The sequence below is a fragment of the Periophthalmus magnuspinnatus genome, chromosome 12 (assembly GCF_009829125.3).
Source record: "Periophthalmus magnuspinnatus isolate fPerMag1 chromosome 12, fPerMag1.2.pri, whole genome shotgun sequence".
NCBI classification, from domain to species: Eukaryota; Metazoa; Chordata; class Actinopteri; order Gobiiformes; family Gobiidae; genus Periophthalmus; species Periophthalmus magnuspinnatus.
Genome location: NC_047137.1, coordinates 11,190,104 through 11,334,282, shown reverse-complemented (window position 1 = coordinate 11,334,282; position 144,179 = coordinate 11,190,104). Strand labels below are relative to the sequence as shown.

The 144,179-nt window shown below is 39.0% G+C and overlaps 1 protein-coding gene across 1 annotated transcript; it reads left to right on the top strand.

Annotated features, from left to right (window-relative positions):
• Positions 1-31,891: 31,891 nt before the first annotated feature.
• Positions 31,892-143,750, top strand: lrrtm4l1 (leucine rich repeat transmembrane neuronal 4 like 1). Its single transcript, XM_033975902.1, has 3 exons — positions 31,892-31,910; positions 42,561-44,191; positions 143,685-143,750. The coding sequence occupies exons 1-3, from the start codon at positions 31,892-31,894 to the stop codon at positions 143,748-143,750; spliced, it is 1,716 nt and encodes a 571-aa protein (XP_033831793.1).
• The last annotated feature ends 429 nt before the right edge of the window (positions 143,751-144,179 follow it).

The window sequence follows — 144,179 nt, the reverse complement described above, 5'->3', positions numbered from 1 at the left end:
CAGATTTCAGATTTCGAAAGCAGAACAGACTTTATTTGATGGGGACAGACCGTGTGTGACTATGTGTTGGCTAATCCAACTGTCAGAATCGCATAGAGCGGGTCAATACGAACATTTTGAGATCAAAATGACAACCCTGACAGCAGCAGTTACAGAGAGAGAGGTGACAGTTTTCTAATGTTAAGCGAATTGGAGCCAGAGTCAATGGAGTGGGAAGTGCATCCATGCTCAACTTCTATTTGGAACGCTGCAGCTGGTAGATTAGCTATGCCCATTTATACACTGCCTGGCCAACAAAAGAAAAGTCGCCACCCAAAAAAAATGTCACACACTCTAAGACATTGCATTGATGATGGTCGAGTCTGACGCTGCACAAAGCTTCTCCAGCACATCCCAAAGATTCTCAGTGGGGTTAAGGTCTGGACTCTGTGGTGGACAATCCATGTGTGAAAATGATGTCTCTGAACCACTCTGTCACAATTTGAGCCCAATGAATCCTGGCATTGTCATCTTGGAATATGCCCGTGTCATCAGGGAAGAAAAATTCATTGGTGGAATAACCTGGTCATTCAGTATATTCAGGTGTCAGCTGACCTCATTCTTTGAGCACAGACTGTTGCTGAATCTAGACCTGACCAACTGCAGCAACTTGTACTTATTTGCTTAGTTCAATCCAGGTAATGACTTTTTTTTTGTCCAGGCAGTGTACATACAGTCTATGGTAGTAGCCAAAGGTGAATATTTTAAGGTATACCAAGGCCCCTGGGAGAAGCCGAAACTTCACGTTGAGATTGTGCTTCCAACTTTGCAAAAGTATGTACATTTTTCTAATAAAATAAAAATCCGCACTTGAAAATACAGCCAATTAGCTTGTTTCTTGAAAGGTTTCTTCAAGTGCAGACCTCATAAAAAACAATAATAGAAAAATTTAAATTGCTCTTTGATGCTAGTTTCAAGGCTGATGTCTGCTTCCATTTATCCTCAGTGACTCATAATCCTGCCACTTCCCCAGCAACCATCTCCCTCTGCCACCGCCGTAAAAAAATAAAAAAAGATGACATTCAAAATAACCAATTAGCCTTTCCAGAGGTTGCCCCTTCTCGCAAATTATGTGTTACACCCTTGACATTGGCATCAGAAGCGGGACTGGCGGAGGTCATGAGACAATAGTATGTTTTCAGACTTAATTATCGCCGACTGCGCCTCCGTACTTGCAAAGCTTCGAAATGACTGTTGTTGGTCTCCAGTGGCCTCGTGATAGAATAAGGCAGAATTAAGTGAGGTGATTAAAAACAATTCTGCGGAGGTTGGGGAAATCTATTTTGGTAGGAGTCGAGAGCAGATTTGATGCCGTACAGTATATTTTCATGACATTTAGTAGAAGGATACAAAAGGTTGTCTGAGGACTTTTAGGTGAATAGGAACAAAGCTTAAATTTAGAGATATTTATTTAGACAATAGAATGTGATTTTCAACATTAAATAATAGCACTTTATTTTATATTACCATGTGGCCTTATTTATCTGTAATCTGTCAGTTGTCGAGGTAGGTTCCATAGTGGTCCACAGGCGTACAGTGGTCCCTCGTTTATCGCGGGGTTACGTTCTAAAAAATAACCCGTAATAGGCGAAATCCACAAAGTAATCAGCTTTATTTTTTACAATTATTATATGTTTTAAGGCTGTAAAACCCGCAGGTGCCTTTGTCGGTGCAGAACGTTTCATCGACATTGTGGGTTTTGTCGGGGAGAAAACTTGCAAAGATACAGCACTTTAGAGTCACACTGCGATCCAATATTTATGTAAATTTGGCTGAACGCATTCTGTACTGCCTCTTAGCCAATCATGAACAATCAATCAGAACAAAATGCTCGTTCATACGTAGAAAAAAAAGGCAAAAAAATACGCAAAACAGCGAGACCGCAAAAGATGAACCGTGTTATAGTGAGGGACTGTATACTAGTCTATGTGTCTTATACTTGTTTTAATACAGCTCAAGATCATTCTTAAGCTATTCAGGAAAGGTTCATTTCTATCCTGTGAATTTGACATTTTTAGTATCTATACTTGCTCAAATGAGTGAATGAGTATGTGATTTTTAATACTTTTGACAACCCTAACAAGAAAAGAACCGTGTCGATCATCTCCAATCTCCATCTCCGGAGTGTGATGTGACTTTCATGATCGAGTTGGCTTTTTAGAATGGTTCCAGTTGGATCCTAATCTAATTTTTTTTTAAAGAAATCTTTTTCTTTACAAATGTTATTAATTTTTACACTGATTAACACGGAATCAACACAAGAATCAGAACAGAAGCAGAGAAAGCGACATGAGTGAGAGATTTGTGCACGAGAAACATATATGGCATCTTAATAGGCCCTAACAGTTTGTTTTAAATTCGGCCTATCATGGCAGTGCAGCATTTTATTTCGGATTTCATAATTTCAAAGGGTAAACACACTTCCACTCTTAGTTTGAGCAGTTTAAACAAACCTTGGTCATTTCTGCCTGTAATTAGTTTTGTAGTTAAATGAGTTCTTACATTCTGACGTCACTTTGTTGATTTTGCGTATTATTTAATGTTTAATGTTCAATTTAATAACTGATGATGTGTTCTGACCTCAAGGCTCTCTCTAAAATTAGTTTCCATTGATCATTTTGATGGATATGACCTCATAATATTTAGACTAATGATTTCCCATTGGTGGGTCATGCGAATGTAGGTCAATGTAGTTCCAGAGACGTGTTACGTGTGGAGAGGCTGAGGTGGCGTATGGTTCTGCGGCTCCAGTGGTGTCAATATATACATATACAGTGCAATAATGTATAAGCCGGGGTGAAAAGGTGTGTTTGTTTTAAAAGTGCTGAGCGAGCAGAGGCTTCGGATTTCAAGAGGGAGTGAGGTCCATAGCTTTGAGGCATGGTCGACGAAGGCAGAGTCACCCATTTTATCCCCTATTGTTTTTGAGATTTGTAGAAGGCAGGCTGAGGAGGACCGCATTGTTCTGTTAGGGAGGTCGTATACAAGGGAGCTGGTAATGTAGTCTCGGTCATTTAGTGCTTTATAAATAAATAAAAGAACTAAAATCAATTCTAAGTGTACAGGTAACCAATGAAGTGAAGTTAAAACAGGAGTTGTGTGATCACTCTTTTTGGTTTAGTTAAAAGCCAGAGTTTTATATACCAGTCCAGTGAGAATTGCATTACAGTAGTCAATTCTACTAGCAATGAATGCGTGGATTAGCTTCTCGGCATTTTTTCTATTTAAAAAGGGTCTAATTTTAGCAAGGATTTGAGGTGATAAAATGCTGCTTGAGTTCCTTTGGTCACATGTGCATTACAGTTTTAATACGCATCGAAAATTCAGCCAAACCTTCAAAGTCTGCAGATACCTTGTCCCTGTTAGTTTTTGGGCCAACCACAAGGATTTCTGTTTTGTTTTCATTCAGTTTGAGGAAGTTACTATCGTGTGGTTTACGATGGATGATATGGCTTCAGTTTGGTGGAGCTCTTTTGAGACATACAACGGCATATTGTCTGCATAGCTTTGGAAGGACCATAGTCTGTATATATAAATGGACATAGATAACCTGTTAGTTGCCACGTTCCAAATAGGAAGTGAGCGTGGGTGGGATTCCGGCTCCATCGGCTCTGGCTCCAATTCACTTAATACTGAAAATCTGCCGCCCCTCTCTCGGTAACTGCTGCTGTCAGGCTCATCATTTTGGTCTTAAAATGTTTATATTAACATTTCTCTGTGTCTTGTGGTTCGTGGTGCAGTGGAGGGGCGAGGATTATGAAGTAAACATCATATAAGGGTCAGTAAATCATTCTATATATATGTAATGCTGGGGCTGTCATGTCATCATCTAGAAAAGAGGCTAATCACTCAATATCACTTTGTCACTGAGAGGCAATTTAAGCAAATAGAACAGTAAAATACAATAACAATAGAAAAGCTCAAACAAAAGTCTCATTGCAGCTCAAACAGGGTCATCAGATCCAGTGTCAGAGCAGTTTGAGGAGAGTAACAGCCCTCAGGACAAAATATCCCTAATAGAAAAGCTCACACAAAAGTCTTAGTGCAGCTCAAACAGATACGGTCATCAGATCGAGTGTCAGGGCGGTTTGAGGCGAGTAATAGCCCTCAGGATAAAAGTGTCCCTGCTGTGTGTCCTCTGTGTCCTGCAGTTGGGGCATCACGGCAGTATCGAGGGGGAGCCAGGTGAACTCTGGACACGCGACGGAAGCTCTTCTCAAAGGCTCACTCTCATTAAACGTTCACAGCGTCTTACACGAGTGGCGCTCCATCTCTTAAATACTGCTCCATCTCTTAAATAGACTCCTAAGACACCTTTATTTGCTTTTTCCCTTAAAACCGCTGCCCATAAACTGTCAATGTCTAATCTCTATTCAGTACAGCCATGTCTTCTCCGGCAGCATCAAGACAAAGACTTCTAGACTCGTTCTTTCACATCCTCAGTCTTTAAAGACTCCACACACATTTAACTTCCATAAATTCACCCGGTAACACGTCCGCGGCTCCTGTACTTACATGTAACTGCTCTGATGTATGTTCGAAGCTGTTTGTCTTGTAGATTAATACGCCCTCCCTTACAGCATGTTGCAAATCCTATCGATCTGCCATTCTGATGCCCAGATTTAGCGCGTCAATACAGCTAATCACGCCATTGGGTGCTTAACAGTGAATCATTAAGGGTATTTTTCTTCCCTCATCGGGGCTGGGAGATGAAGCTATTAGATGGGGTACTTTTCTTGTGAGTTGACGCGCTTCAGTAGGTCACAGAGACGGTTACAGTGTTGCGCAAGGATAAGGGAGGTGGGGGAAATTGACTTGCTCATTGCCTTCCAATTTTTAAATGAAGGCTGCCTCATTTGTTATGGGCTTTGTCATTACGGAGGGAGATTATGCGGTTAGGATCCAATACATCGCCGTCTGGTGGAACAGTGGGGGTGTAAAATATGGCCGCGCCCACCAGGCTTTTTTATTACGTATCAGTCAAACGCCTATCAATGCAAATTAAGTTATTGAAACACTCTGCCTATATCCTAACAGTACATCAGTGACAGTGACAGCTTATAAAATACTGGGTTTTAAGAGTACTATCTAAACCCCATAACAAACAAGGTTAACTATCTCATATCTAAAAACACAGGGTAATAACAGCCCTACAATAACAAAAGGTGCATTAGCTTAAAGATGACATAATGCGTTTTAACAGCGCTCCCTCGTCATTAGCTTACTCAGCTTGGGTATTTTTCAGTAGCCTTGTGTTGTCCTGCATTCAGAACATTTGCTCAGAACATTTCTATTTTTACCTACCCCTGAAACAACAGACGTTTATGTCACAGAGACAATTTTCAACAATAAAACAAAGTAAATGAAAATGTACTGCTTGCTACAGTTTTGTTTCACTGTGAAAAGATGTTCTGCAGTTTTTAATAGAAATTCAGTTGACCTGTTTCTATTAATTAGATCAATACTGTTGTGAACAAAATGTAAAGTCATGATCTACCGTAAATTTTCAAACTATAAGCCGCTACTTTTTTCCAGCGCTTTGAAACCTGCGGCCTAGACAAAGGTGCAGCTAATTTTCTAACAGTAAACGTAAAAGTGAGACAGACGTGTGGAAAGATTATGCGCTGAAGAATACACTAGTTTTGATTTTGAACTGTCTTTGCGAAACATGCACACAGACTCATCATGGAAAACACATGAATAAATGTATATGATGCAGCTTTGCAACTTAAAGGCAATGGATCTGGCATCAAGGAAGGAAATAGAGCCACTGCACGTAAGCTTGGCATTAACGAACCGATGGTGCGACATTGGGGGAAGAACTTAGTCAACATAAAAAGACAATAAAAGCTTTCAGAGGAAATAAAAGCAGATGGCACGTGTTGGTGCTGTTTTATTTTCTAAACCTGCAGGTATATTGATGCCGTTTTAGTGTCGAACTGCTGATTTTCAGTCACAATTTGAAAAAAAGCATATCTTAAATTATAACTCATAAAAAACTTCTGTGTAAATGTCATGTTACAACATAAAAACCTACGGCTTATATTCAGGTGCGTTGAAATTTATGGTACATGTGATATTGTTCAACTCTAAATACCCTGAAAAAGAAAAATATTCAAAAATGAACCTTATTGACGATTGCGGACTAATTCAATTTTCCATATCCTGTGAAGTACCAAGCTGGAGGATAAGACCATTGGGCATAGTTTAGGCTAAATAGACATGAACCTTTTGAAATAAACTGATTCTCACCTGCTAAACTAATCCCTGTCATAGAGGGATTCATTCTCATGCAAAAATATCTCAGAATTTCATTAGTCGAGCGGACAGAAAAGCAGCAAGTAAAATGTAGAACGTCCATAGATTCTCACCACTAATGCATGGTATGGTGATCATGTCTGCTTTTGATGTATCGCTAAGGCATTTGCATTTAGAAACATTTGAACGGTTAAATATCTCCAGCCATCCTAAAGGACATTAAATACATGGGTGTGTTTAATACGCCTTATCTCTAGCGCTGCATGTAGTCACACTTAGATACTGTTTTACCATAAATTTCCAAGCTACATTCTGCAGTTACCATAATTCAAACTTACAACTCCTTTCAATGGCCAAATTAATGTGAAATAATGCCTTCTTAGTATGTAAAAGCTAGTTCATTTTAATAACATTATACCAACTCCAGCTATTAATCACAGTACTATGATCGCAGCCTGAACGGCAATACATCTCACGCTACAGTAGAAGTATTTTTAATTTTATGCACTCGATATTGCAATATATCAAGAGGTACAGCGCGGTGGAGTTTTGCTAGCCTAAGCGCGATCACACATCACCTCGCTGTTAAAAAACCCATTCGTTGACAGGCAAAGCGGAGCTGCGGGTACCTACAGCAAACGAGTAAAAGTTAACTGAGTGAAAAAAAGCCACATAGCTTTGTTCACATTTCATTTGCATAAGAATGTAAGGTGAGATTCATTGGTTCAATTATAGAGGATGGAACACTTTAGCATGTAAACGGTAGCATAGGCGTGTAGAGAAGGAGGATAGCAGCGAGTTATGAGCTACGACAGCGGTGCTAATATAGGTATCACTGACTTGGCTTGTAAGCACACATAAATCTGATTATTATATCATGTCCAAATATTAAAGTGACAGAATTTATTTGTTTATTTATCAGGAACAATGCATCTAAAAAAATGCTAACATACATGGCCATTCACACAGGCAGTGGCTCCTTCATTTCTGCATCACTCGAGGAAAAACAAAAGCTAAAACACAACTCTGCCCACGCCGGTCCATCTTTCCCACAATCAGGGAATATGTAACTACTAACTGGAGGTGGAAAGTCAACCGAGTGATTCCATGGAAACAGAAAATTAAAATCCTACTTCAGAACAGTCCTGATGGAGATGTGTTTTATGCCATATTCTGGAATATTATAAGCAGACAAATGAGAGACAGGTTTGTGGAGATGCAAGCTTGCTTAGATGTTTTTTCTACATTTTTCAGTGCAGGAAACGTGGCCATAAAAATACTTTTTTTATTGAATTGAATTTTATTTCATTGTATTGTATTGTATTGTATCTTTACTTTTACTTTATTTATTTATTTATTTATTTTATTTTTCATTTATTTTTCTGATGTGAATAATCGGAGGGAATATAATCAGAAAGAAACTAAATGATGTTGCTGTTTATCATTTTAATAGTCTTATAACTCCAAAAATCTGATAATAATGAGATTTTGAGTGTGCACGTAACTGACCGTTATGATGTTTACTGCCCATACTGTGGAACATTACAGGCAATGCAATAACATCTCCATGGCAACAAGCAGGTGGACGATCCTCTACCAGAAACGTTGCAGAATGCACATTTAAAAACAATAAAAGGTTAATAAATTGAATGTATGTCTCTGTGGATAAAACTGTTACTGTAATCAATCCTTTGTGGTGACTCTACCTAGTAATTTTCTATAGTGCTCTTTCCTCTTTTAAAAGGCACTTTGTTGGATGAGAACTGTAAGGAAGCCACTGGCTATGGACAGACTATCATATCCAATCAAAGAAGCTGTGGGATGAGAGCTCTGTGGAAACAACTTCCTGTAACTAAAACTTTATTTTCTGTCATGCTTCATCATCGGAGTGAGATTAGGGCCTAAGTGGGCAGGGCTAACAGTTCATTTTTAAACATGCATCTTTCAAAATTGGGTACAGGCCTTTTTTGCTGCCCAGTCCTAGTTTTTTGAAGGACTTGCCAGGATTTTGCTTAGAATAGCTGAACACATTAGCACTTGTGTAAAAGTGATTGATGTCTGTATCGATGCCGCTGTCTCCTCCTCCAGACTGTGAGCCGATGGGCCGTCTCTGCACTCAGCCTGCTCTTTAATTGGTATTTATTGGCTTCAATTGCTTTCTTCCTTTTTAGACACAAACACTGCAGAACTCTTTCCAAAAATAATGATGGAAAAAGGTCTTGTTTTGCTCGTGGCTCATTTTTCCGTCTGTCTGCTCGCGGTAGTTTTTGGTCGATGAAATATAGACCACTTTGAAGTTGCGTATATTGGGAGGCAAGAAGAAATCATGTCAACAGTTTTTACGTATCAGGATTTTTACCTTTTGAAGGAAGTAAACTTTTCTTAAGTTGGTAGGTGCTCGTCTGCTTGAAGGTGCATTGTGTAACTTTTGACATAATTTGTATTCCTATGTCATCAAAATAGGAGAAGGTTACAGTTATGCAGGGGCAAAGTGAAGCTCTGAAAGCGACCAGGAGCGTTTGCAATACAGCGGCCCATCACCAATCTGCCAGCCCTCTTTTCAGCATGGTTATTTAAAGAAAAAAAAAAGATAAAATAGACTACATAAATCATCCAAATGTGTATGGGGGGTTTGAAGGGTTTCTTCTCTCTCAAGAATAAATTTTCGCCTAAAAATCAGCTGAACCCATGATGCTCTGGACAGTACAGCTTTTTGTGTTTTGCGCCGTTAATGTCTTTTCATTTTAAAACCTCTTTGTAATACAGCCCATTCTGCAGTTCGTCATGGCAGATGGTTTTATTTCAAAAGAGCCACGGGAAGTGATTAGTCGACGTTAGCAGCGCGTTGACTTAAACAGTATGCGCTGGAGGAACTTTTCTAAGGTTTGGGCTACATGGGAATAAAAACGTACGACTTGACGGCACTCTGCAGCCCACGATGAAAGAAAGCAGAAAGAAATGATGGCCCGCAGGGGAAGGGTCAACCGCTGACAGCTGATCAAAGAGCCGCAGAAGAGTCGGTATATGCCAGGCAGGATAGATGCGAGAGGGGACCAGCTGCACTCTCTGGTGGCCGCTGCAGTTCCGCTTCTTCGACCACGCATCCTTCTCGCATCTCTCCGTCTCCCAACACTGCTGGCCGACTGGGAAATCTCCTGTGTCTCCTGATTGCCACTGCAGTTATGGATACAGATAGATACAGATACATTTATTACGCTACTATGGAACATTCACGGCAAAGCAATAATATCTTTATGGAGAACTTGGTCCCGAAAGACACTTCACCCTCCTTGCTCAGTTTGAAAGTGGTACGTACGTGAGTGTTGGTGTTGGCGGGAGGGGCTGATGGCGCAGATTAGCAGCGTCGTTTCCATACGTCTAAGTGAGTATAAAGTGAATGAATAATGATTACAGTGTAGTGCTTTGAGAGGCTGACAACCCTATAAAAGGCATTATTAGTGTTATTATTATAAATGAATGCTACTTCTGTATACAGTAAATTGCAATGTGACTGATTCCAGATAGAAATACTACAATAGTCATGATTTGATTGCAGTTTGCAGTTTGAGTTCCAATATTTTATTTATTCAGCATTTTGTTTCCACCTGCTTTTAATTTGTTTCAAGACCTTCACAGCTATATTATCTGTCCTTGCAAATTCCAATTTATTCAAGAAAATTCCACTGTATGATTGTTTTTTCAAGAATTTCCATTCACAGTAAGCATGCATGTTTTTAAAGGGAATATCTTAACAATAAAACATCTATAATTGAATAAATGTAGCTTGATCAGTTTAATCCTATACATAAAATAACAAGAAAACCGCTACAGACACAAGCAAGAGGCAGAGTCCACACCTGATGGGTTTCCTCTGTGCGCTCCGGTTTCCCCCATCAACCCAAACCATACACAATAGGTAAAATCCCCTCGCTATGAAATCTTTCCGAAAGTAATGAAATGGTCTCGTTTTGCTCAAGGCCCATTTTTCTATCTGTCAGACGGAGGTACAATTTCGTCGATGAAACGTGGGAGCCGTGTATCGAAACCCAATGCGCTCCGTGTATTTGTGCAAGGTTTATAATAATACTGGCAGAAGTAGAAGATTCATTGGCGAAGGCATCGGAAGGAATGAATGAACAAAATGTCGATGCAACTGGAACAAGGCACAAGCTGTTTAGAGAAAGAAAGCAGCTGACCTGAAACTTGGCCATGTTTTACTAACTGCTTTTCTTCATGGAGATAGATAAGTTTAATACCTTCTTTTACCTTTTACTGCAGACTGAAATATCGTCATTTTCGCAAATCGGACTTAGTGTTGTCACGATACTAGAATTTTAAACTCGATTTTGATGGTAAGGAATAGATTCGATACTCCAGACAGATTCTAATACAACAATGACAATAAAACACTCTTTCATTTATACAGTGGTCCCTCGCTATATCGCAGTTCAGCTTTCGCGGTCTCGCTGTTTCACAGATATATTTTTTACGCACTTTTGCATGAAGATGTAGACCATTGTCCATCAGTCTCCTCCGTACCGTGTCTCCTGTACAGTACAGAATGTGTTCAGCCAAATTTACATGAATGTTTGATCGCAGTGTGACTCTGAAATGCTGTAAATTTGCAAGTTTTCCCCGACAAAACGCACAATGTCGATGAAACGTTGCACCGACAAATTTCAGAAACGCTTTGGACTCAAAAGTTCTCTGCTCTGTGGATACCGCTGGAGCAGAGGCACGGGAACAACGAATTTAAAGCGATCATTGAGGAAGGGGGATATAATATACGAAGGTTTAAACTTTGAGAGTGTTTAAACAAGAGAGAAATGTGAGAAAATGTTAATGCCTGTCTGAGAAAAGCGTATAAAGTGTGTGGTGAGGGGTTTTACCACCTTAAAACATATGTAATAATTGTAAAAAATAAAGCTGACTCCTTCGTGGATTTTGCCTATTGCGGGTTATTTTTAGAACGTAACCCCCGCGATAATCGAGGGACCACTGTATTACTATGTAGTCTTATATCTGTGTAACCCCTCAGTCGTCCAGGTAGGTTCTATAGTAGTCCATGGGCGTATACTAGTCTATGTGGTCTTATACTTGTTCTGATACAGCTAGAGATAATCAGAGATCATTTTAAAGCTACTCAGAAAAGGTTCATTTATGTTCTGTAAATGTGACTTTTTTAGTATCAATATTGCTCAAGCTTCGATTAGTATCTGGTTTTCGATACTTTTGACAACCCTACTCTTTTCTTCTCCTATACAAACACTCTTCTTGAAACAGCTGTGTTAAAGAAACCACTCATTAAGCTGAATCCATATAAGGCAGACATTGAGTTGAAAATAGTGAATACTGTACATTTGTGCCCACTTTTCATTTCTGCAAAGTGCCAAAGCTCACAGACTGGAGCTACGAAGGCCAGTCCACAGGGCACTCTGGGTAATGGCCTCTACATCAGTGCATTCAAATGAAATATCAAGTAGTTTCGGGGCCAGCCAGTATGACAGCTGACCACGGGCTTTGCCAAAAACTGGAGGCAGCGTGCACCAGGGAGAGAGCTCCGGCTTTGAGGAGATTTTACAAAGGTGGCCGTAGGAGGTGACCCTGGGCGAGGTCGTGAGTTTAAACCAATCATGTGGAGGAGTAGGGAGTGGAGGAAGATGAAGAGGAGTCGCTGAACTGGGAAACTTCCACGGTTCACTTCATATGCAAAGTTTCAAAGGATTAAAGGTAGGTATGCATCGATACAAATACTGGTAAAATTTGCTGAATCAGGTATTGGATCCATGATTTTGATTCAGCCAATGATGGTTGGGCCTTTTATTGGATGTAAAACTTTCTAATGGCCTAGAACAGTTCATATTCTTTGAACATTTAGTCAAACAAAGTAGTTAAACAGTCACTTGCTGGATAACTGACACAATTGGATGCATTTTGTAATAAGTTAACCGTGTTTTGATGGAAGTAAAATGCCTTTTTCAGTCCCCAAGTGGTATCAGTTAATTTAGGGTGTCAGCAAATACCAAAAGTCAAAGTATCAATATATTGCTCAGAACTTAAAAAGCTAATTAAATGAACTGTATTCAAGATTTTGGTAAAAAAAAAAAAAAAAAAGTATTAACTTGACCTATGAGGTAAACATGTTCAAATCAAATATAGCTTTTACTGATAAAATTCTAATGTTGATGTATTGTTAGTCTCATTTATTTAAAGAGGGGGTATTATGCAAAAAAAAACAAAAAAAACAAAAACAACCTTTATACACTGTCCGGCCAAAAAAAGTCGCCACCAAAAAAAAGGGCAATTCATATTTTGTTGGACCGCCTTTAGCTTTGATTACAGCACGCATTCACTGTTGCATTGTTTCGATTTTGCTTCTGCAATGTCACAAGATTTATTTCCACCCAGAGTAATCCAACAATCTCTAAAATCCAGTTGTTTTAAACCTAAACGGACTCTCTCTGATCTGAATGGTCACTACCTAAACCCCAGCACCTGCAGCCAGTCATGAATCAGTGCTAGTGCAGCCTCTGTAGCTTAGTGAGTGAATTCTGCAGGTTCTGAGCTTTCACATGAGGCCTGTCCATAAACTGAGAATGAGAAAACTTGTACGTGTCCTCTATCTGCAGGTTAGGACACTGGCATCTCACGTTCAATTGGGGTTGTAATACCTTTTAAAACTGTAATATCACAGTCTGCATACAGTTCTTTCAACACTAAAAACTCAAAAAACATATGCATCTTCTTTGAAAGTGATTGATTTGAACTCTTAGTTGACGCTTCAGTGTGCTCCTCCAGACATGAGCGCATGGACCATCTTTGCACTCCGCCTGCTCTTTAATTGATATTTATGGCTTCAGGTGCTTCCTTTTAGACACAACCACTTCTGCAGAAATCTTTCCAAAAGTAATGAAAAGGTCTTGTTTAGCTCAAGGCCCATTTTTCTATCTGTCAGAGAGAAGTACATTTCGGTCGATGAAACGTGGTAGCCGTGTACTGAAACCCAATGCACTCCCTGTTTTTGTGCAAGGTTTATAATAATACCGACAGAAGTAGAATTATTCATTGGCACTGGCGTTCCATCGGAAAAAATGAATGAGCATAATGTCAATGCAGCTGGAACAAGACACGGGTGGTTTAGAGAAAGAACGCAGCATTTATGCAATCACAGATGACAAAAAAAAAGAAAATGGATTGTTACTGCGAATAGGCAAATCTGACCTGTAACTTGGCATTGTGGTATTGCCTGAATTTCTCCATGGAGATAGATACAGTTGGCTACAGTTTACAGTGATAGTGTCACTTTCTGCAGGTGGGAAGTCCTCAGCAGTATTTCACGGAACTTAACTTAGAGATAGATAGATAGAGAAAGTGATATCTATTTAGTTTATTTTATCTAACCAAACCACTGTTTTAACACATCTGATTGTTTGTCTTTTCCAGAGGAAACACTAGACAGTTTTGTCCTGGTTAATGTTGAGAGGCTTGATGAAGTTTTCTCCTCAGTGAGACCCACCACATGTCTTTTTGACCCCATTCCAACACTGTTTTTCAAGTCATTTTATGAATCTTTTAGAGACGAGCTTTTAAACATGATGAACTACTCTCTTCAGACAGGGGTCTTTCCCACTGCCTTTAAAGCTGCAGTGGTGAGGCCCCTGCTGAAGAAGAGCAATTTAGATTTTAATGATTTTAACAATTACAGACCAGTGTCTAACTTACCATTTTTAAGCAAACTTTTAGAAAAACTTGTTTTTACCCAGCTTAATTATTTTTTAAACACACAGAACATTCTTGAAGAATGTCAGTCTGGTTTTAGAGTAAACCACAGTACAGAGACAGCCTTGACAAAGATTTTAAATGATTTTAGACTAAATTATGATTCTAAACAGGTGACAGTGTTGGTTCTACTGGATCTAAGCGCTGCCTTTGATACAGTAGACCACACTATTCTTTTAAACAGACTCAAACACCTGGTCGGCCTCTCTGGTACTGTACACAAATGGTTTACTTCCTACCTCACAGACAGAACATTTATGCTAAGTTTAGACACCTGCTCCTCTCAGGTTCATAAAATCACATGTGGTGTGCCACAGGGTTCCATTTTAGGTCCTATACTTTTTAACCTGTACATTCTCCCTCTTGGTGATGTCATCAGGAGACATGGAATCAGCTTCCACAGCTATGCAGATGATACACAGCTTTACATCTCCATGTCTCCTGATGACACCTGTCCAGTGGATGCTCTTTTTAACTGTATTTTAGACATCACATCCTGGATGGCAGAAAACTTCCTCCAGCTTAACCAGGACAAAACTGAGGTTTTAATCATCGGTCCTGAGGCCCAGAGAGAGAAACTTTTACCCAAATTACAGTCACAGTCTTTTAATCCATCATCACAAGTAAGAAACCTGGGCGTTATTTTTGACTCTGAGCTGACTTTTATTCCACACATTAAAAACATCACAAAAATTGTTTTTTACCATTTGAAAAACATAGCCAGAGTCCGTCCCATTCTCTCTCGGGCCAACACAGAGATGCTGATGCTTTTATCACCAGTCGTATAGACTACTGTAATGCCCTGCTCTCTGGTCTTCCCAAAAAGGCTATTTCAGGTCTACAATTATTACAAAATTCAGCAGCACGTGTCCCGACTAAGACCAGGGGGCGGGACCACATTACACCGGTTTTAGAATCCCTGCATTGGCTCCCTGTGTGTTTCAGGATCGATTTTAAAGTTCTTTTACTGGTCTTTAAATGTCTTAATGGTCTTGGGCCTTCTTATCTTACAGAACTGCTTTTATCCTATGAACCCTCGTGGCCCCTGCGCTCCTCCGGCAGCAGGCTCCTAGTCATCTCCAAAGTCAGTACATACACGCATGGAGAGGCCTCTTTCCAGTTTTATGGCCCCCGTCTATGGAACAGCCTGCCGGAGGACCTCAGGGCCGCAGAGAACATTCAGGTTTTTAAAAGCAGGCTCAAGACCCATCTTTTTAGCATAGCTTTTGATTAGTATTTATCACTTTAGTTTACTTCTCTATTTATTTTGGCTTATTTAGGCTGTGGCTAGTGTGTTTATGTTGATATCCATGTTTTACTTATGTTTTATTTACTTGTTTAGCTTTGGCTTATTTTATTATTTTTAATCATTTTAGATTTGCCAGTGTTTCCTCTGAGGAGCCCTCTGCACCAGGAGCTGTGGTTGGCTGTGGCTGCTGGGCCCTGGCTCGTGGGCCCTGGAGGTTTAGTCTTGACCTCATCTCTTCTCTGGGCCCTGGGCTGGTGTCCTGTGGCTGCGGGTGACCCTGCTCCTGGTGCAGATGGTTCCTCTGGTGGCGCTCTCTCATCTGGTTCATCTTTATCCAGCCTATGGCACGTAAACATATTTTAATGAAACCAAAGGCATTTTAACATGTGTTGAGGTGGGGGGTGGGAGTGTGCGTTGGGGTGGGGGGTTGTCTGGTTGTGTTTATTGATGTGTTGGGGTTGGGTTGTTTGGCTGTGGGGTGGTTGGGTGGGTTTGGTGGGTGGGACTGATTTTAATGCACTGTAAAGCACTTTGTGTTACATTTTTCTTGTATGAAAAGCGCTTTATAAATAAAGTTTGTTGTTGTTGTTGTAGTTGAGCAGTCAGATTCACTGACCCACAAGTTGGCGGTGTGATTCCAGCTCCCAAGATGAATGCTGCTGCTTAAGTGTCAGTGTACACTGATGTATGAATGGGTGAGTGTTTCCTTGATTAAAGCGCTTTGAGTGCCTTAAAGGTGGAAAAGCGCAATATAAAAATGACCATTTACCATCTATTAGAGCCAAAAGAGCATGTCCATAAAAACACGCCAAATAAGAGTCAAGTTTGTGGAGATGCAAGCCCAGTTATAGAAAGGAAGCTTGATTTTCTACATTTTTCAGTGCAATAAAAACAGGCATTATGGAAAAAAAAAAAAAAAAAAAAAGTGCACAATTCCATGGAAATGTTTGTCTTTTGCCGATAATATTCCACAGTATGGCATAAAATGTATCTATCGCCAAGGAGAATGTTCCAAAGTACGGTTTTAACTTTCTAGCTCTATAGAATCATTTAGATGACCTGCCACCTCCAGAAAGTTACATACTGTACCTTTAAAGAAAAAAAAATACAGTGGTTTATCGCGGGGTTTACGTTCTAAAAATAACCCACAATAGGTGAAATCGAAGTAGTCTGCTTTATTTTTTTTTTACAGTTATTATATATGTTTTGCAGCTGTAAAACCCCTCACCACACACTTTATACACTTTTCTCAGACAGGCAGCTTAATTTTCGCACATTTCTCTCTTGTTTAAACACTCTCAAAGTTCACACCTTCGTAGGCGCCTTTGTCGGTGCAGAACGTTTCATCGACATTGTGGATTTTGTTGGGGAGAAAACTTGCCAACATACAGCACTTTAGAGTCACACTGCGATCCAACATTTATGTAAATTTGTCACGCTGAAAAAAAAGTAAAAAGAGCATGAAAAATTGCACAAAAAAAGGTGAAACACGTTATAATGAGGAACAATTGTAATTAAAAATAGAAAAGAAAAGATAGTAAAAACCTAAAATAGAAGGAAATAGTACAAGAAAAAATGATAATATTAATACGATAAGTACTCCCCTTTGGTTGGTACTGATAATAGACTTTCTTTTAAGTCTTATACATTTAAACCTTTCTCAAACCTTTGTCTCCCTTCCGTATTGTCCGCCGTGTCCTCATTACGGTTTGGCCAGATACTTTGGTGCACCGGTCTTTGAAGCTCTTCCATGTAACTACAAACAAACCCGGCCTTACCTAAAGAGGTGTGCTCGAGACAACTAAAACAAAGCCTCGTCTTTGGAGGAAAGAGTCTGGCCCAAGCAGAGATAATGAGCAGCAGCCACAGTGAATGGATCCTGGGTGGTGTGCGCAGCTTCCATTCTCCCGAGGGTCTATGAACACAACACAATGGATCCGACAGCCTTGACAAAGATTTTAAATGATTTTAGACTAAATTATGATTCTAAACAGGTGACAGTGTTGGTTCTACTGGATCTAAGCGCTGCCTTTGATACAGTAGACCACACTATTCTTTTAAACAGACTCAAACACCTGGTCGGCCTCTCTGGTACTGTACACAAATGGTTTACTTCCTACCTCACAGACAGAACATTTATGCTAAGTTTAGACACCTGCTCCTCTCAGGTTCATAAAATCACATGTGGTGTGCCACAGGGTTCCATTTTAGGTCCTATACTTTTTAACCTGTACATTCTCCCTCTTGGTGATGTCATCAGGAGACATGGAATCAGCTTCCACAGCTATGCAGATGATACACAGCTTTACATCTCCATGTCTCCTGATGACACCTGTCCAGTGGATGCTCTTTTTAACTGTATTTTAGACATCACATCCTGGATGGCAGAAAACTTCCTCCAGCTTAACCAGGACAAAACTGAGGTTTTAATCATCGGTCCTGAGGCCCAGAGAGAGAAACTTTTACCCAAATTACAGTCACAGTCTTTTAATCCATCATCACAAGTAAGAAACCTGGGCGTTATTTTTGACTCTGAGCTGACTTTTATTCCACACATTAAAAACATCACAAAAATTGTTTTTTACCATTTGAAAAACATAGCCAGAGTCCGTCCCATTCTCTCTCGGGCCAACACAGAGATGCTGATGCTTTTATCACCAGTCGTATAGACTACTGTAATGCCCTTTGCAGCTGTAAAACCCCTCACCACACACTTTATACACTTTTCTCAGACAGGCAGCTTAATTTTCGCACATTTCTCTCTTGTTTAAACACTCTCAAAGTTCACACCTTCGTAGGCGCCTTTGTCGGTGCAGAACGTTTCATCGACATTGTGGATTTTGTTGGGGAGAAAACTTGCCAACATACAGCACTTTAGAGTCACACTGCGATCCAACATTTATGTAAATTTGTCACGCTGAAAAAAAAGTAAAAAGAGCATGAAAAATTGCACAAAAAAAGGTGAAACACGTTATAATGAGGAACAATTGTAATTAAAAATAGAAAAGAAAAGATAGTAAAAACCTAAAATAGAAGGAAATAGTACAAGAAAAAATGATAATATTAATACGATAAGTACTCCCCTTTGGTTGGTACTGATAATAGACTTTCTTTTAAGTCTTATACATTTAAACCTTTCTCAAACCTTTGTCTCCCTTCCGTATTGTCCGCCGTGTCCTCATTACGGTTTGGCCAGATACTTTGGTGCACCGGTCTTTGAAGCTCTTCCATGTAACTACAAACAAACCCGGCCTTACCTAAAGAGGTGTGCTCGAGACAACTAAAACAAAGCCTCGTCTTTGGAGGAAAGAGTCTGGCCCAAGCAGAGATAATGAGCAGCAGCCACAGTGAATGGATCCTGGGTGGTGTGCGCAGCTTCCATTCTCCCGAGGGTCTATGAACACAACACAATGGATCCGACGGGTCTGTCTGCCACCTACACTTTAACAGAGAGTTGCAATCAACCGGGGGGGAGTTGGAAGTGTGTAGTTGCCAGAAGAAGTTGGCAAGCTATGATAAAAGATAGTACATTTATAAAGAAGACCTATTGTGCTTCTGTTTGCAATATAGTTATAATTTATGACACCTGTGGATCATTATGCTGTATTTTGGATATTTCAAATCACAATATTGATCTAAACCAACTAAATAAAAGAAACAATGGCGCTGATTCCCTTGCTGGAAAATTGCGGACCGCAATAAGAGTAAATTCTGCTTGCTCTTTATCACAACAAAGCACCGCATGCTGTTGGCGCCTCCTATGGATAGCTGCAGATCACACTAGCGACCAGCAGATTTTTTCATTTGCAGTAAAATGGCTACGCGGTGTTGCTGAATTTTACATGTATCACTAACAAACTAGAATTGGAGAACAAAGTAAGTACAGGGCAGTGGCTGTGTGCCGGATCTATAAGCGTATCATATTCAAGATATCCATGTTTGATTATTGATTGTGACAATATAAAGTCACCTGGCAAGGCAAGTTTATTTGTATAGCACAATTTGTACACAAAGTAATTCAAAGTCCTTTACAGAATAAGAAAGACATTAAAATGACACAAATCAAAACATAAATAATCACAAATAATCATCATAAAATTAACATTAAAACAGAGGAGTGCAGAATAAAACCTTTCAGTCGTATGCACAGCTAAACAGAACCATTTTGAGCCTGGATTTAAACATTGTCAAAGTAGAGGCCTGTCTCACACCTTCATGGTTTTAGCTGCATAAAACTGAAACTCTGATTCTCCATGTTTAGTCCTGACTCTGAGTACTTCAAGGATCGGCCTCCTGCTGGTGCCCAGAGTGTGACATGGTTCATATGGCACTAACATGTGGGAGATGTACTTTGGCGCTAGGCCATGGAGAGACTTGTTCACAAGCAGAGCTGCTTTAAAGTCTATTCTCTGAGCCACAGGAGCCAGTGCAGAGACCTGAGCACAGGACGCATGTGTGAAGTACTTCCTGGTTCTAGTCAGGACCTGAGCAGCAGTGTTCTGGATGTACTGCAGCTGTTTTAATGCTCGTTTAGAGAGACCAGTGAGCAGGCCGTTACAATAGTCTAACCTACTTGAGACAAATGCATGGATACATCTCTCTAAGTCTGGTTTTGACAGTAAACCTTTGATTTTTACAAAGTTTTTAGATTGTAAAAAGCTGCAGATGTTATTGATTTGATGTGACTGTTAAAGTTCAAGTCTGAGTCCATTATTACCCCTAGATTTCTAGCCTGATTTGAAGGTTTTAGAGAGAGAGAGACTGGAGGTGACTATGTACATTTTCTCCATGTTCCTGTGACTTCAGTGTTGTCTGAGTTTAGCTGGAGAAAGTTGTTTTAGATATCATCCATGCATGTTCGGGTAATTTAGCGATCTCTCACAGGCCCTTTTCCCACCCTTCTCACTGTTAGCTATAAGATTTGTCCAATGCTCCATCCATGCTCCCACGTGACAATTCATCATAAATATAGAAATGCATGATACAAAACAATGCACTACAGCTTTATAAACCTATAAACCTGATGTGATGTGCAGTAGCTTCATTACCGGAGCACACGCTGATTGTAGGTGATTGCTCTGAAGGGGAAGTGACATTTGACGCAGTATGACAAACAAAAGTGAAACTTATAAAGGGTGTAAATACGTTGTTTTTTGGCAAATTCAGCATTTTCAAAACAATAAAAGGTAACATGGTGACCTAAATATGTTATGTGTTAGCAGTTAATACCCCTTAGAAGTAAAATACACCCTTTTTAATATTTGAATTTTTACAAGTCTGTTGGAAAAATGAATGGAAATTTTACTACTGAAATTGGCCTGTGATACAAGGAAACACAAATGTGAAATGGAGGAGAGGTGAGCATGAATCATCAGGCTTCTGCTTGGCTGACTGATCACTCTGGTATAAAATGTACCAAACAATTTTTATTATAGGATACGCGAACTGAAAGGAATCTTGGGACAGTCCATGTATTAACTTTAGCTTTCTAACTCAAGCAGAATAGATTCCCCAGGATATGTTTAATATTCCCTGGCAAACACAATGCTGACTTAACAGGGACTGCAGACATAACTTTTCATTAATGTACTTGAAAGTACTATGTTGCATATTAGCATATAGATTTGAATCAAAGATGTTACCATGATAATCCCTAGAGGTAAAAGTAATTAAAAGGGCTCTTTAAATTAATAGTGTGGAAGTTAGTTTCTGGTTGACTTGGGACATTCCATTTTGTAGCTTGTTAAACTGGAGTACTTGATTATCAAACCCAAACCCTAATCTTTCTGTTTTCCCAATACATCCCATGGAAAGTGAACATTTTCCAATATTTAAAGAAGGAGTCTTTTCTTTACTGTTGTGGTAAAGAAGGAGCTGAGTCGTTACCTGATAATCTACATTCCTACACTCACCCTGTGGTCATGAGCTTTGGGTAATGACCAAAAGGACAAGATGACGGATACGTTTGGTTAAAATCAGTGTCCTCTGCAGGTGGGCTGAGAGCTGCCTTAGAGATAGGGTAAGTTCAGTCACACGGAAGGGCCGCTGCTCCTGTACGTCGGGAGGAGTCCGCTGAGGTGGCTCGGGCATCTGTTCTGGATATCGTCTTCATGTCTTTCTGGAGAGGTGTCCCGGGTATGTCCCACAGGGAGGAGACCCCCGGGAAAGACCCAGGACAGAAGGAGGGAGGGACTATGTCTCTTGACTGACCTGGGATTGCCTTGGGATTCCACTGGAGGAGCTGGAGAAAGTGTCTGGGGTGAGGGAAGCCCCTGCTTAGACTGCTGCCTTCATGATAAGCGAAAGAAAATGGATGGCTGGAGAGTCGGAATTGTTATGTGGACTATACAGACTCAAAAACAGATACATTTTTATAACAAAGTGGTAGTGACAGTGGCATTATTAAATCCAAATATTAAAAACAACTTTTGATTTTCATCCATAGCTCATTATTCATAAATATTCTCTATTTAGAAGTCTGTATTCAACCCTTATTTGGTTAAATTTGCATCCTTTACATTAGCATATTTTTTCCACTTTCAATTGGCATCACGGGCCAATTTAACACAACATGTTCTATAACTGAATCTGCAAACCATATATTTCTTTCCGATTGTGGTCCTTCCAAATAGTTTTACATAGCACTTCTCCAGATGATATAGTCCTATAGGGTTCATTTACGCTGATGGCTTGGTGTTGATGTCAGGTACATAAGGCTGTGTGATTATATGCATTGTTGTTTGCTACTTATTATAGGACAGAATTGTACCCCATGAAGAGTGACACCGCCAACTGCTCATAATGATGCATAAAAATGTCGTCTGCATAGTGTTTATTGCAAGCTGGAGGCTGCACGCGGCTGGAGTGATGTGTGTTAGCAGGAAGGGTGCTCCTAGTTCTTATGTGGGGTGTCGGGTTTTTGATGCACGACCAAAAAGATGTACTGCACAGTCATGTATTTTATTATTGTGTATGTTATGGTGTTGTCATGAGACTAAAATTTCAAACCTGATTTTGAAACTAAGGGAAAAGTTTGATTCTCAACACCAATTTCGATTCCACAAAATGCTTGTTTTTTATGTGTTTGTACTATTGTTTTATCCTATTTAAAACAACAAAGCGTAGCGTTCGTCACCTGCATGAATCCATGGAAATACAAAGATAAAACCAGACTTCGGAACATTCTCCATAGAGATAGGTATATTTATGACATGCTGAGTATTACTAAAGCCAAAGGAACAATGTTTTCATTAAGACAACCAGGAGGATGTGCTGCTCGGGTCAGGAGTCAGGTTTGAGGAGAACCAAGCCCATTTTTCCGTTTTTTCGGCCAAAAGATGCCCGATCACGCTTAATGCCTAAAATCTCCTGTTTGGTCTGAACAGCACTCCAGTACTGCCCTCTGTTGTCCAGTCAACCTGTTTCTAAATATACAGTGGTCCCTCGCTGTATCGCAGTTCACCTTTCGCTAAGGGACCGTAGACCATTGTCAATCACTCTCGTCCGTGCCATGTCTCCTGTAAAATGCAAAATGTGTTCAGCCAAATTTACATAAATGTTTGATCGCAGTGTGACTCTGAAGTGCTGTATGTTTGCAAGTTTTCTCCCCGACAAAACCCACAATGTCGATGAAACGTTCTGCAAATTTCAGAAACACTTTGGACTTGTTTCTGTGCACGGAGAGGCGCCTCTGTGTATACCGCTGGAGCAGAGGCACACGAACAACACATTTAAAGCGATCATTGAGGAAGGAAGGAGGATATAATATACAGAGGTTTGAACTTTGAGAGTGTTTAAACAAGAGAGAAATGTGAGAAAATTGTATAAAGTGTGTGGTGAGGGGTTTTACAGCCTTAAAACATGTATAATAATTGTAAAAAATAAAGCTGATACTTTGCGAATGTCGCCTATTGTGGGTTATTTTTAGAACATAACCCCCGTGATAAACGAGGGACCACTATAACTTGAATACTCATGTTTTTTTTACGTCAAATATAGATTTTTTTGTTTTGAACATATAATTCTACTCTAGATGTATCCCAAATTTTAATTGAAAAGCCAGAAATTTCATAATACCCCTTTAATAAACCATCATATCCACATCTTCACCTCGTCTTGGACCAGTACAGATATATTGTATAAGTAGCTCTTGAGGTTAAAATAAGTCCGATGTGTATTGTCTGTATCAAATTATAAAGCGTTTTATTGTCTGACAGTCAGGAAGTCCACAGTTTGCATGCAAGTTATTGTTACGGCAAACTCCTCCACTGCTTCTGAAAGTTGTGAAACGTGCTTATAAACTCATCTCGGTGAATAATTAGGATGCTCGGAATGCATGAGAGAAATAAAGGAATAAATACAGGCCACTGCACACCGTTTAAAATGAACTAGTTCTGTTTTTCACATTTTTAAGAGTAAAAATCTGGTACAGCGCTTTACGCACGCAGCTTCTTTCATCACTTGACTCTGACACACCCTGCACAACCCTGTCGACTTTCGCTTAGCTCTAATGTGACTTTACTCTCTCCAAATCCGGGTAAAAAGATAGTTCACGCTCCCTTATCTCACAGTAATCTTTTTTTGAACAACTCAAGTCAGTGCCACCTCCGTAGTTCCTAAAAATACAGACTGAATTCACCTAAGATCCGATGTGACAAGGCCGGGCAGTAGTTAGTGTGAAAGATAGAATTTTTTTGCTAAGAATGTTACTTTCTTGAGGAGTGCAGATAATGCCTTTTGGTTGCGCCCTGGGTTCGGTTAAGTCACAGTTATTCTCGCTTTCCTGCGTGCGAACGGCTATTGCTGCAAAATTGCCAACTTCACATTCACAAGAGGAACAAGTTGTCTTTCTGCTTGTTGAGGGCAATGGCTTAAAAAAAGGGTTATTTTATTAGATTTTTTTCCCCATGCCCTTATTCTTGCCAAAGCTAGACCTGTGACGATAAATACTCATATATTTTTTAAATTAATTTTTATTTATTATTATTATTATTGCAATATTGTAGATTTAGAATTTTGAATAGTTTTTGGGGTAATTCTGTTTTAGGGTTATTGTATCAGTGGCATAAATTAGTTTTAATATTATCGTTTATCGCCTATATTTTCTTCATTGGTATATATAACACAAACACAAAATTTGTTATCGTGACAGGCCTAGTTGCAATGTAACAGTAGCACGTGGTTTTTAGCGATCTATACACCTCAAGTGAGATTTGAACTTGCAAACTTCTTACCTTTCTATTAAATGCTTTTATTAATGGCTCCACTGTTACTAAGGAGTAGCATTGTGTTTGTTTATATTTTTGAATGATCCATATTCAGTCTGTAGCCTTGTCCCGACCTCAAAACACTCTCCCCGACTTCTTGATGTCATCAGGTGGTATTTCAGAACTGCTCCTCTGTTTTTAAAATCATAGATCAGACTAATTTGAATGCTCAATATTTTATTTCTGCAAAATGGCTTAACTTCAGTTCCTTTGCCCTCTACAAGCATCACATATTCACAGACATAAAGCTTTACATAGCAGAAAAATGCAAAGATGATAATTATTTGCTAATTTGGGATCCAATGTTTATTTATTAATTAATTATGCATTATTATTATTACTTTTTATTTATTTCTAACCACTTATGTATTTTAAAAATTTGTTTATAACTTAAAAAAAAAAAAAAAAGAAAAAAAAAAAAAGGGGGAGAAAAATCATGAGTAAAGTGAAAATATCTACTAATATCTAAGGGTGTTTCCTTGACCTGGTTGGCTCTTGGTTTGCCCCCAGTATAGTCCTGACTTGGTCCTGTTCTAGTCCTGATTTAGTCCTGATCTTGTGCAAGCTCAATTTTTGGTTTCATCCCAGTTAAGTCCGAATTTCTATGTCCATGCAAGTGTGAATGCACCATTAATCTTATCCTGTCTTGTTCTTATGGATGTAATCGTGTGTCATGGCCATACGATCTTGAGAATATCCGATATATATCTCAGAAGCTAAGCAGGTTTGGGCATAGTTAATACTTGAATGGGAGACCGCTGCAAATATCAGGTGGCTGGGCAGCAGTGACTATAGTGCATACTGTTGTGTCTTTAGGCAAGACACTTCACCCACATTCCATAAGTGTGAAGGTGATGTGTGAGTAAGTGATTGGCAGATTGGCAGCCTTACATCTGTTACTCTACACCTGGGCAGCTACGGCTACAATAGCAGTAATAGTGGTAAATGAATAACCATAGACTGTATACTGTAAATAACAATAGACTGCATATGTAAATGAACATAAATAGCCTGCTGTCCACTGCATTTGAAATAGGAAGTGAGCACGGGCACGATTCGGCTCAATTGACTCTGGCTCCAATTCACTTTCTATTGAAAAGCCGTCGGGCCTCTCTCTGTAACTGCTACTGTCAAACTCGTCATTTTGGTCTTAAAATGTTCATACTAATCCTCTATATATGATCCTACTTTATTTTTTTTATTTAGTCCGTAAATCAAGATAAGAACATTAATAACAGACCTATTTCACCAAGGTCGCTCCCGCTAACGTTAACAACTGGTTTGACAGAGTTGCTAATTACCCGCTCCCTGCCAAACCAGCGGTGTGGGCGGGAAGAAGAGTTACCGTCAACACCCTCGCTCCTGATTGACTCTTTGGTTGATATGATTCACACGGTCGGATTTCCAAATATAGAACTGGGCTCCAAATTAGCCGCTATAACTGCTAGCCTCGCTATGGATGACGTCACACTCACTCCACTTCTTTATACAGTCTAAACGCTAAATCCAATCTAAATCCAATGCATTATTATTGTCATTGTATTGACCCGGCCCACGAGGCACCAGTCTAAGCAAGGACGCCCAGACTTCTTCCCTCACCCCAGTCACTTCCTCCAGCTCCTCCGGTGGGACCTCAAGACGTTCCCACCACATCTATTCTCACCACCAAAATACTAAAATGTCAACAAGTAATTTATGAATCCTGATTATGCATAAAATAGAAAACAAAATAAGATGCATTCTGGCTTTTATTTATATTGAATGAGACAGTTACACTTCCTTGCACAAATGTACTATCCACAGCCATTACTACAACGCATTCAACCATGTCATCTGTGTGATAATAACTTCACCCATCCTTATTTTTACCAGCACCTCCCTCATTTCCCACAACACTGCACCTGTCACAACTAACACAAGTAAAAATTAAATTGAGTTTTTTCTTTGTTGCTTAAGGAGGCTACAGCTAAGGCACCTGTCACCCAGCAGAAAGAACTCAACAGGCCTCAGACAGGTGCCGGAGGAGCTGTGCCGGCACATTTTGGAGCAGAGTGTGGAGTTATCTCTATAGTGAGTGCATTAGTCAGCCCTAGGTCAAAAATACGTTGTCTGATGTATAGGAGTCAGGATGGATTATGCCACATCTAATCTACTACAAAGGAGTGAATCAAGATGAAATGAAGAAGGGAAGGTTGTAAAGCAAGTTAAAAGTGCATGTGACAGGTTAGACAGTTCGTTTCATTAAAATACCTGTATTTTATAACCTAATATAATGACCATATATTGAAACAGACATTTTTTTCCATCTTGGGTGCTCCCCCGTACTACAATCTGGTGTGAGAGTCCCTCAACTGACAGAAAGTGGAATTATCAGGGTGAAACAATATTAACACAACTGGGCTGAATCTGGTTTGACGGCACAATTATTTTCAATGATTATGGCGATGATTTATGGACTTAAAAACTGTTTAGGGTTTCTACCTGTGACGCAACAATCCTGGGACTATTAAAACTGCGTATTTCCTGAGGCTCACATGCAAAGGATGTTTTACAGATAATTACTGAAAACAGCGAGAACAAAGCTAAATACAACTCCAATTATGTTTTTGATGAGGAAACAATGATTTGAATGTGCTTTGGTTGTCTAGTTGATTTTGGAGTAATGGCTGTGAAGTTGAGTGTGTTGATGTATGTTTTTCTGTTTCTATAAGACACCTTACCTTACAATTTAGGACTCAATGTTTCATAGAATTCATCCAATGTTGTGCCGTATTAACTTGAATAGGATATTTGTCCATATATCTTGGAGCAAACTAAATATAGCAAGCGGTTTACCATTCTCTCAAAAAGTTACTTAGTGCACCTTAACTCTTTGTTATAATGACATTATTTTAAAGAAGACATATCTATTACTGTAACAAAGTTAGAAGCTGTATTTGAGGGTTTTTTGCTAGCACAGATATATTTTAAAAGCAGCCCTTAAGAGTCAAAATGAAATGGCTGTGTGCTGCCTGCATGTGATTATAAAGGATGTCATTGTTCGAGAATGAGGAACGCCAGTGTTAGCATGCTAGTAAGTCTTAGCGCAGGTGTGGCGGCTCCCATCAGAATTAACTGAATGGGCTTCCGACCGGTGCCGAAGGGGCTGTGCCGGCACATTTTGGAGCAGAGTAGTATATCTCTATAGTGTGTGCATTACTCGGCCTATGTCAAAAACACATCCAAAAATGTCCAAACTTTTTTCCCCGAGGGCACATCCTGAAACATATTTGAAGTGGAGTCGATACAGGGAGTCAAATGGTGCATTTAACACAGGTTTGACAGAAACATTCCACCATTAATAAGACTTGGAAAGCTATTTTTTGGTCTGTGTCACAATGCGATGTGATGCTATTCAGATTATAGAGGTAGAATATCTTCAGGTTGTAGTAAAAATACTCCCTGATCAATTGTTTAGGAGGAGGCCAACAAAAATTGATCTGAGGGCTGGATTTGGCCCCTGAGCCGTAGTTTGGACAACCCTGTCTTAATGTGTCAGAGTCAGGATGGATCAGCGTACACCACATCTAATCTACTACAAAGGGAAGAATCTAAGAGGAAACAAGAAAGGGAAGGATATAAAGCAAGTTAAGTGCACGTGACAGGTTAGACAGCTCATTTCAAACAGAGCTGTCAACAAGAACCAGCCAACAACTGATGATTCTGACTCTGAATGACCTCATCTACATGCTACAACAATAGGGTTTGTTAGGTTTTTTGGGGGGGGTAAGTGCAGTAATTATGTTCTATTGTAGCTACATCATTATTTACATTTTATTTACAGCAAATAAAACTAAAATTACAAAAAGTAAATGAGTGCCTGAATTCTGGTCTGTTTGGATGAATTCCCTCTTCCCATGTCATGATGTTCTTTGACTTCCTGTATTTCAAACTTGACATCCCTACTCCTACTCCTGTTTAGTAATGTATTGATTGTGACTCTTGGATTCCAATTCGATGCATTTGTAAAGTCTATAAACAACGTGCAGTTACAGTTAGGGATAGGGAAGCTTATCTCTAAGCACCCAGACCACCAACACGGCAATTCTAAAGAGCCACTCTCACTATACTCAAAGACTTCTACTCCTTATACACAGGCTACACCACACATTTTACCTCAAACTGCTGACCCTACTCTGCTACTGCTACCACATGTGACATAGCTTATATGGACACCTAGATATTCTTTATGAAGGGTAAACTCTTCCATTTCTATATTGAAACATATTACAAGGACGGCTTTCAAAACAACATGAATGCAACAGGACCAAAAGCAGGAAAATATCCCGTAAACTAAAATTAAACTAAATAAATCAAATCAACCAGGACTTCTGCTTCGTGTTTGCCAGCTCATCAGGAAGATATTTGTATTTTGACATTTTAAAGCCTCAGTATGTAAACTTTTAGCCAAAAAAGTTAAATGAAATCACATTTTTATTGCACTGAAAAACATGTGTCCTTACTGTGAGTGGGTTTTCGTCTCCAAAAACCTGACTCTTATTTGGCCTGAAGGACGGCCTCCGCCTGCTTGTCTCCATCTAAATGTTGTTCCTTTGGCTATTCACTCCAGAACTTACCATAGGCACAGCCATCGCGATTGAGGTTGTATTATTTTGCATGGGGCTGCCGATCTTGACAGAAATTAAGTTCTATAGCGACTACAAAGCCGTTTTAAAGCCTCTAGAGAATCGATTCAGTGTCATGTGAGCATAGAACATTTTACACAAATCAACCTGCTTTATATCAGATTTTAGCGGTGAAACTTTGCCCAGAGTCTCCATTGAAATGCATGGGATTGTGGGATAATGCCACCTCAAAGAAAGTGTTTTTAGTAGCATTTATTGCAAAAGTGGACAGGGCAGAATAAGGTCAATACTTGTCCAGAGTATGACATTAAAGTCGTATCTGTTTTCAAAGAATTATGCAGTTGCCCTCGAGAAAGTTACAGTGAAAATTTGACAAATTTTACACGGAGCAGAGTTTTGCCACCACAATAAAGCTAAAAACAACTAGCATGCTAACAATGCAACACTTTATAATTAGATGCAGACTACAGTGGACTATTTGGACCTCAAGAGCTGCTAACACAAAAAATCTGTACCGGGGCAAAAACAAACTTTGCTGCTCAAATACATGGAAAGAAACCAGGGCCTTTAACGCAAACAAAAACAAAAACATGAATATACATGTTGATGGAGAATTCCTTTCGTAAAAGCCTCCAAACAAGACACATGAATTCACATAGACCCCTCCCACAGGCGAGGCAAATGTGTCCACAATTTTACCGCAGTGCAGTCGTGTACGTTCTCCCAGCACCGTTTCTGCCTCTGCTTATATTAACCTGAAAACTTCACTCTAATGAAAACTGCATCCCACACATATTGTTCATATATTTTGAAGACTAAAGGGCAGAAGTTCATTCATTCATTCTGTAAACACCAGCGTCTCAGATAAAAGTTGCGGTATCTCGAGTTTGTTTGACTTTGTTTGCTTTCTGCCTGCACACGCTGATAATGAGACACCATTTTATGAACTGTACGGGTCCAACGTCATCCTGAAAGAGAATCGCCCGGCTGCATGCGTCTGCTTGCTTATGGGTATTGAAAGTGTAATCTTGCTTTCGTCAGGGAACAGTGGTTTTTGGTAGAATGGTTTGGCAAATGGCGCCGGCAGTATCGCATTAAAGATGGTGTACATTGGAGGGAATTGCAAAGTAATAGCAAACTTTACAAACTAAGCAAAGTAAACACAAATAAAAACATCTTTGTCAAATATCTTAGTCACATCATCAGGAGTGACTTCTGTGACGACGATGATGGCATTCGGTCTCTCCATGGCCTAGCAACGAAGTACATCTCCGACATTGTAGTACCATATGAATCGTCTCACGATTTGAGGACTTCGGGGACTGGCCTCCTGCTGGTGCCCAGAGTCAGGACTAAACATGGGGAATTAGCGTTTTAGTTTTAAGCAGCTAAAACCTGGAACAATCTTTCTGAAGATGTGAGACAGGCCTCTACTTTGACAATATTTAAATCCAGGCTCAAAGTGGTTCTGTTTAGCTGTGCATGTGACTGAAGTCTTCTCTTTTAATGTAAATTTTATGGTGATTATTTATGTTTTGATTTGTTTGTATTGCGATTTGAATGTCATTCTCATTCTTTAAAGCAATGTGTTATACAGATAAACTTGCCTTGCCTAGATGGTGTTTATTGACCATAGTCCTTTTGGGATTTTTTTTTTTTTTGAGCAAACTAGGCAAATTTGCAGTTTTGTATTAAAAAACAGTCAAAACAGAGTGTGTGCTGCCTCCATTGGCCACTGCAAATTCAACATGACATCACACGGGACTGCCCTGATTACAGCCAGGTGTTTCTGATTACCAACACCTGGCTGCAGGGGCGGAGTTTGAAGTGTGTATACCTGTCAGACCAATCACACTGTTCCTTATACCCTCTGATCCTGTCCCTCTCTCCTTTAGTCCACAGGTTTCAATTTTAAAAGTGATTGTTCTGTGTTTAGTCCCACTTTAAAGTAACAGTTGCAGTAAAAGTAAATTCAAGAAGCTACAGGTTGCATATAATGATACACTCTTGTTTTATTTAAAGTATCTCAATGGATAAGTCCCAGTTTGTTGGTTGTGCAGAATAATGGTTCCTGTGATCAGAAAGTTTGTGTTTAAATTTTTGAAGCACCTTGAGGACTCACAAAATGAAATTATAAATGTTTGAATAGTGCCTGGGCAGAGCAGTGTCAGATACAACTCTGGAGGCACTGGAGGAACTGCTCATATGGACTGTTGTTCTGTTTGGTGAGGCGAGTTTATTTGTATAGCACGATTCACAGACGGAGTATTTCAAAGTGCTTTACAGAATAAGAAAGACATTAAAATCACAATACAAACAAATTAAAATGTAAATAATCATCATAAAATCTGACTCTCTCTCTTTCACAGACAGCTGCTTCAGTTGTAGCTGTGGACCTTTTTCTTTGGGCCCCAAAAGAATGAACTTAATCTTCTTTAAACAGAAATACAGTGGCCACTCGAAATTGTGTGGTTCTGTCTTACCAGGGAAAACATTAAAAACTATTAACAGTTTGTGAGGAAAGGTCACGGAGTCATGGGGTCAGACACTATGAATTTGAAATGTTAAATTGTTTTGTAATGTTTGATTGATGCTTGACTGATTCCCCTTGTTAACCCCTGACTCTAGCACCAGCAAGAGTCCTCAGAGTGTGAGATGTTTCATATGGCACTAACATGTCGGAGATGTACTTTGGTACTAGGCCATGGAGCAGAGCCACTTTAAAGTCTATTCTCTGAGCCACAGGAGCCAGTGCAGAGACCTGAGCACAGGACGCATGTGCTCGTTCTTCCTGGTTCTAGTCAGGACCCAAGCAGCAGTGTTCTGGATGCACTGCAGCCGTCTTAAGGCTTGTTTGTGAGCAGGCCATTACAGTAGTCTAACCTTGAATCTGAAATAAAGCTTGATTGATTGATATTTTTCACTTGGGTTGAACATCACCCTCTCACACTTACCTCTCTTCCAGGCTATAGCTCTGACCCAAAAACTATTCTATGATCAGGGATTGACAGTATATTAGCGCTGATATTGAGACCATCCTTAATTCTTTCCAAACTTTGAAATTAGTCAGAAGTGGAAAAAATTCCCAATATATATTTTTTTCTTTTATCCTTGGTGATATTTTTAAATTGTCTCACCTACCTTTTTTAATTAGTCCTACTAACACTTGTCAAATGCCAAATAGACAAGGATTTTTAATTTTTTTTTTTTCCTCATTGCCATAGCCACAAAAACAGGCATACTGGCTCTATTTTCTATTCTTTTTATTCTGCTAAATATCACAATTAATATTCAGAATTTCATAACTACCATTAAAAAAAACTTTTAAAAAAACGTGACTTTTGTTTACCATAGAGTAAGTATTTCACATTTTCTAGTTTAAAATAATACTTATACAATGCTCAATTTATAAACTTCACCGTTTCCAATTAGGTATTTAAGTGTTGGAGCTCCCTCTGCTGTCAACAACTAGAATGAACAATGGTAAAATAAATGAATAAAACCCTTATCGTCCGTAAGACAATAGAGCCATGCATTTGTGAACACAATTTGACCTCGGAATTAGTCCAGTGAAGACTTAAAAACTACATAGGAGACGTCTAGATTTTTCCCTGTGATGCAACAATCCAGGCAAAATGCAAAAAGAGCTTGAGTGTCCTGATAATGTCACCAGTTAATAGGATTAGTAGATTATTGAAACAAGAGTAAAATGAAAATACAACTCCAGGATGAGGGAGCAAAAGTAAAACATGGGGTAAAAGCTCAAAAAAGTACACTTGCATAAAATGTAGCACTGTACCTGTTTTTTTTTACTTAAAAACTTGAAAAACTGAACTAGTTAATTTAAAACAGTTTGCGGAAGTTTAAAGTTATTTCTCACTTACCTTAGGAATTCCAGGGATTCAAATTATTCACATTTTATAATCTCATTTCACAACTTTCAGAGGTCAGAGTGGAACAACTAGCATGCAAACAGCACACATCTCATTTCTTTGAGCCTACCAATGTCTTCTCTGTCAACATAAATGAACTAAATTATGAACTATGTCTGAACTATCGCTTCAAACGTGGTGACATTATCAACAAAACAGATAATCGTCATGGAGTTATGAAAGTCCCTGCCCTTCGTCTGAAATTACCACATACAATTCTTTAATATTCAGACCGCAACCTATTAGTGTCATGGTTTGGAATGAGCAGACTGCATGCTAAATGGATATGTAATTGAAAATGGCACTTGTATTTATGATAATGATAGCCTGGGCCTGCCGTGTTCAGCTGGCTGGTCTCATGATGATTGTGCACCTGCGGCTCCGCTTTGTCCTCCCCACCCCTCACATACTTCTCCTGTCAGGGTAAGGTCCAACTGCCTGATGCTGCTGCTGCCATAGCTGTAAAGATTGCCTCTTGTACAAAATAGGGGTTGCAGAGTAGTAGTTTGTTCAGCAGGTCGATCACTGAGGCCATAGCCCCTCGCCAATGCCCGATCTCATCTGTTCTTGGAATCTAAGCGAGACCTGGTTAGTACTTGGATTGGAGAATGGTGTGGCTCCCTCCAGCCAAGTTGCCTTTCCATGCCCCGAGAAAGGCAACAGACATCACCCAAAACATTACACATCATATCTGAAATATACTTTTTTTAAATTATAAGGCCAATCTCAGCAGTTCACAAAAGCACGTTTAGGAATTCTAAGTTTGTGGTGCTGTGAGACGGGGCTAAAGCGAACCCAAAACTATCTCTGTCTACCTTTTATCGTTGGCTTTTTCTGCAATTATTTCACTTCTCTGCACCACTAAACTGTATTTTAGCATCTCTTTATGTAATGCATTGGGTTCGGCTCATGTTAGTTGCATTAGGCACTACACCATTGTATATTTTTATATATGAGTGGCCTGAAACAGCTGTTGCTAATGTGCCAGCTTTGTTTTGTGAAGCACATCGGCTCAAAAGTAAGTCACATCATGGGAAATACGTCGGTTTGTCATAAGATCAAGTCAGCGTTTGGTGAGGAATTATTATTTTATGTTATATCTATATTGTGTTTGACATCTTTTCACCTGAGTCTGCGTTCTCTCTTTTCCAATCATCTATGTAGTTGTTTTAACTTTGCCTGGAGCCGTACCTGCCCCAGACATTTCTGGGAGCTAGTACCCTCCAGGATACTAGCTCCCAGAGATACGGTTCACATAAAACAATGGCGAAAGCACTGATCCACTCCAAAGCAAACTAGTGGAAACCTGTAGAAACAATGCTGTAGCTTACGACCACTGAATGTTGAGAGAATGTAAAGCACGTTGGGCGTCTTGAAAGATTCCCGCATAGACTATTGTAATGCTCTACGTGGGGATTAATCAAGCTGGTCTTCACCGTTTGTAGCTCATGCTTGATTTTGATTTTGATGTTTGTTTTTAATGCAGTCTATGGTCTTGCACCTTCCTACTTATGTGAGATTTTGACCCCTCACCAACCCAGCAGAGCTCTACGATCTGACGGGCAACATCTGCTGGAGGTTCCCCGGTCCCGGTGCAAACAGTGGGGTGATCGTTCTTTTGAAGTGGTCGGTCCAAAACTCTGGAACTCTTTGCCCATTGAGTTACGTTCCATCACTGACCTACCTTTGTTCAAAGCCAAACTTAAAACCTACTTATTTAGAATGGCTTTTAACATTTCTTTTCATTTCTTTATTTTAATGGTGTAAAGTGCTTTGTTGAGCTATTTGTATGATGTTTATTGTTTTTTATCTTGTTTTTAATGTTGTACAGCACTTTGGTCGGCTTTGGTTGTTGGAAGGTGCTATAGAAATAAAGTTTGATTGATTGAAAGATGTTATATAAATACAATGCATTATTATTATTATTAAGAAGGACATTGTATAACAGTTGTCGTCATCAGTAAGTGTTCTGCTTTGTTGGTGTATATGAGCAAGTTTTTGTTCTATATGTCTGACACAACTGATACTATTTTAGAAACACGCGTTGATATACTTGACTTTAAACACATTATTTATTCAAATGTATTAGGACTAGGAATGAGTTACCATTAGGCTTTGTCTTTGCTCATTAGATGCAAAAATATTCTGTCACTTTGACACTTAGACAAACATTCCCTGCTTATTGTTTTGAAACTCGATACAGAGTGAACCGGCATTGCATAAATTGTTATTCATTAAGTGGATGTAATGTTCTTCAAAAGGAGCAATGGTAACACTGAATTTTAGGGTAAACTAGCTGCTAATCTGCATGCTTAAGTCGTAAGTTGTTAATTCTGGGTTAATTAGTAATTATTTTGCCCTTAATATTTTATTCCGCATAACATTTCTCTGCTAATTAGACATTTACCAATATTTTCGTTTTAGTGAACTGCTTGCATGTTGGCATTTTTGTACTTGAATGCTATGATCATTACGATGTCTCTGTAACAATGATGTAAATCTTTATAAATTGACAATTCAAATCTAGACTGAAGCAGGATTTCAACCAGGAAGTAGTTTCTTCCTCCCCAGAGAGCCAACCACAGCCCGTCATCTTTGCCTTTCAACCAAACATCAAGCCACTCATTTAACGTCCAGACCCCAGGAGCAGAAAACGCATCGTGAAAGCACTTTGAGTATCCAGAAAGCTATATAAATCCAATCATTATTTAAGTCTGTCCTTGCATAAATTATATCTATAGTTAATGCAAAACACAAATAACTTCTCTATTAAACTTCTGACAGCAATTTATACTCTTACACTTATCAGTAATGAAATCCGCTCGGTGGCAAACTATGAAATTACTTTCAACTTTATTATTATACCTAAGGAAGTTAGTTTGCACATGGTGTCAACAAGCACATAGATAAAACAATGCAAACACTATTAAATCACAAACCGATGCTAGTGCCTTTTTTACCTTTAGCATTGTAATAGCATGGGAACTTAAAAAGTGTAACTGCATGAAAATTAGTCATCCAAAATAGGACATCTTTTTCCTCTACTTTATTTCATTTTAATGCAATCATTATTTAAAGGACCAGTTAGTAGTAGAAATAGAATGACAGAATGAGAAAATGAGAAAAACTGTGTCTTTGAGTTCTCTATCTGCAGGTTAAGGCACTGGCAACCCATGTTCAGTTGTGATTATAGTATATTTTTTTTAACATTAAGAGCACAGGCTACATACTAGGTCTGTCGTGATAATTACAACATCAGCTTATAGTTTATCAAGTTTTTGGAGGGTCAATATTTATCGCGTGTACTTTTTCTTTGCATTACTGGGAAATGTTTGGTTATTTTTGGCTATATACTAACATTTAAGACGTAAAAGGTTGAATTAATACATTCTATGACTCATTACAGATGCAAACTAATCACTAAAGTGTTTCATTCTGCTGTTTATTTATTGCAGCTCATGATTTTTTTTTAACCATATTGTAGATTTGGGATAGTTTTTGTGGTTTAAATTTGCTCTTGGGTTTTTGTGTCAGTGGCATAAATTAGTTTCAGTATTATCATTTAATGTCTATATTTAGTTCAGCAATATATCACACTTCAAATTTGGTATCATGACAGACCTACTACATACAGTTCCTTTATGTAAATTGAATTAAGTTTACATTCGCATACTAAAATACCCAGTTTTACTCAGATGAAATCATATCTTTGCACTCCATTAACCCACAATTTTAATTACTGGCTCCTTCTTGAAAATAAATAGTTAAACTTAACTTAGATCTCCTATAATATGTGCAGCCCTTGTGTAATGCTAATTGCAAGAACATCCGTTTTGAGCCTATTTAACTTCATTAAATTTCCTTTACAGCTGGTGTGTCTGAAGCTTCAGAAAATTTCAGAGAGTATGAAATTCCTGTCTGTGTCCTACAAATACTTTAAGACAGAAACTGGTTCATCCAAAGGACAAAACCTCGAGCCACAAACAAAGCAATGTGGTCTACTCCATTCAGTGTAGTGAAGAGTGCAGTGAGCGTTACATTGGAGAAACTAAACAGCCACTCCATAAGAGAACGTACCGTCGTGAGAGCTCCTCAGGACCCCAGTCTGTTGTACATCTCCATCTCAAAGCCATTCACTGAGCCACTCCTTTGAAGATAGTGAAGTTCAGATCATAGCCAGAGTAAAGAAATGGTTTGAGAGGGGAGTTAAAGAAGATATTTTTGTTAGGAAAGAAAGACAATCCATCTTTGCCCTTCAGACATAATCTATCTCCTATTTATAACTCCATCCTCTGACCCAGATCAAGACAACGAAAATAGTAGGGCTAGCCAGTATGCTAATAGGTGTGAAATCACCCATTAGAGGCCTGAATGATTATGCAAAACATGACTCAGGCACAGTTCACACTTAGATCTAGCCTGCAAACAGAAACTGTAAACAATAGGTGTGTTAGTTTCAGTGTTGTTAGCTCCTCCCTGCAGATAGATATGAGGCAGTGTCCAGTAGTAATCTGACCAGAACTGAAGAAGTGGATTGGATGAGCAGCGAAACGTCTTCACTCTTACAACATTTAGTCCAGTTAACAGATTATGATTCTTTATTTTATTTTACTGTGTTTATCCTTTACCATAGCAGAACACAACACACTGAGTCATTCTGCCTTTTGCAACTGATGTCATCATACAGTTTTAGAGATGTTTGTAGGACTCGATTTCAGGATTTTGCTAATTACTGTAGACATTTGAGGTGGACTTAATGAGCTGGTAATTCTCACAGCTGTTCAGCACACGGACGCAGCGGACAGTGCGGCTGAGTGAGTGTTACGACGATGCATAAATGTCATGACTAAGCACAGCGAAGCAAAACACAAACAACACACGGAGAGCCCTACTGGATTCAATCTGACAACACATTTGAAGTCTTTCCCGTGTATTTGAGCAAAATATGTCTTGCCCAGTGCAGATATATTCATCAGTCAAATGATAATTTCAAAACAACTTACTCACCTTAATCTGTATCAGTAATTTCTGACGATGTATTCTTCAAAACTCCCCACCTTTGCTGTAGGACCCCAACCCCCTTTTTTATCCCTACAATTTAAATAAAAGAAAAAAAATTATCTGCCAGGCCTTCTCAACAAATGAGGCAGACCAACTCCACATTTAGTCAGAGGGTTACCTCACTAACAATCGAGTGGTCCTGTTCAGCGCCCCGTTCAGGGTCAAGGTGTGACCAGGTACACGGCCGACTGCCCTTAGCTGTATTGACCTTATTTGGCAAAAAAAAAAAAAAAAAAAAACAATTCATAAAAGAAGCAAAGAGGCAACGGAAGGAGAGGGATGGAAGGAGAAAACAAGTACAGTTGTCCTTCACTGCAGTTAACCTTTCGCGGCCTCGCTATTTTTTGTGGATTTTTTAAAGTACAGTTTTGTATGCTTTTTTTTTATAGCGTATGAACGTGCATTGTGTTCTGCGTCCTGATTGGCTAAGGGACTGTAGACCATTGTCAGTCACTCTCTGTGCTGTGTCTCCTGTACAGCAAAAATGTCCGATCGAAGTGTGACTCTGAAGTGCTGTATGTTTGCACGTTTTCTCCCCGACAAAACCCACAATGTCGATGAAACATTCTGCACTGTCAAAGGCGCCTACGAAGGTTTGAACTTTAAAGTGTTTAAACAAGAGAGAAATGTGAGAAAATGTTAATGCCAGTCTGAGAAAAGTGTATAAAGTGTGTGGTGAGGGGTTTTACAGCCTTAAAACTTATATAATAATTGTAAAAAATAAAGCTGACTACTGTATATTTTGTTTGAAAAAAAGGAAATGAAAAAATATTGGAACTTCACTAAATGATTATACCGCTTTCTAAATTTTCCACCCTTTTCCTCTTATTTCTTTAGGTTTCTTTTCTGTTTTATTACTTACCCATACACACACTGGCACACAGGCACACACTAGCACTCCCGTATAAGAAGATAAAAAAGAACAGATGCCATTCTTATGGTCTCGTCACCCCCTTCAAACCTGGATGTATGCACTCCCTCTCCCCTCAAGTCAAAATGTCTAATGTCTTGTATGGTTTGTAATGTCTCTAATATCATAATTACAAACTACATTATTTTGTATTTTTATATCTACAATTCTTTCAAATATAGCACAGATATGAAGGGTTAATGTTCTCTTAACAATAAACTAAGGTATCTAACCAGATTTGGTGTTTTTTGGGGGTCTGCAAGCTGCTGACCAATCGGACTCTGCCTTTGTCGTAACCTCCAGTTTGCGGCGGATTGTTTGTCTGGGTGATTAGCTTAATCTGTTTCACTTTTGGAAGAGTTTGAAAGAAAAAGAAAGAAGGGCAAATAACGGGACTATTATTCAAAGAGGAGCTGTTTGTTTGTTATCTAAATTGTCTCCCAGAATTGAAATGAGTGATTGACATTGGCCGATCAGGGATACACATTGTCCGCCTGTATCAAAACAAATATGGCTACTTACCAGGAAAAAAGAAAGGAAAGAATATCACAGGGGACGGAAGAACATTGAGGATTTCTGGAGAATCAATCAAAATGAAAATAGTTTGTTCAAAATGATAGCTGGCCAGCGAGCTCCTTCGTTTCGTATGCATCACTGAAATAAACAAATCTGATTCCACGGTAGAGGTCAGCGATACGGCAAAATATTTATACCATGATTTTCTTGAATCCAGATCACAAGATTCATGTAAAAGTTAGTATCATTATAGCAAAAGCCGAAGTTAAATCTGTCAACTGGACAAAATGTTGTAGGAGTGAGGACGTTTCCCTGCTCACCCAAGCCGCTTCTTCAGTTCTGGTCAGATTGTTGGTGGACATTGCCTCATAGCTGTCTAAAGGGAGAAGCTAACTACACTGAAACTATAAACAGCTATTGTCTCCAGTTTCAGCCTTAACGGCCCTACTCAACCTTTAATGGCACTAATAGCTCACACTATTGTTCCCTTTGTTTTTGTTTGCTTTGGGTCTGACGATGCAATTATGGAACTAGTAAATAAAGTTCTTCGGAAAGATCATGCATTGGACAGGAATGAGATCACAATTAGATTTTTATTGCCATATTTCCCAGCCTTATTGCACAGGTGTGTTTGGTTCTGTCTCGAGCCGCAACGCAGCGCTCAGGGACCAGACTGATACAGAAAGATATCATGCTGGACTTGCCTGGCAATAAAAAACTAATCTTACAACCAGACCTATCACCTGAACTGGCCTTAGATGCCAGAGAGAGACCTCAGATAGCTTACCAAGAGTACATTTGCTGTCTGTATAAACCCACTCCCATGCCACCTCTCATTCCCACTCAGGAGTGATTAAGGCTTTAATCCTGGCTTATTGTGGCTTTGTGAATGATCTTTGGGCGCTTTCCAAATGATTATGCAGGATATTTTCATAATTTCTATGTGCTGCGAAAGAACAAGAGCCATTCAATATGTCTGTCCCTTGTGATTATTAGAAAAAGGTTGATACTTTTTGCTATTTATTTATCAAAACACTGGGTACTTGTAGGTACTTTGATTTGCCTTCTAAACTAAAAGTACTTTAATCCCTGCCAAGATTGGGTGCTGGTGTTGTGTTGTTGGGCAACTCGACTTGGCGGTGGACATAGTGCACAGAATCGCAGACACATCACTATCAGTCTGCCCCAAGGCAACTGTGGACGCAGAAGTAGTTTGAATGTTTAATGGAAGTAAAGTGCTGTGGGAGCACCTTGTAAAGTGAAATATGTCCAACCCATTTTCAATAAAGGCTCATAAACTTAATCTATTAAAGGGCCTGTACCCAAAGAACTGTCTGGGATAGTCACTGTGTCATTTCCACATGGTTCACTTCCAACAAAATGCCTTTTAAAATGTTGAATTTATAAGCACTATTGTTTAGATTTTTATAATGTATACTGCAGGGAGTGAAAGGACTATTAAAAGGGACTGTTAAATTTGAAACAAGCCCTAGAAATCCTTAATGTGGGACAAGAATCTTCGCTTTTGGAATTGTTGTTAATGTTCTTACGCTGATTATAGTAACTGTGGTGGAGTGTCTTTCTCTGATTGTAATTCACAGTCAAAAGTTATTCGGAAATTTGGAAGAAGTGTACTCAAAGCCCGCAGTGTCCCGGCAGTTTTATAGTTTTACTGATTACTGTTGTGTTTCTTTTTTAAGATGACAGCAGTCAACTAAGATTTGTAGTTGTTCATTACTCACCACTGACACTCAAACAGCTTTTGTCACTCTGCTGTAATTCCAAATGTTGTGATGCCATGTGGAATTTATGACGGAGCTGATATGACAAATGCGTGAATAGTCCATGGGAGTGAATGAAGGCAGATGCAATTAGTTGACTTATAGTGGGGACATATATTGGAAAGTAGTTTTGGAGATGCTATGCAAAGTTTGAATATTGTTTTAGGGAGAAAAAAAGATATTTCTACATTTTTGTGTGTCTGATCTTACTGTATGGCATGTTTTAGCACATTTCAAGCATGTATTTTCAATCTTTATGAATTTCAGTGTTGGATATCTACACTTGGGCTCTTTCCTTCTCCCTATTTTGGATGGTCAGGATGTTGCTGGAATTGCATTGTGAATGATGTTTGGAGAGGAATGACACCGGAATGTGAATGAGGCTGCAAACCACTACAGCAAAATCTATGTTGAACTGTCCCTAATTTGTCTGGACGTTTGTTAGTGTCCGCTCAAGTAGAAATTTGTCTTTATTTGGCTAATTTTCAATCTTATAAGGAAAAAATGAACCTTGAATGCTCATGTGCGTTGACTAAAAATGAAGTATCACTAGTAAAAACACCGTAATTTCCCTTTTGATTAGGGTATTAATTTAGTAGTTACCACACATTAGTCATTCTTAATAAACAATTTGTTCACTGTGAGTTAAATTTCTGTCCATGCTTCATTTCGGGGGTATTACACTTCTATGGGGTATTATTGCTAAAAGGCAACATATTTAGATCACTGTATTACCTTTTTATGGATTTAAAATGCGATCTTAGCTGAAAACAACGCATTAACATCATTTTTTCTCAGATTCCACAGGCAATACAGTTGGGGAGTACTGACATAAAACAGTCAAATTAGGGAAAGTCACAATATTCATAGACCACACAGTTTTTTGTTTTTTTAGCTTTCATGTTTCACCTTGCGTTCTTTTTTGATTCTATTCAAAACATAACCACCACAATCGTCTACCATGCCCCTCCAGACGCTAAGTCCCATCCATAATTCATCACTCGGAGTTAACATCTATATTTTAAATGCCACATACCAGTGAGCATCTGTCGTCGCCTTATGCTTTAGGAAATATAATTGAATTACAAACAACCACATCAACAAACACATTGATGAACTTTTTTTTTTTCTTTTCTCCCCTTAGGTCCACTGATGTGTGATGGGCGGCTGGCTCACCTGCTCCTCCCTCTCCTTCTGCTCCTGAGGGCCCCACTCCTCCACAGCTACGGAGAGCGCACATGTCCCAACAATTGCCGATGCGAGGGAAAAACCGTGCATTGCGATTCCTCTAGTTTACTGGAAGTCCCGGAGAACATAACAGTAGGATGTCAAGGACTTTCTTTGCGCTACAACGAACTGCATACTTTGCTACCCTACCAGTTTGCCCATCTCGGTCAACTCCTTTGGATTTACTTGGATCACAATCAGATATCTGCAGTGGACAGTAGAGCATTCCAAGGAGTTCGCAGGCTAAAGGAGCTTATTTTAAGCTCCAACCGGATCACGTCTCTACACAATTCGACTTTCCATGGGATTCCCAATCTTCGCAGTTTGGACCTTTCCTACAACAAATTGGAAGTCCTTCAGCCAGGACAGTTTCATGGTCTGAGAAAGTTGCAAAATCTTCATCTCAGATCAAATGGCCTCTCTAACATTCCTATCCGTGCATTTCTGGAATGTCGAAGTTTGGAATTTCTGGATTTAGGCTACAATCGGATCAAGGCGCTCACCCGAACCACCTTTTTGGGGCTTCAGAAGCTTATGGAATTGCATTTGGAGCACAATCAATTCTCACGGATCAACTTTTTTCTGTTCCCTCGACTAGCCAATTTGAGATCGCTTTATCTGCAATGGAACCGTATAAGAGTGGTCAACCAAGGCCTTCCATGGACCTGGTATACCCTTCAAAAGTTGGATCTTTCTGGGAATGAAATCCAAACATTAGACCCAGCTGTTTTCCATTGCTTGCCCAATCTCCAAGTTCTCAATCTGGAATCCAACAAACTGTCCAACGTCTCCCAGGAAGCTGTTTCGGCTTGGATATCCCTGACTTCGATCAGTCTTGCAGGCAACATCTGGGACTGCGGCCCTGGCATTTGCCCCCTTGTCGGTTGGCTGAGAAACTTCCGCGGAACTAAAGACACCACTATGATCTGCAGTAGTCCCAAGTATCTCCAAGGGGAAAAGATCATGGAAGCTACCAGGAACCACGGCATCTGCGAAGAGACCGATTACATTTTGACAGAAACTCCCTCCCCGATGTCGGAACTCATTTCGGAAGCAACCGCCGAACCAACTTTCGCTCCTACAAGTGGCTTTCCACCGATGGCACCTACTGAAATGTACGATCCTCTACCCCCATACAGGCCAAGACCCATTCCCAACCCAACTGTCCCAGGACACATGAGCAAGAATCCTAGAGACTCAATGCCTCGCGCGAGATCAACCTTACCACCACCTCCGGAATACGAACACATGACTCTGCACAAGGTGGTAGTTGGAAGCGTGGCACTATTCTTTACCATGTCCCTCATTTTGACAATAGTCTATGTCGCATGGAGGAGGTACCCGGGGGCCACCAGGCTGCTCCAGGAGAGGTCCGTGGTGGGTCGGAAGCGGCGCAAAAAGAGTCCCGAACCAGAGCAGAACCTCAGCTCCCAGTTGCAAGAGTATTACATGAGCTACAACCCCGCGGCCAGTCCAGAAGCATTGGAAGTCCTCGGGAACGGCACGGGATCCTGCACTTGCACACTGTCCAGATCCCGGGAGTGTGAGGTATGACCCGTCGCATCCCCCCCAAAAAAAAGTTAAATCTGAAAAATGACAATGCAAAGATTCAACAAAGAGGTAAATGTTTTATAAAAGTTATGCAATGTTAAATACCACTGTTGAATCATATGCGTATATAGTTTGAGCACACATTATTGGTTATTTCAGTGTTTTAATGAGATTTTTTTTTTTTTTTTTTTTGACAAATTGAGCAAAATGTAAATCTAGAGTAGTGGGAATTTGATTTTTGATTCTCTGCTTTGTCGCTGGCTCTGACTTTGCTTGGAATGTTCCACAGGATGGTATAAAGTTATTTATCTTTCATTTATTCAATTTCATGTATTTGTCTCCAAGGAGATCGTAAAGTTTCATGACATTTTGTGGATTATTCCTGGCAAAAAACATCCACATTGAGAAAAGAAGGCCTCAGACCCTTCACCTTTAAACTTGGATAGTGGCCCTTTAATCTTCCTGGGCAATTCTGGTTGTGTATAATGCAGTGTCTGATGCTAATGCTATCATCCACTTAGCAGCTCCGCTAGTCTGTGAAGATATTGGAAGACTGGAGCCAGTCCCCTGTACTTTTCCCTTAAAAGTGAAACTGTGAATAAACAAGAGGGTGTCAGCTAGTACCAGGGTCCTAGGTTCAGTTCAGGGGCGGCACGAGGCCTTTCTATGAGTTGTTTGCATGTTCTCCCTTTGCCTCTGTGGTTTCCTCCGGGTAGGGATGCACCGATCCAGCTTTATCAGTTCCGATACGATTACAATACTATAGTTTTAAGTATCTGCCAATACCCAACGTCAACCAGTCTTTGTTACCAGTGCAAAGACCGAAAACAGCATTTCTTTTCCTTAAACAAAAATATAATCAGACAGAGCTGATTCAAATGTGTTAGTTATCTCTCAAGTGACTACAGAACAGCTTCTTGTGAGTAAAGTTCAAACATTCTGAGATTTTTTTTTATTACTTCAATTTATATCTCCAAAAAGGACATCAGTTGAACTGATATTTGGCCAATATCCAATCCAGCAAATGTTTCAGTATCTGATACCAGTAATGGATTGGTACATCCTTATCCCGGGCACAATCTCTGCGGGACTGTCCTGGTTAAATAAAGGTCTGAAAGACTTAACTGATCTAATTGCCGTGTATTGTTTATGGAGCTTTAACACTGCCATCTTTAACTGTAATCCTCTCAGCTGTCTGCTTACTTCTTCATCTTCACTCTCTGTTAATTTCTCAGTAAGAATATTGATGTCAGATATTTACACTTGGGTACTTTCCTTCTCCCGAGTGTATTTGATCATTCATTGGTTTCACAAAAAGACAGTTTTGAATGGTGGGTATGGTGCTGAAATTGCATTGTGAATGGAGATAGGAGACGAATGGCATTTGAATGTGAATAGGCCTACAAACCACTCCAGTGAAATATGTTGAATTGTTAAAAATTTGCTTGGACGTCTATAATTTGTTCACTGGTTTGAATAGTTTTCACACGTAGAAATGTGTCTTTATTTGGCTAATTTCCCATCTTTTTACATAAGAAAGAAATTCATCTTGAATGCTCATGTATGTTTGCAAAAACAGGTACCACTTTATAATAACTACACCTTACTTTGCCTTTGATTGATGTGTCGGTACTATGTTATTCTTAATAAACAATTTGCTCATTGTGGATTCAGTTTTTGTTCATGCGTTATTAAAGAGAAGGAGAACAGTTCTATGGGGTTTTAGGCCTACATATTTAGATTATAATGTTACCTTTTATTGGTTTGAAAATGCTATTCTTAATGAAAGCAACATATTAAAATGTTAAATTAGTTTCAGTTAAATTTTTGATGCTATGAGTCCCTGCTACTCCTTGCTCCCCACGCTAAGTGACTCCCCTTTTAGAGCGCTATCACAGTAAAATCAGCGTGCATCCTGCTAATGAAACTACTGCACATCATATCAAGTTTGTGAAGTCGTAGTGCATTTTTTCATAGACGGCTCTTAGGGTGACGTAGGCTTGTAGGTTTAGGATTACACAGGCTTTCTCTGCTAACGATAAGGCAAGTTTTTGATGAGCGAACAGTGTTATAATGTGGTAGAAAACTGCAAATAGTAAATTTTGCCTAACGCCCCCTTATTAAACTGTAGTTATTATAAAGTGTTATCAAAAATGATTCTAAATGTATTATGTATAGACTGTTGCTTGATATTTATTTAGCATTTTCATTAGCCGATGCCTAGATACAAGGTCAGGCCCTTTGAACCTAACAGCAAATTACAAAAATTGTGTTTGCAAGGTTAAATGAGCGGGGCTGTATTTACATAAAATACTGATTTAGTCTCATTATCTCTCCCACTTCTAAGTTGCCTTTTTAATCCGGCCCCCTCGTTCAGCTTTGATTCAATCCACTGTGAATAATTGGGAACATGTTTCTTTCAGACACTAAAATGTGCCTAGCATGACTCACACCTTTTGAAGTTATAAATAAGAGCGTATAGTGTGGTGTTAGGGTATACATGCACAGGATAGATAATGAGGATAAACAGTACGTAGCATACCATAAAGCCTCGGGCAGTACTTTCTTCATATCTTTTAATAGAGTATGTAGCATGTTTGTGACGCTAGGAGTGCAAACATTTGTTATGGAAAGACACCGTTGTTTTTATGAGAAAAGTTTGCGATCACTTCTTTTCATTGTCAAAAGATATAGAACTGGAGACCCTATGTACTAAAGTGAGCGTAAATGGTTTATTGTGAGTGTAGTGCCAGTTGTGTAACCTGGTTATTTAATAAAGCATTGAGTTAAAAGGCCCTGTACCAGATTTTTCCCATGCATCTGAGCAAAATGTGTCTTGCCAGTGACATACATTGTATAAGCAGCTCTTGAGGTCAAAATAAGTCCATTAAGTACTGTCTGCGTCTAATTGTAAAGCATTTTATTGTCCAGTACTTGTGAAGTGATCAGTTAACATGGTAGTTGTTGTTAGCATTACTGTGATGGCAAAACTCAGCACTGGTCTCTGGAGGTTGTGAAAAGTACTTGTAAACTCATCATGGTAAGTAAATAAGATGCTCAGAATGCTTAAGCTAAGTGAGGAATAACTTTGGACCACTCCAACTGTTTCAAATAAACAAATTCTGTTCTTTTTTGTTTTTAAGACAGTAAAAAATCTGATACAGAGTCTTTATGGCCAGGTGTAGGGCTCAGTTTGTTGAAAAGTAACTCTATGGCACCAAAAAGGTTACGATTCTACCAATGCCAACGTATACACATGTTGGGTTGGGCTTTTTGGAGATATTACATTGACTTACATTCATTTCATGGAGACTGATCCTAAGCTTAACCATAGTCGCTACTTGCCTAACCTAAACCCTACTCTAACCTTAACCTGTTTTAACCCATATCTGAATTTTAAATCATAGTTGATCTAATAAAGAAAGGATTTTTGCTGTGAGAACCTGCTTTTTGTCTCCATAAGGTAGGCAGGTCCCCATGGATTGAATGTGTATAGTCCCTACAGTGTTAGAGACGCCTGCCCACGAAAACTATAATTTATGTACTGGTAATGAAGCATTTAAAGTTCCCCAGTATTTCAGGAGTTACTTGGATAGAGGCGGAGAGATGCTGATTGCTCCCAAGATACAGATTAGAGACGACCGAGCTTTGGGCTTTGAGATGCCACGTCCTGATTTATTTTCAAGACTAGAAGGTGAAAAGGGATGGTTGGGGCAGTCCATATTAGTTGATATAGGTCAGTATGTCAGTTTTTCTTGATGCATTTTGAAGGTCAAATTCTCTATCCCAAAGCCATCAAAGCAACAAGGAGCTTAGCCAATCAGTCTAGTATTGGATTGGATTGGCATGAGGATATTAGTGTTATTCCCAATTGGGGTCAACTCTATGTATGTCACATTAATTGGGTTAAAGGTTATGGTTAAGTTTGTGGATTTACTTTAAAAAATATCAGTTTAATCCCTCAGTTATTCCAAGTAGGCTCCATAGCAAAAGAAAACTAAATTCTGATAACTGGACAAGAGTGTTTTGCCATGCAGTCCAAGTAGCTTTCTTTAAATGTGAAAAAATAGAGCCGAAGGAACCTAGAGTTGTGGGAACATAGGTACAGTCTCTTTCAATCAAAATGGAAATTTACTTACAGCAGTTTAAAGTTTTCTTTCGTTGCTGTGATTCTGGTCAGATTATTGGCTAACAACAAAGGAGAGATAAACCTCGGCCAACAACATCTAAATCTCAACAATGCACTGACCCAGAAACGCACAGCCCATATTATTGTTTATTGTTTTATTGTTTGTTTCAGTTTTATATTTAGACGTGAGCAGTCAATTAAATATTAAATTGATTTGTATTTGTTTCCATTTGTCAAATTGCTTCAGGTGTAAGTCCAAATTTTGTTACATCATGTGGATAAATTCTAGTTTTGCAGTGGTCCAAAGTTGTTCCTTATTCACCTTACGCATTCCGAGCATCCTGATTATTCACTGTTATAAGATTTTTTTAGCACTTTTCCCAACTTTTAAAGGCCAGAGCGGAGTTTGCTGTCATAGTGTAACACGCACGTCCTCATTATCGGGCAATAAAAAAACGTAATAGTCCGATTAAGTTCATTAGGTCTTCTATCATTACTATACATTGGTACAAGAAGCAATCAAAACATGCACCCGAGCACGAACGAACAACCCCACCAAGAACGACTTAAGTCCGCAGTATCGGCTCACTGCAAGAGGGAAAACCATCTCATGGATTGGGACAACGCTAAGGTCAAAGGCACAGAGAGCAACAAGTTCCATCACTGGATCAGGGGAGCCTATCAAGATCTGGAAACGCACCTATTAGACTATAAACTGTGATGAGGGGCTTACCAACTTTCTCACACCTGGAGTACAGATCTGAAGAAGTCAGACTGCAAATGGCACTGTTGTCCTACTGCTCCAAGTAAGACGTGACACTTCTGAGAAAGTTGAAGCCGAAACTGTCGAGGTGTGAAATAAACAGACAACTGTACGTCAGAATTTAAAGTATTAAAAAAGACAGTAAACAGTGGACTTACAGTATTTTGACCTCAAGAGGTACTTTTGCAATTTTGCTCAAATACATGCATGAAAATTCACATGCACAGAGACCTAAAATAGCTAGAAACTGCCCTAGTAGTGTCTTTTTTCAATATTTTGCCAAGTAAGTCAATTGAGAAGGCCTTTTGCAATGGGAACCTGGCCAAAAAGCAGGACAATACAGCACAGAATACACTCACACTTCAATCATAATGTGAGACTGTGAAACATTTGCAGATTAAAGATATAAAGCTATAAACATGTGCACTCTGTAAAATACTCTGGATTGAGTTTTTAGAAGTCGACAGAGGTAAAAATGAACTAAGTCTGCTGCTGTAGGTGGTTCCAGTCACTTGCTGCAGAGAACTGAAATGAGGGGCAGCCAAAAACTGTGTGGGCTTTAGGAATCACCAGGTTAATGCAGCTGTTGGAGCAGAGTTTGCAGGTAGAGCGGTGGATGTTTAGTAGTGAGCTGAGGTAGGATGGAGTTTTAATGATTAAAGACTTGTAAATGAACAATAACCTGTGTGTTTGTGTGCGGGTGTGCGGAGATGGCCACTTCACCAGGGAGTAAAGTGTGCAGTACCTGTAACAAAACGGATCGCTGCATGACAAATCGCATGGAGCTGGTGTAGCAGGGTCTTTAATGCTGATCTATAGACTGAATCTGCGTAATCGAGGATCGGGAGGACTCTAAAGCAGTTTTTGTAGTGGTTTAAAAAATAACTACTCTTGATTTTGCATTAGTAAGCAGACTATCTATGTGCATTTCGGAAAAAAAAAAAGAATCAAGCCATATCCCTAGGTACTTGTAGTGACTGACGATCTGATTTTTCGAACAATTTTCATGTCTTAATGCAGACATCTTCTCGAACAGTGACCCAAACATAAAAGACATATACCCGACCCAAATACCTACATGTTTTATTAAAGCATTAAAATCTTAACACGCAGTTCTGTGCCAGCATGGAGTTCTGGAGTGGAGCTGGAGGTGTAATAAGTGCAAACGCGTTATCAGATTTACACGCTGGTCAGTGGAAGAGAGACAGAGAGGAGAGACAGAGTTTGCGGTTTCAAAGTCCTCCGAGATGGTTTGCGATGGAAAGAGTACTGAGAATTTGTACTCAAGTAAAAATACATGGCTAATAATGTACTTGATTACAAGCACTGCTGCCAAAACTAGTATTAAGTAAAAGTAAAACATGAAAAAGATTACTCGCTTTTGACAGTTTTAGAAGAATTTTAGGTCAATCAAAAAGTGTAAAATTGAATATATAACAATCTGCATATTCTCTGAGCTGTGGCCAATCAGAGCAGGCGATGCAGTGCTGTGTTTGTAAGATTGAAAGTGGTAGAAAGGAGGAAAAATTGACATGTGTAGGATTATACTAGTGTTTTCATAATATTAAAGTTCCAAACTCGATTTCGATACTAAGGACTTGATGCTCAATACTGACTCCGATACAATGATCATAATAAAACAAATTATGTGTCTTATATTTGTTCTGATACAGCAGAGGTGTCAAACTCATATTCACACTGGGCCAAAATTAAAAACTAAGACAAATTCATGGGCCAAACTCAGTGTTTATTGAAAAATTTACTACACCGGACAAGTAATGTTTAACCTTTTCAAATGGAAACAAACTTTTGTTTTGCTTGAAGACAAAATCTGGAACATCTCAAGTTTGATGAGAAATTAAATTTGAAATAAAAGACACATCAGTAGTGTTCATTTCTTATGTAAATAAATAAAATAAATTATGTCTGTCTTTGTAGCAATTAATTTGGCTGAGGTGACCAGTAGCTTGGTTGCTAATGAGTGTCAAGAGAAAAACAGGGACGCTCGCTGGTCTCGACTGTAGTGCACTAGTAAAGCATTTTGGTATTTGTAGTATTAGTGGTGCATTCACTGTATACCAGCGGACCAGATCTAATGCACATTTGATATAATTTCACGGGCCAAATATAATTACACCACGGGCCAGATTTGGCGGGGCTGAGTTTGAAATATGTGTAATACAGTTTAAGATCGTTCTAAAGGTATTCAGGAAAGGTTCATGTCTGTCCTGTGCATGTGACTTTTTTACTATTGATATCTGCTCAAACAAGTACAAATACAAATACAAATACCCCCAAAAATCTACTCAATTACTTTAATGTGAGTATTTCTAAATAGTTACTTTCCACCTTTGCACGGAGGATTATTCAGAGGAAAACATGTTTGCTTGTTTACCGCCAAAGTGCAAGGTCATGGCTCTGTTTAGACAAGTGTATAGTTTGTCAGGAAATTAACTACACATTTGAATGCGCCAGTGTCAACTAAGTGCTCGGCATGTGGTTGTATTCTGTCAGTGTTTCAATCAATAACATTTCAACCAGAGCTGTAAAAGGGGGACTAATGTTTGAGGTATAATTAGTGAGTGAATGCATTGACTGAAATGATAGACAGACTGTGGCCTTTAAAACTCTTGGAGGAAGAAGTGTCTGCAATGCAAACAGGAAAATACACCACCAGGCAGTTTTGAACAAACATCGAGTTGCAAATTTGAATTGTAGAAAACAGTGAAATATGAACTGCTGAACTAACACATGAATCTTATGCATTTCAGAATGTTGACGGGTTTAATTTAAAAAGGGGGTATTACATGTCTACGGGGTCCTAACTGCTAACACATAACTGTCGTAATGTCTGAAGATTCAGACGCGAGATTGAAAAAAAGTTTATTTACAAACACGGAAATTTAAATGTAGATTGGCGGAGGAGATAAGTGAGTCTTTGAGCAGGTCGTAGGTAGTGGGGTCAGAGGCTGGGGTGTTCCTACCAGTTGAGGTGAGCTGGGTCGGAGGCTGAGGTGTTCATAACGGTCGTGGAGAGCTGGGTCGGAGGCGGAGGTGCAGAGTAGTTCCAGGGAGCGGGATCTGTCGAAAAACAAAAAGAACCAGCTGAGCAGAGAGATCATAAGTACAAACCTAGACTGAGCCAAGCAGAACTGTATCATAAGGAGGGTTCAAATAGTGCCTGGGAGAGATCACTAGATTACTCAAACATGCATGGATGACATATTATTTAAAAAAAAACTCTTCAAGCAGGTTTTTGATGAGAGAACAATGTTATAACATGGTAGAAAGTTATTTCGGAACCTTAAAACTTGCAAGAATTGTTGTCTGCAATGCAACCTGTAGGTAAATACACCATGAGGCGATTTTGAACAAATGTCTTGCTGTGATTCGATTTGCAATTTGACTTAATTTTCAGACTCAATTCGCAGTGAACATTCTAAACTTGTCCAAGAGGATTTACATTTCAGAACAATTAAATATACTGTTGAACTAGTACAAGAATCTCATGCATTTCAGAACATCTTTGTTGAGATTTAAACTGTTCGCAGGTTTTAAGTGTAAGTCCCTAACACTGACCTGGCTCACCCCGGAATAAATATTTAAATATGCCGAATATTTGCATCTGATTGATCAAAGCCTCACAACAGCGAACAAGCTAATAAATCAAAATTGTGTTACATTCAGTTGAGACAAACACAGTCATTTCCTCCGTCCACAAACGCACCAGTCGTTTGCGCTTCGGCACATTTTCACGAACAAAATAGCCCATATTTTTGCTCAAATAGGTAGTACATCTGTCGTGATCACCATGTTTGTTTTGGTTCACTTTGGCATTTCACCTTTTGGCTTCGACACAAACATCAATGCCAAGATGGATTCCCGCAAGTCTGTGAACTCACAAATATCACGAGAATCCATTTTGCTGTGGACGGTTAGGATGTCGGAAGATGGGATGTTTTGAAGATATTGCATAACCTAGTGAGGGTTTGTAGAAGAGTTTGTACACAGGTGATGGTGAATATTGAGGAGGCTGATGGTTCGGTTGCTGCGATGGAAATTGGGTTGGGGAAGATGGTGCTCCAGTGGCAGGTGGTACTACTAAGACTAGGTATCTGAAGCTGGCAATACTTAGCTTTACTTCAGTACCTCTTGTATAAATATCTATGGTGGGATGCTGGTCTGGTGCATCGACAAAACAGACAAGTGACATTCATACAATCCTAAAGAGGTGACTGGTTACAGTTTTGAATGCTCTTAAAGTGCTTTTTTTTAGTTAAATCATAAAACTTTTCATTGTGACACATGACTTAACGGAGTCCGGCAGCATGTTCCACTGTGTACTGGCCTTCACTGAAAAATCCCATTGTCCAAAGGTGGATTGAGTTTTAGTATAAACATGCTAACAGTGTTTACTTCTGATGTAACGCTACTCAACACTCATAAGAACTAAACTTATTCTGTAACCATAGCAACTCATAAAGGGGCCTCTTGTCACAGATTGCCTTTTATTCATATGCGTGTTGTAAAAGAGGTTTATGCATTGTATGTTTACTGTGTAGGCCTATAAAGGTACTGTATTACACGAAATGGACTCTCATGAGCTTTAAACCATGTGTAATGTTGTTACCTCATCAAAAACATACCCGGAGTTGTGTTTTGTTTCATTCGCACATGTTTGAGTAATCGGGCATTATTAGTCCAAGTTCAAAATACTCTGTTCCACCTTGTGATGTCATGTAGTAGTACTTTTCAGGTTAACAGCTACGTTTTACCTTTCTGTTCAGTAGAGGTAGGCAATTCCAGGGCTCAAATCATCTAAATGATTCTAGTGAAGGTGTTTGGAGTTTAAAAACAAAGTTTCTGTAAAAACAACAACATAGCTTCAGACAAAGGAGTGCCTTTAGTTAAAATGTTGAGGACATCACTTAAAAGGTATGAATATGCACAGCAAGAAGGTTTCTAATATGTGTGGCTTAGATTTTGTGCATTATTTCATGTTTTGCTCTTTAAATTCATGCCAAAAGAGTTAGTCTTTACAACCACTTTTACTTAAGTACTATTTTAACCTACAATAAAATTCATTTTTACTTGAGGAATCATATTTTTACAGTGGGCCTATTATGCAAAATCAACTTTTCAGAGTTTAAATCATGTTATAGTTGTTACCCCTCACCATCTACTCACCCGAAGTTGTATTTGGAGTGATTCGTGCATATTTGAGTAATTGCTTATTTTCAAGACGCTATTTTGCCGTTTTCACCGCCACCAGCATATGCCCAATTTTATTTTATTTTTTATCTGTGATACGCGTATGATTCAGCAGCGTGCCATAGTCATTTTGGTACAAATTGAAAAAAAAAAATCTGCCGCCCCCTAGTGTGATCTGCAGTTATCCATAGGACGAGCCGACAGCTGCGCGGCTCTATGTTGTGATGACATTTACAGCGACGCAGTTTTTTAATGAGGAAGTCAGCAGAGTTGTATCTTTTATTAAGGCGTTTCAGTTTAATATTGTGATTTTAAATGTCCACATTATGACTTTATGATCCACAGGTGTCAGAGAATATATCTACCGTAAATTTCGGACTACAGAGCGCACCTGATTAAAAGCCGCACCAGCTAAATTTGAAGAGAAAATCAATTTTGTACATATATAAGCCGCACCTGAATAAAAGCCGCAGGTTTTCATATTGTAACATGAGATATTTACACAGAAAGACGGTGCACTGACACGCTTTTTTTTAAAACTGTGCCTGAAAATTGGAACCAACACGACAACAACACGGGATGAACACATCTGCAGGTTTAGAAAATAAAACTGCACCAAAACGGAAAATCTGCTTTTATTTCCTCTGAAAACTTTTGTCGTCTTTTACATTGACCAAGTTGGATTCATTGATGTCGAGCTTACGTGCAGTGGCTCTATTTCAGGAGTCAGCAACCCGCGGCTCCGGAGCCGTATGCGCCTCTTTCAGCCTTATACTGCGGCTCTGCGTGGCTGAAGTGTATTTTATTTGTGTTAGCTCTTTTTTGTTGTAGTTTAAATTGGAAGATTATTATGATCTTAAAATAAAATTATATTTTCTTATTTTTCGTTGCTCAAAATAAGCGTCACACTCGCGGAACAATGTTCAAAACAAACACGTCTCACGTCTCACGTCTCACAGACACAGACACAGCTCACAGTCCTGCGTAAAGAGCCCTGATTTTCAGACGCTGTGCACACATGGGTCAGGAGCAACTTTCGCCCCTCCCTAATGACACACTAATAAGCTCGTCCGTAGATGTATCATGAAAATCCTGCTGGAAATCGCCACAGAAATCTATTTGATGTTGTAGCAAGTTTATTATCTGCTCTTGTCTCCGCGGTGACGTATCACATATAACACATCAGACACGTCGCCCAAAAGTAGAGCCACAAGCGAGTGAAAATGAGCCAAAACAAAAGTCTTTGGAGAGCTTTTAACAAAGGGGAAAAGGACAACTGAGGAGCCAGAAGAGGAGACTACACCTCCAAGAAAAAGAAAGATAAATTTAACAGACAATGCCTACTTAAAATCTGGGTTTGTCGCTGCAGGTGACTCACGCACAGAGTCCGCTCTACGTAACATACGGGAAAAGCAAATAAGGCAATGAAACCTTCAAAACTGCTTTGGCACATGGAGAATAAGCACCTGGGATTAAACGATACGCCTTTAGAGTTTTTGAAAGAAACTGCGGAGCAGAGTAGACATAATCACATAATCAGCGCAGGGCTCCCTCTGATGCAGCGGTTTGGTGAGTTGTATTTTTTTAATGCACTTAAGTTGTTTTTGCCATATTTATCTGCCACGTGTAGAAGGCTTGTCCGTGAAAATAAAACCCAGGGGCCGTTATCCAGTAAAAAATCCATAAATAAGCCGCACTGCTGTACAAGCCGCAGGGTTCAAAGCGTGGAAAAAAAGTAGCGGCTTATAATCCGAAATTTACGGTACATCTACAAGCACAATATGTGGTCTTTAAGTAACAGTACTATCATTGGAGTACAATTTTATGTACCCACTTCTTTGTACAACATTTCTTACTGTCCAGAAGCATCAAATCCTAAGCTTTTTTCCTCTAAAAAGCTGACCTCAAAACACCTCTATGGTCTTAAATATCAAGCACTGCTTTGCTTACTGAATCCCATTATGAGGTTTTCAATCCCAGCTCTTTGGAGGCCAAATACAAACATATTCAAATGTGATATTTGATTAAATAGCAGCCAGGAGCTGACAGCGCTGCAAGTCAAATAAATATTAAGTAATTTACCAAAGTTGGGCATTGGTTGCTTTAATAAATCTCACAGTCCTGATGATTAAGCAGTTTTAAGCTTTTACCTTTTTTTACTTTTCAAGCCAAAGTGTTGTCGTATTCAACTGAGTTCAAATGGCTGTAGAAAGAAAGAGGGAAGAAACATATGACCAATGACTAAGCCAACTCGAAAGGAGCTGTATATGATTTTTACTCGCTTAAAAACATAAATTTTTAACAGTTTGCAGTGATCCAACATTATTCCTCACTAACCTTATTCATTCCGAGCATCCGAGTTATTCACCTTGATGAGTTTATAAGCTCTTTTCACAATTTTCAGAGATCAGAGCGGGTTTTGTTGTGACATAAAGCTAACAACGCAAAGTGCAATTCCTGCTAGTGTTGTCAAGATACTTAATTCTCAAACCCAATTTTGATACTGAGGAATAGACTCGATACTCAATACCAATATATTTCTAGACAATAGAATGTGATTTCAGTTGTAGCACTTTCTTCTTATATTACCATGTGACCTTATATCTGTGTAGTCCTTCAATCATCCTGGTAATTGCATGGTCCATGGTCGTACACTACTCTATACTTTTAAGTGTCTTGCTAAAATGCGTATCTAGTTTTTTGACACTTTTAACAACCTTCCTTCCTAATTATCGGACAATAAAACATTTTATTAGATTCAGACAGCACACAACTGACTTATTTTAACCTCAAGAGCTGCTGATACAAATATATGTAGACAGTCTCAGTTTATGATGAACTTCTGAGAGCTTTTTTATTCCAAAAAGTGCAATTTAAAAAGGGGGTATTTCATTTCTACGGGGTATTACCTGCTAACATATAACATGTTTAGATCACCATGTTACTTTTTAATTGTTTTTGAAAATGCTATATTCGCTGAAAACAATGTATTCAAATTTTTATTACGTTTCAGTTTTGTTTTTGCTCTCCATGCTAAATTACTACCCATTCAGAGCGCTATCACAACACAATCAGCGCACATCTTGCTAATCACGTCACATTTGTCATGTTGTTCTTTACAGTTTTGTATCATGCTTTTGTATATTTATGGAGAATTGTTGTGTTGTGTTGTCTTGCACAGAATCCTACTGCTAACGGAAAGTTCAAATATTCTCCGGAGAGATCACGGAATTACTCAAACATGCATGGATGAGATCTAAAACCTCTTCAGACATTTTTTTGATGAGGGAACAACATTATAACATGGTAGGAAGCTAAAAAAAAAACAGCGATTTTGCGTAATACTCCCTCTTTAAGTTTAAAATTCCCTCCGATGACTGTGATTTCAAAGGTAGCAGCTAATCAAGCAATCACCGACCAAGTGCTCCATTTTCCAAGTGAAGGAGCTCTCCAGTTGGCAGCCCCGTCTGGCCTTGACTACGTGGTAACCTCCAGCCAATTAGAGGCCTATTCAAGACTAAAGTTTTAGCTACGTTCGCTCTTGATTTAATGACTCAGATTAAATTAGAACACTGGGGACAGAACAGTTTTGGGAGCTCAAGTAAATGATGGCCTGATTTTAACCCTTGGCAGAGACAATTTGGGAAGTTTGAGGGGGATATTATTGCTAAAAGATACAAAACAGAACCATTAGGGTAATCTTCGAGTTAGGTAGTCCTGGAAATGGGTCCCCAGGTGCCGTGAACTGGTTGTCCGCTTAGCAGCATGGAGGGATGGGTCAAATGCAAAAGACTGATCTTCCTACAGGGATAATAAAGTATATTAAAGATGACATAGTGAGCAGCAGATTTTTTGATTTTTTTTCATTTGTACCAAAATGACTACACAACATGCCAAATCCTAGTATGTTTGGCATGTTTTTTCTAGGTATTTTGAGCGATTTAAACACTACTAATTGAATATGCTCAAGGCAGATGAGTTTAAAGACACTGTACCTGATGTTTACTGTTCTAACATTTGAAACACTGTACTAGTTCATTTTAAACGATTTGCAGTGTTCCAAACATATTCCTCACTTTCCAAATGTAAGAGTTTACTTTTCACAACTTCCAGACACCAGAGCAGAGTTTTGGTGTCATGGTAATGCTAGTATGATAAATGATGATTTATAATTTTTATTTATCTTTATGAGAGATGAGACCACTTAGACTCTCTTTTTTATAGGCTGAAAATACAGAAAAAAAAACCCAAAAAAGAAAAACTACATAAATCTATAAAAAAAAATAATAATAATAATAATAATTAATAATAATAAATTACATTTAAAAATATAATAAAAAAAGAATAAATCAATTAAAAAATAAAAATATAAAATAAATAAATAGCAATTGTGGCGCCAACATATTTTAGATGTTCTTGAAATATATTCCATTTTTTGTGAACCAGAACAGCCAAAAGTCCTTTTTCCCCATCTCAGTTCTGGCGTGGTCAGTCCTTACTCTCATATTAAATGTTCCCATATCAGTGATTAACAAGCAAGTGATATATTCAGGCAGTTTATGAAGTAGTCCCTTATAAATAGATGGAGACAGTATGTACAATAAACCAACAAAGTTACACAAAGTTAAACTTATGCTACACATTATCTTAAACAGCAGGCAATCAGAACACAGCATGTATTATCTCCCTGTCTCTGGAATAGCAGCTCTGAAATGACCTGGTGTCAAATGTGATGAAGAGGCGATGTTTGATTTTGGTGATGTGCGGAACATTGACTATAATTATTACAGCAGCAGAGACCCCAGTGTGCGGACAGGAATGGACCGAGTGAACCCGCTTAAATGAACTCGTGCAGATGAGAGTGCATGTGTAGCTGAGTGTGCATGTGGACGAGATGACTGCCCTGCAAAAGAAAATGAATTGCAATGGGTTGAATTCAGAATACTTATCCTAATTTTTATCTGAGAAAACTTAAAATTTGCTCAATTTGCTATTCTGCATCCTCTGTACACAAACTCGATGGTAATTTTTCGACGCGATGTGGCAGTTTATATTGGGACCAGAAAGCGTCATTGTATCCACGCTTGCTGATAGTCGTTCTCCCGGCAACACGATTCAAGGACGACAATAGCAGTGCTGATCTGATTCTGTCTCCTCACAATAGGTACCGTTGTTAACTCCAGGTTCAGAATAGCCCTAGCACACACGCTAATTGGAATGTTTCTGCCAATACATTCGTACCTTGTTTCTTCTCAAATGAAATCCTGACTTCTCTGGTGGGCATGCCAACAACAAGGTGCCATGTTTGATTTCCACACTGTGAGACCTGAGTTTCGATGTTTCTGACCAATTAAAAACATCTCTAGAATGGTCTTCCAGCAAGCAGTGGTGAACATAACGAAGTAAAAGTAGTTAAGTATACATTTTAGGTATCTGTACTTTATTTAAGTGCATTTTAAACTGGATACTTCTTACTACTGATGTGACTTTCGACTCTTTTGGGGGATTCAAATCTTTTGGATCTGTTCCTTTCAAAGAGCCGTTCAAACGACTGGGTCTTTTACTGTGTTTTTATGCGACACAAACCAATGTGAGAACTCATTTTAACAATAAACTAATAAAACGTTTCACTACAATAATAGTAGGATATAATAAATAATACTTGTGTTTTTTTCTATAAAAATGCATACAAATTTGAAAAAGATTTGGTTCTTTTAAAAAACTAGATCCGGTTCTAAACATCCATGTTAACCTTTTAGTTAGTCAGTCCTTAAACGGTTCAAATTGGTCTAGTTTAACCAACAAAGACAAAAGAGCCAGTTTGTTCTGTAAAGGAGCCAGTGCACACCAGAGCTGGCTGCTGTTCTGACTGAAAGTTTCCCAAACATGTTTCAGAAAAGCATTAGAGCCTTGGTTGATTAGAAAACACAAAATTGCTTCTATACCTCGAGCTCTTTGATTTTGTTGCTCTTAAACAGGGAGCATTATGCAAAATTGATTTGATTTATTTTTTTGCCCTCTACTACCCTTTTAATGTTGACCCCATGTGAAATTATCTAATAAAATATATACGCTCATTTAACACAAATTAGTTAAATGGAAAAGGGTGACTATTTAAATAGATTGTGTGTGTGTGTGTGTGTGTGTGTGGGTGTGTGGGGGTGTGTGTGTGTGTGTGTGTGTGTAGATTTGAAGGTAGACTTTAATGAACATGATCTTTATATCTTGTTGGCAGTGGTGGAAGAAGTACAATACTCAATTTTGTTATTTGAGTAAAAGTACAGATACATGAGCAAGACTAATACATTTACTTAAGTAGAGTTTTTCATATGATACTTTTACTCGAGTATTTAAGTACCCATTTAAAAATGTACATAAGGAGTAAAAAGTAACAGCGTGTTGTGCATATTTTAAGATGTAATAAAGCTTCAAATGTTGTAATTTTGATAAAGATTTTTGCACAATTTTGTTCAACAGATCACTTGTATATATCTTTTTTTGTATATACTACGTTTTTTTTAAAGTAGTGATGCGACATTCGCGAACGGGTCGGCTCTTTTGAACAGTTCCTTAACCTTAACGGTTCCTTGAACGGACTGAGCACATTATACACCATTATAGATCGCTTATACTTTTCGTTTTTTTCCATAAAAGTCATGTTAAACTCATTTCCAGAGCTGTTGTGGTACTGTGAAACAAGCAATGGGTCGATAAAGTACGCAGTACTTTTGTTACTCAAGTAAAAGTGCAGATACAGAAGCAAAAAGTTACTCAAGTAATAAATCTACTTAAGTAAAAGTATTAAGTAGTAAGTACCCATTAAAAAAATGTACTTTTAGAATAAAACGTAAAAGTATTTCACTTAGTGTTTATAGTGTAGATGCAGAGATATTAATAAAAAAAATTATACATATTATGGTCAACAGTAACTATGCAAATCAGTTTCTTAATTTTTCTTTTGAATTTTGTGTATTTACTTTTGTTTGCTCAAAGTCGACGCTTGAACGCAAAAATTAAGCAGGAACATGATAAAAATAAGCACTCAAATCATATGAAACTTACTTTTTACTTTCAGTCCAGTTCGAAAATGTAGTGGAGTAGAAAGTAAAAAGTATCCACTGTAAAATGTACAGAAGTAAAGTAAAGATAGCTAAAAATTCTTCTTAAGCGCATTACTTTACTACTTCTACTTCATTACCTTCCACCACTGGTAACACGTGTGCAGCTTTACGATGTGTTCATGCCTCCGACTTGTCTGGTTTGTATTATCCCTGAACTACACCTTAGACGGTCTGCTTCTTATCTCCAGACACTCTGCCTCCTGCTGGGGCCCCAATTGCCCGGATCCTCGGTTCCTGAACCACTTTAGAGGGATCCACGTCATTCACCCAAAGCCCTCACGTCCTCCTCGCATCGACTCCTCCGTTTGGCTCATTTACCGAGAATCCACCTGTGAATCCTTCGCCGCCTTGGAGCGCTGCAAATTACCCACAATGCACTGCAGCTTTTCGTTTTTTTTCTAACGTTATTTAAGCAGTAAAGTACATTTTAATAAATTACACAAAGGTCACTACCCTACAGAATATGTACATTTAAATATTTGACAATTTTAGCTGATGCAGATAAGGTAAGACAAGTTTATTTGTATAGCACTGTTCGACGCAAAGTAATTCAAAGTGCGTTACGGAATAAGAAAGACAATACAAAACATAAATAATCATCATAAAGAGTGCAGAATAAACCCCTTTCAGTCATCTGCACAGCTCAACAGAACCGTTTTGAGCCTGAATTTAAACATGGTCAAAGTCTTCAGGTTTTAGCTGCATAAAACTGAAACGCTGATGGGTTGGGTTATGTTTAGTCCTGACTCTGGGCCCCAGCAGGAGGCCGGTCCCTTAAATCCTCAGATAGGACTAACTCAATAGTCTAGACATCATAATCGAATTAATTTGAATCAGGGCACATCAAAGCTTTTATTTTATGATGTTTTAGTTGAAACTTTTTGATGTTACAGCAAGTCTAGTTCGTCTAATAAGCCTGGTTTTATGATTGTGTGTGTGTGTATGTGAATGCCAGTGTTGTTCTTGGTGATGATATGACCAGCCATTTATGTTATGTGCTCTATAATTTATTTATTTCTTAGCCTAAATAACTTAATGAGCAATAATAATTCACTGAGCCTTTATTTGGCTACTTTTCCATTTCCATATAAGCATCGTTTTTATTATAGCAAAGAGTTGTATACATTGACTTTATAAGTGTTGTATGAGTGTCACGTTTAATTTGGTCATGTGTCATTATCTACAAACTGTCTACTTTAGGGGCCTGTACTTAATTTCGAACCATGAGTAAAGAACAAGGTTGTCCAATAAGTGGTCCTCATCCAACAAAACGCCTTTCAGAATGTACAAAACAGCTTTAAAACATGGAATAAAGATATTTTCCAACACATAAAGACAAATCAAAGTGGGACATAGAGACTTTAAATGGGAGACCATGGCTGTTAGTGATTCTAGCAACGAAGTCCTTTCAGTTCAAAAGCAGGAGCGCCTGGAACTACACCGTACAACGCATCAGACAACAATCCAATTTCGGGATGATCCAATAACAAACACTCGCGGCACAGGACATGTTTAGTATCCTGTATTGTTCAGATGGGGCTTGGCCTGAAGCAGGAGCACGAAAAGGAGGAAATGATGGGTGTTCTGAGGTGATGCGGTGAGTGGTTGGGACGAGGTACAGTCTTTCCGGTTGACTTGATGCTTAAATAGTCCTTGTTCGCTTGAGCCCGCTACGTGATAATGGTGCTGTCCCTGCTCCAAGTGCTTATTCTTGTTGCGTGCCCGGGTAAGACACTTAAAAACACCCACAATGCTCACTCCAGTCATAGTAATGTGTCTGGTTGGGATAGGAAGGACATCTGGCGTAATGAACTCCCAAAACAGAATGGAACCTAAGTGCTTTGAGTGCCCGTTTACCTCATTTAGCACTAGAACTGGTGACCCTTGAAAAGTAGCTCAGGTTAGTGGAAGGCGATATGCCAAAAAATGATCCCACAATAGATTTTTTGATTCACCTTATTCCAGAAGTTGCCGTAAGCGCTGCCATCGTCATTCTGGTTGTATTATTGTGCACGGAGCAGTCGATCTTGGCAGCGAATAAGTTCTATAGGGACTACAGGGCCGTTTTGAAGCTTCCCAGAGAATCGGGGCAGTGTTGATTTGTTGTTGTACGTGAACATTGAACATTTGACACAAATCAACCTATTTTATGTAATATTTTAACACTGAAACTTTTCCTAAAAATACGGAAAACGTGGGCAGAATAAGCTCAATAGACTTAAGGGGAGTTAAAGAAGATATTTTTGTTAGGAAAGACAATCCTTCTTTAAACAGGAATGGGGGCCTGAGACATAATTTCTCACAGCTCTATGACTCCATCTTCAGACCCAAAGCAAACAGAAATAAAAGAGAACAATAGGAGGGCCATTAAAGGTTGAATAGGTTCGTTAAGGCTGAAACTGGAGGCAATAGCTGTTTACAGTTTCAGTGTCTACCAGAAATCTGACCAGAACTGAAGAACTTGGACGAGCAGCGAAACGTCTTCACTCCTACAACAATTTGACAGATTTAAATTTTGTCTTTTGCTATTGGTGGACTAGTTTTTTTAGGTTAAGAGGGGAAATTTTTGTTCTATGGGGCATTCCGCTAATGAAAGTACTGCGCATTACATCAGGTTTGTGAAGTTGTAGTGTGCTGTTTTGTGTCCTGCTTGTGTATATTGAAAAAATAAAAATGGCCGTGCAGGAGGATGGGTGACAGAGGCTTGTGGGCTGAGTCTTGTAACTCACTAACTGTAAGGAGGATTCAAATAGACATGCACGACAAACTCAAACATGCATGGATGACATTTTAAACCAGCTTCAGGGACGTGTTTAATGAAGAAACAAGATAGAATAGTTTTTGTAACAAGCTTCATTGTGATTGGATTATTCCACCTGCCACAGACTCAGATTATGAAAGAATCTGACCAATAACAAGAGTGAGAAAAAGTGTGCGTATGAGCATAGAGCAGTTTTAAACAGACACTGAATCATCATTTGCCAGGCCAATATCACCAAAATAACCTAAGTATTGCTGGATGCATTAGATTCCAATTCTAAATTCAAATCTGCAGTTGGACAAACTCAAGATGAATCAGTTTAATGCCATACTGTGGAATATTCCTGGCAAAGGAAAAACATGTCGCTGCATACCTTCCACCACAAAAGTTACTAAGCGCACGTTTAAATGGTTCGTATTATTAGTAAAACAATAAAGTCAGAGAGATAAGGTATACTTTAGCTGTAGCTGCTTTAACTTAAACTTTAACTGACTTACTTAAAAATGTGAAAAACAGAAGTACTTCATTTAAACGGTTTGCAGTGGTCCAAAGTTATTCCTCTTACTTTATGCAATATCATAATTATTCACAGCCCTGAGTTTATAAGAGTTTCAGAGACTAGAGCATAGTTTTGTCATGACGGTAAAGCTAATACAGTGATCAGCTTTATTTTTTATGATTATTATATGTTTAAAGGCTGTAAAACCCCTCACCACACACGTTGCATCGACATTGTGGGTTTTGTCGGGGAGAAAACTTGCAAACGTACAGCACTTCAGAGTCACACTGCGATCCAACATTTATGTAACTTTTGCTGTACGCATTTGGACTGTACGGGAGACACGGGACAGAGGAGACTGATGGACAATGGTCTACAGTCCCTTAGCCAATCAGGACACAGAACACAATCCGCGAAAAACAGCGAGGCCGTGATATAGTGAGGACAACTGTAACAACTACCATGCTAACACACACTTCCTCATTATCAAACAATAAAACACCTCAAAATTAGTCGCAGACAGCCCGCAGCAGCCTTATTTTGAACTCAAAAAGCTGCTTATACAATATATCTGTGCAGGGCAAAAAAAAAAAATCTGCTAAAGGCACTTTAATTTTGACCACATGAACGCAGAATGAGCCTGTTTTGACATTCATCTGACAACCTTATTTTGCCTCTCTCCCATTCCAATTCTAGCTCTCCGAATGGTGCAACTATTTCTGTCACAATCACTGCCGGATATCGCTGCTATTTCATAACTATAATCCAAATCTCATCACCACCAAAACAATGCATTTCCAGTTTTTCTCCACAGCAGCTAAAGAGACCCGGACGGAAGCTAATTTGAGGCGTTTAATAATGGAAGAACCTACATGGCAGCCCGCATTGGTTTGATGAAAAGTCCCCTCTCGCTGCACCCGGCTATGTCTTTCATTATGTCCAGCAGTCCCCAGGGAAGTGGTGGAACAAAAGGCCAGGGCAGGAAAGTCCAAATACTCACGTTACTGTAACTGAGTACATTTTTAAACCAGTACTTCTAATTGAGTGTAATTGTAGGGCGGGGATAGGGGGTAGGTGAACACAGAAACTTTCAAAGCACTCAATACAAGAAGAAGAAACTAGATACCGATTTGAGAAGGTATCGATACAAAAAGTCACATTCACGGGACAGAAATGAATCTTTCCTAAATAGATGGAGAATGATTTTGAGCTATATCAGAACATGGTCCTATAATGGTCTTAAAAGTAAACTGGAAACTTGTACACTGAGTAGCATTTTTCATGTGTACTTTTTACTTTTGCTACGCCGATGTCAACCATGTTGCTTCTCCTCCCTCATCAGCCCTCAACAAGTACAGAGGGGTTTTTCCTCTTCTCCTCCCTTTGTCTCTCCTTCTCCTCCTCCCTTTGTCTCTCCTTCTCCTCCTCCCTGTGTCTCTCCTCCTCCCTTTGTCTCTCCTTCTTCTCCTCCTCCCTTTGTCTCTCCTTCTCCTCCTCCCTGTGTCTCTCCTCCTCCTCCTCCCTGTGTCCCTCCTCCTCCTCCTCCTCCTCCCTGTGTCTCTTCTCCTCCTCCTCCTCCCTGTGTCTCTTCTCCTCCTCCTCCTCCCTGTGTCTCTCCTCCTCCTCCCTGTGTTTCTCCTTCTCCTCCTCCTCCCTTTGTTTCTCCTTCTCCTCCTCCTCCCTTTGTCTCTCCTTCTCCTCCTCCTCCTCCCTGTGTCTCTCCTTCTTCTCCTCCTCCTCCTCCTCCTCCCTGTGTCTCTCCTCCTCCTCCTCCTCCCTGTGTCTCTCCTCCTCCCTGTGTCTCTCCTCCTCCTCCCTGTGTCTCTTCTCCTCCTCCTCCTCCCTGTGTCTCTCCTCCTCCTCCCTGTGTTTCTCCTTCTCCTCCTCCTCCCTTTGTCTCTCCTTCTCCTCCTCCTCCTCCTCCTCCCTTCGTCTCTCCTCCTCCTCCTCCTCCCTGTGTCTCTCCTCCTCCTCCCTGTGTTTCTACTTCTCCTCCTCCTCCCGCAATGTACAGTAGTTTTATTAGCGGAATACACTTTGATTGTGTTGTGATTGCACTCTGAAGGGGGAGTGACTTAGCACGGAGGGCAAATATGAATAAAGTGTCTTCAAAATTACAGAAGAGTAACATGGTGATCTAAATATGTTATGCGTTAAAAAAAAAAAAAAGTGCAATTCCCCCATTTTAAGTACACATTTGGCATCGATGCTTTTACTTAATTCATTGAGAACATTATTAGCCAAGTAACTCCTTTTACTTACGTACAGATTTCCAACACACTTTCCATCACTGACATCAAACACTGGCGGAAACATATTCCCCATTGCAACAAGGGTATGGTGAGGTATGTGGAGCCCAGAAAAAGGAGCAGGGAAGTGGGGATGTGCAGTCAACTGTCTCGGCCTCTAATGGGTCTGGGGAGGTGGACTTCAGAGCACTGCCAAATGGAGTTATCATTTATTCCAGCTGATTAGCTCCGTGCTCAGGTCCAGGTTGGGGCTGAACTGGATCACACAAGAGTTGGAATGAATGGGTGGCAACAATACAAACCAGGGCAGCTTCGGTTTTGGATGCGTTTTGTCAACAAAGCTTTAACTAGCATTGAGGATTGGGATTTTTGGGATCAATTTTTAAACTGGAATGTCATAAAAAGAATCATATACAAGATTTTGATTTTCAATTTTACAAGCATTACCATTAACGCCATTAACACCCATGGAAAGGAGTCCTGGGCATTTTTTTTTTTTTTTTTTTTCTGTGGTAGGGGAAACTGGCAATTCTCCGTAAGACCCTGTGCCGTCCCAAATCATTTTTTATTGTATTTGGCAGGTTTTTTCCATGGTTATTTGTGATACAGACTTTTTGGAATCCATGTCCAATAGAGCCAACAGCTGAGAGGTCAGTGGTGATGGTGGGAAAATAACAATAATTGGCCCACTGTGTCACCGTTTTTTGTTGTTTTTTTCTGAAGTGATTTCAGAAAAAAAAACAACAAAAAACTGTGACAAATAAAACATACAAACCCAATGCTGAATGACTTAATAACAACAAGAGCGTTGACTTCCTGCTCAAAAGCGCAGAACTGAGAAGCCCCGCCTTGTCATAGTGGCAGTTCATCAGTGCGCATAACCTGGATTCAAAATTGTGTGAATACTCATAAATAAGTGTAGAGCAGTGGGCGGGGACAGGGGGTAGGTGAACACAGACATTCTCAAACCAGTCAGTAATTCAAAGCATCCATCCAGGGCCAGGTCGCGGGGGCAGCAGTCCCCAGACACGTCCTCCAGCTCCTCTAGTGGGACCCCAAGGCGTTTCCAGGCCAGCCGAGAGACATACTCAAACACGAAAACATGAAGAGGAAATTTTATACTCATTTGAGCAGGTATCAATACTTAAAAGTCACATTCACGGGACAGAAATGAATCTTTCTCAAATCGCTTTAGAAAGATCTTGAGCTGTATCCGAACAAGCATAAAACCACGTAGACCAGTATACGCCCATGGACCACGATGGAACCTACTGTGTACTGTTGATTGTACATAATATGTCCCCTTTATGAATAATGAACGAAATTGTAAAGCAACTTGACGTCTGGAAAAGAGCTATATAACACTAAGGCAATGTTCTTGTAATATGCAGTTGGTATGAATGGTGCTGCGTAAAGCCATTGATTCAGTTAGGACTTGTTCAACGTTTCCATGTCAAGCTGTGACTTCCAGCAGTGACGTCTACCGTGGCAATTCTAATGTGTGATTGAAACCTGTCTGTCAGTAGAGAGGAAATTGATTGTAAGTGCTGCTATGGCATTAAGAAATAAAATCTCTGTAAGGGGGCGCAACGTTAGAACATTATAGAAGGGAAAAAAAAATGTAGACTGAGGGAGTGTGATGTCACCCATAGCGTTCAGCTTCAGCCAAATCGAGCTCGTCGAGGCTAGCAGTTATCAGGCGAATTTGGAGCCAGGTTCCATATTCGCGAGTATCATAGCAACCAAAGAGCCAATCCGGAGCGAGGCTGCACCGCTAGTTTAGCAGGGAGTTTAGCGACGCTGTCAGTCAAACCAAGCTAGCGGGTGCAATGTCAGAGAAAGAACGCGCCTGATTTGTCTGTTATTCATGTTCATATCTTGAATTACGGGCACATAGCGTAAATCTAAGTTAGCTGACTGATAAACCAATGGAGATTTAAATATGGCACATTTGCGTTATTGTTAATCCAAAACAAAACAGCTATTCTGACCCAGCAACACAGCTTGTTTGAATAGTGTGATGATGTGATATTTTGTGTTTCGCTCAGAGTTGACACCTTTTGTTGTTTTTGTAGCTGTTAATGTGTTGTTGTAAATGTAACTCCTTTTGTATGTGACACTTAGTTGCTATGCCAACAAGCTGATGTGAAGGTTTTATTCGTCAGTTGCTGGTCTGTTTTTGGACTGGCTCTCGTGAGTGAAGACTGCTGTTGTTTTCCTCTTGTTTTGGCGTGGTTTACGGTCTACAGAATCTCTTGTGTTCAGAAAATAAACAACCAGAAGAAATTTGGTGTGTTTCCTTACACCAGAACGCTACAGTAGTTTTTGCTATTGCATATTCATGGATCATTTTAAAAAGAGATGGTCAATTTTGCCAATGTATTTCAATTAAATTCATTATATGACATTCAATCCATTGTAAAAAGAAGTGGACTAAGGGAGTGTGACGTCACCCATAGTGTTCGGCTCCACTCAAATGAAGCTTTACATTTTGTTCAGTAGAGATTGACAATTCTAGGGCTGAAATGATCTAAATGATTATAGTGAAAGTTGTTACGGTCCTAGGCTTCTGTAATTGTTTGTGTTTGTAGACTATATTTCATGTGGGTGTCCCTGAATTTGTCTACCTTTCCTATATCCCTGGCTGTGTGAGCCCTTGGCCGTGATTGGAGGACGGTTTTCCAGCCTGGCCAATCCTGGGGCCCACCTTCAGCCACCTCCCAACTACTTAAGAAGATTGGGGACACCTGTTTGGGGCTGCTGGCCTGGAGGGGCCAGTATGGCAATTTGTGCGTGTCTCTTTTGGTCAAGTCACTACAGGGGTAGTGACTTTTTGTGGTGAGACACTTCATTGTCAGTACTGACTTTGTCGGTTTGTCAAGATTTTTTTAAATTACTTTAAAATGTGTGTTTTAGTTAACTTTACCTTTTCTTTGTTTTTGTTTAAACCCTTGCAAGGTACCCTTTGTTTCAACATTTTTAGACCCCTTTTGTTTAGTTTACCCTTAACATTCCTGTAAATTAAATTACTTTTTACTTTACCTTTTTCCATCTTGGTTTTCTTTTGTTACTTGTTTAAAAACACAGTGGAGCACTTCCTGTATTACCACATGGCATCGCAAAAACGAAATATGCAGCGTTTGCGTGAATGAAACAAAACACACGTATGTTTGTGATGAGGAAACAAAGTTATAATTTGGATCAGAAAAACGATTAATATGGACCGTTTAACAAAGATCACATGAAATCCAGTAAGAGAGTACTTTTTCAGGTTGGAGAACATCCGCACTAGTAAAATAGGGGCCAATGAGAGAAATCATTTTGGGAGCCGCTAATTTGGCTGGTTTTGGATCTTTTTGTGTCATCAATGGATCAAAGAATCTCTCGTTCGCGAAGCTAGGTGCTACAAACAAGCAAAAAACAAATTGTTAGTGATTATTTTCCTGCATTCTTTTCATAACGGCGTATACGATCAGCTAAAAACCACCAGTTCTAAACGCAGGTTCATTTCTAGTTGCTAATTCACCAGCCTGCTCTGCCTCTCGCCGTACAAAAATACCAGCGCTCTCCAGGAGTAGAATTGACACGTCTGTCGATAACGTCTGCTGCATTTGAAGAGAGCCGGAGGATAAAGCCGCTGATGGATTGCCTAAAAGGTACAGCTGTGAGGCCAGGAATACATTTAAAACAGCACAGAAAAATGCACTGACTGTGTGTGGCACCAACTGTGGAGACGTCGATATGAGGACACAAGGGATGTCTCCATATCTGCTTTTTATTGACACCATGACAAAACGCTACTAAAATCCAAAATGTTCTCTGATCCACATATTGTCCGATAGATCACCATTCCTCTAGTCCAGGGGTTTGCTACCACATGCGGCTCTTTAAAACTTCCCGTGTGGCTCTTTGGGATATTCTTTATTCATTAAGTTTGTATTTGACAGTGTTTGTGGCGTACCAAAGAGCATTCATTCTATTGAAATTGTAATTTTTTATTTATTTATATATAGTTTTTTACTTTTCGTCTGAGCAAATCCCATAAAATCTGAATAAAAGAAAGGATAATGATAATTTTGCAGACTAAATATCACACATAAAATGCACCACAATGCAGGAAATTACATATAATTTGCTCAAAACCTCCAGACCCCAAAACACTTCAAACAAGTCCACATATACACAGTTCACATATACAGTGGTCCCTCGTTTTTCACGGGGGTTACGTTTTAAAAATAACCCGCAATAGGTGAAATTTGAAGTAGTCAGCTTTATTATTTACAATTATTCTATATGTTTTGTAGCTGTAAAACCCCTCACCACACACTTTATACACTTTTCTCACATAGACATTAACATTTTCTCACATTTCTCTCTTGTTTAAACACTCTCGAAGTTCAAACCTTCGAAGATTTTAAAAGATAATTAGATTTGGGCCTGAAAACAGGTCTTAATTTTTGGTTTCATTTCATCTTCCTATACTGTAACAAACTGAATTGGTTGGACATATAAGAAATCGTTAATAGTGACTCATGCTTATTTCACAGTTCCTCTGACCACGCCTCTTCGTCCACTGCAGTGTCTTTTATACACCGAGGCCTTGGTGCAGGTGTCTTTTAAATTAATTCTCACATTGTCTCGTTACCTGTAAAAAACGTATGGCTCTTTCAGACTTTCATTTGGTTTTGAAATGGACCAATGCGACTCTTTTGCTGTTTTACCCATGTATTTGAGCAAAACGTGTCTTACCCGAGTACAGATATATTGTGTATTCACCTCTTGAGGTCAAAATAAGTCCACGGCACGATCTCTGCATGTGTTTAGAAAGCATTTTATTGTCCAGTAATCAGGAAGTGTTAGCATGCTAGTTATTCTTAGCCTTACTGTCATGAATTGAATTTTTATTTTGCTATGGATTGTACCTGGATGATGAAAGGAATTACACAAATATCTTACCGTCATGGCACATTTCTGACAACGGCAAACTGTATAAAACTAATTAGTACTGGTTTTTTTTTTTTATGTTTTTAAGATGGTAAAAAATCAGGTACAGGACAATTAATGTGCAAAAAAATCCCCCGAAAAAACACAAACTTTCCATTTAGGCTTACTTTTTTGGAGTCTAGTTTGAGTTGAAGTAATTGTTGCCTCTAAAACTCTCACAATTATTGTTATTATGTATTTATTTTAGTTATATTTTGACCTAAATAATCATAATAATGACTTATCGGTTCCATCCCATCTCTGACGAATGTATACTGGTGTTGCGTACTTGTACAAGACACATCTCCACTCGCAGGATGTGTTGTATAAATGTGATACTGCTTGGACATCTGAGGAGATTTCTAATAAGTGCGTATGTGCAGCAGGAGACGACAGCAGCCCGAACTTTCAACACAAGTGACTAAAATAACTCAAATAGTGAGCTAGTTTGTGTGAAATGAAGGATCAGGACAGAGCGGTGGACTGACAGTGGTTGGAGAGGAGCCCGTCTCGTGTCTGACTTGTGTGTTTATGAAGCAACTGCATCAGTGGAATAACGAGACTATTACACGTGTGTGGAGGAACACGTGGCTGTTCTGGAGCTGCTCCGCTTCAGGGAAATACAGAACGTTTCTACATAAAAGAGGTGGTTTGATTTGCATCTGTGAGAGGTGAGCATGAGGATTGTGTTTAAGGGGATGTTTGTGGCACATGAGGCTGTGTTATAAGCGGAGACAGTTACTCAGTGGTTGGAGCAGTCGTCCCTCAACCCAAAGATTTGAGGATTGAAATCAATTAATTCCCCATCCAGCACTCAATGGATTAATGAGGTTATGTCCTTTTTGAAAGTAGAGAAGATTAGATATTCCAAGAAGGGTATTGTAAACAAATTTTATAGTGAGTGGCAACCATTTATTGACTTTTTTGAAACTGTCTCCACCCCCCAACCTCCACCCCCCCCCTTTTTTCCCCGTTTTTCCCCTTTTTTGTGTAAAACTTTATCCATAATAATAATAATAATAATAATAATAATAATAATAATAATATTAATTTATTGATATGTTTTTATTATTTATTTTATTATTTGTTCTTCTTACTTATTTACAGTCAAGATTTGTGTGCCAATTTATTTTTTTATTTTTGTATTATTATCATCATCATTTTATATTATTTATATATATATATATATATATATATATATATATTAAGTTCTTGTTACATAAAAATTTAAAAGCTGTGTACGCATTTGTGGTTTTAAATGACAGTATACTGTAATACTTGTTCACACATCAATAAAAATATAAAACAAAAAAAGATTTGAGGATTGATTTCCACTCAGACCACGCTCTGTCACTGTGTCCTCAGGCAAGACACTTCACAACATTGCCTAGTGTGGAAGTGGTGTGTGTGTGAATGATTGGTCGTGGTTGGAGGGGCCAATGGTGCAGAGTGGCATGAATAAATAATGACTATACTTCAGCATTTTGAGAGGCTTTGTCGAGCCTGTATAGCACATTACAAGAGTAACCATTATTACAAGTTCACCTGTCCACTGTTGTTGCATGTAGTTTGTTCAAAAAGTGTCATTATTATATTGTTATCAACTAAATATTAATGTCCACCCCAACTCGTCTTGCCTACCCATAAAAGTCACCTCATGCTACTGGAGCTTTGTGCCCCTTAACTTGCAGATGCCTTCACTGCGACAGAACCTCGTTAGGGCCTGTGTGCTATTAAATGAAAGGAACTGGTGAGTTGCTAATGCTAATTGGTGCTAGCTGCAGCCATTGCGAAGTACTAATGATATTTTTAAGTGTTTTTGGCACATACTGTCTTCATTTTGATCATTAATGCCGGTGACTTAAATGTTTAAAGTGTGAGCTGATAATTATCTGAATTTGAACCAGTTTAATGCAGCAACTGTAGGGATATGTTTTTGTTTGAGACTAGCTGCTAACAGTGCTGTCTGCTGTCATTCATACATCCATTGAAGGACTATTGGTTATCAAGCACTTGTCTTATTTGAACAGTTTAATGTATAAAAACTGTGGATTTATGAATTGTTATGGTACCACTGTCATGTACGTCTAGAACTAATGTACATTATTTATTGTTATTATATAGAATACTGAAACTGGAATGTTTTGTACAGGCCAGTTTACTTCCGTCTCCGCTTGGACCGGATGGTACTGGACAGCAAAGTCTGAACCGTAGAGGTCCAGCCGACTACTGCTACATGAATGATACTGCTGATGTGGTAGGAGGCTCTGCAGCCAACTCACACGTCTGCTCCACCTGTTCCAACGCCGCTGGACACTCATACACACATCCAAACTCTGCTCCCCCTCGTTTCGTTCTCCTCTGTTGTTGTAGACGTTGTGGATTAATGTTGCGAGCTGAACTTTTAAATCAAAGTCAAACAGGCCAAAATAGGTCTTCTTAACCTAAAATCATTTTATCTATTCACCTTATTCCGGATGTTACCGTGGGGCCCGCCGTCGTCGTTTGGGTCGTATTATTTTGCATGAAGCTGCAGATCTGGACCAATAATAAGTTGTACATGGACTATAGAGCTGTTAAAAAGTCTCCCAGGGAATCGGTGCAGTGTTGACTTATTGTTGCACATGAGCATAGACCATTTTACACAAATCAACCCTACTTTATATCATATTTTAGCGGCAAAACTTTTCTCAGATTCTCCATTGAAATGAATGGGATTCCCGCTTAACCGGAAGTGCCACCACAAAGAAAGTGCGGTTTAGTAGCATTTAGAGGCAAAAGTGGGCATTGTTGAATAAGAACTATGTGGAAACAGTTATTTATCTGTAACGGTCCAACATCTGATTAATATAATTGGAGTAAGTGGATGAGGTAACAGTTTATTCCAAGCTCTTTATTCATGGTTCCCATTCGACTACAAGGCCTTTAATTTCCAAGCTGGTACCAAAACTAGCGCTGCAACAATCAATCAATTAATCATGACTAATAGACTATAACAAATAATCGTTATCTGGACTGGACACATATGAAAATACCTTTTTATAACAAAGATGTCTAATCTAATGAACATTTTCTGAAACCTTTGACCCCATGGTACACTTATATTGTCAACACTTGGACACACACAGACCGATGAAATAACCAAACGCACAAACTGTTCTGCAGAAGTCCAGTCAAAGAGGAGATTGTTTCAAATATAAGTTTAGGTATTTCATTTTTATAACATGTACATTTGCGTTTCAACAATAATCTTTCTGTCCTCTACACAGCATAGAAACAAACCTGGTAAAACTTCTCAATGATCTTCTCTTAGCTACAGACTTTCGACTCTGTGTATATAAATGGACAAAGCTAACCCGCTAGCCGCCACGTTCCAAATAGAAAGTGATCATGGGCTGCGCTTCAGGCTCCATCGACTCTGGCTCCAATTCACTTTATATTAGAAAACTGGCACCCGTCTCTCTGTAAATGGGGCTGTCCCGCTCATCAATTTGGCTCTAAATTGTTTGTATTGGCTCGCACTACGTGATCCTGGTATTTTTATTTCATTATGGTGTCCGTAACTCAACATATGAACATTAATATAAACAAATCATCTGCCTTTTTTCTCCAGAGGTTGCTCCTGCTAGCGTTGGCAACAGGTTTGATTGACAGCGTTGCTAAGCGCTGTGGTTCATATATATTATCTATTCAGAAGCCATTGGTCACCATATTTCAACCTTTATTTGGTTAAAATGTGTTTTTAAATCCTAAATTCACAATAAAAATAATAATTTGACTAGTTAACAAATCAAAAAAATATATTCGCTGACTAGTGGACCATTAAAATAATTGTTTCTTGCAGCCCCAACCAAAACGTATTTTCAAGGCTAATATTTGTACAAAACTTGGAGTTTTATAATGGAACAATTCAGCCAACACATTTTTGTAAAAAGCCATTTAGTCGAAGCACATTTCAGTTGCTTTTCACTGTTGTTCAAAGGAGTAATTGGAGAGATTCCAGATAGCTTTTAGACACTATTTGTTCTACAGAAAATGGAAAGTTCTTAAGATTGTGTTGATTCTGCGGTGGCTAGGTGAATGGGTTTAACTATCTCCCAGACTGCAGGGCTAGTGGGCTGCTCACAAAGCTAATTAGACTCTCATTGAAGTCGGATCTTCTCCTGTGAAGTCTTTTATGTCTGATCGCTCCCAATGCTACTCATGTCGGCATTTATGATTCACCGCTGACTGGAAAAGAACCAGGACAGCTCAATAGAGAGACAAAATGGTGGGCTTATTAGTTATTTGCCATGTTGTTGTGTAAGTGCCCCACACAAAAGCAGATACAAAGTTTGGGAGAAAGCTTTAACTATAATGTTCCATGTTCATAAAATTGTGTAGCTCAGAGGTTTCCAAACTTTTCAGACCGTGACCCCTAATGTCAGGCTTCTGTCGACCCACAGCCCTTGCGACAAAACCCTCCTCCTCTTCGGTCCTGGTAAAAGGGTAATTCCCAAATAAACGTGTTTTGCATTTCCATTGTGGAGCGTGTGTGCATGTCCATAATCTTGAAGTTATGAAAACAAAAACATGTTCTCTGCAGCACTGCCTCTGGTATAAAATTCTGTAATGGGGAAAACAAAAGTGAAACTTAAGTGCATGTCAGTTCATGTGAAGATCAGCTGTGCTCCTCTAGTTCATTTGTTTGCATATTTACTTTGTACTAGTCTATCTGACATCTGTCCAGTTATAACTCAAAGTGTGTTTTAAAATAGGAATTAACAGATTTATGTGAGAGTGTTTGCAATAGAGGAGGAGCGCACATCTGACGACACAGCAGGCAAATCTGGTTTGGGACCCAGTTTATTTCAGTAATCATGTGATATTTACTCACATTATACAATATATATATATAGGCTATTAAAAAATTATACTTTCTGGAAATCATCTCCGTCCCCTCCACCGCGCCCCCCTATGGGAACCACTGGTGTAGCCTATCACTATCATCAAAACCTGCATACTGTGCATCTCAGTCAGCTCAGATATTTAGCTCTTCTCATAGTCTGCATATATAGATGGATGTAGCCAGCCCGTGAGCTGCCGTGTTCCAGATAGGAAATGAGCATGAGTCTGAATGAGGTCTGGTTCCAAATCATATTGAAATATCAGCACCACTCCGTCTGTAACTGCTGCTGTCAGACTTCTCATTCTGACCTTAAAATGTTTTATGTCCATTTAATCAAGATAATCAGGGGCCTTCTTTTCCCAAGGTTGGCTCCTGCTAACGCTCGTAGCAGGTGTGATTGACAGATTGAAGCTTGTTGCTTAGCGCTCGAGTGGCTTCATTTGGTTGCTACTGAAGGCTATGGGTACTGGCACATTCCCACTTGTACATAACGTCTATGGTACTTCTATCTTTGAAACTCCAGTGCTATGCTGATGATAATCATAATATTATTGCCATGGAGATGGTTTAGGAGCCCACAGTTCATTGTATTGGCCTAGTAGAGTAGAGTTTTTATTTTCATTGTTGTATTGATGGAGTAATCAAGTTGAAATGCACTATCAAGCAGGTAAAAGTTTTCAAGAAGATAACCTCACCAAATATTTTCAAATTGTTTTAATACAGACAATATACTTGATTTATTTTATTTTATTTTATTTTTTTCCATTATCCACATGTTAGTTATGTTCAGGTTACATACTTAACCCTCAACCAAGACATTTACAGGCACATTTTAGAACAGTTTTAGATTTACTCCCATAATGGTGTTTAAATATGACGATTCTGAATGTTCCAAAGTCCCGGCTAAAAACTTGCTGTAGCTGGTCCCAGACTCTGAAACTATCTTCTTTTTGGGTATTAAAACAGCCCAATCTTTAAATATTTTTAAATCAACATAAAAAAAAGACTAATTTGTTTGCACTGGCTTTTAACACAAGCTGAATGGGACACTTGTATTGGATTGTTTTACTGTGTTTTTGCATGTTGTTTTTTTTTCTAAGATTGCACTTTATTTCACCTTTGTGCAGCACTTTGAGCAGCTATGGTTGTTTTAAAATGTGCCTTGTAAATAAATTTGGCCTAACTTGACTTGAATAACAGCATCAGGTAATTTTTTTTTTTTTTTTTTTTGGTCAAAATCACCCACCCCTACGAGATTGATTCTATTAAAAATGCAAACTATCTGTTCTTTTCCTCATGAAAGTGCTCCCTGCTCCAGAGAGATACAGCCCTTTCCCTCACTGACTGCTGTCCCCCTTCTCTCTCCTCTCCGTCCCCTGCCCGGCTGCCTTTGAAGACAGAGGACGTTGTCACACGGCCAGCCCGTCCCCAGCCTTGACGCTCTTTTGTGCATGTCCCCGAGCTAATTCCCCCCCGTCTCCCTCCCTCCCTGCAGCCCCGATCTACTCCAAAACCACGCTACCCAAAACCATTTAGGAGAACACTTCCATTTTCTGCTCCCTCAACCTTTAACCCCACTCATTTTCTTTTCAGAACCATCAGCTGCTTAACTGTGCGCCGCGGAGTTCTATGAATACACTATCTAAGTCATTATGCAAGCTAAAATACATTACACTTACCTAGAGAACTCAGAGTGCGCTAAACAACCAAATTAAATCTTTTCTCCAGAACCAACCTTGTCCCAGTAAATGCAGGTCAAAGAATCATACATGTGTGACCGGGGAGATGAGGTGCCTAGTAATATAGCATTAGCAGGTCAATTTATAATAATAGCAACATTAATTTAACATGAATGAAACAGCATGTCCTGGTCCGTGGTGCAGTTTGTGTTCCCTGCTGGTCTAAAACATAAGAGCACTCATCCAAACGCATTTGTTATATTTTCCTGGCTGTTTCTGTGTTTCTAGCCTTGTGCATTTGAATCATGGATCTACAGTAATAAAATAACTGGATAGGGTATTGCTATCTTAGAGCTGTCTCGAAGTGGATTAGTGGCCACTCATTGGTACTACAATGAAAAAATCCCGCCTACCCAGAAAGGATTTTTCTCATAGAGCGCAATGTAATCACAAACTGCTTGTATTCGGGTGACAGAGCACCTACAGCTTTCATAAAAGGTTGAATTTTGTGGCGATTTTTACCTATTTTCAGATCATAAAATGTGTCTGTTGTCTTAAAAAAACAGCTTTTAATCTTTAGCTTCGGCCACGCTCTATGTCCGCTGTCGCTAAACTCAAGTGCTGATTGTTAGAGCGGTCACGTGGTACGACATGAGCGATGTGAATGAACCGAACTCTTATGATTATTATGAAAATCATCTCTGTCCCCTCCACCGCGCCCCCACTATGGGAACCACTAGTGTAGCCTCATCAAAACCTGCATACTGTGCACCTCAGTCAGCTCAGATATTTAGTACTTCTCATAGTCTGCATATATAGATGGATGTAGCCAGCCCACTAGCTGCCGTGTTCCAGATAGGAAATGAGCATGGGTCTGAACGAGGTCTGGTTCCAAATCATATTGAAATATCAGCACCACTCCGTCTGTAACATGGTATAACATGAATGAGCATGTGAGCGATATGAACGAGCCGAACTCGTCATAAACGAGTCGCAGGTTTTGAACATGACAGAGAAGCATAAACATTATAATTGATCTTTTATTCATTATTCCCTTTTGTCTTTTGCGGCGGCTCACTCTCGTCACGTAAAGCCTCATGGGGGGTTAGCTCAACTGCACATGGTTGATGGGCAGGGCAGGACCTGATGTTTCTAGCCGCTAAAGGCTAAAACTATCGACATGCACCACTGAGCACGGCCCTTTGACTTCAACGGGCGGCCACGTTTAGGCCCCGGGGCTTGAGTTGAATGCATCTCCTCTCCTGCACCTAGTGTGATTGGACAGGCAGAGAGCATCCGGCTGTACATGGACTCCTCCAGATGTGTAACTGGGATCTGGGATACTCAAACCACAACCACCTCAGTTGTTGTTTCTGGCTTTACATACATTTCGGTAAATTGGTTTGAATAGGACTAAGGCCGGTTATTCCATTTTCTTGGCATGAATGTAGACATATTGAGTGATTTAGTCTTTTTTTCTGATGAATCGCCATGTTTGTTTTGACATGAACACCCCATGTCATTTTCCTCAGGTCAATCATCAGCATAGACTTTTTTTTATATATGTATTAAAATCTTCTCAGTGCTTAAAGGTGCAGTACCTCATTTTTTGTTTAAAACTAGTCCTGTTTTTTTTTTTTTAATTCATGTTTTTATTAATGTGTGAACAAATATTACAATATACTGTCATTTAAAACAACAAATGCATTCACACCTTTTAATTTTTATATATAACAAAAACTAAAACTTAAAAAAAATATATATAAAATAATAATACAAAAAATAAATAAATAAAATTATCACACAAATCCTGTAAATAAATAAGAGCATCACATAGTAAATGATAATAATAAAAAACCTAAATAATAATAATAATATAATATAATAATAATAATAATAATAATAATAATAATAATAATAATAATAATAATAATAGGTAACTATGCACACACAAAAAAAAAAAAAAAAGGTTGGCTTAGACTGTTTCAAAAAAGTCAATAAATGGCTGCCACTTACTATAAAATTTGTTTACAATACCCTTCTTAGAATATGTAATCTTCTCCACTTTCAAAAAGGACATAACCTCATTAATCCATTGAGTGCTGGATGGGGAATTTCTTGATTTCCAATGTAAGAGGAGATGGCGTCTTTCAACAAGAGAGGTAAACCCCAAAACCTGTAGCTGTAATGTCGAATATCGATGGAAATCTTCTGGAAGACCAATAAAACTAGTCCTGTTTTTCACATTTTTTAGCAGTTTGCAGTGGTCAAGTTCTTCTTCACTTTCCTAACACAGTCCTGGCATCCTAATTATTCACCGAAATGCTTTTTCTTTTTTTTTTTTTTTTCAACTTTCACAGAACTGTATTCCCCGATTCTCTGACAATAAAACACTTTATCAACAGATGCAGACAGCTCACTGCAATTATCTGTGCTGGGACAAAACATCTCATCTAGCAGCTAGGCCTGTCACAATAACACATTTCAAAGCAGGATATACTGGTGGACACATACTGCGATAAATGCTGATACTGAAACTACTTTATACCACTGACACAATAACAAAAATCTAACAGTATAATTAAAAGGCATGAGCTGCAACATATAAATAACAGAATTAACTATTTTTGGCCAATAATTATCCACTTATTCAACTTTTTACAGCTCAGATGTTATGGTATTACAACAAAAATACCTGAAAATCCCAACTTTTAGAAAAAAAACTGTACACCCGATAAATAGTGAGCCCCAAAATATACCGTTCCAGCGCTCAAATACTGAACGATAAGTCAATATAGTTTGATTTATTGTGCCAGGACTAGGTACAGCCACTTTAAATAGCTTTTACGTCAAGCTTTCTGCCGCTGTACTTTTAAAGAACTCAATTGCTGCTTTTTAACATCGTTTACTTCCCGGCGTAACCAGCAGGGGGCAACGGGCACCTAATCCTTACATGCAAAGGAACTGTGAGTCAATTGCTACATATTTAAAAATAAATGTGAAACTCTTGGGTCCACGTTTTTTGTTAAACAGTAAAAAAAACATGTCTCAAGGATGTGCGCCCTCCTAAGATTTCTATGAATACATCGTCTTTATCTTGATATAAATTTAATTATCTGCTCTTCATTCCCCCATTTAAATTTGAGTACGCTGGAGAGCAAGACTCTTTCACCGAATCCTCCTCGGCCTTGAATTATTTAAACTATCATCTCGAAGATCAGGCAAGACTGGTTTAAAAAGACTGTGAATCACAAAATGTTTTATCGTTAATTTCCGTTCTAACATGGACTCCCCGCGTGGCGTAGCAGACTAGCACCGAGCTCAAAATGCCCCCGGAGGCAATAAAACCAACCATTAGCAACCTAACAGGCGCTAATAGGGCAAGACGAATGCCCTCTTTTTCCACTTTTCCATTTCATGAAACATTTCTGGGTTATGGTTTAGGGAGAGCGAGAGGAGAGGCTAGAAGCCTGGCACACTTATTCAACGCAACAAGCTCTTACCTATCTCCGAGGGGCAATTTGACGCGCTCTTCTGGCAATTGCTGGGTCATCCTCACAAGAGCCGGCCCCATGGAGGCCCTGCGAGTGGATGATGCATGTGTTAAGAGGCGGGAGTTCATTTTACCCCCGGTGCTCCTTGGCTATTACAGTCACTCAAGTTAACCAGCAAAAGATGAGAAGGAGCCTGAGTGGAGCAGGGCAGGATTTTCGCAGGGCTTGCCAAAATGCTGCAAATATATAGTCCTATTTGTATTTCAGTGAGTGTCAGGAAATTGAATCCAAACAGGATACTTCACAATTGACGTCATCAACATTCCATGGGGGGATGAAGGTAACGTGAGGCACTGGTCGGTCTCAAGATGTTACTCAAGTTAGATTTTAATTGGATCTTTGTTTTAGAAGAATCTGACCATGAAGGCAAGGCAAGATTATTTGTATAGTACAATTCATACACAAAGTAATGCACAGTGCTTTACAGACATTCAAATCACAATACAAACAAATTAAAACATAAATAATCATCATGAAATTAACATTAAAACAGAAGAGTGAAGAATAAAACCCTTTCAGTCATATGCACAGCTAAACAGAACTGTTTTGAGCCTGGATTTAAACATTGTCACATCTTCAGGAAAACTCTTCCAGGTTCTAGTTGCGTAAAATTGAAGGTTTTAGCTCAGACATGGGCAAACTACGGCCCCGGGGCCACACACAGCCCTTTAGGTTTATTAATCTGGCCCGCCAAACGTCACCAAATTATATTACTGCTGTGTTTATTTAACAGGAGTTTAATAAATAATATCCTGGCCCGGACTCTCTGAAATCTTGATTCCTCATGTTTAGTCCTGACTCTGGGCACCAGCAGGAGGCCGGTCCCTGAAGTCCTCAGAGTGTGAGATGGTTCATGTGGCACTAACATGTCAGAGACACAAAGAACAGACTTCATTGGAACTACATTGGGAGAGCTGAGTTATACAGTTAAACCCACTCAAATTACAAGAGAGTCACAAGGTAGCTAGCTATTTCTTGTGCGAACAGTTAATAACCTTCCAGCACTTGTTTACAACTGTCTTGTGATAACCAACGTAATGTATGTTATTGTATTGTTGTGTTACACGGTTCAGGTGATAATGCATACTAAATATAATCCATCAGAGTAGGGCTGTGCTATTAATTTACATCTAAATCAAGAGCTAATCACTTCTAATAGTTAATGATGAGCTGGAATCTTTTTATTCCACAGGTCTAAAGCCAATCCTCTGTCAGAAAAAGCACATGGTTTGGATGAGAATTTGGACTTTGGAGGAATGCATTTGTTTTATTTTTGTTACATGGCACTGAGAAAAGTCTTGTTTTTGTTCATGAAATTAAGATTTATTTTTTTCTATTTTACGAGAAAGAAAAAGATTGAAAATTGAGAAAAAGATTGTTGTTGTTTTCGTGACATTTGAGGCCACAGAATTCCACCGCTGTCTGAAAACAACGGGCCAAATTGAGGTGAGATTTGAACCTGTTGCATAATGACACTGCGAGACCGCGGGTTTAAGCAGACTGTGCGCACGCCGATGAAAAATACATGCAGCTTTTCAGGAGTTTGTTGTGGGTGAGTGCTCTCTTCTGTGGCTGGTGTTTTATTGCCTCTGGAATTACAGTTATGTAAACAGTATGTGATGGCGCGGGCTCCAAGGGTCAAACGGTGCAACACATACACAGCACATTACATTTAGAGCTCTGAATAACAAGCAGGCAATATACTTATGTGTTATGTGTTCAATATTGTATTTTCTGATAGATTTTTGCAGTAATTTTGAGTCTTTAAACGCTAAGTACCCATTTTTTCCCCATATATTTGAGTAAAATATGTCTTGCCCCAGTACAGTATGTATTCTGTTTGCATCTAATTGTTAAGCTTTTTATTGTCCGAGAATCAGGAAGTGCACATTAGCATGCTAGTTGTTGTTAGCTTTACCATGACAGCAAAACTCGTTGTAAAAAGCACTTATAAACTCATCACTGTGAATCATTAGGATGCTCTGGATTAAGCTGAACTAGGACATCAATGTTATTTTGAATTAGTAATTTAGTTGGTCAGAGTAAAAGAAAATAGTTTAGCGATCATTTGCTTTAACAAAACCGAGTCTAAATGGCAAAACTTGTGCCTTCTTTGTCTGTGTCGGTCCAAAACAGATTGAAAGACGCTACTTTGACAGTTTGAAAACCCCAAGGTTGCATTCAAAGTCGCAATTTTGTTGTTTAGTCACTTTCATGTTTTTGCGCATCAACATCTTATTATGAATTATTCAGGCTTTCCAAAATGCATTTTTAACAACTTTGCCTTGACATTTTCCATCATATAATAATAATGTATGTAAGGAAAGTAAGATAAAGTCATTTAGCACTGATTTCTGTGGATGCCAAAAGCTAGTGTTGCATCTTAATGAATACAACTGGGGCCCTGGAATGATCAGAGTGACTTTGGTGACAGTGTACGAACTAGAAAAACACGGAGGAGCGCTTCCTGGGTTTTAGAATAACATCATAAGTAAAAGAAAAGTATGAAATCTGTCAACTGGACAAAAAGTTGTAGGAGTGAAGACGTTTCGCTGCTCATCCAAGCCGCTTCTTCAGGTGGACACTGCCTTATATCTATCTGAAGGGAGGAGCTAGCTACACTGAAACTAAAAACACCTATTGTCTACAAACAGAAACTGTAAACAAACTGTGCAACTTTTTGGCAGTTGGCTCCAGTTGGCAGCTTTTATATTTTTCTTTTACTACTGAGGGATTACACCGATGTGACATTACAAGGTACAACAGAGCATTGTCCTCTGAGGAGAAGGTGATGGCTTTGATTTTCTTAGTAACAAAAACTATTACACATGATGGCTAGGTTGATAAAGTTATAATTTGGTATTTTTGTTCTTCAATTTTCCAATTAGAGAGAAAAAAAAAGAGCCACTTCCAATGTTGAAATCCAGTTGGTTTAAACCTAAAATGACTCTCTGGTCTGAAACGTCACTACCTAAACCCCAGCACCTGGAGCCGATCATGAATCAGTGCTAATGCAGCTTGAATTTTGGAGGTTCTGAGCTTTCACATGAGGCCTGCCCCATATACTGAGAATGAGAAACACTCTACTGTATGCAAGTTAAAGGACTGGGTTTTTAAATGGCTGACGACGACGGTTTAGAACACAGGTCAACCGATGGCCCATAAACTCTGCCGATATTTTTGGGCTGATGTGTAGGGCCGATTTTGATTATTTTCATGTAAACTCTTGGAGGCGTCACTTATTTTGCCAAAACATATCAGAATTTATGGAATACAATTGTTCCCTTTTTAGTGTGTTAATAATCTTCATATTTTTCTAGTCATTGTCCATGCATTTTAACTCGCAAAAGACTGGTGTGAAGTGAATTTTGTGCAATATTGTGGTTATACTGGGGTCTAATTGTGAATGTATATTTTTTTCACTGTTGTGATTGGTTGTTTACTCTTAAAGGGGCAGTGCCTTAACTTATACAAGGGGAGTGGAAGGGGCTGAAACTTCTTAACCTTTCAGTCAAGTGCCTCTCCTCTGATGCACATGTGGCCGAGTCTACACAGAAACAAGCCCAAATTATGTACTTAAAATTTACTAGCCCTTCTTTTTTTTTTTTTTTACCACAACCCATAAGACAGCTGCATAGTCATGTTTTGTAAAACTATATCTCGTATTAAAGTGTTAATATAAAGCTTTGTGTGTATTCTTTAGGCAGCAGATTGACCGAAATAAAATATCAGCCTATGCAGGAGAGTTAAGGCCAATAGCTGATACTCTAAAAAGTCCAAATATCGGCCCAATATATCAGCCAACCTCTATATCGATGGATCTCTACCGGCAACCTGGTTCAGTTGTGTTTGTAATCTCTTTTTTAAACTGTACAAGTGAAGGTAAAATACACAGGAATACTCAAACATGTGTGAACGAAATAACATATAACATAACTGCCGTGTTTTTGTAGCAAATCATGGAACCTTGAAGTTGCTTATTCCAACGCTCCTTCCCTTTAGTCCATAACGGAAGCAATGAGGTGGCACATTGTTACTCTTAGCCGCATTTGGCGCCCATCTCGCCTGCAGCCATCTCAAATCCTCCGTTGTCCCGGCTACCCAAAAAAACACCCAGCTATCCTACATATGCGTCAAAATATCCTCGCTTAAAATGGTACAACAACTTCGTGCCATCTTATATAAAAGACCCACCCCCACGGTTGCCCTAAATTGAATTCATTCTTGTGCTGCCTGCCCCCTCTCTGTCTCCTTTCTCCGCGGGCTGTTGGCAGTAGCTATATACTTCATCCCGGGATAACAGTAAGATCATCCCACCCACCTTCACCCGCTCTGACGCAGACATCTTAGTTCGGTATTTCTCTCCGTCCCCCTCCCCCCTCCTTGAGAACCATACGGAGACAACACTGCACTGCGCTGCTTTTTGGCTACAATTAAAGTGACAATCAACCGTGGCCCACACAGACTGCCACGGATCGTTTAGGGGAGGTTATACTTGGCAGGGCAAAATATAACCCAGAAATAATGAGAATATTAATAGCTGTGTGTGGGGGGGCAAATTGGTTACATATTTCGAAGCTAACATCCGTCATTAACTGTGAATGCGTATCTTGTGTAATGTTTTAGGTGGAATACAATAGCTGTGGTTAACTGGATTATTGCTTTATGGGTAAAATGGAATTATAACACTTGGAACGCTAGCTCCGCTCAAGACAATGCGTGGAGCTGTTGTATTAAATATAGCTCATAATATCATTTGTCAAACCTCCTTGTTTGTTGAAGTTATTTGGCACAATCGTAGTTTTTTGCCCATTAATCTGAAAGCTGCCAGTTAAATCTCTGTATCTTTGGTCCCTCCGTCTTTTACGACAGATAATTACAGACTCGGGAAACAGTTCGACAAAGTTTATTTGTTGATACAGGAATGTGAATGAAGGTAAACAGAGCAGACGGACAGGTGGGAGCGGTGTCGTAGACAGTAGTTTTGGAGCAAGTTGTGGGTCGCAGGGTCAGAATCTGGAGTGTTGGTACCGGTCGTGGAGAGCTGGGTCGGAGGCTGAGGTGCAAAGTGATTCCAGGGAGCGAGATGGCGGTGGATACAAATAAACCGGCGCATGACATGAAGAAAAAACGGAGGATGACAAGATCCTCAGTCCTTTTCTACTAACAGGTGAAGCCTTGATTGCTTGATCAGAGGCAGGTGTGCGAAGGTGGTGCCAGAGTCTCCGCCCAGCTCCAGGCTCAAACACAGAATGGAGGCGAAAAAACAGCACAGAACACACAAAAAAAACCCAAATCCTGACACTATCCTTACTAATTGTTGATGTGTTCTTTGCCATGACATTTTATTCCACTGATAGTTTGAAGTGCAACTATTGAACTAATAATGGGGTCATATGCATTATTTTTGTTTTTTAATGCCTTTGGTCACTTAGATATTTGTATTTTATATTTTAGAACTTACTGCTCACATCAGATTAATATGTGTTGCCCTCTGAATACACATCTACACATCAATCTGGGAAAACCTCTCAGTGGAAACAATCAGAACGTTCAAACAAATACTTCACACTGATTTGGTGGAAGCGTCACAACAGTAGAACACGCTGAAAAATGACACTTTAGTTACATTCCGGTGGGGAAAACAGCACAGGCGTCATGCATACATACACAAAGCACTTCCTTCTGCACGTTTTTCAAAAATAAACCAGTCTGTACTTTTACTTAAATAGGCCAAAGTATGTTTGTTGGCTACTTTTTGGGGTAAAACGCAACATGTACTCATTTACAAAAAACGTTGGGTACTCCAGGTTTGATGACATAACCGTGAACTAAACAAATCCAGGTGTGTTTTTGATGAAGAAATGTTATATGGTTGTTGCATGTGAATACTACACTTTACTACCACAATTTTCCAGTTATGTAGCCCACGTAGCTTGAGCTGAGATGTTTGCAGTTTCTTGAACGTAGTTTGAGGACCCATCCTTTTCTATATTCCATTCACTAATACTGAAAGGAAGAAAGAGAACCCAAAGTACCAGACATATACCAAGAGCGGATACCTCACTGTGCGGTGCGGGGCGCAGATTACATAATTGATTCTGGAAATGATACGAAATGAGGTCTTGTTATGATTTGATTTAATCTGCATTACTTTAAATAATCATCAGTGGAATCCCTGGTGAGGTGTTATTGCTCCCGAAGGGCTGGTTCCCGCTGCTCTATCTGCGGATGTATTTGTCTTATTAAAGAACCCATATTGCACTGTTATCTGATCTATGTTATAATGTTGACTCTAGAGGGTTTTCTGCTGCAGAGAAACATTTGGATCATTTTAGCCCTGGAGTGCCAATCTCTACTGAACAAAAGATAAAAGGTAGCTGTTAACTAAACTACGGTTTCATGACATCACAACGTGGAACAGAGCATTTTGAGCTTTGGCGATATAGACAGACTAATAATAAAGGGTAGTGAATTAACCAAAACGTAACCCCGGGTATGTTTTTGATGAGCTAACAACATTTTAACATGACTTAAAGCTCAAGAAAGTCAATTTTGCGTAACATGGGACCTTTAATAAGTTGGTCCTATCCAATTCTCACTGCGTACGTCGGTCTGAAACAAACCCTCCAGCAAACCCAACCCACTCTCCGACGCGCAAGAGCATTTCAAGGTGCTATTTACATTGAGTTCTGCTAATAATGTGCAATCAGGCAGAAAATCAAGTCGAATCCGCGCCGCAGTGAATAGCCTATGGACACGTCTCATCCAGAGGGTTTAACAGCTTGAGAAGCACTCGCGGCTTCATATAGGCTTTAAGCTGTGACGCACGCGATGTACAAGAGCACGCTCTCAATTATTTTTAAGAAGAAAACTACCTACTATCAAAGAGTGAGTAATACCAGCTTTTAGTGCTTTTAGAGAGTGCTCCTGAAGATGAGGAACAAAGGACGCATATCACAGGTATGTTATTTTTCATTCAGTTGGAAATTCTTTGGTTTTCTAATAGTTTGTAAATCAAAACAGAATTATACGGTTAGTTTATTCTTTATTTTCTTTCTATGATGTCACTTTTAATAACGCATACTAAAAATTGACTTTGTTTTGGTTGTCCCCTCATCAAAAACAAACCTGGAATTGTTTGTTGTTTTAATTCAATTCAATTTATTTGTGTAAAGCCCAAAATCACAACAGCAGTCGCCTCTTAGGACTAACCAGGATAATTGATTTAACCAACAGAAAGTTAGAACACCAACAATGAAACAGACGTTGGTCAATAACAAGAAAACAAGCAAATGGAGAACTGTCCCAGAACATCCGTTGTCCTTAGAACCTCCATATCGGCAAGGAAAACTAAAAAAAAACCCAGTGGGAAGAAGAGAAACCTCGAGGAGAACCACAGTGAAGGAGAAATTCACTCCCATGGACGGACAGGTTGTAGATGTGTCCAGGATTAATGCGGATCCATTTGCAGATAGAATTCTAGTCTGTAGGACCAAAGCCCGCTCAACTAAGGAACAGAGAGAGGTTTATACCAAAGTCAGCTTCTCTGAACACTCACAAAAGCTGGTAGTTGTTCAATTTTGGGGCTGTTTAATCGCGTCATAGTTAAAACTCTGGGCTTCTCTCACAGTTTTTAAGATCATAAAATATCACCTAATTAATTTATAGCTCTATTAACATAGCATCCATCCAGAAAAAGACTTAAATGGTTTACTTTCTTGATAAGAATTTCCATTGCTGACAGTAGAGGGAGCTCCTGTGCCAACATGCCTTATTGGAAACGAAGGTGAAATTACCAAGTCCATTCTCCAAGTCATGCAACGTCCTACTAGCACGTTGTTTTTGCAGAAGTAAACATGACCCTGATTCGTCTTGATCATTGTGCATTTGTGGCTATTTCAAGTTATTTGCACAACTGGAGCCAACATGTAATTGATGGAGTGATTTCGCGAAGCATGTCAAGAAGGAAGAGGGCAAGGATTTTGGTTATGACAGTGTGTGAGCCCCTTTCTGCCATTTCCATTTCGAGGAGTTTGGGGATAAGGAGTCAGAGCCATGATTTCGCTGGCACCAACTTTTTAAAAAACTTTGAGTTGAGCAGGAGAACATATGCCTACGTACGTGATTGCCTTTCCCCAACTCTATCAGTGACGTGGAAGTGGCATGAATGCGACATGAGCGCCTGGGTCAGACTGGAAAAAAAATCGGAATTGAGCTGTTCACACTGACATGAAACAATCAAATACAGATATTACTCATAGAAACACATCACTTTTACACTAGGCAAGGTGGGTCAGTCGTGCCTAAGGACACAACGACAGAACAGAATGGGAATCGATCGTCCGACTTTCAGGTTGTGGGACCACTGCTCTAACCGTTGAGCCACTGTCGCTGCTGATCTTTGACCAAGCATTTGTTTTCATCCTTGTGTTGAGAATCAATGCCCCGCTGTCATATTTCAGTGTGAGTTATGTATGTACTTGATCAGATGTAACATTGGCCGTAATGCCTGTCACCCAACTCTTTATATCATAACAGCTCCATAATAGTTGACAGACACATGGTTTCTCTGCTCTGCCACAGCCATCTGCACTCTTCATTGATCTCCATTGCTGCAGACAAAGTGACTTGTCATTGTTCAGTGTTGTTTTTTTTTTCCTAATCAAAAACTGACTTTATCAAAAACTGTGAGTGGCGTTTCATTCACACAAGTTATCTGACAAATAAGTCTAAGCCTGAGCAGATGTCCCATAAACTGGCATATGCTTAAGTGAACACACACTGAACCACTCCGAGAGCCAAAGCTGGACTCCGAGGTGAAGTGATCTGGGTTTGTTTAGCTTCTTTTTAGCGACTTTGCAGCCTATAAAGGACTTTTATGTTATTGGAAAGTGAATGCATCTCTCGCACATGGATATCCTCACATTAGGCCCAGCGCGCCAAGGTTGATCTAGCTTGATATTATACGTATATTTGTCTCTGGTGTAAGCGTCAAGGAGGACCATGCATCTGAAATGTAAAGCCAGAAGGATTTATTGAGTCTCACACAGGTAAAGCTGCAGCGTAGTTAGGTGAAAGTGAACGGCGTAGTTACAGGCATCCAGAAAGGACAGTAAGAGAGGCTTGAGGAGTGTGAGTTTACAGTTTTTATTGTGTGTATCAGTGCAGGTGTGTGAAAGAAGATGTTCTGGACAGTAGAGCATTATCTTCGTGAGGTTTCATGTAACAGCAAGGCCACAGGAGCTCGCAGTCCTGTCCTTGAGTCAAAGCAACAATGTATTCTGTTGTATCCTGTGTGTGTACAACTTACTGATATTGATCCATTATTAATAGTAGCATTAGTACATTGAGACACAAGTTTAAAGGTAGTGCGCATTGCTAATTGTAGGTACTTTATAATATGAAAAGATAGCCAGGCATGTTCTTCCTTTAGATGTCTGCTCCATAAATTATAATGGAAAGATAACTGAATTATTAAATGTGAATTATAGATCCACTCGTGTAAACAGAAATAGCTGCGCATCATAATGTGAATATGAGCAGACATTGACGATTAACGCTGCAGGCAAAAAATAAAAAAAATAAGTTCCTGGGCTGCAGAGGCACTAACAACTCCTGATGTGAAACTAAAACGTCACAGGTTTGTTTTACGTCTCAGAGCACATGCATGTGTTTGATACATCATTTTTATTCATTTTACAGTTGAATGGCCGCTGGGGTTTCCAAAGTTTTTCGGCGAACGTGACTGGCAAAGAAAAAAATCAAGCATAACCTCTCATCCTGATGTTATGTTACTCAAGTAAGACTTTGATCTGAGCTAGGGCAGGGCAATAAAAATCGATTTGTGAGCTCATCTCTGTGACATGCTAGGCTGTTTTAGTAAAATTGCCATATCAGGGTTTCATGTTTTTTGTTTAATGCAGTTTTATGATCAAAAATCGTCAAAATCGTCTTATAGGTCAGCCTCCATCAAGTCCTGAGTGAAATTGTAATCTGGCTCTAAGAAAATCGTGACTTTGAGTTGGAACAGGAGGTCAGTGGGTAGAAGTTTGAGTTAGTGCTGTATTTAAATATACACTATAACTTGTAATGTTCGATCCTCCATATTACATACATTTTTTTTTTTTTTTCAATTAAGTCCCCACTGCTTCTTTTGTGCAGAGAGCAGCTCGTGAAAATGAGAAGCTTTACTCACCAGCACTTAAAACCTGTTTTTTCTAATAGTCTGCTTCACCGTCACCTTTTGTATAAGCCCCTGTAAAGACCAAAAAAAATGTTTTTTTTTCAAATATGCACAAAAAAATGCACAATTTCTTTAGCTCTCTATACACAGACCTTGGCCAGAGCAGCAGACTCTTAACTAAATTAGCATGTTGGAAAAGGCCATGTTTTGACATTTACTTTGAACAAATTAGCATTAGCCTACAAAACTACTACTCCGACTGGACTCCAAAAGGTTTCAAATTAGCAGTCAACAGGATGAATAACAAACATTTTCAAGGCTTATAGTGAACTTAACCATTGTCAATAATTAGCCATTTCTTTAAATTTGGCAATTAGAGGAAGGAAAGAGGGAGAAGGAAAAATAACATAAGAAGAAGAAGAAGAAAAAAACAAAACAAAAACGACACCTAATTAAATATTTTTATTTTGTTTTATTAATTTATTTATTTTTCCCCATTTATATTCTCTATATCTTCTTTTCTCACTTGTGAATTACTAGTACTAACATTCTCCTGTGCTGCCTCCATCTTACTCCTCCAAAATCACAGAAATATCACACATACAATTGTAAATAGCTGTTATATCTACAAACCATGTTATATCTTGGCATATCTTGGTATGTCATGGTATATTTTGGTATATTTTGCTATATCTTGGTATGTCTTGGCATGTCTTATCACCACTTGTCATTACTGTATAATGACACTATGGTTACTATGTTTGACTGTCTTGCATTAAAATAAATAAACAAATACGTAAATAAATTGGCAATTCAATTAGCAATGATTGTATAACACAACTCTGGCCATTGTAAGTTACCCTGCAATGCTCATTCTAATGCTAATGCCAATTCAACCATGAGATAAATAATAGAGATGTGCTTAAAGGGCCTGTACACACTTTATGCCCCATGTATTTGAGCAAAAATTGTCTTGCCCCAGTACAGATGTATCGCATAAGCCGCTCTTGAGGTCAAAATAAGTCCGCTGTGTGCTGTATGCATCTAATTATACAGCCTTTTACTGTCCAATAATCAGGAAGTGTGTATTAGCATGCTAGTTGTTGTTAGCTGTACTCTCACAGCAAAACTCTAGTCTCTCAGAGTTGTGAAAAGCGCTTATAAACGCACTCAAAATGTTTACAGTGAATGGATAGACCACGTTTTTGTAAGCAGAGAATTAAAATATCTCAACCTAGAGTCCGAATATTTTTGAATAATCACGAATAATCAAGTACAGCACATTGGGGATAGGTGAAAACAGCAATTTTCTGAGCACTCAAACCTTGAATGCAGGACAATACTCACTCTTAAATGTGATACTTGTATTATTTTGTCAATTCTTCTAGATGAACTTCAAATGTGAACTTTGAACAGAATCCTATTACCAAAACAGAACTTGCAAATCTAATCGCAATGCTCGTCAGATTTTTTTCTTTTTCCAAATTATTTAGCCCCTCTCTGAGTAAGCTAACACAGGAACACCTTTTGCATACCTGGAACAAAGGATGAGTAGGAAAATCATCCCATGAATTGCAAAAAGACCCACTCGTACTCAGTATCATAGAGCCATTCCACTTCATTAACAGTCACTGCGGTTGCCAAAGTTTACGGCCAATTTCCTCCTCGTGTGTCATACATTTTTCATCCGTTGAAATAGCAAAACAGCCTTGTTTGTTTGCCTTCAAAGACGCATTGCACTGTAATCCATGTATTATTCTGTTTGACCACAACTCTTTTTATTCGTACACCTCCTTTTGAGTTTTCATGTTTACTGATTTTAATGTCTTATTTATTAGCAGCTCTATTCCATTACCCCTTTGTTTCTGCGGCGTCGACTTTGAGCTCCGTCCTTGATCGTTTTGCTAATAAGTCGCTTTTTATCGAGATGGCGCTACGCAGTATATATTCTCTTTTCACATTAACTTTTATTTTACAACGCTCAGGCTCTTTCTTTCCTTGCAAATGTTTAAATTATTAACGTGCGCTTATCATAGGGGAGCCAAGATATTTGTGGCGATCATAATTCTTAACGGTGCCTATAGGTAGAATGTGTACCTTCCAACATCTGGCTCTCGCCCACTGATGCTTTTCTCTATGGAATTGTCTTCGACCTAGACGCCGCGCCGTGTAAAAACGAATTACTACAATGGAACTTAAAGGCTTTTTGAAAAGTTAACAGTGAGTATTGCAGGTAAACAGCTTTGTGGAAAGTGTCGAACGTTGCAGTTGAATAGAGGCTATAAGAAAGTTCTACTAGTACAAGTACTTGAGGACTTCGGGGACCGGCCTCCTGCTGATGCCCAGAGTCAGGACTAAACATGGAGAATCAGCGTTTAAGTTTTATGCAGCTCAAACCCGGAACAGTCTTCCTGAAGATGTGAGACAGGCCTCTACTTTGACAATGTTTAAATCCAGGCTCAAAACAGTTCTGTTTAGCTGTGCATACGACTGAAAGGTTTTTATTCTGCAGTTTTCTCTTTTCATGTTAATTTTATGATTTTTATTTATGTTTTGATTTGTTTGTATTGTGATTTTAATGTCTTTCTTATTCTGTAAAGCACTTTGAATTACTTTGTCTATGTATTGTGCTATACAAATAAACTTGCCTTGCTTTGCCTAATACTTAAAAACTCTCTTTTCTCTCTTTTCTTCGAGTTAAAGTTCCATCAACATGACCTAACTGTGTCCCTAGATACGCGGTAAACATGTTCAAATCAAACAGAACTATTACTGATAACAATTGTAATGCTGATTTATTCTTAGTTACAAAAAACATTGGGCACGATGGATGACTTGTTTGCGTTATACTTTGATGTTTTGGTTGTCGAGATGATTATTCAAACAGAAATTTGGGTTGCCAGTTTTGATGCTGAAATCCAGTTGTTTTAAAACTAAACCCCAGCACCTGCAGCCCATCATGAATCAGTGCTAGTGCAGCCTTTGCAGCTCAGTGAGTGAATTCTGGAGGTTCTGATCTTTCACATGAGGCCTGTCCATATACTGAGAATGAGGAAAAACTTGTATTAAAAGGCCCATATTACGCCATTTTCTGATCTATGGGGTCCCATCGGAGGAGCTGGAGGATGTGTCTGGGGTGAGGGAAGTCTAGGTGTCCCTGCTTAGACCTGCTGCTCCCGTGACCCGGCCCCGGATAACTGTTAGAAAATGTATGGAAGGATGTTTCCTCATCACAAACAGACCTGGAGTTGCATTTTGTTTCATTCACACATGTCTAACGCACAAATATTTACTCTGTTCCACCTTGTGATGTCACGTGGTAATACAGGAAGTACTCCATTGTGTTTTTAAACTCCATACACCTTCACTAGAATCAGCTGGATGATTTCAGCCCTAGAAATGCCAAGCACTACTGAACAAAAGGAACTGGAATACCATCTCTTCATGACATCACAAGGTGGAACGGAGCATTTCGAGCTTTGGAGATACAGACCGTCCCATTTGACCCGTCCTTGAATGCCACTGGGGCCTCTCCTTGGGGATCCATCTCAGTGACCTTGTTGCTAGGGTTGGCCAGGACTACCTTAGCTGAAGCATATTACCTAAGTTGCAGGTTGTATTTGCAGGTAAACACACTGTAATCCCAGTTTCAGTTGTGATTATAATTCCTTTTTATATACAGAGCCTCTAAAGGAACTTACAGGCGGCGACTTGTTGTTGCTCATCATTTTTCTGCTTAATGGCGTGAGGCTGTCTCATGCTATTTCTGTCTAATTGTCTAATAATTAGTTTGTTTGATGACATTTAGTGCACCGCTGGGAACACGTTGCCATTCTGAAGGGAAAGTTCAGCATTTTCTTTCATGAGTATTTAAGAGAATATATTATGCAGCCTGGAAGGAAATTAGTGGTTTTACACGTTTTCTAATTAAAGGTCCTATAATTACACAAAATTGACTCTTGTAAGCTTTAAGCCGTGTTAGAATGTTGTAACCTCATCAAAAACATACAGTTGTGTTGTAGTTGTGTCTGTCTACATCGCTAAAGCTGTAAATGCGCTGTTCCACCTTGTGATGTCATGAAGTGGTAGTTTTCAAGTCACCAGCCACCTTTTAGCTTTTGTTTAGTAGAGATTGGCAATTTCAGAGCTAAAATTATCCAAATTAGTCTAGTGAAGGTGTATGGAGTTTAAAAACACACTAAAGCACTTCCTGTATTACCACATGACATCACAAGGTGGAACAGAGTGTTTTCTGTTTGAGAAATATGGTACGCTGTGATTGGCTGGACACAAGATTTTTGCAACATCCTTTGTAGCATGTTTAGCTTCAAAATGAAAAATCCTGAAACACTTTTTGTGAAGGTCACTTCCATCTCCTGTTTTGTTCATAGCTAAAAGAACAACAAGTTCCTGCTCCTAATATAAGTGGAACAGAGTGTTTACTGTTTGAGAAATATGCTACGCTGTGATTGGCTGGCTACAAGATTTATGATGCAGAAATACGTACAAAAATTCCTTGAGTTTCAACTTTTTTTGCGGCGTCCTTTGTAGCACGTTTAGCTTCAAAATGAAAAATCCTGAAGCACGTTTTTGAGAAGGTCACTTTTGTCTCCTATTTTGTTCATAGCTAAAAGAACAACACGTCCCTGCTCCTAATATATATTAATCTTGATACTTTTTTTTTTTTTTTTTTTTTTTTTTGGGAGTTTTAAAACGCAGTGGAGCACTTCCTGTATTATCACATGACATCACAAGGTGGAACTGAGTGTTTACTGTTTGAGAAATATGGTACGCTGTGATTGACAAGATTTATTATGCAGAAACAAGAGAAACTTTTTTTGCAGCGTCCTTTATAACATGTTTAGCTTCAAAATGAAAAATCCTGAAACACTTTTTGGTGAAGGTCACTTTTGTCTCCTGTTTTTTTTTCGTGGATAAAAGAACAACAAGTTCCTGCTCCTAATATATATGAATCTTGATTTTTCTTTTTTGTTTCTCTCCATAATTGACAGCACATACACACTCTGGACCTCTGAATCACTTGGACCTCGCAGGCACATTTGACTGTCTGTCCTTGTTTTTGTATCATCAACTCAACTTGAGTCTTATTCTAGTGGAGCGGAGAGGGCAGAAAACTCATAACACCTCATTTGTCTGTGAAGAATCAGGTATTATGAAACCGATATTACGCAAGTCAACAGGTCTCGGAGGAAATTTCAATATAGTCAAATATAACTGTCGCTGCCGTGCCCTTTTCTGCCGGCTGTTTTAGACGTCATGGCGCTACAAAGTCAAATATATTTTTATTAAAGCAGCCAAAATTAGTTTTGCCCTAGCTCAGTAAAGGCTTAAGGTCAAAATGAGGCCAATGTGAGCTGTTTGCATCTAATCATAAAATGTACAACTGTCTGAGAATCAGGAAGGAATCAGGAAGTGTTGTGCTTGCATAGAGGCTGTTAGCTTTACTGTGACTGCAAAACTCTTTCTAGCCTCCAAAGGTTGTAAAAACGGTTATAAACTCATCGCCATGAATAATTTTGAAACTCGGGATGTGTTAGGAAAGTGAAGAATAGCACGAAAACTGAGCAAATGTATTTAAGACTGTGAAATACGGCCGCTTTAATCGTGATTGATCGTACGGAGCCACGAATATCTGGGCATTGTTCTTACAGAAAATTTTACAGCTTCCAGTATTGGGAACTTCGAGTCTTATCCTCAGTGTTTCAGTGTTTTCAAACAGGAAACGACTGCTAGGAGTAGAGAATTTTATCCAAGAGACTTTGTTAGATCAGAACAATATCGAAACAATCTCCCATCTATGTGTGACTATCCCAATTAATAATAACCTGTTATACTTGAAATGCAGTAGAGTTCTCTTTCACTATATGAACACAACATGGTTCACCTTTCGCAGCCTCGCTGTTTCACAGATTTTTTTGTGTGTTCTGCGTCCTGATTGGTTAAGGGACCGTAGACCATTGTCCATCAGTCTCCTCCGTGCCGTGTCTCCTGTACAGTACAGAATGTGTTCAACTAAATTTACATAAATGTTCGATTGTTCTGTGACTCTGAAGTGCTGTATGTTTGCAAGTTTTCTCCCTGACAAAACCCACAATGTCGATAGTATTTCTAAAAGCGATCATTTTTATTCACAGTATTGGAAAACATTTATATTTTTATTTCTCAAACAAATGTTTGGGCCTAAAAACAGGTTTTAATATTTGGTTTCATTCTATAATACTGTCAGTGTAATCCCTCAGTCGTACAGGTCTGATCCATAGCAAAAGACGAACTTTAATTCTGTCAACTGGACTGGATTCCTACAACAATTTGACCCGTTGGCAGATTTAAACTTCATCTTTTGCTAATATACTGTACTTATTTTTTTTAAATCTACGAAGGTTTGAAATTTGAGAGTGTTTAAACAAGAGAGAAATGTGAGAAAATGTTAATGTCTGTCTGAGAAAAGTGTATAAAGTGTGTGGTGAGGGGTTTTACAGCAGCAAAACATATAGAATAATTGTAAAAAATAAAGCTGATACAGATTTCGCCTATTGCGGGTTATTTTTAGAACGTAATCGCCGCGATAAACGAGGGACCACTGTACTTTATAGGCAGACACTTTAGTCATTACACATTCACTTTATACTCTGTGGTGATAAGCCATAATTGTAGCCACAGCTGCCACAAGGACTGATGGAAGGATGGAGGCTGCCAATCTACACCATCAACCCCTGCGACCACACACATGCCTTCACACTTGGCAATGTGACTGAAGTGTCTTGCCTAAGGACACAACAACTTGGTTTGGTCCTGTTCCAGTTCTGGTCCAGCCCAGGGTTTGTTTTTCCAGATTTTGTTCCAGTTTAGTCCCAATTTTCATGGTGTTTAACTGCAAATGTGAACACAGTCTGCCAATACTTCTAAGCTATCAAAGTTTTCTACTACTATTAACAATTTTCCACTTCAAGTCTTCTTCATCATCATCTTTATCTTCTTCATAATCACATCAGAAGCTCCTCCATCTTGAGCGTGTTCCAAAGGGCCGTGGGTTACACATGGACTTGTTTTGGCCGCCTGTTCCAGCAGAGAGGCTGTTGACACATGCCAGGGGGTGTTAACACTGCAATTATCGCTCCAACTACAACTACTACTGACAGTGTAGACCACGCTCCATGTGGCACTCGCGCTGGACCAGACTACGACGTTGATGAACCCATGCTAGAGTGCCCTGAACTTTAAACTAGACTCGTTATGAAAGTTTTAATCACGTTATGAAGTTTTTCTCATCATCATCTCACTCAAGAGTTATATTTTGAGAGGTGTGATGCTGTATTGTCATTCATTTGAGGTTTGAGGGCTCAGAAAATGTCTTTTTCACCTGCCACCAATACTCTACTTACATATATATTGATACTTTGCAGCTGATGTCATTCCTGGCGGGGTGAAGCTAACTGGAGGCACTGCTCTGTCTAAAGCTTTATAATCTGAAACTTTAATCTGAGCATTATTTGAGCACAGTCTCATCATAAACAACTGATTTAGCTGGAACGACAACGGGAGAGTTGGTTTTGTCCATCTCAAATTACGTTACAGTCAAAGCTAGCTAGCATTAGCCAACGGTTACTCTCTGTCACCTGTTTTTGCCGACAATCAAACACCTAAATGGGACCATGAACGCTCATATTGGTTAAAATCAATTCTGTATTTTTTTCTTGGGTTTGTCTGGCTGTGTTTGCTAATCTGTGCATTGTGTCGCAATGGTAAGTGCTGAAAATTCTACCATAGAAACGCATGCAGTCCCCCCAGTGTAAAGATGGTGCATAGTCATTTCTACAAAAAAAACTGAAAGAAAATCTGTAGTTTGACCCTGCGATGTGTAACTATGAAAAGTTAGGGCCAGTTTCTATTTCTAAGTTGTTGTTTTTTGTTTTTTTTTAGATCAATACTGTTATTTCCAATGAACAATATATAAACTAATGATAAACATATGCAATTTACTAAATGGGTACAATAATTAGTCCTGATATTATAACAAAATAAATGCAATGATTGTTTTAAATTACAGCACAGCGCACCAGCACATTTTAAATCATGGTATATTTACTTTTTTATGGAGAAGGATCAGTCTGGTCAACATTCCCTCCATCACGTCTCAGCCAAGAACCAAACATGTTGTGTAATCAAATCTGCTTATTTTAGTGATGCATGTGAAACGAAGGAGCTCATTGGTCACCTGTCATTTACACACAAAATCATTGGAACTCATTGATTCTGGCAAAATCTGCGACGTTTTTCAGTACGCTGTGGTGTATATATATATATTTTTTCCCCATGTAAGCAGCTGTATTTGTTTTGATACGGACAAACCATGTGCGTCCCTGATTGGCTAATCCACTTGTCAATCACGCCCATCTGAACTCACATCTTGGTAAAGTACTGTAATTTCTGACTATAAGCCGCAACTTTTTTCCCACGCTTTGAACCCTACGACTTGTACAACTGTTTGACTAATTTATAGATTTTTATTAGCTAATGGCCACCAGGGGGCATTCTCTAACAGTAAATGCAAAAGTGAGACAGACATGGGGAAAGATTATGCATCGAAGAATACACTAGTTTTGATTTTGAACTGTCATTTTGCGCATCATGCACACAATCTCATCATGGAAAACACACGAAGAAATACAGATGATGCAGATTTTAAGTTAAAGTCAATGGATCTGGCATCAAGGAAGGAAATAGAGCCACTGCACGTAAGTTTGGCATTAATGAACCGATGGTGCGACGTTGGAGGCGACAGCGTGAAGAACTTAGTCTTTCAGAGGAAATAAAAGCAGATGGCCCATGTTGGTACTGTACTGTCGATTTTCAGGCACAGTTTGGAAAAAAAAACATGTCTTAGATTAAAACTTAAACAACCTCCACGTACCGTTTCACGTTTCTGTATAAATATCTCATAACATAAAAACCTGAGAGATTCTAATTCTAAGTCGGGCCTGAATTATTCATTTTTTATGATGTTACAAGTAAACAAAATACATTTTCTCATTTGGATGTTTGTTCATCTGAATGTCTTCCAAGTCTTTGCACTCATGTTAAACTATCTCGTTATAGAACACACTTTGCATCAAAACCACATAGTTTAAAATTCAGCATCAACATTTGCACTAAACGCTTGTCGATACATGATTTAGGTTCCACTCCGCAACTGGTCGTGAGCCATTCCAAAAGACCCCGCTTTGCACAATGTCATTCCCTCTCCATCTGCCCAGGCTGATTTGTGAATTACCACCAATGAAACCTCACTACAGCACTCAATCAAAGCTGTCACAGGAGATGGAATCAATATTCTAAAAAGCTTTTCATAATCATCATACATTGTCAAAACCACCATTTTAATCTCAATCATTTTTTGTCTCTGCCAAAAACCACATGTCCGGTGTCATCGGCCAAAAAACTTCCTGGCTGCGATAACAGAAAACAATAAACATGTACAAATCATCATAAGAACTCGTTGAAACGTGCCAAGAGAAGACGGAATATGTTTTAAGGCCACGCAGCACACTTTGTTAATTTAGCAAGGCAACAGAATCGGTTAAGCTTTCACCCGCCAGCTAAAAGGTACTTAGCTAAAGATTCACATTTGGATCCAGAATACACACTTCTTCAATACCTTACGAAGATATGAGTCTGGGTGTGACTGACAGGTGGATTAACCAATCAGGGACATGCATGATCCATTGACCACCTTTGTTTAAAACTGGAATAAACAAATCAGATTCCATGACCGGGTTTGGTTTTGGCTCGAGACGCAAAGGAGGGCGAAGGACTAGTGACCACACTGACATCCCTCTGTAGAAAAATACAGCAAAAGGTCATTCCAGATTTGCCAGTTCGGCCAGTATTCCTGGGCGAGACACCTCACTTTCAATGTCACCTTCAGTTATTCCTTTTTTTGTGATAAAATTTGTATTTAAGTATTAATCTCAGCTGCAGTTTAACAGGTTACAATCTGATTACATTTTCCCCCCTTGAGTAGAATTAGTTAATAATAATGTTAATAATAATAATAATAATAATAATAAATATACATTAAAGACTAAATAAATACAAAATAAACATATAGAAATAATACAATAAAATGATAATAATTATAGTAAATAATATAAAAAAGTTAAATAATGAAAAATAATCCCGTCCAGGTTTAAATTCCTTCAATTATTCCTTAATCCACATTCACAATATATGGTTGCTATGGTTGCTTGCATCAGGGACTGTATCTGACGTAAACCTGCAAGGCCACTTTACTGTTCTTAACATTAGCGTAAACCTACTTAACAATCATGAATTAATTCGGAAAACAGACTAAGCTTTACATGAATCTCTTATTTGGGCTGCCACTTTCAACGCAACATTTTTATATAGCGCTTTTCCACCTTCAAGGCACTCAAAGCGCTTCACATCAAGAAACCGCTCACCCATTCACACACACTCACGTACGCAGACACTGGGGGCGAGGTGGGTGAAGCGTCTTGCCCGAGGACACAACGCCAGCCATCATTTGTGGGAGCTGAAATCGCGCCGCTAAAGTACGGATCGGTGAAACGAAACACTCTACCAACTGAGCTACTGTCGCCTATGCATCATCACGAAATCCGGTATCATATGTGGAAGATATCGCTCTAAAATTCTCGTATCATTCAGAACAAAACGTACCCCTGCTGCATGATGGGAAAGGTTGAGCAGGTCTTTCTTTCCTGTTGCTGTCAGACTGAACAACGCTAGCTCCGTGCATGTGCAATACTGTAACACTAAATCGAAAACTTTACTGGTACGAATCGCTCAAATCGCTTTTCCTGCTCTTTCCCCTGTTAATAAGCTCCACTGCACATAATAATAGAGCCACTTGTTCATTATAGTGCTGTAGCCTTAAACTTTTGCATATTTCATACTTGCACAATGTTACATATATTATTTTTTTTTGCTTCTAATAGTTATATACGTTGATTTTTAAGAGCCTATGTCTATTCTGTTGCTGTTTTTGAACTTTGCGTTACGACTAGGCCTGTCCTGATAATTACTATATCAACTTATTGTTCAATATATCAAAGTTGGAATAGTATTTTTGGGGGTCAGTATTTATCATGTGCACGTTTTCTTCGCACTACTGGGAATTTTTTTGTTATTTTTTGGCTATGGGATAAGACTTAAGACGTAAAAGGTTGAATTAATGACTTGACTATGACTCGTTACACATGCAAATAAAGTGCTACAGTTAGCAAAGTAAAAAAGTAAAAATATTGTAGATTTAGAATAGTTTTTGTGGTTTAAATCTGCTCTTGGGTTATTGTCTCAGGTTCAATATTATCATTTATCATCTGTGATTACTTCAGCAATATATCGAACTTCAAAATATGGTATCGTGGCCTAGTTGCAACATGGAATTTTCACTTAAATGTTCTCTTATCTTTGTCCTCTGTGATGTTTTATTTTCCTTTTGAACTCGCAAGCCCCCATTTTTGTTTAGACACAAAGGCGCACTCCAATTTGGTTAAATCGCCTGTCAGTCACACCCATCTGAAATGGGGAGTCAGGATATGGTTCCAGACGTGTGGTCTTTGTAATTATAACAGTTCCTTTGATTTTACACCTGCCCTCACCGTGTATGTTTGTTGTACTTATTCTACTTCAGAGCTTTTCTGAGTTCTGAGTCACAGCACAGACGAGGGGACATTTATCTAGCCAACCGTCTGAGTGAATTGGCGTTGGGCTTTTGAACTGAACCAAACTCAAATGACTTATCATTTTTCATTCTATTTTTCATAGAGCATCAGCTTATTTAAGGCGCTGTACCAGAGTTTTGCACTTTTAAAAACATGAAAACCAGAATTAGTTCATTTTATGTTTTGTTATTCCTAATTTACCGTGTAAGACTTAGCATTTAATTAGACAGTGCTTTATTGTTAGATAATCAGGAAGTGCACATTGGCATGCTAACAGCATTTACAGCAAATAGCATATACAATATATCTGTACTGGGGCGAGTGATGGGAGGTTCGTGAATGAGTCGGCTCTTTTGAACGGTTCTTTAACGTGAACGGGTGGAACTGACCCTCATTTTTTAAAAGAACCAAATCTTTATTAATTTGTTTTGCTTAACTTTTCATGCATTTTTATCCTGATTAACATCGAATTAACAGAAGAATCAACACAGAAGCAGAGCAGGCGGCACAAGTGAGAACTCTGGGAACAAAAAATCATATTTGGCATCATTATAACAGTTTTTATTATTATTATTATTATTGTTGTAGAGCAAACACACTCCCGCTCTCAGTTTGAACCATTTTAAACAGATCTGTGTCTTGGTCATTTCTGTCATTTCTGCTAAAATACGCTCTCACATTGGCTTCTATCATATAAATAAATAGTAAAAGAGCCAGTCTTTTGAACAGCTCTTTGAAATGAACAGATTCAATATATTCAGATCCCATAAAAGAGCCAAAAGTCCCATCACTAGCTGAGCCAAGACATTTTGCTCAAATACACGGGAAAAATCAGGTACAGGAAATACATTTAAAGTATTTTATCATTTCCAAATAGTACGAATCCTGATGGTAAAGTCAAACCCAAGCTCTCCTAATAAATAATAAGTGACACGGCTACAGTAGCGCTCTGAGGCATTCAGGGGAAATATTGGGCCATAATATGAGACTGTAACATTCCTTACGAGGCAGCTGGTCATGCCTATAAACACTGATGGATGGATGGACTCTGGGCGAGGCGCGCTCTAATTTGGTGCGACTTTTAACTCCCCTCATTAATAATTATTGGGTGATTTCATACAGCGAGAAGCAGCCGCCTGTCCCACACGTCTCAGCGTAATTACCCATGTACAAAGTCAATGTCAGATAATGAGAAAATGGACTTGAATTAGCTGGGCTCCTTCTGCAGCTTGAGCGTAAACACTGTGTTACTAGATTCAGATGATTATGTACAAAAGGTCAGACTGGAGCTGTTTTGTAGTGGGTTTTTTGCTAGACTTGCATGGACTGGAGTGTGTGTATATTCAAGAAAAACAAAAATAAAATGAAAGAAAATGGTTAGAAAGGGATTATCTAAATCTAATTCCAATCTTGTGTATGCTTAATTACATCTTCAGACGTGCTTGTGATGTTAAATATGACTGATATCGCTCTGTATTCTTTCACTTTGTGGATTATTATGTTATATTTTGGACTTTTTAAATCGCAATATTGATCTAAAATGACTTTAAAAGAAACAAGTCCATTGATTTCGGGGTTGGAAAATCGCAGTGCCCAATGAGCTATTAGGAGCCAGTTCCCACTTGCATAAACATCATCAAAACAAAGTGCCTCTTGGTGTTGGTCTCTCTTATGGATAGAAGCCGGTCACGGTAATGAGCAGCCAAAAAAGTTACACGATGCTGCTGAATCCTACGTGTATCATTGCTAGTAAGATAAATTCTCCCAGTTTTTGAGAATCCATCTTGCTAGCCTCCATCTGAAGCTTCTGATAGACAGACATACATCGGCCAATTTGAGTAGAAATACATTAAGTTTGTGAGAAAAAAAAACATACAAAGGGAAGCGTTTTTGTCTGTGTAATCCCTCATTTGTCCAGATCTCATCCATAGCAAAAGACAAAGTTTAAATCTGTCAACTGGACAAATCGTTGTAGGAGTGAAGAGGTTTCACTAATTACACTGAAACTATAAACTGTTTAGTTTCAGTGTAGTTAGCCCCTCTTTTCAGATAGACATAAGGCAGTGTCCATCAGTAATCTGACCAGAACTGAAGAAAGGGCTTGGATGAGCAGTGAAACTTTTTAAACTTCGTCTTTTGCTATGGAAGTGTTTTGTGCATTTGTAAACGGGTAAGATGCATGTGCTTTTTTCTCAACTAGATGTAACTAAAGTTCGATTTTTTTGGTTGTGGCGGTTTAACCAATCAGCATGAAGTATTTGTTGGAATGTCCGATCATTGATTACGATCTTTTTCAGCAAGATCTGTTCCTGATTGATTTCTAGAACTCAATTCACATATTAGAGTTTAACGTGTATCACCGATTAAGAAAGTAAAACTGGAGAACAACGTGAGTACAGAGGTGTTGCCGTGTGGCGTTGGAGGAGAAAACGTGGGTAGATCGGAGACGATGTAGGTAAATAAAGTTTACAAGCATGAATCGCTCCAAATACAACTTCAAGAGGGTAAATGAGAAGGGAAAACAATTACAACATGGCTAAAAGTTGACTTAGTGGAAAACTCTGGGGCATTAGCTTAAAGAAAACACGTATTATGCTAAGAAATATTTTGTTTTTTTTCCTCTTGTAAATACTTGACAAGGGATAACATGCATGGCTGTATTCACATGGTAATTGCAATTCCTGATTCCACTCCATGTTTCTATATTGGAAAAATAACAAGTGTTGAATGATAAGTGGAGCCATTGTTTACAGCACAGATTTTCTCTGTTGAAAAGAAATAACATTAGGATTGTGTTGGCTGGTAAACAGTATAAAGAAGGCCAGACATAGAACAGTGCTAATGGTGCCCAGGGTGTGTATGTGAGTGTTAAAGGTGAATGCAGAGAGTACATACCCAGTATACTATTATGATAATGGTTTAGTCAGCCAGTGCCAATCCTGCTACTTCTGCAATGTGAGAAACAGCATATGACTATTTAAAATACCTATTGCTATTTTAATTATTATGCACATCAAGATACAAATAAAACACATTGAACGCATTGTTATCATTTAGAGGTATGTTGAGCAGGTCAGTAACACCGAAGAAGCTTGGAGTAGAGCCGCTGCTCCTCTACATAGACATAGATAATGGTATTTTAATAGTAAAAATGAGTAAAAACCTTAAAAATACATGAAATCAATATAGAAGTTGTCTTGGATCAAAAAGTCAGATGATTCAATTGTGCACAACTGTCAAAGAGCTGCAAAGTCCCGCCCTCAGCCTCCAAATGAATATACATACAGTGTATTTATACCATCAAAATAATCGTACCAGTCTTAATCTAGTCCAAGTGACTTCAGGCGGCTGGACACGTCGTCTTGTACGCTAACAAACAAGAGATATGCCCGTGCGTAACAACAGATAGTATCACAAAAATTAAGTCAAAGTGATGGGTAATATGACATATCGATACACGGAAGGATTTAGGAGTTAGATCAAACAGACAGATGACAATACAGTAAAGATTTAGGGCAAAGAATCCCTTAACAATTCAAATAAAAATGCAGTAGTTTAACATACCTGATCATCAGCTTGGGTCTTTTTAATGGAGCAGCCAATCCTCCAATGTCAGTAAAAGCAGTAGGTTTGGAGCAGATTTCAGAGGAAGAAATTGGACTTTGTTGGTTTGTCATTAATGTTTTTTCTACCTTATGTTCTGGAAATTAATATTAAAAGCCATATGTGTTTGTTTAGTAGCAAAACATATCTCTGCTGCCTTAATGGCCCATGCATAAGGCCCGTTCATTCTCCATTTCCATACATTTTTATACAGTATATATATAAGCGCCTTTAACACCTCACAAACCTTTAGTCTCTCCTTGAATGTGCTTCACTTTTCTAGGTGGCAAACGCATGGATAAGTCTCTCCAAGTCTGGTTTTGACAGAATACCTTTAATTTTTGCAATGTTTTTTTAGATGGTAAAAAGCTGCAGATGTTATTGATTTGATGTGGCTGTTAAAGTTCAAATCTGAGTCCATCATTATCCCCAGATTTCTAGCCTGACATCCCACACATTATGCATAACGATTTTATTTTTATGTCTAATGATTTAAATATTAAGTTGCTTTTTCGGCATATCTGGCATTCAATCTCCTGCATACGCTTTTATTTACTGAAATTCTTTTTTATTATTATTATTATCAACCCTAATTAGCACCTTAAGTGATCAGAATTCTCCATAAAAGCACTGCCTCTCCGCCTGACCTTAGATTATCTACAACAAAGCGGAGTGATTTGCATGGATTTGAATGCAAAAAGCACAAATAAAATGATAAACAGCTCTTTGTTTATCCTCAGGTGGCCACATTTCTAAATAATAACTATCCCCGTGTAGGTTTGGGAGTTTTAAAGGACACATATTATGCAAAAATGTTCTTTTTTTTTTTTTAGGTTTTAACAATGATTTATTATTGTTGTCCTCTTATCAAAACCATACCTGGGGTTGTATTTTTGTTTGTTTGTTTCGTTCTTTATCTTTATTTATACAGGGGAAGCCAATGAGAGCATTTGGGATCTCTTTTTTTTATGGGTGCCCTGTTTAAAATATAATACAAACAGAAAGAAACTAAACACACAATTATACAAGTCCATATAAAACATTAAAAACAGGCGCAGGTGTATGTTTAAAAGTTTATTCAATTGTGATGGTTTATTTACATTTCATTGTTTCATTAATCCATTGATCAAAAGTCATCTTCTCTGAGCAATAAAAAAAAAAAAATGCTTTGGTCACATTTTGCCTGGATTGTTGTGTCACAGGTAATCACTGGACTCATTCTGTGGTCAAATTGTGTTCACAACAAATTAATGGCTCTGTTCATTTGTTTATTTTCTAATTGATAATTCCCATTGTAGATAGCAGAGGGCGCTCTAACACATAAAAACCTAATTGGAAACAGAGGTAAAGTTTATGAAAGTACATTCTCCAAAAATTAGAATCATGTTGGAAAAATCCAGTCCTGACCAAGTCTAGCTCAATATTTGGAGATGAGTCCCCGGGCGCTGCACTAAGGCGCCCACTGCTTTTGACAGGTTGCCTCTGGGGCACTGAAGAATGGGTCAAATTCAGAGACATTTCCCTACAGGGTGAAAGAAAAATTCAATTCTGTCAACTGGACAATAAGTTTTTGAGTGACGACGTTTTGCTGCTCGTCCAAGCCACTTCTTCATTTATGGCCAAATTGCTGGACATTGCCTTATATCTATCTGAGGGAAGGAAACTGAAACTAGTACAACTGTTATTTAGGTCTGCGTGAGGTATAAATCTAAACAAGACCTAAATCAAGGAAACAAGGAAAACAATAGTAATAGCCAGCATGCTAATAGGTGTGAGAGCAGCCATTAGGGGCCTGAATGATTATGCAAAATATGAGTCAGCTCACATTTAGTGTAGTTCAATAGACCTAGTCAACAAGCAAATTGTGTAGTAGCTCCTTCCTTCAGATATAAGGCAGTTTTAACACTCATAATTTCCGTTGCTTTGAGGAAAACCTGTAGTTCCAACATTCATTTGTTGTTACACTGCCTTGTAATTTTCTGCTCTCCCAGCACCCACCAGGCATAAAAACATGTTATCGAAAGCAATCTGTGATACTTTTGTCTGATAGTGTTCTAGCTATGGCTTTGAGGAGGATAGAACAAAAAAAAAAAAAATGGAATAAACGTACAGATGGTAGTGTTTGTGTACACTGGTATATGAATGGATGAGTGGTTCTTTGATGTAAAGTGCTTTGAGTGCCTTGAATTCACAATTTTACATAACGTACAAGTTGCTCATTTATTTTGTGTTATTGTAGTGTTTTTAAAGCGCACAAAACTACATACAGAATAGGTCTCTTGATCAAGGTCACTGTTGGCTTTGCATATTGGATCTGTTGAATAGTTTGACAAAGTCGGAAAACACATTTTATAGAAGTTAACTGAAGTGGCACTGAAGCAGAAGCGAACACTCGAAAATTGTCATCCCTAACTTTTCTTCAATGTCATCAAATAGCCAGTCTACTGAAAATGGCCACTACTCGCAGCTAGAATACTGATGCTTGAAAATAAAGATGATGAGAATTGAAATGTGGAAATGGAAGAAGCAAATTAAAAAATGTGTATTGTAAGTTTTGTAATTCTTGAGTCTAAGAAACACTTTATGAACATGAAGAGATTTACAGTCAGTGGTCATATTTTTTTTTATTTAGCACTTTTCCACCTTCAAAGCGCTTTGACATCAAGGAACCACAAACTGGGGGTGAGGGGGGTTAAGTGTCTCGCCCAAGGACACAATGGGGGCATTCATCTGTGGGAGCTGGGATCGCACCTTCAACCTGTGGTTCAATGGATCTGAGCGCTCAACAAATGATGTTCATGTCGAGAGTGGGATTTGAACTGCGAACCTTCAGATCAGTGGACAAAACACGCTACCAACAACTGAGCTACTGTCGTTCCATTTATGTTGGCAAGGTCTATTATTTTCGTGCATAGATATTAATGGCGCTGTACCTGATTTTGATTGTCTTAAACTCGAGATAAACAGAACTAGTTCATTTTAAACGGTGGTTCAACGTGGTTCAGTTATTATGACTTAACTTATGCATTCTGAGCATCCTAATTACTCACCCTGATGAGTTTATAAGTGCTTTTCACAAGAAAGCGTAGTGGAGCGGCCTATTGCTGTGACAGTAAAACTACCAACAACTAGCATGCTAACACACACTTCCTTATTATCGGACAACAAAACGCTTGATAATTAGATGAGGACATTATACTGAAGATTTATTTTGACCTCAAGAGCTGCTTTTACAATTTATATGTTATAGAGCAACACCAAATTTGCTGAAATGCGTGGCGAAAAAATCGAGTACAGGACTTTTAATTGTTTAAACGTACACTGTGTAACCTTTCTGGTATGACATCTGCTTGTTTCCATGGACTTGTGTTGCCTGGAATGTTTAACTTATCTATACCAGTGGAGACAAACAGGTAATACCATTAGGTCAAGATGCAGTCCAGGTCTGTGGAGAGGCGACCCCGCTCACGTTGAATTAAATACATGCGAGCTACAACTTCATTTTCATTCTGTGTAACATTCTTGCCGAAACAATTCCCTGTTTAAAAGTCCCTTATTTTTTTCTGTCTGTGTCATGCAATCATGGCTACTCCTGACCTTATAGTCTCCATAGGGAAATCAGTGCTGGACATTTGACCCATTCTACTTCCAGTGCCTCCGGGTAGCCTGACCGAAGCAGTGGGCATCCTCAGTGCAGTGCCCAGATCATGAGCCAGGACCAAGGTCAGGAGTAGCTAGTAGCTGGAGGATTAGCCTGTTGTGCATCTGCCTCGTTGTGTAATTAGAATCGTGCAGAAAGGGCAATGAAAGCAACACAGCCCAATGATTAACGATTGATACTTTTGCTAAGGTATAAATATCTTTTGGTGTTGCTAATGTCTGTATTTTATTATTGTTAAACTTACAGGTTCGCTCTGTAACTGTTCTAGTGGAGGTGTTACTGCTTTCCTCGTATTTTTCCCTCAGTAAGACATTAAACTTATCAATCTTTAATATATTCAATTAGTAACGTTCTCTTTTTGAGCAAGAACTGCCTCTCCACACACCTGACATGTAACTTTGCCTGGTGGAAATGACGGCTTGTTTTGCGTATGCTATATCGTGGAACATTCTACGTGGAGCGACAGTAGCTCAGTTGGTTGAGCTTACCCACGGATTGGCGGCGCTATTACAGCTCCAACAGATGAATGCTGCCGTTGTGTCCTTGGGCAAGACACTTAACCCACCTCTCCTCCAGTGTCTGTGCACACTTGTGTATGAATGTGTGGGTGAATGGGTACATGGTTCTCTTGATGTAAAGTGCTTTGAGTGCTTGAATATGGAAAAATGCTATAGAAAAATCTGACCGTTTACCATTCCCTTTAAACCAATACCATCCACCACAAAATACACATGCACCTTCAATGCTACACAGAGTTTCTTTATTCATGGCCATCTTCTATCTTGATCGGACTTCAAATTCAAATACATTTCTCCCTAGGCTTCAATAAAACAATTCTGATTTTGATAATGTGCCACATAAGTATGACAGATTAAGTAACTGTGTCTTTGTGCATTTGTTTCGTTTTATCAGGATAGGAGTTTGCCAGGTGACTCCAACCACTTAACTGGTGGTACGGGGGCTAGGGGGCACTCATGCTTAACAGCAAGAAATTGAAAATTGAAACCGATTCCTTTATTGTCATTAAACGAAAAAATAAACAATGAAATTACAATTAGCAACTCCCTCTGATGTGCACAGACACAAACTAGACACAAGGTGAAGCCACACTGCATATGAAAGACACAATATTTATGGAAGAGAATTATTTAGTTGAGGGTTCGATCCGCACAGGGGCCGTTCTGTGTGGAGTTTGACGTTCTCCCTGTGTGTGGGTGGGTTTGCTCTGGGCACTCTGGTTCCCTCCATCAACAAAAAACATGCACCATAGGTAAAATCCTCCTGACTGAGCCTGAAGCCTAGCTCAAGATCTGGAGAGAACATTAATGTGTACCTTTATCTTAATTAGTTAGCATTCTGATTACAAAAACACTGTCCATATGAAACCTTTTTCTACTATTTGCTCATTAGGAATTAAGCCTTTGTTCAAGCTTTATTAAGGCTAGTTAAACTGAAGTTCCTATTTTTTTTCTACCACTGACTTTTGGCGAGGAGCAAAGATCATCTGAGGACGACAGGAACTCTACATATGCATATAGATACTAGTACTGGTTTTCAAAGCGCACTTTGGCGTAGGTGCTTCTGAAAGGGCAGGTTTACACTGTGCTCCAGCTCTGGGCCTATACTCAGATTCAAATGTCAAGTTCATGCATTTGACAAGGCAAATAACAAAAAGCACAGTCGTAGCAAGGAGTGCTTTCAAGTTTTGACAGGGCTGACTTTTGTATGAGACTGACATCACATATTGTAGCGTAGTTTGAGATCGCAAAAACTAGACTGTATGTTTAAAAGTCCTATATTATGCAAAATTGACTCTTGTTTGAGTCCATTTTGTTTGAGTGATGCTTTATTATTAGTATGTCTACATGTCCAAAGCTCAAAATGCTCTGTTCCACCTTTTGATGTCATGAAATAGTAGTTTTCAAGTTTCCTTTTACCTTTTGTTCAGTGGAGACTAGCAGGGCTGAAATCATCCAAATGATCCTAGTGAATGGGAGCAGAGTTTGAAAATACGATGGAGCACTTCCTGTTTGAGAGTAGAACTCAGCCTGCAAGGTTTGTGTGTTAAACATGTTTGAATGAAACATTATAACATAGATCAGAAAATGGCGTAATATGGGCCCTTTAATCCCCAATATCCAGAGTGAATATAATGCCAGTAAAACGGTTTATGGAAGTTTGGAAGTTTGAAATTCTATCTATTCTATACAGCTGTTGTGCCACTGGGCAAGACATTTCACTCATCTTGCATGTGTTAATGGGGAGTGTAAGATACTCTTTAGATTCTTAACCTAAGCCCAACTCAGAGTTTGATAGGCCAGGAGTGAGTGAATAATGACCAACAAAGTTGTTAAATTGTTAATCTAAAGTTTAGATTAACAATTTAACAAGTTTGTTAACTTAATTCAGTTTGACACAGAGGCAAAGATATTGAAAATATATCTGTGTAACTGCGTAACTGACATTTTAACATGACATACATTTAAATTTACCTTGTCACGGACCACATAAAATGACATGGTGAGCCGCATTTGGCCCCTGGGCCTTGAGTTTGACACAGGTGATCTAAACCATTACTATAATTATTTAGTTGTATTGTTCTTTAAAGATAACTGTTACATTACATGTCATGCACAAACTATTATCCCACATGGTAGAATTAAAGAGGAGCCAATGCAATAGATGAATGCTTTATAATACTTTAAAGATGCAATTAAAGATTTACAATTTAACTTTTCTTGTGAAGGGTCTGCCACCTTGCCTGGAATCCAGAACACACATGTCTCCGATACTTTACGGAGATGTGAGTCTGGTCACTGTTGAGTCTCCCTGAAATCAGATGGATGTTATTGACAGGTGGATTAGCCAATCAGGGATATGCATGGTCCGTCCATATCAAAACAAATATAGCTGCTTACAAGGGTAGAAATATGAGGAAAAAATTACGAAAAAGCTTCTTTGTTTCACATGCAACACTAAAATGAGCAAATCTGATTGGACGATCACGTTTAGTTCTGGATCGAGATGCGACGAAGGGCATGGTGACCTGACATTTATCTCTTTGTATAAGAAACACAGAGAGATGTCATTCTGGATTTGCCAGGCAACCACAGTATGTCATTAAGTAAGCGCTACATTTAGTACATTTTCATTGCTAAAAAAAGAAGTGGATTCAGTTCTCCACATATCTGACTTGTAACTTTGCCTGGCTATATTGTGTCCATGCAGATAGATAAGTTTGATACCGCACTGTGAAACATTCCCCGCAAAGCATTAACACGGACAGCTCTTCCGCAGTAAAAGTTACATAGTACACTTTTAAACATATTGACGCCACCCTTCATGTTCTCTAATGAAACACCTTTCTCCCAAGTCAGTGCTATCAAGTGCTCCACTTCACCTGTGCTGTAAACTTAACTACATCCACCCGTGAAACCCCGAGCTTGCGTTTTCTCCTGACAGACCAGAAGGACAGGTACACTAATGGAGGCGGCAGTTTTAATGTGCGTGAAAATGCTGAGGGGTAGAGTACAGTGGAAGACTTAAGAGGAGCAGAGAGTTCAACAGTCCAAGCCCATATGCCGGGAGAGGGAGTAGATTAAAACCCAAGTCCGGCTTTAGAGGCACTTAGGAGAGACATATCCGGGGGCTATTGCGATATGAATTCAGTACTATCCAATAATGTTGTGTATATATGGGAGTAGTTTGGGGAATGGGTTGAGTTTACATGCTGCCAAAACATTCAGAGCCCATATAATGACTTGAAATTGAAGCGGTGGACAAGCATACCGAGAAGTGGACTGAGGGAGTCTGACACAGTGCTCGGCTCCAGCCAAACGAAGCCAATCAGAACGAGCAGTTATAGAGGTTAATTTAGAGTCAAGTTCTGTATTTGGAATTCTGAGCATGTATTTCATAGAGCCAATCGGTAGCGAGGTTTTTGAAGGTATTGGAGCGAAATCGTGGAATGTGGTGGCTAGCTGGCCCGCTGTCCATTTATATACTGCCTATGAAGACAAGTTACAATTCAGAAATCCGGTAGAATTGTATCTTTAAATGCCAAAATGCAAAGATAATGTTTTGACCTGGTTCGTAGTTTTTATGCAAGCAAGCAACCACTCACCCATTCACACACATTCATGCAACATTGTACGCAGACATTGGGTGTAAAGTAGGTTAAGCCCAAGGACACAACGACAGAATTCATCTGTGGGAGCTGGAATCGCATCGCCAACCTCTACGTCCATGGATTTGACTGTAGTGTACGTCGAGATTCGAACAAACATTCTACCAACTGAGCTACTGTCGCCCCATGAGATTACTCCAGAAAAGTAAACAGAGTGTTCTACTGATGTTAAAATGCAGCAGGTGAAGTAGCACACAGCTTCTCTTAACATTAACATTCATTATAGTTACACAAATTTGGGTCACTGTACCACTTTGTCCTTCTCCATATCTTCGTAGTTGTAAAGGTTTACTGTTCTACTCGATGTATTTGTCTACTGGTCACCCTTGCCCTCACAAAAACCAGAACACACATCTTTATTCTATCCACGGTTCACTTCCTAAACATAACCTTGCGCTAAACGACAGGCGATGCTTGTAACCGTATCCGTCTCGGTTTCCTCCAGAAATATTATGAACAGTAAACACCTCGCATGTTTATCTCGGCTTGCTCGTGTTTGATTTTAGTAGAGTAATTATGGAACGTCAGTAATGATATTGGTTGTCTTTGGACTGTAGAATATGTAGAATAACTGTAGAATTGGAGAGTCTGGCTAAAAACCTCTATGTCCCTCACTATCTTTTATTAAATTAGTCTATAAAAACAGCTTAACTACACTTGTTGTTGTTGGTGATGTCTTCGTCTCCAGTCTAGTAAAGGTTGTTCTATTTTTACTTTGAATGAAGCGCTTTAATGAATACGTCATTTCACAAATTAAAGTCTCTGCTCTGCGAGGAAATGAATAGTGAAAGCCACATTTATCCGTTTGTAATAAGACAAATTAAAATTGAATCCAAAATTGATATGAGGATTTATCTGCATAATTTCAATGTTATACTGGATGTAACATGGTTCTCCTGGTTGCTCTAGACAACATGCTAACAGACGTTCTCATTCAACACAACCTTGTGCTAAACGACGGTGGAGCAGGATCCATCTTGGAGACTTTTCGTTGGCGTTGTGGACCAGTGGGTTCACACCGGGTGCATGGAATGACTTTCCCCTACCATGTTATGTACAGTGAGCACCTAGCATATATTTATGTGGAAACATTAGGAAATCAAAAAACGGCAAACTTTTGTAGTTAGCAATGAGGAGAAAAAACGTGAAAGCATTGGTTATATTTGAACTCAAATAGATTCCTTCACTATTTTGCATTAGTTTAGTGAAATAAAAAAAAAAATAAAAAAAATCACATAAAAACACATTTTATTAGTTGTTAACCTTAGTTTGCCATCTATTAACCATCTTTAAAGGTAAAAAAATGCATTTTTGCCATATCGTCCAGCCTGTATTTGGAGGTCCTCTGAAACTAACAAAGAGCAAACCATTTAACTGTATAATTTCATTGTTTCATTGTTTCATTGTCAGTTTCATTTATACTGGATGTAACATGGTTGCTCTCGCCCTCAGAAACGACATACAACAACATGCTAACACATCCTAATTTTCCATAACCTTGCGCTAAAAACATGCGATGCAGGTAACATTCTACATAGACCGACAGTAGGTGTCCATCTTGAAGACCTCTCGTTGGCGTTGCGGGTCGGTGGGTTCTAGCCGAGTGCACGGAAGCGTTCCCATATGACTTCCTCCAACCATGTTACGTACAGTAAGCACCTAGCATGTTTATCTAGGCTGTTGATTTACGAGCGCGTGGATTCATAGCTTTGATGGATGACCGCATTAGGAAATCAAAGGAACGCCAAACTTTTGTAGTGTTTTTCCAAGCTGTAGGTTCTCGCAGGTGCAATTATGGAAAGTTAGCAATGAGGAGGAAATAAGTGAAGGTATTGGTTATATTTGAACTCTAGAATAGTATGGCTGCACACCTCTTTCAACAAGACCCTATCAATGTCTCTCACTACTTTTCATTAGTCTCATCAATAAAAAATCAATCTAATTACACTTTTTATTAGTTGTTGCCTTAGTTTGCAGAGTATTAAACTTTTTTTTAGCAGTTTTCATCCATAATTTTTTTCTAGTAAAGCCCTCGCCCTCACAAAAGACATACAACAACATGCTAACACATCCTAATTTTCCATAACCTTGCGCTAAAAACATGCGATGCAGGTAACATTCTACATAGAGCGACAGCAGGTATCCATCTTGAAGACCTCTCGTTGGCGTTGTGGGTCGGTGAGTTCAAGCCGAGTGCACGGAAGCGTTCCCATATGACTTCATTCCAACCATGTTATGAACAGTAAGCACCTAGCATGTTTATCTAGGCTGTTGATTTACGAGCGCGCAGATTCATAGCCTTGATGGATGACCGCATTACGTTGTAGTGCTTTTCTGTCCATTCGCTTGGCTATCTATTCATCTTGTCACTGTACATCCAATTAATTTGCACTCACGTGTCTAAATCTAGTCCAGGCTAAATAAATTAAACCAGCACCACCCTTGTTCCGACACACGCCTCGTCGGGTTTGATAAAATGCGACATGTTTGGGATTCTAATACAACAAGACAGGGCCAAATTACAAGTCATTCTTCATGTTGTTTAATCCAGTTAATAGTGTGGCGTGTTCCCATCCTCCAGTAAAAGTTGTCAGAGAGGGAAAATATTTGTCCTGAAGGAAACGCAGGAGCCAAAAAAATAAAATAAAAGAAGCATGTTGCTAGGAGACATGCAGCAGAAGGGCAAATACCAGGGAATGACAAGGATTATTGAATATTTATTATTCTTAAGGAGTCATATCTTGGTAGGTGGTAATGTGGACTGAATTAGAGACTCTACAGTTCATTTCAAACTCAGATATAACGTATAAACTTCAAATTGAGGTTGTGAAATGGAAGCACATCTAATAGAAATTCTGGTGCTTTTTCTTGTTATTTGATCATATATTGAGTTTGGATGTACAGAGATTTGGACTTGCAAGTCACGGCCAGACCTTGAATTAGACTTGAATCTTGTTTTCCTTGTCTCTGGAGATGTTATTGCTTCACCCAGGATGTTTCCTAGTATGGCATTAAAAAGGGGATATTATACAAAATTGACTTTTTGGAGCTTTCTACCATGTTTTAACGTTCTCTTATCAAAAACATGATGATTTAAATGTCATCCCTGCGATCTCTGCACTGATGTGATGCGCCGTCGTTTCATTAGTGGGATGGACACCGATTGTAATGTTATAGCGCCCTGAAGACCAGAGTGCAAAGGGAAAGGGGACGTAGAGCTTCAAAAACGAAAGTCAAACTTGTGAAACATTGTAATACCTTGTTTTCGGCGAGTTTAGAAGAAAAATACCCCCATAGAAGAAAAATACCCCCTCTTTTAACTCAACAATCTCGCAATAATTCAGTATCATCTACCTTCAAAACATGCATTCTTACTGTGAGCAGGGTTGCCTCTCCACAGATCTGACCTTCTTGTCTCCATTGTAATAGATGAGTTTGATGATGATACTGTGGAACATTTCAGTCAAAGCAAAACATCTCCACGGAGACAAGCAGTTGGCAGCTCCTCCACCAAAATAGTTACCTAAAGTTCTTGTGCTCTGTGTTTGCTGTACAAAGCTTTTCTTGTATATGGTTGCCGTCTTTGGAAATGTGCATTTACGGCATATTTTTTGCCTGCTTCCCGCCCCACCGCCTGTTTGTTTTTAGTGCTGCTTGGGTGAAATCCATTTTTATGCCAACGTTGCCTTTTTACTGAAGCGCGTAAACCCTGGGGCCGTCCTAGTTCACTACTATACTGTATGTGTGTTTAACTACAGTCATGCTTGGAGCGCTGTCTGGGCACTCTTTACTTCTTACAATTTAACATACAAATACAAGGCAAGACCACGGGTGTCAAACTCAAATTCACAGTGGGCCAAAATTAACAATGGAGACAAATTCATGGGCCAAACTTAACATTTATGGAAAAATTGACTGCACCTGATATGTTTAACCTTTTCATATGAACTTTTTGCTGAAACGCAAACTCTGGAGGGCGTGTCTGGGGTGAGGGAAGTCTGGGAGTCCCTGCTTAGACTGCTGCCCAAGCGACCCGGCCGTGGATAAGCGGAAGAAAATGGATGAATGGATGGACAAACTGGAATAACTCAAGCTTGATATTACACACATATGAGAAATTAAATATGAAATAAAAGACACATCAATAGTATTTCTTATTTAAATTAAATAATAAATTACGTCTCTCTCTGTAGTCTAGTTTAAAGTAATTTTTTTTTTTTTTCACAAGCAAAAAAATAAATAAATAAAAAATTCAGCCAATGAAAATTTGACTTTCAAAATATTAACATTCCTTATCTTGGAGTAGAATTAGTCGATTTACTCTGCACATTGGTCTGGACTGCTCGCCAGCGTACTAGCAAAGCATTCTGGGATTTGTATTATTAGTGGTGCATGTTTTTTATAGCTGCGGGCCGCATTTGATCTAATCTCACAGGCCAAACATAATTACATCGTGGGCCAGATTGAGTTTGACATATGTGCTCTAGATAACACCATGTATTTGAGCAAAATTAGATTTGTCCTTCTATGGATTTATTATAAAAGTAGCTCCTGAGGTCAAAATAAGTCTATGTGTTGTCTGTATCAAAATTGGAAAGCATGTTATTGTCCAATAATCAGGAAGTACACGTTAGCATGCTATTTCTTAGTTGTTTTTAGGTTTACCATCATGACAAATCTCCACACTGATCTGAAAAATACTTATGAACTGAATAATTATGATGCTCGAATGCATAAGGTAAGTGAGGAATAACTTGGACCACTGCAAACCATTTACAATGAACTAGTTCTGTGTTTCCTGGTTTTAAGAAAGTTGCTTAAAGCCATACTTCGGAGCATTATCCACGGAGATAGATACATTTTACCCCATACTGCGGAAGATTATAGGCAAAGGAACAACATTTCCACTGGAACAAGCAGGATGATGCAAGCCCACTCAGAGTAAAGATGCTAGTTTTTCAGTTCAATAAACACACCAAAATGAAAACAAAAAACATGCTTTTATTTTAGTCTATTTTTGGCTAAGAAGTTACACACGGCGGCTTTAATTATACAGAAATACTTCACTAAAAAAGTTTTCCATTGTGTATTTTTCATGTGGATTTTAAATTGTCCAAATTACAAGGTCAAATTTGAATAAAGTTAAAAATACCACTTTAATTTCTTTCATTTTATGACAGATTGAATGAATGCTGGCAACTAAACAGCAGGGACCGGGGTTGCATAATGTGGTCATGAAAGAGAAAAGCAGTGAATCACATTAAAAGCCTTCTTTCAGATTGGCAGATATTCAAGAGGCATATCCAGAAGCGGGAAACGTAGCCAAAATTTGTCCTTAAGTAAACGCAATGTCAGTTAAGTACAAGTAAAAAGTAGTGACCCAAAGAATTATCTGTGTAATCCCTCAGTCGTCCAGGTAGGGCTACTCATCTCAGGCACAGTGTACACCTTCAATGGAGGTAACTGAAAACATATACCGTATTTTCCGAGTCGCACTGGAGTATAAGTCGCTCTGGAGTATAAGTCGCACTGGAGTAAAAGTCGCACTGCAGTATAAGTTGCACTGGAGTATAAGTCGCTCTGGAGTATAAGTCGCACTGGAGTAAAAGTCGCACTGCAGTATAAGTTGCACTGGAGTATAAGTTGCACTGGAGTATAAGTCGCTCTGGAGTATAAGTCGCACTAGAGTATAAGTCGCACTGGAGTATAAGTCGCACTGCAGTATAAGTCGCTCTGGAATGTAAGTCGCACTGGAGTAAAAGTCGCACTAGAGTATAAGTCGCACTAGAGTATAAGTCGCTCTGGAGTATAAGTCGCACTACAGTATAAGTCGCACTACAGTATAAGTCGCACTACAGTATAAGTCGCACTACAGTATAAGTCGCACTAGAGTATAAGTCGCACTGCAGTATAAGTTGCACTGGAGTATAAGTCGCACTGCAGTATAAGTCGCACTGCAGTATAAGTCGCTCTGGAATGTAAGTCGCACTGGAGTATAAGTCGCTCTGGAGTATAAATCGCACTAGAGTATAAGTCGCACTAGAGTATAAGTCGCACTGGAGTAAAAGTCGCACTGCAGTATAAGTCGCACTAGAGTATAAGTCGCACTGGAGTATAAGTCGCACTGGAGTAAAAGTCGCACTAGAGTATAAGTGGCACCAGCCAAAAAATGCATAATAATGAAGGAAAAAAAATACATATACTTCACATATAAATTGCTTCTGAGTATAAGTCGTACCACCGGCCAAACTATTAAAAAAAGTGGTACTTATAATCTGGAAAATACGGTACTCCTCACTCTAAACAACTAGAGTGTATTAGTGTCAGTGTAGTTTGCATCTCCTAAGGCAGTGACTTTCAGAACTCTGTCAGAACTGAAGAAGCTACTTGGACGAGTGGTTAAACGTATTCACTTTACAAACTCTCACACTCTTGACAGAATAAAAGGAATTCTCAAATAATAACAGTAGAAAAGTATGTGTAGAAAGTATTGAGTTTGGATCTGATTTTTATGACTGGAAAGGTTTCAAAGTAGTCAAAGTAGTTTAATGCCAATTCTGTTAAAGTCAATAAATCATATCACAAGGAGCCTTTTTAATGTGTATAGACTTAACACTGTGGGAAGACTACTTCACTAAAGAGTAAGAATACTTTAGTATCAAACTAAATATTCATACGAAGGTAAGACAAGGCAAGGCAGCATTAAAACGAGTGCAGAATAAAAATCTTTCAGTCGTATGCACAGAGAAACAGAACCATTTTGAGCCTGGATTTAAACATTGTCAAAGTAGAGGCCTGTCTCACACCTTCAGGAAGATTGTTCCAGTTTTTAGCTGCAGAAAATTGAAACTTTGACTCTGGGACCAGCAGGAGGCCTGTCCCTGAAGTCCTCAAAGTGTGAGATGGTTCATATGGCACTAACATGTTGGAGATGTATTTTGGTGCTAGGCCATGGAGAGTACTTCCTGGTTCTAGTCAGGACCTGAGCAGCAGTGTTCTGGATGTACTGTTCTGTCTTAACGCTCGTTTAGAGAGGCCAGTGAGCAGGATGTTACAATAGTCTAACCTACTGGAGACAAATGAATGGATAAGTCTCTCTAAGTCTGGCTTTCACATTATACCTTTGACTTTTGGAATGTTGTTAGATGGTAAAAAGCTGCAGATGTTATTGATTTGTGAGACTGGTAAAGTTCAAGTCTAAGTCCATTATTGTTCCAAGATTTCTAGCCTGATTTGAAGGTTTTAGAGAGAGACACTGCAGGTGAAGTAGCACTAAAGGTATATTTAAAAAATAAACTGTGTTGAGCTTTTTCTTGAACATTTTACATTTAAAACCTGACCACAGATGCAGTGGGCTTGACAACAAAGACATCCCCATTCACTTCCTTTTTATCAAAACTGGGATTTGGAGGAAGCTTAAAGGGAAGTACACCAGATCAAGAGCTTATACAAGGAATAAAACACAACAAAGTGTTTTTTGGTGCCTGTCCTTTAAAGTGGAAAAAAGCTGAGTCATTGATTTATTTATTTATTTTCATCTTTGGACAGTTTGATAATCTGTTCCAATGTTCCATGACAAAATGAAGGACAAGCGAATAGAGGGTCAACAGCAATTTTAAAGTAATTTAGAAAAGTGGCTTTTAATTTGTGAGATTTCATTTAGTTTAGGAGAAACACAGTACTCAAAGCAAAAGGATTTTTTAAAGAACCTGCGCTCCATTTTTTCCCCATGTCTTTCGTACAATTTGTCTTTCCCCAGTACAAATATCTTGTATAAGCAGCTGTTTAGATCAAAATAAGTCAGCTGTGTAATATCGGCATCTAATTATAAAGCATTTAAATGTCATAGGATCAGGAAGTGTAATTGTAGATGCGTTTACTATGACACTCTGGTCTCCGATAATTTGGATGCTTGGAATGTGTTAGGAAAGTGAGGAATAACTAGTTCTGTTTTCCTTGTTTTCAACACAGTAAAAATCAGGTACAGAGCCTTTAAAGGGATGCGCGTCAAATCAAGAGCTTGTACAATAAAAGTGTTTGTGCAATAAAAGTGTTTTGGTTCCTCTCCTTTAAAGTGGAAGAAGTCTGCGTCATTGAGTTTTTTTCTGAAACATCTTTGGACAGTTTGATAATCGGTTTCAGCGTTCAATGACAAAATGAAGGACAAGTGAAAAGAGGGTAAACAACAATTTGAAAGTAGTTTAGAAAAGTGGCTCTTAATTTGTTAGATTTCATTCCATCATTTCAGCTGTGGTATTAGAGGAGAAACAAAATACTCAGTGTCAATAGAGATTTTTTTTTTTTTTTTTTCCATCAGGCCATACACCTGAATTGTAGATTTTTTTTGTCATGGCTTGAGTACTTATTATTGACTGTGCTGTACCTGTGTTATTTCAGGTCAAAATAACTCTTCTGCGTACTAACTGCATCAAATTAGAACGCATTTTATCCTCAGAGAATCATGTGCGCGGTTAGCATGCTAGTTGTTGTTAGGTTTATGGTGATACCAAAACTCTGCTTTGCTTATAAACTCATCATGGGGAATACAGTGGTCCCTCGCTATATCGTGGTCTCACTGTTTCGCAGATTTTTTGTGTGTGCAATTTTTCATTCAGAGCAGAGACCTGAGCACAGGACCCATGTGTGAAGTACTTCCTGGTTCTAGTCAGGACCCGAGCAGCAGATTAAACAAATAATCCATCACATTTGCCCTTTAAAGTTGAATGGATCAGATAAATATTGACTTTACAGAAAAAAGGACGCAGTTTAAATTACTCACAAAGAGAGTAAGAACAATCATTTTTGAGTGTTCGTCCACAAACCCCAATGTTGGTGGCTCGATTACACTTCTGACCATTGCATACTGCTTTTGTTGCTGTTGTGTCCTTGGGCAAGACACATCACACACGTTGTTTCCTTACAAATCTGGAGTGTGAGTGATAGATTGGTACTGACCAACTTTCTCACCGCTGTCTCTGATCCTTTATACTCCTACAAACACACAAAGAATATGTATTTTCTATTTTAAAACAACTTAAGTTTTGCAAAGATCTAAAATCCTACTAAAATTGCGTAAAAAGTAGTACCTTGACTAATATTTTTCATGTGTACTTTTTACTTTTAAGTACAAATTTGGCAGCAGTACTTGTAATCGTAATGGAGCACATTTTTGCCACATATCTGTACTTTTACTTGAGTCATTTCGAGTACATCTTCAGTACTTTTAACACTGATACATCATACCACTAACCCATATATACGGTTTTGATCAAATTTCACTACAACACTATTTAAAACTCAAAAATGACCCTGTACATAATGTCTCCTTTAAACGACAGTCAACTCTCCCCCGAGGCCACGCGCACCAGCAGGGGGCAGTAGTAAGGCGACGTCTGTAGATGTCTGTAATTGGCACCCTGAGTGGAGCAGAGAGCGCCATATGCCTGAACACCGCCCCCCGGCTGTCACCCAGTGCAAACTCGTTACATCATGTTTGTATGGCGCTAATTACCAGAGTAATTAAAAGCATATGAAGTGGTCAGGAGGGGGATTAGAGCAAAGACCGGCTCGGCTGAGGTGCTGAAAAGGCCCTTAGAAGTGGCCAGTCTTTGAAAGCAGCATCACAGGCCTGTAATGATTTTATTATGAGGAGATTCAGTCAAAGAAGGTTTTGTTCAATCCCACTCGAGCAGGGTTAATGGAGGATTTTGTATGAGTAATATTGCAAAGGGTGATATTGATAAAATTATTATTAAATGACTATACAAGTTTGGCTTTTTGGTTTACGCTTTAAAGATATAATTGAGTCATTTCTTAAAGGTACTACATTACACAAATCTGACTCTTGTGAGATTTAAGCCATGTTAGAATGTTATGTCATCAAAAACAGACCTGGAGTTGTGTTTTGTTTCATTCACACATGTTTGAGTAAAACTTTATTATTAGTCTGTCTATATCTCCAAAGCTCAAAATGCTCTGTTCCACCTTGTGATGTCATGAAGTGGTAGTTTTCAAGTTAACATCTACGTTTTACCTTTAGTTCAGTAGAGATCGGCAATTCCAGGGCTGAAATGATCAAAATGATTCTAGTGAAGGTGTGTGGAGTTTTAAAACATCGTGGAGCACTTCCTGTCTTACCTCATGACATCACAAGGTGGAACGGAGTGTTTTCAGCTCAAGAGAAGCTGTGTTAAAAATGTGTGAATGAAACAAAACACAATATAGCGTAATATAGAACTCTTAAATCACATATTACATCCAGACATTTTACAATCATTTTTACTTGAGCAGCAGTTTCCACAAATACTCTTTACTCAACTTTGCACATTTTTTTTTCATACTTTAGTAAAATTGTTTGTTACCTTACAAATCCAGATTGATATCTCTCTGTATTTATTTCTATTCTATTGTTGCTATCGTTGCTGTAAGTCAGTGGAATAGTTTGCCAGATTACATTATAACATGCACAAGTTTTCAAAATGGCTAACATCAACACAGGTTTGCACCCATTAGTGAATGTGCATGAAAGCTCGAGTATTTGTATATCTGAAACTGAATGATTGTGTGCATGTTTGTGAATAATTTAGTATGGATGTGTACGTGTGTGTGAACCGAATGTCTTTAAAAATGGCGTATTTGAGGGGCGAGACGTGTTGTAATTGTTGTATGTACCATATGTTTACAAGTCTTTCATCCACCTACACTAAACTGCTATTCTTACTCAACATACCATTTCTTATACAGATTGATATCAGTCTAGTCCCCACGCCTTTCATTGAATCTCGACCCAAAACCAAACATTATCGTTCAATTTGATTTGTTTATTTCAGGAACGCATGTGAAACAAAGGAGTTCACTGGTCACCCATTGCTCACGTTAGAATAACACAGTTTAGTTGCACAAATCCACTGTTGTTCAATCCCCTGTGATATTTTTTTTCATTATTTTTCCCCCTCATAAACAGCCATATATATTTTAAATGTCGATGGACCACGTGTGTCCCTGATTGGCTAATCCACCTGTCAATCACACCCATCTGAAAATGCGGAGACTCACATCTTTGTAAAGTATTAAAGAAGCGTGCATTCTGGATCCCAGGCTACACTTTTTGTCCTCTTCCCTTTCCTTACTGTTCTGTGGCAGATTGGAGAGGCGGATTATATCTGGTGTCACGATGGCTGATACATATGCCGAAATTGTGCTTGCCTTTGTTCACACCTGCAGGACACTGGGGCCCTGCAGTGTATCAGGAGGAAGTGTGAAGGCGTTGACACTCCACCCTCCAGGGATCCTCCAAGAACTGCACAACACTAGGCAAGACAAAGAGCTACTGTGACACGAGCTGTATGTCCAAACCCAAGTCATTAAACAAAAGACTACGTGAGGTCTGAGAGGTTAAAGTCTGAAAAAAAAGAACTTTTAATAGTATTGCGGATGTCAAACGCTATTCCTCATGTCCACATCCTAATTATTCGACAAGTTTATATATGCCTTTCACAACTTTCAAAGGCCAAAGCACAGTTCCTGATTCTAAGACAATAAAATCTGACTTATACAATACAGGGTGTCCATGAAGTCTCTGTACAGTTTTTTGTTTTTGTTTTTAATTACAAAGGCAATTAATAAGATGTACTCAGTGGTTATAAAAGTTTTTAATTACTGCAGATGTCTACCTTGACCTTTTCACTGAATATGTGGCAACACAACAGCAGAACCTTCAACCAACCATCATTTTCCAGCAAGACTTTCCCCAACACACTGGGCTCTGCATGTTTGTGAGTTCCTCAATTAAATATTTCCAGACCGTTGGATTGGAAAGGATGGACCAATTCCTTGTTCATCACGTTCTCCTGATATCACACCTCTGGATTTCTTTCTGTGGGGATATGTTAAAGATGTTGTGTATCGAACAAACACGGGACATTACTGAACTAAAGCAAAATCACAGGGGACTGAAAAAAATGTTCATATTAACCGGCTCTACCTGATCCTGGTATTTTTATTTCTCTGTTGTGTCGGTTTGGTTGAGTGAGTTGTCCACTGGTCCGAAGGCTGGCGGTTCAAATCCTGCTTTTGACTGGGGGCAAGACACTTAACCCACCTTGCCCCCAGTGGCTGAATGGGTGAGTAATTCCTTGAGGTAAAGTGCCTTGAAGGAAAAGCTGTAAATAAATGTAAACGTTACGATTTACCACAAAACAGGCACCTTCTCTAAGCTTGCTGCCGCTAGCGTTAGCAACAGGTTTGATTGACAGCGTTCCCTAAATGTCCGCTCCCAGCTAAACCAGCGTCACTCCGGATTGGCTCTTTGGTTGCTATGATACTTGTCATCAGAATGCGTAACATGCAACTGCTCCAAATTTGCCCCTATAACTGCGAGCCTCGATGAGCTTCATTTGACTGGAGCTGAACGCTATGGGAGACGTCACACTCCCTTAGTCCACTTCTTTATGCAGTCTGTGATAAATGCACAAAACAAAACTCTGAAAGGGGAGTGTGGGGAGCAAGAGTAGCGAACGTTGTTTCAAACCAATAAAATGTAACACGGTGATCTAAATATGCTACGTGTTAACATTTAATACCCGATAGCGTAAGTGTAATACCCCCTCTTTAAGTTCTGTTGGTTTAGTTCAGGCGTCACCGGTGGATAGTAGCACTTAATATGTATCTCCAACATCTTAATAAAACTGTGTGGGAGGGAGTGAGCTCAGATTCCAAGACAAGGGAAGCAGCCTTATGAAAACAATACCACAAGGACTAGAAAAATCATTTGTGGATGCACCAGATTCGCTGCAGACATTTTGATGAAAATACGTGGGATCTCGTGTCTTGTTCTTTAACTATTGCATTGCGAAGGAGAAGACAGAAGGGCAAAGTGTTAAAGAAGTGGTGAGGTGAGCAGTTGCGTGTGGGTGTACGTGCTAACTATATACTGTACGATTCCCCCGTGAGATGGTATGGAGGTTCGCTGGGTTCTGCTCGTGTAACGCTAAAAAGTTTAATTCAGTGGTCCCTATTGTATTTTCGCAGGCAGTTTATATCGTTGTTGGTATCTGGTCATTTTTTCACAAAGTTGCAATGATCTTAAAACACGATCAACTTATATTCACTGCCAAAGAAGTATAAAACATAAAAATGATGGAACCAAACAGAATAATAAAAAAAAATCTTCATAACTTTCATAATTAAGGGCTATCTGTATTACTTTGTTTGATTTGTTCCACTGTATGACGCAAACCATCTTGTTTTTATTCAATTAGTAGTGTTTTTATTGCTCAAAACGAAGCATTTTTACCATATGTGGATCCGCTTCTCCATAGATCTGATCTGTAAGTTGGTCTGATGGTGTAACCTGCTTGTTTCCGTTGGTTTCGTGCTGAACTGTAAAACGTTCCAGGCAAGAAAACAACATCTCCACTGAGACAAAGGTTGCGGATCAGCCACATTTACATAGTGTACGTTTAATTTAAGGTTTGAAGTGATATTACTGTATTTGGAAGTTGAAAGTGCTTTATACTAAGGAAATTCACAAGAAAATCGGATTAGATAGGATAGTATTAAAACCATGTGTTCACTTTGTTTCAATCCAATCCTAAGTACTTTGGCTAGCATTGCAATATCAGTTCAATACCAATGAGTTTTGTATTAAAGTGCACTATTACACTATTTTCTGATCTAGGTTATGATGTTTCCTCGTCACAAATGTACCTGGAGTTGTGTTTTGTTTCTTTTACACATGTAGAAAACACACTATACCACCTTGTGATGTCATATGGTAATACAGGAAGTGCTCCACTGTGTTTTTAAACTCCATACACCTTCACTAGAATCATTTGGATGATTTTAGCCCTGGGAATACCTATCTCTACTAACTAAAGAAGTAAAAAGAGCTGTTAACTTGAAAATTACTGCTTCATGACATCACAAGGTGGAACGGAGCATTTTGACCTTTGGAGATGTAGACACACTAATAATGCAGGATTACTCAAACATGTGGGAATGAAACAAAACACAACTCCAAGTGTGTTTTTGAGGAGGTAACAGCATTATAACATAACTTAAAGCGCAAAAGAATCAATTTTGCGTAATACAGGACCTTTAAAATGCATTGAAACTCCTCCCTAGAAGAAAAAAACCAAAACAAAACTAGTGCCCCACCCCACTTTAACCGATCTATCAATTAAATAGATGTTCAGATAAACTAAACTATGAATAATGTGTTTCAAAAATGTATTAAAATGTAATTCATAAAACAAGTGTTGGTATTTTTGCATGAGAATTGATACTTCAGTCAATGTGTTACTATTTTATATCACTATATTCATCATATTTGAACTCAAAACCTAAAAGTTTGGATTCATTTGCATGGCTTTCTTTCAATTAAACCACAAAAACAAATAAATGCATGTACCCAGTGCTTTACCCAGGCTTTTGAAACACCCATGTGCCAATACCTGATCTTTCAAGTATATTCCTCGTCAGTAACCCTTTTATTTGAGTTTCAATCCAGGTTTATTTATATAGCACATCTAAAACGCAGAGAGCTCTTATGAACCTTATGGAAGAGGGGGCCCGTGTGTGACAATTCAAAAATGTAGCGTTCTTATTAAAACCCGTGTCAAAACCTGTCTCCTACTGATCACATCATATCCAGGAGTATGAGTCACTGCCTGGGGAAAGAAAGGCAATGGAAGATTCAAGTTTTTGTGAATAAGAACGAGGGCTGAGGAGCACGGGGTTCCTCACACTTGAAAACATACCCAATATTAGGGAGAGGGGATGAGCGTTGGAAAGAATTGTGCTACTAACCGAAAAGACGGTTCGAACGGGGCCTGGGAGAGATCGCTAGATTACTGAAACATGCATGGATGATCTAAAATCTTTTGAGGTGTGATTTTGATGAGGGATTAATGTCATAACATGGTAGAAAGTGCAATTTGGATGGACGCAATTAGAAAATCAAATGACACTGAAGTAAATGTACAGATACAGGAGCAAAAAATAAATAAATAGTCAAGTAAAAGTACAAGTCTCACATGAAAAAAAAGTATTAAAGTTGTTAGAAATGTAATTAAACAAGAAAACGTCTCATACTTTTGTTTTACTCTGCACATATTTTGAGGTCTTATTAGGCTTCAAATGATAAAAAAAAAAAAACTAAACAAAAAACCTCAGCCTTTTTAACAGGTCTCGAAGAATAATACAAACTACTTTTACTTTTCAGTCCAGTTCAAAAAAGTAGTGGAGTAGAAAGTACAGATACCTGGTCTCGGATTTAGTGAAGTAAAAGTAAAAATGATCCACTTTAAAATGTATTAACGTGCAAATACCTAAAATGTGTGCTTGAGAACAGTGCTTTACTACTTTTACTTTGTTACTGTTGTAGGTCTGTTCAAACATGCTCTGAAATGTGATTTTTACAATTATTTGTCAGTTAATTTGAGTCTTTTTGTCAATTTTCGATGCTTTTAAAATGAACTATGAACAAAACACTATTATTAAAACATAAATCGCAACACAAATCTAATCTAATCACAATCCAATGCTTGTTAGAACAATCGCAAGGTCAGAGGCTACAATCCATGATAATACTGAAATCACCTGCTTTAATCACTGTACTGCAAATGATCTATCGCAACATAAAGGATGAATGAAAGAATACTTATAAAAGCTGTTCATGAAACACACTAGTGCTTTAACAGACAAAATGGTCCATGCTTCAACTGTAATTGTGCAATCTCTGTCGTCTAAGTAATTCCAATTGCAAAAAGAAAAACAAAGGAACAAAAAATTGAACTTTACTCCTTAAAGTTTCGGTTACTCTTCCCACTGTGAGTAAGTCTACAAACAACAAAAGTTTTATGCTGACAATATGAAATGATTTGTGTTTCCTGCATCGTTCCTTCAAATATGATCTACTTTGTCTCATTTTTGTATCTATACTTTGAAAAAAAACAGATTTTGTGCATTACTTGATGTTGCGTTGTTCAAATGACTCTTTAAGTGACTCTTACTTGAGTAGTACTTCTCTCAAATACTGTTTTACTCTTAATTGAGTCATTTCTTGGACCACTACTTTGCCGTTCTACTTGAGTAATATTATTTTGAAGGAACATTACTCTTACTTCAGTACATTTTTGTCTATTCTACCCCTCTCACATACAGTATACATAAACTTTGCATGTAAAACAGACATCTAAAAATAAAATTACAAACGCCTGTAAACGCTTTGGTGCTAAATTACTGGAGTTGATGGTTCCAAACGATGATGTATTTGATTCTACGGAGGAGCACGGATGTGAATCTATTTCGGTCGTGCGGGGTGTTTGTTGTGATTTATGGACCACAACAGTCGGTTTGAAAATCGGAGGCTCGTCCCATTTTCCGCCCCTCTTTTGTCTTTGACTGACACACTGGAGTTTTTGGAGATTCTGGGAGGTTAGTTTGGGAATAAGCTCTCGAACAGACGGTCTATACTCAGGCAAACAAACAAGACGCATTTGGAAGACAGTACAATAGAGGACCCATATTCAGATAAATGTTGTGGAGTATTAAGAGTAGGCATAGTAAATAAAAGAGTCTAATGTAAAGAGCAATTGAAAAAAAATGAAAAATCGGAAGGTATTGTTAGTCAGTAGTCCACAATTTCCGAATACATTTTCTGGCTCCACTTAATAACTACAGTACACACAATTAGCCTCATAAAGCGTTACGAAAGATTTAATTCGTAAGGAACAAATAGCGTAACAAGAATGAGTCATGTTTTGTAACTGCTTAACTAAGTGGTTAGGGTTAGGAGTTACTAAGAAAATCTCTAAAGACACACGTTATGCTAAATTGACTCTTTATCATAAACTATACCTGAAGTTGGATTTATCTTCATTCATGCAGGTTTGATGGATCCTGTTTAGTAAATCCACTCATTCTGAAGACTCAAAAAACATTTGGGTTTGAATTTCCCAGATTTGTGACGTCACAGGTAGAAATCCATTGGTCTCCTGCTCTGTTTGTAAATTAATTACTACTTCAAATCTCATTCATTACAGCTGCATGCTTGCAAGAACATAACAATAATATCATTTGAAGGGCATTTATGTCACTTCAGGCACAACAAGGCCCGTTCCATGTCATGCACCCCACTAATGCGGCCGACAAATGTGCCCCGCGTTTCCATGGAGATTGTCACAGTTCTGCCTGTTTTGTTTATTCCCAGTCCAGCTTTGTTTCCCAGCCTGTTCCAGTCCTGTTTTGCTGCCTCTCTATTTTCCCCGCACCCAAAGTTCATTGCTGATCAAGGGTGTAGCCTTTATGTTCTCCCTGTGTTCACTTTGGGTGGCTGGATTGTTGTTTGCTCATTTCTTTTGTTCATCTATAAGACACGCAGGTTCTGTATTTCAAATGAACCTTATGTATTCACCGGGACAAGGGGTTTGGCTGTGTTCTTTGTGTTGCACGTGAGTCCAGTTACTACCTGCGTGACAGAGATCAGCCGTGAAGGAAAGGTACATCCGAGCAGATTTCGTGCACTTCTATATCCCATCATGCACTGCGCGTCACCTCTTCTATGGGAGAAAATTGAGTCAGCAGCCGTCACGGTTGCCAGGCGGCATAACGTAAGCGCACAGACAGTGGATGACGTACTCTCCATGGTGTAGGCCAGTCCCATTTTGGCACAGCTTTTGTCGTCCACAGAGGAGCACCCTTCGTTGGCTGGGCCCTTCAACGTCTATAGCTAGGTTTTAGTATGTCTGCGTAGTCCCTCAGTCATCCAGGTCTAGGTTTTAGTATGTTTTTAGTAGGCCCCAGTACAGGAAGTACATCTGTAGAAACATCGTGTCTATTATTTGTAGATGGTTATAAGCAAACCAGAGCAGACCAATGAGAATATACTTTGTAGTGACATTGTGCTGTATGGATGTCTATGGCAAAATGTTCAGCAGTTACCATGGTGACACGATGCACACATCAGCAACACTGCCAAATCGGTTTTAAGATACATAAAGAAAAGACAAAACAAAACAAAGCTGATTTTCATGGATGGGCAACAAAATAGGTGAGAGACACTATCTGAAAAACTGTCGGCTAATGCTAGCTAGCTTGTGACTGTAATATCATTTCAAAGGGACTTGTTTAACAGTACAAATCAGCTTTGCTCTTGTAGTGCCAACTAAATTAGTTCTTTACTGTCAGATTGTGTTAAAAGAAGGATCAGATTAAAGTCTAACTGGAGTAACAGAGCTTCAGACAGAGCAGTGCCTCTAGTTAGCGTCACTCCTGCAGGAAAGATTGATGACATCAGCTGCAAAATAACAATATAAATAATGCAGCATATTTGTATTTTAAAATCAATCAATATAAAGTAAAGAAAAATCCTTATCGGACCATCCATACTTTGCAAGTCCAATATGAAAGGTGCAAGAACCATATCTTTTTTTTTTTTTGTGGTCCAACAGAGCTAACACGCGTTGAACTTTGGGCTCAAACATGGCCGGAGTTGAGAAAGTTGTTGGCGCTCCACCATTAGACACGACTGACAGGCCACCCAGTTGGAGCGCTTGTTATCACTGTCTAATAAGGCTAGCCGCTGTGGTCGCTAAAGCACAGGTCAGCCAACGCCACTCTGCTCCAAATTGGTGTCATTTCAGTACAATCCAACAGACTTTTTCTTCTCGTAAGCTCTGGCAATGACCTTTTATATGGTTAGAAAAATATATGTTGACTTAGAATGTGAGATCTCAGCTTTCTAGAGCCCACAGTAATTATGTAGACGTGTAAATACAACCAGGAGGACTGTATTGCATCCTTTTTTCTCTCTTCATTCAGTGGCTATTTTCTACATGCACAACACAAATCTGCTCATGATCTGATTTCTGGAGTTATCAGATTTATGGAATGTCACGTAAACAGTTATATCTGATGTGAGTAAGCTGAGTTATTTCCGAGCATTTGCGCCTGTGCTGGTTTTGACAACGAAAATTATGCAAAAAAGGCAAATTAGTGTGTCAAAAAACAAGAAAATGAGAAAATGTTAAAAGGTACAATAGGTAACTTTGTGCAAGATTCCGTGGAAATATAAAGCAAAAACCAAACTTCAGGATGTTCTCCATTCTCTTGCTAGTGCTTTAACCTGCATATAAGGGGTGACAGTGCCTCAGTTGGTTGAGTGTTTATCCACTGAGCCGAAGGTTGGTGGTTCGAATCCCACTCTCAGTATGTATGTCTCATTTCTGTTTTGTGCAGCTGGTCTGTAGTTTGTTGTTTTATGTGTGTGGGTGGGGTAATTTTCTTATGTTATTTGAAAAAAAGGGAAAAAGTCATACATTATTACAAGTATTATACACTTCATTGACCTCTCACAGCTTAATAAAAAAGACCTTTGACCTTTGCTCTACCAATGATGCTTTTCAATCAGATAATAATACATTTTATTTATAACGCACTTTACATTTGAACAACAAATCTCAAAGTGCTACAGTGCAAAAAAGACATTAAAAACAGAAGACAATTAGTATAAAAGCAATAAAAGCATCAGTGGAGGAGCAGTCTTCTTGCACAAATTGACCCACAGGTTGGCGGTGCGATACCAGCTCCCACAAATGAATACCGTTGTGGCGTCCTTGGGCAAGAGGCTTAAACTACTTCGCCCCCCAGTGTGTGTACAGTTATGTATGTGTGTGTGAATGGGTGAGTGGTTTCTTGATGTAAAGTGCTTTGACAGCCTTGAAGGTGGAAAAGCACAACGTAAAAATCCGAGGACACGTACACGTTTTCCTCATTCTCAGTATATGTACCAGCCGTGCCTTATGTGAAAGCTCAGAACCTCCACAATTTACTCACTGCACTGATTCATGATTGTATTTTGCTCGTGCAGGGGTTTAGATACTCACAATTCAAATTAGAGAGAGTCCTTTTAGCTTTTAGTGTTTTTCATGATCACACTTCTTTTGTGCAGGTAAAACACGCACCAAAAATAAGATCTAGGATTATCAGAGTATTTTAATTATCTGATGTTTGGCCATGTAAATGTACCCACGGTGTCATTATGTGAGATAATGAGCACGGGGCCATCTTTGAAACAAATATCCAAACTAAATCCCCAAATTAACCTTCAAAAAATAAAAGGCTGATCAAAAATGGCCAAATTGAAAAGCTCCAATCTCATTTTGAGTCGTGATGAATTTTATTTGAGCGTAAAGGTCAGACGGTTTTGATTAAATATTGATTAATTGCCAAGTAATTTTCATGTATTAGATATTGTCAGAGCAGGCACACCCAACTAGAATAGAAATAGAAATCAATGTAGCTTATAGTGTTGCCGCGATGCTAATATTTCAAGCTCGATTTTGATACTAAGGAATAGACTCGATACTCAATACCGATTCCGATACCACAGTTCCATAGTGGCTCATGGGCGTATATTACTAGCTAAACTATTCAGGAAAGGTTCATTTCTGTCGTGTGAATGAGATTTTTTTTCCCTAGGGAGGTATTCTCGCTTTCCTAGGGAGGTGTTCTGGGCATGTCCCACCGGAAGGAGGCCCTATGTCTCGCGGTTGGCTTGGAAACACCTTGGGGTCCCACCACAGGAGCTGGAGGACGTGTCTGGGGTGAGGGACGTATGGGAGTCCCTGCTTAGCCTCCTGTCCCCGCAACCCAGCACTGAATAAGCGGATGAAAATGGATGGATGATACCAACTCAAATTGCCCCTATCTAATTTTGATACTAGTTTTAGTTTTGATTAGTAATTGATTTTTACAACCCTAGTACCCTATTTTCACTTTCGTAAACCTGCACACAACAAAGGCCATGGTCAGAAAGAAATCAAATTAATTGCATCATACTGAGTTGTTAAAATGTCATTTAAAAGTATTATATCAACCAAAATGTAGAATTACTTTAAATCAATGTGCATTTCAGTGTGGAACGGATTAACAGAGGAAATACACTTCTGTAGGTTCAGTTTAAAAATGTATTTAAAAGAGAAATAATGAGCAAATGCCTGGAGAGGAGAAAGTGATTTCCTCAGGGGGAGTAAGGTGTAAGGTCAGAGAGCGTTTTGATTGACTAGTTGAAGTGTTGTTCTCTAATGAATGGGAGGAGACTGGAAACGTACAAGATTTGCGTCATCCATCGCCTTTTCAAACCACGTGTGTATTTGTGTTTGTACTGTACTGTGAATTATTCATGCAGGTTTGAAATAAATATTCTAACTAACTTTTTAGTAATCAACAACTCCAGAAGTTTGACAATAAACAGATCTGGAGCGTGCATGTTTCCGTCGTCATTGCAAACTAGTACAACAAAATTTATGATTGGCATTCTAACTCAAAATGAAAAATAAGGAAATTTGATGTTTTAATTATGTACCAAATCCGTCAATCAGGCGTGACATTTGAAACGGTGACGAATCAATAACAAAGCTTACCCAATATTTTGTCACCGTTTCTTCTAGGTTGTTTGTGAAAATGTTGTTTGCGCGCACTCAAAGGGGAAAGAATAGGCAAGCGTAAAGATGCCCGTGACTTTCTTATGATACACCGCGAGCTTGTCTCCATGGAAACGTTACAGATTTGCTTGAAATGTTCTGCAGTGTGACATTACACCCGTAAATCTCACGTTCATTCAGCTGCAAGCGTTTTATCGCTAAAACTATCCTGAAAAGCATGCGTTACGACTTTGCGTTTGCCCTTCCACAGATCTGAACTGTCACGTGTAACTCTTTTTCATGAAGCTAGTTTAATGTCATACTGTGGAACATTCTAGGAAAACCAATATCATCTCCAAAAAGCAACACCCACCCAATGAAAAGTTTGAATTTTGTTGAAATGTGGGTTGATAATGTGTAGAAATATGCAGGACAGCACAGTGTGTATTTACTTGTATAATTGATTTTTTTTTTTTTGTCTTTTGTTTTAAAATCTTTAACCCAGACAGATTTTTTTGAGTTTTGTGCGAGGGAGTCATTGGTGCTTACTCAACCTGACTCGCGTCTTGTAACAACATTGTGACTAAATTGGCTTTCGTCCGGAATGAAAACTTCTGAAGGTTAGTGAGACATCAAGCGCAACTTCTATTTTTGTCTGGTTTTTTTTTTTTTGTCTGATTTTTGAAGAATCTGGTTGTTTTGCTCAGTGCTGTTATTGTCTAAGCTTACTTTTTAAAACCGTTCCTCTATCTATCTTTAGCCCGGTTAGCTAGTAGCTGCAGGATTGGAACAGTTATTAAACCCAAGACGTTGCTATGACACAAGATTATTAATAACATACACAAATATGGGTTATTAAACATCATTAATGGTGGGAAAAGAGTGAAGAATTAAAAAGAGTGAAGAAGTTTTTTTAGCAGAAGGGGGGACTGGAACAAGAATCTCTTTAAAAGGTCCTACTTTTCTGATTGTGGGATGGTTGCTTTGTCTGGACTGCTCCTCAATATGGCTTTAAACAGCTATTTTGGTTTTATGATTGTACAAAAATACCTTGAAAAACAATTTATTATGAGCGCAGGCACAGCTTATTGGATTGATTTGAATGGAGAATGTTCCAAAGCATGTTTTTAACTTTCTATTTCCACAGAATCGTTTTGACTTTCTGCGCAGGTAGATGCCGGCTGTCGGTTGCAACGCTCCTTTTAAGATAGGCACAGTCAGAGGCGCTTTTTGTGCAAAGTTTTTGTAGCCTTATAGCTTTACTTTGCTGGCACAGTGTTACATTCAGTCTATTGTAAATCTTTATAGTATCTTATTTATTTTGACTGCATGTTCCTACTGTATGTTCCTGCTGTTCTTGAGGTTTGTGTTGCAATACTCTACCACGCCCAAAATGATTCACTTTTCACAATGATGAACACAATTACCAGTGCCAGATTTCTTTTAAACCCCCATTCCTTGTACGTATTATCCGTACCATGTTTTCCAAATCCTCTCTCAATAGCACGTAGGGAATACTGTAGATGTCATAGGAGCACAGCTTGTTGGATTGATTTGCGAGCGCGGGATTGATCTCTTGTCTCTGGTGCTAGCTTGGGAGCTAATGTGTTTGCCTCGTGCCCCGAATCCCTTTTATGCTCTCATCTGTCTGCCGATTTGCGCAGGCTGCTTCATATCCACCTGAGAGGCAGATAAAGCACGGAAGGAAGACGTGTCGGCGGGCCTGATAACGTTTAAATCAAAGTTGGACTCTGGGCGCGAGCGTAAGCCCAGCACTGACAACAATAGGGAAGTCGACAAGCGGAACATTGAGGGAGCTGGGATCATTTTTGAGCAGATTTGTGAAATAGCTGAGACTGACAGAAGTGTTGTGTGGTGGAGCTGTGCCAAATCTTACCTTTGCAAACAGTGAGTACAAAGAAGAACAAGTTATGCAGGTTTCTTCCTTCGTTCAGGTATAACAGGCAAATTAATCCACTAGAGAGGTTCTCCTGACCAACATCCTGGGACACGGACATCGACCAAACATTACAGATGTTTTCTTAATGAATAAAATCTAAATCGTATTTGAATTATACTCTTAATTATAAAGTCGATTTCAGCAATTCACAAAAAAACACTTGCGACATGGCTAAAGCTAGCGTAAACACTACACTACTTCTGGTTTATTGTCAGCTTGTCCTGCATTTCCTTCACTTCTCTGCGCCTATACGCCACATTTTAATCTCTCTTTATGTAATGCAGTGGGTTTGGCTCATGTTAGAAGTATTATGCACTGGAAATATATTTTTGATCTTTATATCTGAGTGCTGTGCATCGAAACAAGAAACAGCTGTTGCATTTGGCTCAACATCTAAAGTGGCAGTCACTGGAAATGCGGCAGTTTATCACAAGATCAAGTCAGTGTTTGGTGAGAGATTATTATTTCCCGTTTATATCTGATTTTAGCAGTCTTTAGTGTGTGTTTTCTCTTGTTCAATCATCTTTTTTTTTCAGTAATGTGCTGACCCCTTCTAGTATCCTGCAGGGTCCGATTCAGACCTCTCCGACGGGGCAGCACAGTTCACTTTAGACGGCGGAGACACTTGCAGCCTGTACCGATCCGCTTCCAAAGCTAACCAGTGGAAACAAGGCCATAGGTTAGCATGCGTAAAATGGAAGGTTAGCAGAATGTCTATTTCTTTGGAACACATATTTATCTTGGGTTGGAGATCAGTTGGAGGCAAGTCAAATGTCAGCACGCTCAGACTAATTCACGCACAAGTCTTTACAAGCAGCAGTTGACCTGTGGCTACGCAATGACATTTAAAGGTCCTGAATTATGCACCGGGCATGCTTCCCCATTCACTCCAGCAAATTACACTTAGCTCCACAAAATGCGCGTTTTGTCAACTCTTCGAATGGAAAGTGCTTACGTCTTTTCAGAGAATTCTCTATAGAGCCGAACCACCCAGACCCGCTGACCTTCTGCACCGTAATTCACTATTGAAAACATGTTATTGAAATGAGGAGAGAATATTGATGGCAAGGCAAGTTTACACAAGGTAATTCAAAGAGCTTTAAATCTCAATAAAAATGATTGAAAACATAAATTATCATAATAAATCCAACTTTAAAAGAGCGTGCAGAATAAAACGTGCAGAATAAAAAAACATATGGGTCATATGGACAGCTACACAGAACCGTTTGAAGCCTGGATTTACACATCGTCAAAGTAGAGGCCAGACTTACATCTTCAGGAAGACTGTTCCACGTTTTAGCTGCATAAAACAGAAACGCTGATTCCCCACGTTTAGTCCTGACTCTGGGCACCAGCAGGAGGCCGGTCCCTGAGGTCCTACTTTGGTGCTAGGCCATGAAGAGATGTGTACACGAGCAGAGATGCTATAAAATCTAGTCAAATCATGTTTCTATACGTTTGTAGGCTTTATCAAGAGTTTGTTCTCACCAATATTTCTGTAGAACTGACTCCAGATTTCGGGCAGAGGTACCTAGGCACAATATAAACCTGGCAGGCAGATTTTTTTTAAAAATACACAACTAAAAGCATGACTAATCCTAAAATAATTAACTGAAGTTGTAATAGTACGGCTACTTCTGCTACTATACTCCAACCTGCAGTTTCGTTGCAATATCAGACCACGCAGAGATCATTTCAGGTAAGCTTTTATGCTTTTGATGCAATGTTTGGATTGAGTGGGCTGTATCAAAATGAAGTGATTCAAAGAGAAAGGATAGAACAGGTGCACCTCCATCTACGTGAATGACTCATAATTCAGCCTGATTATCCCAAACTGAACAATCTTTACCGATGTCCCAAGGCAATTCTAATTCTGCGCTTCAAGCTTTTACGTCGGCCCCGTGACTAACTGGGTGAACAATTGCATTAGACCATAACTTAGATCAATGAATTATTGATTTCTTTTCTTGTTCTTTTTGTTCATAGCTTGTTTCAAAATGAGGCACGTATTGCATTCCGTTCAAGAGTTCGTCCCCTCGATACACTGGAGCCCGGAGATCTCTCTGCCTATCAGCTCAGAGCCGCTGGGGTGCTGTTGCTGCAAAATGACAATAATGTGCTATTTTCCTCAACAATGGGAAACAGTGTAATGGAAACAGATATTTTTCTGCTGTATCAGTGTACTGGGAATAAGCCATGTTGAGAGTAGAGGGAAAGTTGTTTTTTTGTGTGTGAAAGAACTTGATGAAGAATGTTTTTTTGTGGATTTTTTTTGCAATGGTTTCAGCATTTTGTTGTGAAACCTTTGGCCCGCTGCACCGAGGAACTTTTAAGGGTTTAAGTTATTGCTTTACCTGAATCAACTCGCCCATCCACTCATTTTTATTATTTGCAGAAATTATAATTTGCAAAGTATAATCTTTTAGTCATAGCTTTAGTTGACAAAGTGCCAGTCATCGTTTTTATTTTGTTTTAGTTGACATAGACAAAAACTGTTATCCAGGGACTGTCTTTCTTAGAGGCAAATGTTCTATCCACTACACCTGGGGGCCGCTTGAGATTTCAGTGGGTCCCTAGAGCTTTGTCTAGTCAGAGCATCATGTCATCAAACCCATTATTGTTGAAAATGATTGGAAAATGGGTATGGAAGCTTGAGCGCTACAGTTTCAGTTTATTTGTATTAACCCTATTGTGTCGGATGTCAATAGACTCGTGGTTGTGGACTTTCCATTACCATAACTCTGCAACCAATTGTGCGATCATGTAAATTCAAATGGCATCTCAAAGCAGAGGCATGGGGCTCTTTAAATATGTTACTGTCATTACGGTAATGTGCTTTATGTTGTCCCTGGAAGATGACCAATCAGAGCGCAGGTGCCGCAGGAATTTTCGCCAGTCACTTATTTGATGCGTCAGAGGAAAAATAAGGATGGATATGTAAAATAGAGATAGCTGTGTGAAAAAATGTAGTACATGGTGATGGCTAGAAAGAATAGTCTAGTCTAGGCGAGCTATACTGGTCTATAATGTGCTCAGTCCTTAAATGGTTAAATAAATGCTTTCGTATTAGCATTTTTTATCATGGAATGTATTTGTGGGGGCTTCAGTTTTAGATGGGGAGGCCCAGCACGTCTCAAGGTCACGCAGGGGCGGAGCCTTTAGGTAAAAACATTGGGAACTGCTCCACTATGCCATCAGTTCTGTTTATGAATATATTCTGGCTTACTTCTTCTACTCCTAAATCACAGTGTGTTTTTGCTGTAAGTAAAACAAATTGATCTCCAGAGTACGCTATTGTGCATTTGGCAGTAGATTATTATTCTGCCACTTAATAACGGCTCTTTTACTTGCTCCCTCATCATAGTAAACAGCCAGTGCCACTGACTGTAGGAGGGCCCATTCAGACAAACATGTTGCATTTAATTATTCCTGTTTTAATTAACATGGAGCTCTAGTAGGAGGTGCTGTTTTAATCTTTGTCCCACAATGAGGACTGCTCTCCACCTTGGCCCCCTCGGAGCTATCTTTGAGCATGCGGGACTCTATCATCCGCCTAATTGCTTGGCCTAATTTGCTTTGCTCGCTCTGTCACAAACCCATTGTAGTCTTATCAAGCCATTGGGCGCCCGTAATTAACTTTACATTGTAAGGACCACCTCTGCGAAGTGCCAAGGAGTAGCTATAGAAAATGTGGTAAAAGCGGAAGATGAATTAAAATGCCTAAAAGCAGGAAATGTGTATATTGTAGAGTAAGTGTGATGTGTTATTCATCTATTGTGTTGTGGGCTTAAATAAATTGAAATACCTAATAGCCTTCGAGGTAGGAAATACCCGGTTTCCTTTGGTCAAAATGAACTGAAGTAGTGGGAATGCATTTTATGTAATATTATGCATTATATTAAAACTGTATACACTGGTCCCTCATTTATCGTGGGAGTTACATCCCAAAAATAACCCGCAATAAGCAAAATCCGCGAAGTATCAGCTTTATTTTTTATAATTATTATATATGTTTTGCTGTAAAACCCCTCACCACACACTTTATACACTTTTCTCACACAGACATTAATATTTTCTCACATTTCTCTCTTGTTTAAACTCTCTCAAAGTTCAAACCTTCATAGCGTCTTTGTCGGTGCAGAACGTTTCATTGATATTGTGGGTTTTGTCGAGGAGAAAACTTGCAAACATACAGCACTTTAGAGTCACTCTGCGATCGAACATTTATGTAAATTTGTCTGAACACATTCTGTACTGTACAGGAGACACGGCACGGAGGAGACTGATGGACAATGGTCTACAGTCCCTTAGCCAATCAGGACGCAGAACACAATGCATGATCATAGATTGTAAAACAAACATGCTAAATTGCACTAAAAACATCGGCGAAACAGCAAGGTCGCAAAGGGTGAACTGCTTTATAGTGAGGGACAACTGATTACTACAACTTTAAAAGACTTTTAACGTGCAGAATAAAAAATATACTTTCAGTCATATGCACAGCTAAACAGAACTGTTTTGAACCTGGATTTAAACATTGTCAAAGTAGAGGCCTGTCTCACATCTTCAGGAAGACTGTTCCACATTTTAGCTGGATAAAACTCAAACACTGATTCCCCATGTTTAGTCCTGACTCAGAGCACCAACAGGAGGCCTCAGAGTGTGAGATGGTTCTTATGGCACTAACATGTTGGAGATGTACTCTGGTGTTAGGCCATGGAGAGACTTGTACACAAGCAGAGCTGGTTTAGTGTGGTACCTGGGCTATAGTTTTCCACAGCATGGCAAAGCGCATCTATCTACATAGTGAATGTTCTGAATTATGGTTGTTGGAATTATGAATGTCACACGCCAGCTCCAGAACGTTACATATTGTAGCTAACTCTTTCTCTTTTTGTCGTTGCAGACTGAATACACATGTCCACGCCCTTTACCTGGTGCCTGGCTGGGCGAATTGGCCACCATCCACTAGCCCAAAATGGAACTAACTTGGACCACAAAGGACAGAAACCGGAGGACGACATATGCAGAAATCAGGATCTTTACAGACGTGAAAACTAACACTTAATAATATTGCCTTTTTTGTTTAGTTTTTTAATGTGATTTTTCCTTTTCTCTGGCTTAAACCATCATCAGCTTTACTGCAATTCATCCCGCTTTACCGCGCCATAAATAGTGACGCACAGCTGTGGAGGACAGTGGAGCCTCGGCGGGAATGTCTTATAAACACTCCATATGAATAATTATGTCCAAGTTTGGAAGCGCCATGGAAGCGATAAAAAGGGAAAGAACACTCCGAGACTCTTTCGACGTGATCCATGAATATCTAAGGACTACATTGGAGTAGCGTTCACCACTCTGCTAACAACTGCTTGTATAATTTATAAGATATCTAAGTTCT

What these genes read in the sequence shown, in the direction of transcription:
- lrrtm4l1 (XM_033975902.1), top strand. An exon ending in CCAGATCCCGGGAGTGTGAG is followed by an intron (nt 44,192 to 143,684) that starts GTATGACCCGTC and finishes TTGTCGTTGCAG; the next exon opens with ACTGAATACACATGTCCACG.